The sequence below is a fragment of the Marmota monax genome, unplaced genomic scaffold (assembly GCF_021218885.2).
Source record: "Marmota monax isolate L192 unplaced genomic scaffold, Marmota_monax_Labrador192_F-V1.1 WCK01_AAM20220418_F8-fsc00215, whole genome shotgun sequence".
In the NCBI taxonomy this organism is placed as follows: Eukaryota; Metazoa; Chordata; class Mammalia; order Rodentia; family Sciuridae; genus Marmota; species Marmota monax.
This window is the reverse complement of record NW_026695214.1, coordinates 330,728-436,728: the sequence shown is the minus strand read 5'-3', so window position 1 is coordinate 436,728 and position 106,001 is coordinate 330,728. Positions and strand designations below refer to the sequence as shown.

Sequence of the window (106,001 nt, the reverse complement as noted above, 5' to 3'; positions counted from 1 at the left end):
AAGGGCTTTCCAACACTAAGAGAATAACAAGGAAAGTCATGTCGATCCCAGTGCAATGTTATAATAACTTGGGGTGTAACGACCATGACAAAGGTTTACTGCTTAAGATGCGCAAGCCAGACTTGAGGCGAGTTGCCATTTTCTAAAGCTGCAAGAGCTTGTATGATCATAGCCTTTTCTTGTGCATGGCGAGTTTTAAGGCGACAGAGAAGCCACAAACAAAGCACAACACCAAAGCAACACATTGCACCAAAAATGCCCACTCCCACCCATTCCTTAAAAAAGGAAAAGGCAGAGGATAGCCAACTGGTGAATTGACCCAAAGTCACTGGTTCGACACGGGTGCTATTCAAAACAGCAATCCGAGTTAGTTGAGACTGGATCAAGTTTTCTGCTTCCATGGACCAGGTTCCGGATAGATACTCCCCGATGATGCGGGAGGCATTTCTGGAATCATAAAATCTGACAGAGGTTATACATAAATGTGCACGTTGGTCAACACAACCCAAATGTACTAGGTCAGACAATTCCTCAACTTGAGCTTGAAGCAGATCTATCCTTTGATTAGCAGCCAGAATCCCAGATAAAATGTGTTGATTAATTCTACTTTGAGATTCAAGTATGGTGGATGTTTGTTGAATAACCTGATTAATAGTGGCAGCAGTTTGTACCTGACTGGCCATGGCTACTCCAGCTGTAACTGCTGCAGCAGCAGATACCGCCACAGCTGTCACTATAGCTGCCATAATTCCAAAATCTCTATGGGCTCTAATCAGTTCAACAATAGGAAATGACTCTGGATCTGCAGTAACCGGGATCGGGACAAAAGTTGGAATTTTCATAACCATTGCCGTAGTCCAGGAGCCATTCCAACACTCAGACAAATAACAGGTAATATTAGAACAATTAAGCATCCCCTGTGATGTAACATTAGCCAAAAGAAACAGGAACAGAGATTGGAGACGGACTGCTGCGGAGGGTAATGTAGCATTAGATAATTGTGAATTATTTGCAGAAATTTTAAGCCTCCTACCTCGCTCCGAGTCTTGGGTACTGTCAGAAACATTAAACAGCCAACTTTGGACTCCTAATATTTCCCTGGGGAAACACAAGCGCGGACTAGACTAGCCCAATCTGAGGGAGTCATGCAAAATCTAGTAAGTCCCTCCACCTGAGTGAGAGTGAAAGCGGCATCTATGCCATAAGTGCGGACAGATTCTGCCAAGGTTTTAATTATCTTAAAGTCTAAAGGCTCATGATATCTTCCCCTGTTATTGTCCTGAAATACAGGGTATGCAAGTCCCATATCTGTATTAACTGTCCTCCAAACTTGTGCATGAAAAGATCTCCCGGAACCTTGGCTCCCCCCCACATACGGAGGTGGGGCAATCGGCACCATATCTTCTTCTAGATATTCTACCTCCTCCTCCTCAGAGTTTTGTTGACCGATGTTAACTCCCTTCCCCTTCTTACAGTAGGCCTGCGTGCCCTGTGTCTCCTTTTTCTTCTTTTTCATTTTTATCTTATGTAGTTGTTGTAACAATATATCAAGGTCCTCAGAACTCTCTGAGTCGCTTGTGTTCTCAGGCGTTTTTAATTCGGTCAAGTCTGGGTAGAGCCTTCTCCTATTTTTATCTTCAGGCTCTTTTGCCTTCTCACTACTGTTACTTTTAATACTCTCTGCCACTTCACTACATGATCCTTCAGATTTTTCCTCATGCAGTTGCTCAAGAATAGCTTGACCCTCACTTACAGCTTCCTGGCATTTACCATCTGTTATACATCCTCTAACTAACTTCCAAAGTGGTATAACGCCACCCTGCAAGGTACCTTGCTCATGAGCGAAATCTAGATCTTTCCCTAATTTGTCCCAGCTGGGAACCGTAAGACTCCCTGAAAAAGCAAACCAAGGAGCCGCTATATCAGCTTCTCTTAAAAACATCTGCAAAGTACTCTGCTTTATCTTAAGTCCTTTTGAATGTAACAACCCATCTAGGGCCAACAAAATTGGGCTTGAAGAAGCAACGCCCATAATGTTTTTAGAGCTATAAAGAAAGTGAAAGTACAAAAGTCCCCGCTCTCTTCCTTTTACAGGGGAGCGTTCCGTTCTATGAATTTCCCGCTCTCTTCCTTTTACAGGGGAGCGTCCCTGTCGTCACAACAACAAAAGAAGCACAAAAAACAAAAGCGAAATGACACAACAAAAGAAACACAGAAAACAAAAGCGAAAGTACACAGTGCAGCTGCAATAAAATGTAAGGCTCTCTCTTTCTTTACAGAGGAGCTGCCCCGCTTTGGTCGCGGATCCCACTCACCTGGGACTAACCCCGCTTTGATCGCGGATCCCACTTACCTGGGACTAACCGGTGCACCACCCCTGACTGCTGAAAGTTCTGGTTCCCGGGTTTCGGCACCACTTGTCGCGACCCCTTGCCCGCAAGGAAGACGCAACTCGGGAATCTTCTTTCAACAGTTTATTCAGGCCCTTGATATTTCTTCTTCTCTCTCGGATGCCCCTCCCAGCCTTAATAAAGCATCCCAAGCCCCAATGCAAAGCTGCCGCGTGGAGCTTTCTCACAGGGTGGTGAAAAATCATGTGCCAACTCTCCCAGATAAGGAGTTGTTTGTCACAGACCACAGCGGAGCCAGCGTCATCTTGTAATGGTGACCATAATCTGCAGAAACGGCAGAAGCGGCTCACCATAACAAACTAAATTGATAGGGACAATTCCAAGTGGCTCAGAGACATGAATGCACAAATGAGCCATCATGGGCCTGAAGGGCCACGCCGATTTTAACTACCAAGAAAACAAACCAGGGGACCCATGCCACTCCAAATGCTCATTTGTAGGAAGGAGAATAACGAGCTCTTGGCACCCTACTTCTTTCTTCCCACCTGTGGCTTTTACACACAGTGAGTGGTGTGTATAATACTCCAGGGGCCAGCAGCCAGCTCGAGGGATACGGGGCACAGCCCTGAGCATCCAGAGAAGGCAGCCAGTCCCCGTCCCTCCAGGAATTCCCATTTCCAGGCCTTTACACTTCCTGCAAGTCTCTTCTGTGTTTACTGACAGGAGCCAGCCACACTGTGGCCTCTGGAAAGGTCAAGGCCCCATCAGTCCACTCACTGATATAATCTCTCAGGGCCCGGAAGGCACTGTCTACCTGGGCGTTTGCTAGCAGCTCCTGGTGGATGCTCAGGCTCCAATCCAACCTCTGCAGGGGCGTTCCCAGCTCCTTCCCCACTCACACCCTCCACACTGGGCAGCTCAGTCCCCGCTCGGTCCCAGAGCCCTGGAGCCTCCCTGAATCCTTTTCTCAGGTCTCATTAAATCGCACTTTTCAAGTGAATCACTCTTGAGTGTATGTGCTATATTTATAGCATTGGGACCATACCGTGATATACTATTAGTATTTAAAAACAGATTCAGTGTTGGAGTCAGCATAAGAACTTTCCAAACATGTCGGGCGATCGGGTGAGACACACTACTGTCCCTTCAGGTAGTGTGCAGTATCAGTGTTTAGCATAAGCCTGTCTCGACTACAGAGCGCGGCTCATCTGAACCTCGAATCTAGGCTGGCACTGCCTTGGACTTTTTTAACTCTCTTCTGGCCCTTACTTATAGAGTATATTAAATGACTTACATAAAATATACCTTCTTTTCCATATACGGAGTCCTCACAGCCAGGCGCTAAGCAACTCAGCCAGACCCTGTCTCTAAATAAAATACGTCAGGGGCTGGGGAGGGGGCTCAGGGGTTAAGCGCCCTTGGATCCCATCCCCGGTTCGCCGTGGGCCTGGAATTTGAGTTTAACTGGCTCTGCCGGTTCATGGCCGCGTCTACCCACTGCTATGGGACAGATCACCGGGCTGGTGTGACTCAAAGAGCCGAATCTGGAACACCCCGGCCCTCCGGTCTCTGCAGCCCAGGTCCCGCCGCGAAGCTGGCTAACCCGGGGCCCACGGCGCACCGGGAGCATCCTTCTGCGGCCGCGAGACGCCTTCCACGGCCACCGAATGGGGGGTCGGAATTGCGCGGGGGCGTGGCGCGCACTCGGCTCTGGGGGCGCTGGCCGCCGGGTGTGCCTCCGGGAGGACGTGGGATACCCCGCGCCCCCGGGCCCAGCTGGTCTGAGGCCCCACACCCCTGGCTGCCGCCACCACGCCCCACGCAGCCTGCAGTCTGTCACTGACCCACAGCCCCGCCCCTGGGCTGCCGCGCTGCACCTGCCCGGGTGGTCCCTCTCACAGCTAGAGAGCTCCCTGGCCTTTCCCCATCAGGCCGCGTGCACCCGCCACCCGCCAACCACAGCGCCTTCCGCCAGGTGCGCCCTGCACCCCTCGGCCTGGGGCCCTGGAGAGCGCCGAGGCTGTGGGTGGTACATCCTTCCCTGAGCACCGGAGAGCAGACCTTAGGGCACAGGAAACTGCTTGCAGCTGTGAAATGCGTCCTTTTCCAAAATAGAACATATCCAAGGGCTGCTATAGGGTAAGCGTATTTTTCCTGTGGCCCCTTGCGGAGGTGACTAGGCTTATGAACTGGGCAGGGTGTAGGTGGCAGGGCAGTAGGCGCCTCTGCACCCCCTTCTCCCTGCTTGTAAACCCACCCACCAGAGCCTCGGAACAGTGAGAAGCACAGCAGACATTCCAGGAGAGAAAGCCACACGTGCCCCTTGTGTTTACCACGTCAGCATTTTCCCATGTTGACAACCATCCTCATGAAGTTATTACAGATTGGCATTAAATGTGGTATTTTGTTGTTTCTTCCGCGGTAATGGTCACATGTGATCACACATGTGATCTGGAGGAGACAGAGAATAGTGAAGAACACAAAGCTCATGGTTGGCCACCCAGGACCTTTGGGAAGACACTCTTCCATATCCCATTTTCTCCTGAACCTCATCTGCACTTGGCATATTTAGTCCTCAGAGGGTTTGATGCTGCGTATTTTCGTACAGTTGAATATTATTATGTGATGGGGTGGGGAGTATCGATCCCACCAAGCTCCACTTTTGGGTACTTCGTAGTGAATCTTGATGCCTAAATCCTTATCCATATTTTGAATAAATTCCACACTGCAAACTTCTGGTACATTTTCTTTTGTTTGGGTACTGGATATTGAACCCAGGGGCACTTAACCACTGGCCACATCTCCCAACCCTTTTTAATTTTTATTTTGAGACAGAGTCTCACTAAGTTGCTCATGGCCTTGCTGAGGCTGGCTTTGAATTTGTGATCCTCCTGCTTCAGCCTCCCGCACCACTGTGGCATGCTCTTGATATACAAGTCTCTGTAGTGCTTTCCAGAAAGGCCTTGCCTAGGGTGGGGTGCAAATCCCTCCCAGGGAATCAGGGTGATTGTGGGAGACGAAGGTCTTCAATCATCACAGAACCCCAGCGTCTTGAGAATGCTCATCAGAGCCACAGGGAAGACAAGGATCAGACTCACTCACTCCCACTCACTCCCAGACCCTGTGGCTCTGATGAGCATTCTCAAGACGCTGGGGTAACCATCTGGGTCACCGACTTCATGAAGCACCAGAATACCCACTTTAAGGAGGGGCCCTTCCTGTATCCCTAGTGTGATAACTTCCTACACAGCTCCATCCTCAAAGCAATACAAGACCCACCTGCCAGTTGGTGTAGTGGTACACAGATATAATCCTAGCAACTCAGAAGGCTGAGGCAGGAGGATCACAATTTTGACTTCACTGCATGCAACTTAGCAAGACCTTACCTCAAAATAAAAACTAAAAAGAGCTAGGGATGTAACTAGGTGGTAGAATGCCCTGGGTTCCTTATACCCACCCACCCATCCCCCCAAAGAGAGAGGCACTGTCTTACCATGTTGCCCCAGGCTGGCTCAGAACTCCTGGGCTAAGGAATCCTTCAGCCTCCATCTCCTGAGTAGCTGGGACTATGGTGTACCCCTCTGTTCTCAGCTTGCCCCTGGTCTTCATTTCATTATAGATATCACAGAAGGAGGTGAAGGCAAAAGCACGGGAGGACAGCTCCAACGGTGGAGGATGTAGCAGGACCGCTACCTTGCCATCCTCCAGTCAGGCCAGCCAAGCCAGTCACCTGGGAACTTGGCCGTTTGGAACTTTTTCCTTCTTAGAATGTACAAGGCACCTTTAAAGAAAAACCAGTATGTTTGTCTTTGTTTTTATCAGTGTGTTGATTGTGAGAAATCATCTTTTCATCATTACCCTTGTTTTAGGGCTTAGGAAATGTAAAGTCTTTAACTCTAGTGTGAACCAGCCAAACTTTTTCAAGTGTCTGCTTGTAAAGAAAACATAACCAGATAGGGCTTTTTTTCTGGAACAACAGGAATTCTTATCATCTATTTTCAGAGTTGTTTCACTCCAAGAAAAAAAAAATCACCTTGTTTTGAAACTTTTCCTCAGCTTCAAATCCAGCTTGCAAGTCTTGAGTAATGGGAAACCAAGTGCCCTCTCTTAAAAAGGGCAAGAGCCTGGAGCTCCGCTTGGTTTTCTTAGACCCCCCCCCCCACCACCACCACCACCACCACTCCTGGATGTGTGATGTATACTGGAGAGAATGAGAAGCTCTCTGCTCATGTGTTCACTGCTGCACCCCGGGCCTGGTGCGTGGCAGGCTCTGGTGAATGTTCAGAAGATGATGATCAGTAAGGAAGGTACATCAGCTTTGAAGATTATGCTGCTGTTCAAATGCAGTTTGATAATTACATAGCAAAGTGTAAAACAGATGCAAAATGTCAGCCTCTTGCACGTGATGCGTTTTATACCATGTAATAAGAAGAGCCTGGGAACCCTGCACGGCGGGGTCATCTGTTGGGCTTCTGGGGAAAGCTTCTGTTGTAAAATGTGAGAGCGGTTATTAATCACCGCTCTGCTTCACCACCTTGAAGCCCAAGGTCCCGTTTCCAGTACGAAGGCGAACGCAGGCGCTCGGGGAGTTCGCCGGACCGGCCGACTGAGGTCGCCCTGCCAAATGCCCTCCAGCCAACTTAGTCCTGGGGTTGGCCATCCCTGGGAAAGGGCGGATGGCTCCAGGATGGGAACTCCACGCCCGGCCTCAGACTAAAATCCACCAGCGTAGAGGCGCGCGGCTTTCGCGCGCGGCCCTCTGGGAGTAGTAGTTCGACGCCCTTCCGCGCAAGCGCAGTTAAGGCTGGCGGAAGTCAGAGCGTCGAGGGAGCGTGGGGCGGGAGGGCTTCCAGCGGAGAGGTGGCCTGAGCACAGAGACGATCGGAAGCCTGCCGCCTTCTGGGAGTTGTAGTTCAGCGTCCACCCGCCTGTACAGGGGGAGTCCCTCTCGGTGTGGACAGCGACCTTAGGAAGTGGAAGAAGAGGAATTAGCCTGTGTGGGTCAGAGACGTGGCGCTCGGATCCCGAGTCTTGCTGTCGTTACTGGACGGTCCGGGTAGGTCTGGGCCAGCCCTGAAGGTACCGGAAGTGCGCGCGGGTCTCTGGGAGATGTAGTCTGACGCTCGCGGGCGCAGGCGCAGTCACGGGTTGTGGCGGCCACGGCCTTTATCGTGCCTGTCCGCAGTGAGTGGGAGGCCCAACCGGCCTGGGCCTGCGAGCCTTCCCTGAGGTCCTGGCGCGGGCGGCGTTGGCCCGCGCGAGCGCGCGCGTGTGTCGTCCGTTCCGCCTCCTCAGGCTTGGGCGTCGTTTCGGGGCTGGCAGGGCCTGGACCGGGCTTGGGCCACAGGCCGGAGCCCTCTGCGACGCGTCAGCCGGACCCGCAGCCCCCTGCCCCGGGACGCTCTGTGGAGGGGATGGCGTAGGCCGAGCCCCGACCGCGAGGCCATCCTGGAGCCCGCCCTTCCTGAGCGGCTTCTGCCCCCAAGGGGAGAGGGGGGACACCGGGAGCCCGCGATTTTAGCCCCAGTCTGGGACCCAGAAAGCAAACCTGGGCGCGCCGCCGGGGCCAGCCCGTACACCGACCGCGCGACCCCGCTGCCGACCCCCGGGGCCCGCGCGCCGCGGTGGGAAGCCCGGCTTCGCCTCTGCCCCGCAGCGCCCGGGGCGGGCGAGGAGGAGGAAGCCCCGGTCCCCGGCCTGCGGGGTTAGGGAGGCGCCTCTCACCTAGGGCCCTGGCACGGGCCTCTGCGGGGCGCTCCCCAGAGCAGACTTCCCGCCCAGAGCAGCAGCCCTCGCCGGTTTACCGGGGCCCTTAATTCCTACAGTCCCCATCATGGCCTTCTACGCTGAATGCGGGGCCATTTTATGGAAGAGGGCAACTGAGGCACACCAACGGGGGCCGGGGGACCCGAGCTCTTGGGCTTCCTGTCAGTAAAGCTGCTCCTGGAAATGACCTGTGCAGCCTCTCTGGAGAATGTGCCCAGCCTGCCCTCGGTTTCCCTACGCGGAGTGGGCAGGACAGTGCAGAGAGCACCCTCCACAGCACCAGTGCTGGGCCCAGCGCCCCACGTCCCACAGCCAGACCTTTTACCTGCACCCACGAGCTTTAGGCTTGGCATCTCTGGTCACTGCAGAAACCACCCAGAGCTGGACCTGACTGTTCCCGCAAGAGGCCAGAAACACGGGGAATGGCTGCTGGGCTCCTCATCACCAGGGCGGGGGGTAGGTACGCTTCTGTCCTCTCAGGGCCCCACCTCGGAAGCCTGTTGTGCCTCAGCCTGTGCCCTGTCATTCCCCTGCCAGGAGGGCACTCCAGCCAGCTCCACCTCTCTCCCCAGCTGCCTCCTCACCTGTAATGGCAAACCTGAGGCCACGGAGTTCATGGCCAGCACAGACCTTCCGGCTCCTAGTTGTGGTGCAAGAAGGTTAGGTGAAGGTGCTCGTCCTCTGGAGATTCTGATTCCAAGTTGGCACCTTGAATGTGGCCAGCTCTGTGGGGAAAAGAGCTCCAGGGCAGGAGCAGAAACACAGAGACCTTTCCTGATGGCCCTAATCCTACCCACAAACCTGCTGGGAGGAACTAGCCTCTCTGGGGAGTATTGGAAAACACATGGAACAGGAATTGCCCCATGAACCCCACCTTTTCTGAAGACCATGCAGTTACCCTAATGTTTAAGTGCCCGAAATTGAAGAGTGGGGTCCTGCTGGAAAGGGATTTTCCCAGACCCTCCAGATTGGGTCAGTGCAGAGAACTTAGTTGCAACGGGGCATTGTAACCTAAGATGTGAGGTTAACTAGTGGGATTGTTCTGATACCAACTCTGAGACTTTTCTCCAAATTGTTGGAAGACAGGTGAGAGGCTGTTCCTACACCAATGAGGAACAGGCCATAGGAAACTCTGACCCCAACCTCCAGACCCCATCTAGCCCAGCTGTTGTTCCCATTCACCACCTGCCCCCACCAGCAGTTAGTGCCAGGTTTGACTCAGCTGAGGACACTCACGATATTTCAGGAGCAAGTGACCTTTGAGGACATGGTTGTGGATTTCACCCACGAGGAGTGGGGGCAACTAGAGCCTGCCCAGAGGACCCTGTACCATGATGTGATGCTGGAGACCTTCACACTGCTGGTCTCTGTAGGTAAGGCCACACCCATGTCCTCAGTGGTCTTCAGACACAACAGTCACTTCTCCTGTGTTAAAAATGGGGCTAGGAGGGCTGGGGGTGTGGCTCAGTGGTAGAGCGTTTGCCTAGCATGTGAGAGGCACTGGGTTCAATTCTCAGCACCACATATAAATAAATAAAGATCTGCCAATAACTAATAAAGTGTTTTGGGAAAAAAAAAAAATGGGCCTAGGACTTGGCTTTGTTTTCTTTTCCCTTTGAAAAGATTGAACCCCGGTGTGCTCTACCACTGATCTACATCCCCAGCCCTTTTATGTTTCCTTTTGACACAGGGTCTCACTAACTTGCTGAGACTGGCCTCAAACCTGTATCCTCCTGCCTTAGCCTCTTGAGTGGCTGACATGACAGGTGTGCACCACCTCTCCTGGCTAGGGCTCAGCTTTAAAAGCAATCCTTGGGCTATATCTTGAGTTTCAGGAACTTGACTTTTTTAGTGTAGAGAATATCAAATAGGATTAATATCAACAGGTTACAGACCCAACCTGAAATCACGAGAAGTCTTTCAGTGGTGCTCTTGGGAGCTCCTCACTCGGCCTTCTGTGTCTTCGTCTGTCTTCATCTGGTTGGGCTGCTCTACCAAAGCACCTTTGACTGGGTAATTTATAAACAGTAGAAACGTGTTGCTACAATTCTGTAGTCTGGGAAGTCCAAGATCAGGGTGCCTCCTGCAGCTGCACATGGCAGACCTGGGGCAAGGGAGCGCCTGTGCACTTCTCTTGGGCACTCAACCCATTCACAGGTGGAACCCTCATTTCAGAGGCCTCACCTCTTAATGCTGTCATAATGAGCGTTAGGTTCCAACATAACAACCTCGGGGGAGATCAACACTCAGACCCCAGCAGCCTCTTTTTTTTTTGATACCCAGGATTGAACCCAGGGGCGCTTGACTGAGCCACATCCCCAGCCCTATTTTGTATTTTATTTAGAGACAGGGTCTCACTGAGATGCTTAGTGCCTCTCCATTGCTGGGGCTGGCTTTGAACACATGATCCTCCTGCCTCAGCCTCCAGAGCTGATAGGATTTACCCAACAGCCTCTTTCTGTCCGAGTTTCCAGATGGGCTATTGAAGATGACAAGACAGCTCCCAGGGTGCCATTCTTGTGTGCAAGACCAGTGGACAAGGCAGTCTGGCCAGAGTCTCCAGGTTGCTATGGCTGGCTGCCAGGTCCCCTTCACAGTGCCACTGTTGCCAGCTGACAAGGGAGGAAGCAGAACTCTGAGGTCCACTCAGGAACTGGGGGTGGGCTCAAGGGTCAAGAGTATGGACATGGAGTCCCTTAAGAACACTGGGCTCTTGGGCTGGGATGTGGCTCAAGTGGTGGCGCGCTCACCTGGCATGCATGCAGCCCGGGTTCGATCCTCAGCACCCCATACAAACAGGGATGTTGTGTCCACCGAAAACTAAAAAATAAATGTTGAGGTTCTCTCTCTCTCTTAAAAAAAAAGAAAAAAAGAAAAAAAGAACACTGGGCTCTTGACATGACTGCTGTAGCCACCTGGAAGACAAGGTGGAGTGGTCGGGGATCAGCAGGTCATGGGAGGCAGATGCTCACTCCACAGGTCTCCCTGAGCAGGACACTGGTTCCCAGGGCCAGAGGTCCTCTTCCTGCTGGAGCAGGAGGCCAAGCTGTGGGCAGTGGACTCTGGAGATGCCCAAGGCATGTGCCCAGGTGAGACAGAGCCTTGCAGGGCCTGTCCACCTGCACCTCCAGGTTTCTCTCTCTCTCTCTGCTTTCTAGTTCTGCACAGTAGATCGGCTGCTCTCCAAGTGATCACCCACCCAGCACTCCTGGCCATGAGACTGAGTTGCCACCGTCAGGGCACCTACAGTCTGGGGGAGGGGCAGACAGTTAGTACAGCGGTGACAGCAGTGTGAGATGACTACAGGTTGTGCGAGTGCCCAGAAATGAAAGCAGGAAGGCAGTGGGAGGACAGCAGGAGGATGGACAGCTTCAGGGAGGGGTGGGAGCCAGAGCCTGGGCTAGACATCTGAGCGAGCAGCATTCCAGGCAGAGGAACCCAAGTGACACATCAGACAGCTCTGTGTGATGTCAGTTTAAACCAGTGTCCTTTATTGACTGGTCAAGGGCCCAGCACTGCCTGGGTCATTCTGCTCTTTGTCCTTTTGCTCTGCTTCTGGGTTCAGCGAGCTGTGTGCAGGAGGTGGGTGTGTCCAGGCCCTATCTGAAGAGTGGCTTGTCACCAAGTTCTGAGAGGCTTGGCCAGTGTGGGAGGGTCACAGAAGGGTCCTCCAGCCTCAGAGCAGCCAGCTCTCGCCCAGCGTAGCTTCCTGTTGCTGCTGTAACAAATCACCATGAACTTGGTGGCTGAAAGCAGAGCAGATTCTCACACAGCTCTCGCTGGCCCTGATGGAGCGCACGGGGCGTGTTCTTGGGGCTGCTGGGAGGAATTCTTTTTTGCCTTTTCCAGCCCCTAGAGGCCACCTGCATTCCCTGGCACAAGGCCAGGTACATAGAGTTGGCAGAGGCTGGTTTCTCCATCCCTTGGTTCCTCCTTGCCTGGGGGTTAGGATGTGGACATCCTGGGAGCCGTTATGCAACTAACCACACACAGCCTTTTTTTTTTTTGAAGTTTCACTGGAGCATAACATAGTATGGGGAAGGCGCCCACCTCACACCTCTAGCCAGTCTGAGAGCCATGGCTGTGGGGGAGGGCAGGGCACCAGAGCAGGAGGACAGGGGTACACTGCTTCATCGGCTGAGGCCCTGTGGTTATTGAGGTGGGCAGATGCCCTGCCTTTGAGGATCCCACTTAGTGAGACAGATAAGCCAGGTCCAAGCGCTCCACTGCACCGAGGTCACACATCTGTCCTCCCAGTGTCGGCTGTGTCTGGTTTGGGGGCCTGCCGAGTTCCTTCATGTCTGAGCTGAGCTGTGGAGGAGACACCAGATGGGTATTGTGGTGGAAGGTGTCTGGGGTCCTTCCCATGTGGCACTGTTCTCTGGCCTCCTGGCACTGTGGGAGCTGCGTAGCTGGCTGCCTTCACTGCTCTGGCCATCACTGCTCGGGAGCCTGGTGCCTCTGGGAGTAGCCCCTGAGCACTGTCTCCTTGGCCGCCTTTCCCCACCCCTCTTCCTGTTCCTCTCCTGGTTTGCACAACATGAAAAACTTTTTGTACCTCAGAATTTTCAAGACCAGTTTAATTCTGCTCTCTCCCTAAATACTACAAACTCTTTCCCCCTAGAAAGGGATCAAGGGACATTTCCACTTTTTTGTTTCTTCTAGACTTAGAAACCAGACAAGAAATCAGCCCTTCTGCCCCAAAGGAAAGCACCTCAGAAGAGCCGTCCAGCAGTGTTGTTCTGGTGCAGACTCCTGCGGGGTAGTGTGTGGCCCTTCCAGGGGAGGACACCGCAGGTCCCTGGGAGTGGAGTCCTGAGAGGCGCGAGCCGGGAGACGTGGCAGCCCTCAAGCCTGGGGGAAGGGGTCTGGGGGAGCCTTGTGTCCTAGCCCTGATCTCCCACCTCATCCAGCGACTCCTGAACAGCCAGGTCCCCACATGTGGAGAACACCCAGAAAGAGGCAGAAGCTGGACTCAAAGGTAAATGCACAACAGAAAATCTGTGCAAAAGAGAAACTCTGCAGATGCCGGGAATGTGAAGAGCCTGGCCAATGTCGCCGGTGTGGAAAAGGCTTCCGGAACAGCTCTGCGCTCACCAAGCACTGGAGGGTACCCCCCCCCCCCCCCCCGGGAAGAAGCCCTATCGGTGCCCTCGGTGTGGCCGGACCTTCAACTAGATGGCCCCGCTGACCCAGCACAGGAGGACGCACGGGGCGCCAAGCCCCACGCGTGCGGGGACCGTGGGAAGGCTTCGGTTTCAGCCGGTCCCTCTCCCAGCACCAGCGCGCGCACTCGGGCCACAAGCCCTCCGCCTGCCGCAAGTGCGGCAAGACCTTCAGCCGGGCCACCCAACTTGTCCAGCACCAGGGGGTCCACCCCGGGAGAGGCCGAACGAATGCAGCCAGTGCGCGCGGCAGCGCCTTCAGCCAGAGCCACCGTCTCGTCGGGCACCGCAGGACCCGCGGGGGGGGGGAAGCCCGAGGCGTGCTGCGGCCACCTCCTCCCCGGGGAAGCCCTGCGCCTGCGGGGACTGAGGGAAGGCCTTCGCCCACAGCTCCTCCCCGACCCAGCACCCAGAACTCTCACTGGGGAGACGGCTGCATGGGTGCTGGGGACAGGGGAGGCCTTAAGCCACAGCTCGTCCCACTCAGACTCGGCCTGTTCCTTCTCACAAGATGCAGCACCCACTCCTCGTTCTCAGACGGAAATGCCTAGCGCCACCAAGGGTTAGGTTCTAAACAGCAGGGAAAGGTGGAAACCATCAACCTTGAGGACCCTGAGCCTCGAGAAGAGAAGAGAAAAAAGGAATGTCTGGGCCTGGTGATGCCACGCGTCCAAGCATTCAACAGACTGAACCAGAGATTCAAAGGCCTGAGAAATTCAACAGACACCTTTCAGGTAAGAAAACCAAATGAAGTCAGAATTTGCTGTTGTTTACATTATATTCTTTCTTAAAGGGATGTTTATGAATATTCAGGTTGACTCTGATAATCCTAAAGAACAGCAGCATGTTCCAAAAATGAGAATGGCATTTTTGTGGAATCCCTTGGATACTTGTCTTTGACAGTACAAAGCTGGTTTGTGTGTAAGTTGCTTGTTCTGGGTATGTAACAGCCAATCCCAGACACTTCTAATTCCATATGCCAATGTATCAGCATACTATAAACAGAATTTACATCCCTCATCTCGTTTTGCAATTTAATTTCTATGTGCAATGGGATTGAAAAGCTGTGTATGGGAAGACTTGAAACATAAAGCTGCTTCCATGGAATGTCTCAAGATTCTGAGAGGGCTTTGCTGCAGGACTCACAGTCATTAGAAATGCTGATATTACGAAAAGGGGAGGGTTTACTCCTTTGTTCAGCCATCATCTCATGCTCAGTGGCACTTCACATTGGTACTCTGTTTTGTTCTAAGATTTCTCTTTGAGGAAGTGTTCAAGTTAATCTTTTCTTGAAATGTGTCCTCATTGATTCTTCATCCTGGTATTCTACTCCCCCCACCCCATTCATTAAGTTTCTATTTTTATGTTTAATTTAAAAGCTCACAGTATTTCATTAAACCCTGGATCCACAAATAGCAGTATTCCTGACAACTACAACCATGACATGGCTGTTGCCTTCTTCATCAGAAATAGCCTCGGGCACGGTGACGCACACCTGTAATCCCAGTGACTCTGGAAGCTGATGCAGGAGGATTATAAGTTCAAGATCAGCCTGGGCAACTTTAGCAAGACCCTGTCTGAAAATAAAAAATAAAAAGGGCAGGGGATGTGGTTTACTAGTAAAGCACCCCTGGGTCCCCCAGTAATGGGGGGGGCGGGGGGAATAATTGCATTGTTTGGTTTGGGTCCTGGGTGGTAATCAGTTGTGCTTGCATCAGTCTGATTTCCTCAATCACTGCGCTAGCATATAAATTCCTAGTGAACTTGAAATTGCTTCTGGGGGAAAATGTTGCAAATAGTCTTTCAACACTGCTCCTTGTGAAAAGCCTTTTGGGAATTAATTTCACTTTCCTTGTAGTTGTTTGCAGTGCTGGGGGTGGAACCCAAGACTTCATGAATATTAAACAAGGACTCTACCAGTGGGCTGCATGCATCCCCAGTCCTTCACTGTCCTTTAAAAGCTGCAAAAGCCTGCCAACAGAACCACTGCAAGCTATCTGGGTAACTGTATTAAAATATTCTGGTCCCATTCCAAAAGCAAGAAGTGGGCACAATGTGCACACCTGTAATTCCAGTTACTGAGGCGGCTGAGGCAGGGCGATCAAAGTTTGTGACCAGCTTTGGCAACTTGATAAGACTGTCTCAAAAATTAATCAAAGGGTTGAGGATGTAGCTCTGTGATAGAGCACCCCTGGGTTCCATCAAAAAAAGAAAAATAGAAATAGATAAAATTAGCTCAATATGTACCCCCCTACATGCACCACATTTCCATTCTGACATGTCAGTATTAAAAAACTGAGATACTTTACTTCTCTAGTGTGTACTTATACTCAGTGCCTCCGAGTTCACTAGCCACACTTCAGGTGCTCCCTTCACATGTGGCTGGCCAGTGGCAGCATGGTGACTTAGGTCCTCTGGTCAGCTTCTTGACCTTCCCTTTGTGATGGGAAGCCTTGCTTTCTCTGAGTTGATTAGTACCTCGATAAGTTGCTGAGGCTGGCCATCTTCCTGCCTCAGCCTCCCGAGGGACTGGGATTACAGGTGTGCGCGGGCCCGTCTTCAAAGAAGGCAGATGTGCTGGGTGTGTTGGTGCTCAGGAGACTGAGGCAGAAGGATCATGAATTCAAAGCCAGCCTCAGCAAGGCTGAGTGGGAATGAGGGTTGGAAGAGTCTATTTAGGCTTTTTTTATTGCCAGAACCACACTTGGTTTGAGGACAGGCAGAGGGGAATGTGGCTCAGTAACTGGTAGAGATGGGTACCTGGGCCCTTATGAGTGAGGGGCCCACAGTCTCATTTCCCTTCAAGGACTGGAGAGCGGAAGCGGATCCCTGGGTTACAGCAAGAAGCAGGGGCCCCTCCCACCAACACACATAGGCAACAGTCAGGATGTCCAGCTGTAATGTGAGTGAAGAAATAAATACTTTATTACGTCAAGTCTGTGACTCGGGGGTTGTTACACAATTGCTGGCTCAAACACAGTGACAGAAAGAGGCACCGTTTATCTACAGGAGCAATTAAATTTATGCTCAGGCAACAGAAACAATACTATAATCTGAGATTAAATGCAAAATCAAGACACCTCACGGAGCCCAAGGAGTTAAGTTCCCTTTGCTCAGGCAGACAGAAGCTTCCTCAACCTTTGTTAGTGTTTCCAACCTACTGCAATCACCCCCTGGTAAGAGACATCCTACATAGAAGCCAATTCTCACATTTAGATACACAGCTGGAACTCCACAAAATGATACTGCCTTCACTACGTGATGCATTCTGACCTACTTTATTCTACTTCATTGCTTGGTAATGCCGTTGGCCACCCACTAGTTTGATTTCACAATTCACTGATGGGCTGGAACCCATAGTCAGAAAACTGCATACTAGGCTCCAAGCATTTCGGTGATCTTCGTAAGCCACTCCGTATAGGTAAAGACGCATGAGTGGAACAAGGAAATAGTTTCAGCTTTTCAGGATTCAAAAGTGAACTTGACGTCACATATTTACGAAAGGCCAGAACATCTGGCAAGAATTCTGCCTGAACAAACTTGGGGAGCTCAAACAGGAGCAGTGGAAGTGAAGACTCCAAGACTGCCCACAGAACACGCACACCGGGGACTCGAACTGCACAATGGCCACGGCCGGCACACGGAGGTATACACGTGGCTGCAGGACAGTGGGGTCGGGGTTTCCCGTGGTGGATGAGGTGGGGTTTTCCGTGGGTGCTCTGGCCACATCAGCCCATTTGGGAAACAAGCTGATGTTTGTCCAAAGACCACAGGAAGACCACCCCCAAGTGTCTGGAAGGAGCCCCCATACATTCTGAGATTCCCCGCCAGTCACTGTCACCTCAAGGGACACTGGCCTGGTGGCTTGTCTCCAGGCCTCAGGCCCACCCTCCCCCCAGAGTGAACTCACTGTGGCAGGGCGGGGCCAGGTGCAGAATGGCTCCTGGGGATTCCAGTGCTGGCCGGCAGGGCCTGTCTAGCAGCCCTGGCAGGCGCACAGCTTCTTGCTGCCGTGGCTCCTGTGATGCTCCATGAGGTGCGAGATCCACGCAAAGGCCTCCCCACACTCACTGCAGGGGTAGGGCTTCCCTCCCGACACTCCAGGCTCCTCGGCCTCAGGACTGCCTGAGGCAGAGGTGCCCGCCTCCTGCCCAGCTGGGGGCGTGGCAGCACGGCCATCTGCGTCAGGCTGCATGGCGTCCCCAGGCTGCTGGCTGCTCTGGCTGGAGGCACACTCGGGTCCCTGCTCACCCTCATCCTCTGGGTGGGGCCGCTTGGTCCCAGAGCCTTGTTGTGGGCTGTCTGGACTCGCCTGGCCCTGGTCTTCTTCTGAAGGGCAGGGGACTCTTTGCTTCTGGGAGGGGCTGACGCAGCCTGAATCCTCACCCACAGTGTCTGGCGCCTTCTCGGGCTGCTCCTCCTCCTGGTTGGTATCCATTGGGGGGTCTGCAGGAGTGTCCCCTGCGTCCCCTGCCAGCCTCTCTGATGGCGTTTCCTGTGAGCCACTGTCCTGGCCTGCGGAGCCCTCCTCGCACATGTTCTCTGTGCTTTCTTCCTGCTTCCCGCTGCCTGAAATAAGGTCCACGTGTGAGCAGCCCTGACTAAGCGCTCAGGCCTGGACACTGCCCACGCCGCACTAAGGAAAGAAGGCCTGAGCAAGGAGGGGAAAGGGTGTGGGACACGAGGCCCTGACCTGGCGGCCTCTGTCACCCTCTTCCAGCTCCCTGCTACCTGAAAGAAATGGCCCCTCCTAGCAGCCAAGGGCCGTGTGACCACCAGCATAAGCAGGCAGTGAGCAGGGCCTTCTCCACCCTGCTGCTGGGGAAGTGACCCCAGGAGCAGCCACCCTGACTGCAGGAGGACTGGCATGGAGGCCACACAGCCGTGGTGTCGGGGAATGAGGGCCAGAAAGCCCTGCAAAAGCCCACTGGCTGCACGGGGCCTAAACTCCTGCCCCAGAGCCAGACCTTTGGGCTCTCCACACGGCCGTGGCCTTGTGCCCAGGGACATCAGCATGCAGGAGGCCAGCAGAGCCTCAACAAGTGCTTATACTCCTCGAGTGCACCCCCAAAACCCAGCTGCTGACCTGGGGAGGCCCGGCTAGCACTGGGAGAGACCATGGAGAGTCTCCCCAGGTAGGGAGACTCCAGCCCCAGGTAGGTTCCAGGTGGCCACAGAGGTCCATGCGGCCCTGAAGACCAAGTGGCCACAGCACAGCTCAGCCCAGCAGCCCACACCTCACAAGTAATTCTGCTGTTCTTTCTGGTGACCAAGTTTTAGGGCGGTTGTCACGCAGCAAGAGATCCCTAAGAAATGATGCCTGCTTCCTGCTCCAACACAGGTGAAGCCAAAGCTGGGGGGGTGGGGGAGGGCACCTGCCTGAAAGCAAGGTGCATGCTCTACCCTGCTCACCACTTTCTAAGGTGCCCTTACCTGGGAGGCTGCCTCCAGGTGCCTCTCCTTCCACAAGGGGCTGCTCCTCTGCCTCCAGACTAGATGCAGCATCAGGCTGGGCAAACTGGTACCCTGAGGTTCAACAGACAAAGCAGCTCTTAAGAGGACCAACACAGAAAGCAGCCGGCCTCACTCCCCTAGGCTGGCGGGCCAGGACCAAGCCCCTGGAAAGCTAGGGTTCCAAGAATAAGGCAGGCGGAGGAAGAAGAGGCTGTGCCTGGGTGAGGCTGGAGGGCCCACAACCTGGGTGGTAAACGAGTCTGAGGGGAAGCAAATCAAACATGTAGGAACATAAAACTGGCTGGGGGCGTCGCTCAGCGGTGGAGCATGTGTTTACTGTGCAGGAAGCCCCGGGCCAGCCCCCAGCACAAATGAAAAAACAAAATCAGAACCACAAAGGGCTCAGGAAGCCCCCTGCAAAGGAGGGCTCTGTGGCACCAACTTTTACCAAACAGACCCTTCACCAGGCCCACAGGCTGAGAAGCCTCATCTCTGCACCACAAAGTGGGGAGCACTGGCGGTTGGAAGCTGGGAGAGCTTTCTCAATTCAGAGGCTTCCAATCCCGCAGGCAGGGGCTGCAAGTGGAACCCAGGACCCAGGCAGAACTCAGGTAAGGGTGGGACCTTGGCAAACCAGGCCAAGTTCAGACATTTAAAACATCCCCAGTGTCCCAAGGAAGCCCCCAGGATGGGGTCAGAATCTCCCACCCATCGGGGAGCGCGGGCTGTGGGAGGCGAGCCTCACCCCACAGGAGCAGCTTCCTGTAGCTCTTCATGTTCTCCTCTGCAGGATCCAGGTGGGCCCACTCCTCAGAGTGCAGAGGTTCCTCCGGAAAGGACGGCTGGAACAGAAAGGCAAGGCGGCCCTCGCTGAGGCTTCCACCCAACCCCACGGAGGGCAGGCGGGAGACCCTCCCTGCACTGCAGGGGCAACGCCCTCCTGTGGGTCCTACCCTCAGGTCTCCACCAAAGCAGGCTTCCTGGCCTTGGCAGTGGGCATTCAGGGTCCTAATCCTTGCTGTGGGGGAGTTCATGCCCTGGGAGGGAACAGCATCCAGGGCCAGGAGGGACGGACCCTGTGAGCAGGTCAGCCCCAGCACACCCAAGGGCCCCCACCCACCGTCGGCTGCGCTTTGGCCTCGTCGGTCTTCTCTCCCCCGTTGCTCCCCTGATCCAGGAGCATGGGTTCCAGCGCAGGCCAGGCTGGGAGAAGGCAGGGCAGCGCTGCAGGGAGACATGCTGTCACTGCACGACTCAGAGTGGCCAGGCAGACCTGCGGCCCCCTCACAGGTCCCAGCACACTCACACCACGCAGGCCTGCACCTCACGGGGCAGAGCCACCACAAAAGTGCCAGCTCACGCCATGGAGGAGGCAGTGCCTTCTGCTGCCCTCCAGACGGGCAGGGACCTGGCACGGTACCAGCGCAGGGCCGACGGGCAGGGCAGGCACAGCCTGTGCACCAGAGCAGCTGTGGAGACCACACAGGCACTATCTGCAGTTCCTTGCCCCGAGGGCAGGGTCACCGGGCTGCACAGGGGGTGCCAGGCAGCCAAGGAGCCAGCGACCACAGCCCAGGGAGGACCGCCCCATGAGCAGTGAGCACTGTTTTCCAGGAGACAAGCAGCCGACTCTGCAAGCATGCGCAACGTGCAGAAAGGTGGGCAGCCACACACCAGGATGCTATTTTTAGAGGGCATGAGGAGAGGGGATGTAACTTTTTTTTTGGTACTAGGGATTGAACCCAGGGGCACTTTACCACTGAGCCACCTCCCCAACCCTTTTCATATATATATTTTTTTTAATATTTAATTTTTAGTTTTAGGCGGACACAATGCCTTTATTTTATTTTTATGTGGTGCCGAGAATCACACATGCTAGGCGAGCGCTCTACCCTTGAGCCACATCCCCAGCCCTCATATTTTATTGTGAGACAGGGTCTTGCCAAGTTGCTCAGGGCCTTGCTAAGTCACTGAGGCTGTCCTCAAATTTGTGATCCTCCTTCCTCAGCCTCCTGAGCCACTGAGACTACAGGTGTGTGCCACTGCACCCTGCAAGAGATTACTTTTTTCTTCATACATCAATGTTTCTTCATCATGTGATAAACATGTATAACTGCTATTTTTTAAGGGGACTCTTAACTCAAAAGTAATACACTCATGTCATAATAATGTACAGGACCAAGTCCCATTTGCATAATGGACTTTGAGGCCCCCCTCCCTGGCCTCCCTCTGGCTCCCACACTGCCTCCGCAGCGCACCCACCTCCCCATCTAAGGCCCAGCTGGTCACTCACGAGTATCAGGTGGCACTGGGATATCCTCAGGGTCTCTGGGGCTCCCTAGTCCTCCTGGTAACAGCAGGGGGTCAGGGTGCCTCTCATACACTCCCTCACTCAACCCAGAAGATGATCCAGCTGGGGAACACAACAGCATCCCTGTTTACAACCAAGGAACAGTAAAAGGTTAGGACACAAGCTAACCATCACAGAGTCTGGAGAGGGCCAGGCATGGACCCAGGGTTCTGACCCCAAGCCCATGGGCTCCTGCCCCATCACCACCCATCCATCCCTCAGAACTGCAGAGATGAAATCTCCAGCTAATGACCCAGAATATTCACCCAGTTTTTATGAGGCTGGTCACTGCCTTTGCCCTTCATTTCTCCTGCTTCCTAACATCTGCAAAGCAGAAGTGAGGGCAGGAGCCCAAGCAGCTGTCCCAGCCTATGAGGCAACCCTGATGGAAGTGGCAATGGGTAGGACAGCAGGAACTTGGATCCCTGCTGACTGAGAAACAGCCTCTCCGACTCAGGGCTGCTTCCTCCCGTGCCTCCTACACGTGGGGAAACAATTTTCTCTGCAAAGCCGTAGCCGGGGATTCCAGCCCTTCCCAGACCCTGCTCCCCGTTTCCTCTAAGACACGTTCTTCCAGGGCGGCAGCCTCACCTGGCTCCTCCAGGACGTCCGTGAGGCCCTCCACCAGAGAGGCTGCCTTCTTACAGCTCTCGGGGTACTGGGCTACCACCCAGGGGCGGACCCTGTCAGGCAGGATGCCCAGGAACTGCTCCAGCACCAGCATCTCGAGTATCTGCTCCTTGGAGCAGGCCTCAGGGCGCAGCCACTGGCGACACAGCTCGTGCAGCCTGGCCAGGGTCTGGTGGGGACCAGCCGCCTCCTGGTAGACAAACTCCCGGAACCGCAGGCGAGAGAACTCGAGGTCCGCAGGGGTCCTCTCAGGGATGGTCTCAGACTCGGGGTCCTCTTGCTGACTCGTGTCTGCAGACCCTTCTGTGTCTGCAGACCCTTCGGTGGGCACCTCTGGGGGAGTTGGGGAGCTTCTGGGGGAGGCCAACACCTTCTCCAGAGGCAGCATCTTCCCAAACCTGCACTGGAAATATGACTGTGTGGAGCCAAGGGCTCAAAGATGCCAGGGGTGAGGGGCCCAAGGAAAGGTTGACTGCCTCTAGCAGAGGACACACAGTGGTGCCAGGGTCCCCAGGGAAGGTCAGCCAGTGACAGGATCCAAGGACCTGCAGAGGACAGCGGTGAGACAGATGCCCACATGGTAAGAACACAGCTGTAGGGGACCTGAACAAACAACAACAAAGCCGAGGTCTCGGGGTACAACCACAGGCCCACCACACCCAGGTCTCAAGCAGTTATTTACAAGCAGTCTGCTTGTTAAACATCAGTTGAACTCCAGTTTTGTACTTATTAAAAATTATTGGACAACCTGAATTATAAACCTAGATATAAAAAAGCCTGAACACATCATTCATTCCCACTATGCGTATCATATACACGATGTCAGTCTCATGGCATCAGATTTGAACTGCAAGGCCTGTTTCACATTTAACAACATGTATTATGTATGAGCCAGGCACTGAAGTGCACACCAGTGTCCCCAGCCCCGGCAACTTAAGAGAGACTCAGCAAACTGGTAATATTCCTTGTCTCAAAATAACACATAAAAAGTTCTGGGATACAGCTCAGAGGTACAGTGCTTGCCCAGTATTTACAGTATTTTAATCCCCAGTACAGGGGGATGGGGAGAAGCATTACAGGGCTTTAGTTCCCAATAAGATGGGGGGATAGGTGTTGGGATATCTATCATTAAAACAACTAAAAACCTGAAACAAAAGGCATTTAGAAAGACAGTAGGCACAGGCAGCCCACATCCGTCTGGAGGTGGACAGCTCTGCAGATCTAGAGTACAAGGTGGGAGTCATCAGAGGTTGGCTAGGAGTGGGGATGGCAGGGCATGAAGGACAAGAGGAGGCTCTAGTCCTAGCCAACTTTCCCCAACCCCTTAACTCCTAGGCACAGAGGGGCCAGAATCCAGGATGTCTGGGTGAAGCCACTTCATTGTACCTGCTGGCCAACAATGGCCAAGCTAACAGACACGGGCAGGCCATAGTTCGCCTGCATCTGCATGTCCTCCCAGGACCTGGGCCTGAAGATCTGAGCCAGCAGGAGGAAGAACTCCCAGACACCACCACGAGGAGCAAATAAGAAGCTATCTACCAGAAGACAGCTGCCCTTGGAACCACAGAAACAATCGCATCTTTTGAGGAATTCAAGAGAAAACCGTGCATGGGGACTGCTGGGGACTGAGAGCTGCTGACCTTTGCCAAGTCAAGTCAGATCTGTCCGATACACTTTCCCACGAGCATGCAGGCCCGAGGGTCTCGTGGGCAGGCTGGGGGTGCTCAATTCTACTGAGAGCATCTGTCCAGCACAGGTGAATGCAGAGACAGGAAGTGGATCAGTGATTTCTGGGGACCGTGATTTTCAAGGTAGGAAACGACTATTAATGGTTATAGGATTTCTTTCTTGGGTGATAAAAATGTACTGAAATTAACTGGTAACAGGCACACAACTCTGTGAATCACTAAAAACCAATCAATGGTCCACTTTAAAGAGGTGAACTTTATGGTACATAAATTATACCTCAATAAAGTTGTTTTAAAAAAAGAAAAGCTAGGCACAGTGCTTGCACACCTGTAATCCCAGCTACTCAGGAGGCTTAGGCAGGAGGACCTCAAGTTTGAGGCCAGCCAGGCAACTCTCATGCCTCAAAATTAAAAAAAAAAAAAAAAAAAAAAAAGGTCTGGGGATGTAGTGCACTGGTACTGGTAGAGCACTTGTCTAGAATGTGTGAGCCTCAATTCCATCCCCAGCATTTTGCAGCTAGCAAAATAGCATTTACAAATAAGGGCAGAATTCTAAGAGCTATAAGACATTCTACACATGTTCCATTTCTCTCCAGAAAAAAGACCCTCACCACCAGAACCACCATCACCATGATCTCCATAACCACCACCTGGATCGCCATCCTGGCCACCACTATACACACCCTCCATGGCAGTGTCCACCAGGTGTCCTTCCTTGGGCCCCTTTCCCCTGCCTGCTGCACTGAGGGCCCTCAGAACACAGCACCCACTTCACAGCTCAGCACTTTCTAGAACACCCTCATCCCTATGGGTGGGTAAACTACCGCCTTTTCCATTTTCCTTACTGCTCTTCTGTTAGATAATTCACAAGCTGTCTGCCTCCATCCTGCCATTGTCCCCACCTGTGACTCTTCTTTTCAGTCTTTGACCACATGTTATGTTCTAATGTTTCTTACCAATCCAATTTCTTTAAAAAAAAAAAAAAGGGCTGGGGATGTGGCTCAAGCGGTAGCGCGCTCGCCTGGCATGCGTGCGGCCCGGGTCCGATCCTCAGCACCACATACCATCAAAGATGTTGTGTCCGCCGAAAACTAAAAAATAAATATTAAAATTCTCTCTCTCTCTTTAAAAAAAATAAATAAACCTTGCTTGAACATTTGAAAAAAAAAAAAAGAAAAATTCTGAGGGCTGGGGTTGTGGCTCAGTGGTAGAGCACCTGCACATGTGAGGCACTGGTTCAATCCTCAGCACCACATTAAAAAATTGATTAATTAATTAAAGGTATTGTGTCCATCTAAAACTAAAAACAAAATCTAAATTTCTGAGCTCAGAAACTTGCTTAACCCATTTCTTCTCATTGTCCTGGATGTGCAACACCTATAAAAACTTAAATGTAGCATATAATATAATCATAATTATAACATTAATTAAAATAACATAAGCTCTAGATTACAAACGTCAACCTATTTTAAATCACCTGTGTGAAGTCGCTGAAATATTTACAGAACTGAAAACTAGGAGTTAGTGGGTTAAAAGGGTTTCCTTCTCTACCTCATTCATTCTCCTGGGGCAGCTGGCTGGAGCAAAGGGTCCGAGAGGCCAAGGGTGGGCGGCTAAGCTGAGGGGTCGTAAGCCTGGAGGCCTGCCAGAGCCCTGGGCTGCCCAGGGACCCCAGGTGCCTCCCAGAACTTCCAGCACTTAAGGATCCTCACCACAGGCCCTCTATCCTGCCTCCCTCAGCAGCTCCATCTGGCAAGCCCTGCCCCCGTTCCTCCTCAGGGCCCTGTAAACAAAATGCCCCTTTAACACCTTTACCAGAGTCACAGCCACAGGGCTAAGGGTCATGGAAAAAGAGACTCATTGAGTCTCTCCCTGGACTCACCCACAGATGACTTATACATTGTAAAAAGGGGAAATGTACCTTTAAAAGAATTAAATGCACATGCAGGAAGGGATCACCGGAGCATCTCCACTGCCTTCTGTGGTTCCTGCCAAGAACATACTTTCTCTGGCAGGTCACACAGAAGCGAGAATATTGCACAACTGGTCTGGGTCCCCGTGAGCCTCAAGGTCAGAAATACCAAGGCAGCTACACAGCCAAGGATCATAAGGAGATGGATTCAGTGCAACAGGGGTTCTGTTCTGGCTCCAGAGCTGTGACAGGAATGTCCACAGGGCATGTCAGGATAGGAGAGGACAGAGGTCCAGTCCAAGTTGCTGTGAGATCCGATCTGATCTCCAAGAAGTCCTCCCCAATGCAGGCAATATAAGGAGGGGAGGTATCAGAGAAAACAGACACACAAAGGAGGCAGGAAGGAGAGTAAGAGGTGAGGATAAAGAACAAAATACTCCCAGGTGCATCTGGGCAAACAAACAAACAAAAAAAATGCAAGGAGAGTTCTACAACCTTTACTTAGAATTTTCCTATGAAACTTTGTAAGACTTAAAGGAAAACAAAACAAAACCAAGTCTCAGTGGTGCCTGGCAGCCCCTGCTGCCCCTTCAGGGGTAGCATCTGGAAGACTGATGCTCTCCATTCCACCCCCAAGTCCCTAGATTAATGCTGAGACTGGGAACCTTCTTTCCCAAAAAAGGGGTCCCTGGCACCTATAAACAGAACCCACTTGAGGAGGCTGGGAAGAAGCTGGTATCTGGCTGCCTCCGAGTCACTGCCCTGCCCCTCGCAGGGCAGAAACCACCCCAGAGCAGCTAGCATTTACCCTGAGGTACAAGGGATACCCCAGAACTCTGCGACCTTTCCCCACTCCCACCAGGAGTGCACAGCCTGCCTTCCCCTCAGCGAGGTGCACCCTCAGCCCTGCTTCTCGCAGACACCCAGGACAGGACAGCCAGGCCCTCCAGCTCCATACTCCCCAATGTTCAACCTGGCCTCTCCTAGCCGGCTCTGTTCTCCCATAAAAAGTGGGGTACTCTCGACGTTAACCAATGCCAACACCCAACATGAGTGGCTCTGGCCTCTCATCCGCCCAAGTACCTCAGTCTGCACCTTCTCTGAGACACACTCAGGAACCCAGGGCCCCAGGTCGCCCTCCCACCAGGGCCCGACCCCAAATTCTGGGGTCGCGCTTCCACCCAAAGGCCCCGCTCTCCCACCCCGGCCCCAACCTCGGGGCTCAAGCTCCTACCCGAGGGCCCCCGGCCCCACGCTCGGCGATCGCGCTCCCACCGAGGACTCCCGCCCTGGAACCACGCTCGGGGGTCGCGCTCTCACCCGAAGGCCCCCCTCTCCCGCCCCCACCCCAAGCTCGGGGGTCGCTCGCACCGGAGGGCCCCGCCCACCCCGGCACCAAGCTCGAGGCCACGCTCCCACCCGAGGGCTCCGGCCCTCCCGCCTCGGCCCCAGGCTCCGGGGTCACGCCCCAACCGAGGGCCCCTGCCCGCCCACCCACCCCAGCACCACGCTCGGGGCCTCGCTCCCACCTGAGGGTCCACACACGCCCTCGAGGCGCTCTTAGGCCCTTGCCGCTCGGGTTAGCGCCCAGTCCCCTCCCCACGGCGCAGCACTTGGGCCCTACGTTTACAGAAGGCTCCGGAGAGCGCCGCCAGTTAGCCGGACCCACCTGCTGCGCAGCGAATCCAGGCGGGCCCAAGCGGCCGGAGCAGAGCACCGCGATGGCGGCCGCTGATCCGCGCGTGCGCGCGGGGCCACGCATCGGACTACGACCCCCAGAATGCTGTGGGCCGGTCCTCGCGGGCGGGGCGGGGCCGCTGACAGGAGCCAGCCAATCAGGATAGGGCTCCCCTGCGTCGTTCCCAATTGCGCCTTCGTCACTTCGATACCATGGCAACCGGTAAACAAACGCCTATAGAAAAGCGCCCCCGACCCCCCGAAAAGTGAGAGGCGGAGACAAAAGACTGGCAAAGAGAGACAGAAAAACCAGAGACTGGAGAGTGTCCGCCACTAGAAGAGCCTGGGTAACACACGCAGAGAAGGGACCAAGAGTCCTAGAGCCAGGGATGACACACATAGGGACAAAGAAGTAGAGAGGAGACTTTTTTGAATTCAGTTGAGAATTTTAACTCTCATAACACAATCACGACAAAGATTAGTTCTACTGCCCCCTGGGCAGTTAATCAAACCTTCCCCACCCACATCCCCTGGCAGTAATGGATGTGTAGTCCCTGGTACAGGTTTCTCTCTACAGGATGTCATATAGATGTAACTAACAGTCTATGCCTTAAAAAAAAAAAAAAAAAAAAGAAAGAAAGAAAAAGAAAAAGAAAGAAAAGAAAAGAAAAACCATTTTACTTGTAGGTGGGCATAATACCTTTTTTTTTTAATGTGGTGCTGAGGATGGAACCCAGTGACTTGCATGCTATGTGAGCCATCTTTCCTCTGAGCCACAACCCCAGCCTCAGCCTCTTTTGCGTCTGGCTCTTTTCACTGAAGGTAATTAGCTTTAGATCTTCAGTGTGTATCAATAGTTTGTTCTTTTTTACTGTTAAGTATTATTCAATAGTATACAATAATTTTAAGCATTCCCTGGCTGAAAGGCATTGGGTTTTCAATATTTTGCTACTAGAAAATACAGGTGCTATGAACATCCATACACGGGGTTTTGTGTTCAGTTTGGGCGAGATAAATGCATAAGAATGCAACCTCTAGGTTGCATATAAGTACACCAGTATTGTTAAAAAAAAAAGAAAAAAGAAAAAATTCCCAAAGTAGCTGAACCATTTTACATTCCCACCACCAACATATGCATGACTCAGTTTCTCCACATTCTTACTGACATTTGGTGTTATCATTATTGTTCATTTTAGCCATTCTGTATGTAGTCATATCTCACTGTGGTTTTTGATTTACATTTCCCTAATGGCTAATGTTGAGTGTATTTTCTTGGTTATTCGTTATCTGTATATCCTCTTCAGTACAATATCCGCTCAATTCCTTTTGCCTATTTTCTGATTTAAAAAAGAAAAAGGGGGGCTGGGATTGTGGCTCAGTGGTAGAGTGCTCACCTAGCACATGTGAGGCCCTGGGTTCGGTTCTCAGCACTGCATAAAAATAAATAAAGGTTATTGTGTCCAACTACAACTAAAAAATACATATTAAAAAAAGAAAAAGCATTTGAGGTATATTTACATATCTATGAACATGTATTGAATATGATTTGTTCCTCTTCAGTCCCCAGTACTTCCTCTTAGCCTTCCCTCCTCCCTCTCCCTGTTCCCTTTCCTCTACTTTACTGGTACCCTTTCTATTTATTTATAGTACTTTTTAACTTGGTGCTTTACAGATATACATAAAGGTGAAATTCATTACGGTATATTAATATATGAAAATAGCATAATTTTGTGGCTGGGGTTGTGGCTCAGCGGTAGAGCGCTTGCCTAGCACAGGCGAAGCCCTGGGTTTGATCCTCAGCACCCCATAAAAATAAATTAATTAAAGATATTGTGTCCAACTACAACTAAAAAATAAATATTAAAAAATAGCATAATTTGGTCAAATTCTGATTAGAGCTGTGAATATAGGAAGACAACTTGAAAGCATATAGGTGATTTGTGGAAAAGGTGGGGAATAGAAAAATTTAGGAGAAATAGATTAATGACTTGTTAGGACACTTTACCCAAAGGGAATAGTATTAAGATCCTGAAATAGAATAGCAGCTTCAGGAATTGAAACTGATACCACTTATATATGTAATCATGTGTCATCATTACATACACCATGGACTGGGCAAATATTTAGCCAACATCTTAAATGATATGATCTCCTCAAATATTGGTGGGCAATAAGTTATTCTGTCTAAATTATCCCACTGTGAACTGAACTATTTCCAATAATGATTAAAAAATACATATGTTAAGCAACATTAAAGATAAATTAGTAAGACCACTCTCCATCTGCCCCTGAGAATTGGTAGTCTAATAGAAAAATTATGTATTTTGGTAACATTTTCTCCTAGTCTGTTGCCTGACTTCTGATGCCCTTAACAGGCTCTCCAGCAGAACAAAGAATTTAAACTTAGATGACATCCAATTCAGCAAATTTTCCTTTTACGGATCATGCTTTTGGTGTCAATTTTAACAACTCTTTGTCTACTCCCTAAGTCTTAAAGGATTCCTCCTATATTTTTCCTAAAAACTTTACAATAGTTTTACCTTTTGCATTTAAGTCCACCACTAATTTCATTTTTGAGTAAGATGTGAGGTTTATGTTGAGGTCCTTTTGCCATTATAGTTGTTGAGGTGTCTCGTTCTCTGACACCAATGAATGGTTTGTTCCCAAACCAACAATTCTGCAACACTAACTGGGTGTCCAAGTGTTCAATCCTTTTCAGATACTCTACCCAGAATCACTGCAAACTGGAAAGTAAAGCCTCAGTCCTGTTTCAGACACCACAAGCTATCTACCTCCCACCTTTATTTTTTTTGGTGGGGGGAGGTATTGGAGATTTAAGCAAGGGGCACTTCAACACTGAGCCACATCCCAGCCCTTTTTAATCTTTTATTTTGAGGCAGGGTCTTGCCGAGTTGCTTAGGATCTCACTAAATTACTGAGGCTGGCCTTGAACTTGTGATCGTCCTGCATCAGCCTTCCAAGTCACTGGGATTATAGGCATGAGCCACTGTGCACAGCTACAGGCTACCCACACTTGTGCTAGGGGGCCTCTTGGTCCCCACCTCAGGTTCAATTAAGTTGTTAGAACTCACAGAACATAGGAGAACAATCATATTTACCAGTTTATTACAAAGGGTACAGCTAAATGGAAGAAACCAGGAAAAGGTTTGGCTGATGTGCCCCTCAGGGCACAAGACACTCAGAGCACGCACTGTGTTCACCAACCTAGAAGCTCTCTGAGTCTCACGGGGCTTCAAATTCTCACAACCAGCACCCCTCCCGATACAAGGTAGGCCACCCACCCAAGACATCTCACTAGCACAAACTTCAGTGCAGTTGAAAGGGCTCCTTTCATACAAGATACTCCCATGAGGAAATGCCAATGCCATCAGCTCTGTGTCAGCCAACGGGGACAAAGACAAAATACGCCTCTCTTCACCACCAACACCCAGGTGCTCTAGCACGATTAGGTGAAGAGGCTAGCACATCTTCAAAGTTTTGTTCCTTTGTCAAAAAACCTGCTGGAGTCAGGCACAGTGGTGCATCCCTACAATCCCAGCAACTCAGGAGGCAGAGGCTGGAGGATCAGTTCAAGGCCAGACTGGCAAGCCCTGTCTCTAAATAAGAAGTTAAAAAGGGCTAAGGATGTAGTTCAGTGGTACAGTGCATCCCTAGTATGTGAGAAGCACTGGGTTCAAGTCCCAATAGTTTAAAAAAAAATGCTGTGTGGGAGACCAACCTTACACGGGACTGGGTTACACTCCCCAGCTGGGTGCTGAGGCGCTCAGTCGCAGAAATGTGGCAGAGCTTTCCCCACCCTTCTTGGGTGCGAGGGTCGGTGTCTTGTGCATGGGTGTGTCTTGCTACAGCTCCGTGGATGAAGTTATGCTCACCTGTTCCTTTGTAATCTAACCCCTTGCCCTGTTTAGGATAGAATCTTCCATGGAAGTGCCTTGTGTGTGTCCCCTTCTCTTACTGTGCCCTTGGGTGTGGCCTACCCAGGTGTCAGTCAACCTGCTGACAGTGGACATCATGAAGATAGACTCAGCCCCCTGAAACCTGACTCCTTGCCTCATTTGAATAGCTTCTCCTCAATAAAAGGGGTCAGCACGTGCTCTCGCTCTCTCTTCCTGCAGACCCTTAAGGTCAGAGGAGCCGTCACAGTGACCCCAAAGAAAAAGGTATTTGTGTCTCTTGTGTGGTTATCTCGTGCAGCCCAGTTAGCCCAGTTTAACTGGAGTGACCCCTGAGCCTTTTAGTCACGAGAACAGAAACCTGGCACTGCTGGGAGTTTATCTATAGGTCTATTCCTGGATTCTCTATTCTTTGTTTTAATACAATTTTATACCATTTCTTTTTCTTTAATTGTGGTTGGAATTCCTGTATATGCTTTCTAAGACAGGAATTTACTATTTAAATGAGCACTATTAGCCATCAGGCACGTTGTTTTCTTTTGTAAACAAAAGGCCTAAATGCACACATGGAGACACAGAGGTATATACACACAACATTAACCCTAAACATGCTTCCCACACAAGCCCCATGAGGACAGAGATTTTTCCCCCTTTAAATAGATAGCTCAGCTCCTACACATTTGTCTGTGCTATGTGCTTTCCTTCACATTATGAGCACTTTAAATCTTGCAACAAAATGCTAACAATGACAGCTGATAAAGGCTACTAGGAAAAATCAGATCCACAACATCCACAAGGTGGGATGGCAAGCTGACTCCTGCCTTCTGCCCCCAGACAGCTCAATGTCAACTGTAACCATCCAGAACCCCTCTCCCCAGTCCTCAAATGGATGACCCACTGGTCACTCAACCCCTCCTCCTGGTGCCACTGCTTCTTCAAATCCAAGACACAACTGAGGGAAAGACATTTTATGCGCTAGTAAGAGAAAAGCCCGCTAATTTAAATCATCAAGTCACTGACTAACCTCATTTCAGAAATGTTAAAATGTGAGACTAACATTTAGAAAAAATTAAATGGGTTGAGTCCTCAGGGTTCCATATTGGGACGAACTTCTAAAACTTACAATGGGGTTCTGTACCAACAAACCCACAGCAAGTTGACAATGTTATCAGTTAATAATGCCTTCACTACACTCCAGAAACATCACAGCTCAGAACACTTACATCTGATGGCTGGGCAGTCATTTTGTGGTACAGATTTTCTCAGAGCAGAGAAAATAACAACATGAAGCCATTAGTATAAAAGTGGGACTTCCACAACTCAGTCTTAACATGGTTGCAACTCTGCAGTACAGAATCACAATGCCTAACTAGAAATACGTACCACCTCATAAGGGAAACAAAGAACTGAAGGTGGATGTTTCTTTCTCCTTTGGTGGAGGTTTCTTTCTCGTTTTTTCCCTCTAACAAACTCTGCTTGCTGCCGTCTTGCTTGCTCAACTGCTGTGGTGAGAAGCTGGGGAGGGAGGAGGAATCTGGGCTGCTGAGCAGGAAAGTCTTAAAAACCAAAGTCTCACTAAAGGAATGATCCTAAGAACAAAGGGCTGGGCTCAGACTTTGGAAGAGAAACTCTTCTGGGCAAGCCTGCATAATAAACCTGAGTTCTTTCACTCTCTGCCACGTGGGGCTTTCCGTGGGGCTTTCCGGGTCTGTTTTCCACAACAATTTAACACAAAGCCAATGTCACAATGAAGCTTTGGATTAAACACTGTGCTGACTGTGAACACCACTCAGCTGGCTGAGCTTGCACTTGTGTCACTTTTTTCTAGAAATGTTAGAAGCCTGAATGTGGGCTTGTAATGGGCCTGAAGGTCTGCCTCCAGAACTCTCACTTGAGTGGCCTGGGTGCACTGTCCAGCATAGAAAAGTGACCTGACAACTGCAGCTGGACAACCTGGAATGCACAAGCACCAGGTTAACCACTACTACTTAGGGCAGAAGAGGTTAAACAAAAAGTCACTGACAATTTCACTTTTTTTTGGTGGGGGGGGGGGACACCAGGGATTGAACTTGGGCGCACTCAACCACTGAGCCATATCCCCAGCCCTATTTGTATATGATCTACAGACAGGATCTCACTGAGTGGTTTAGGGCCTTCGCCATTGCTGAGGCTGGCTTTGAACTCACAATCTTCCTGTCTCCCAAGTAGCTGGGATTACAGACGTGCACCACCACGGCTGGCTCACTTGTTTCTTTTTAATTTTTAATGTATCCGCTAGGAAATGTGAAGTTACACAGGCAACTTACACTGTACCAGGAAGATGAGTTCTCTGGCAGCTTTCTCACACAAAGTGTAGTTATTGTCCATCTTCAGTACAAGTTAAAGTGAGCGTCATCTTAAGAGGTTTGTCCAGATTATAGCTCCATACTGCCTAATTCCAAAATAATTTCTTGCAACACAAGAATTTCAGCAAGACATTAGTGAAACCTCAAACCTACTATGTAAGTGAGTCTTCTGATGCAAAGAAAGAAGTTCCAGTTTAAATGCTTCCTACATTCTTTCCATTCATAGATTTTTTGTTTTATGGCAGGGGATTAAACTCTAGGCCAAGAGTTTAATAAGGGGCAAGCCCTCTGCTATTCGGCCACATTCCCAGCCCTGGGTTTTGATTTTTTTAGAAATAGTTTTTGGATAAGCATTAGCACATCACGTAATGCTAGGAAGAAATGCAGTGAGAAGTCCGTCTCCCCTGACTTTCCTGTCCCTTCTCTCAATTCACTGTGATGCGTTGGATGGAAATTTAGCAAAAGTAAAATCTTCCCTGATGGTTTTTACATATCTGCCATAGTTCCAAGGTCTCTCTCCAACAGTGGCAAAGAGTTCTCCTAGCTTCTTACAAAGAGACACTGTCTCAAGGGTTTCTGTTCCAAAGAGCAAATGAGCTACTTTATTTTCAAAGAGCCATTCCTCCGCATGACATTCCTGACAGTAAAAAGAACCTGCTACCAGCATCCACTGAGCCCCCACGGTGCCACCCAGCGTACCAGTTCTGCTCTAGAGATTGTTCCAGGTGGACCCACTGGTAAGAGGTCTCTTGAGCCTGTCTTCTCAGAAGCTTTGCCACACTGAATACACTCAGAGCTTATTGCCAGTATGAGTCCTCTAGTGCTGGATGGGCTAGCAAGGTTCCTGAAAGGTTTCTAACACTGGTTATAGCCAGAGGGCTTCTCACAGGTATGAATCGTATGAATCCCCTGGGCCTGATGAGGCAGGTACTCTCAATGAACATTTTCCCACACTCTCCCCACTAGTAGGGTTTCTCTCCACTCTGGATTCTGTGATGCGCCATGGGTGGACACTGCAGATGAAGGATTTCCTGCATTCCACATACTTCTATGGTTCTTCCCCAGTGAGAACCCCGTATAATAAGGTCTGAACCATCAATGAAGGCCTTCCTACATTCAGTCACACAGAGGGCTTCTCTCTTGTGTGAATTCTCAGGCGGACACACTGGAAAGGACTTGTCAATGCTCATTACATTTACAGTTTTTCTCCAGGATGAGATCTGTGATATAAAACAAGAGTGGTGGCTGGAGGACTTCCCACACTGGACACTTTCATAGGGCTTGTCTCCCCCATGTGTATCCTCTGCCATGGGAGAAGGCAGAGCTATCACAGAAGGTTTTCCCACCTTCACAGCAGTTACAGGGCTTCTCTCCCTTGTGATTTCTTTGATGCAAATTGAGTTGTAGGTCTTGGAGATTTTCCACAGTCATAAGTATAAGGACTCTCCACCATGAGTCCTCTGCTGCCAAACGAGATCAATATCTGAAGGACTGTGTGCAGCCAATCTGAATGAATTCATATTCCTTCCCGTGATAGGAGAGGCTCTGTTGGTCACTTCTGAAGTGACCTCGATGTTGCCCTGGTCCTCAAAGTAGCAGAATGTGTCTTCAGACGTAGGCATATAGCCCCATGGATTGAGCTACGCTCACTTGTTCCTTTGTGATATTACCCCTTGCCCTATTTGGGATGGATAGACTTTGTGTGTCCCCTTCTCTTGCTCTGCCTTGTGTGGCCTTCCTAGATGTCAGTCAACCTGCTGACAGCAGACATCATGAAGCTAGACTCAACCCCCTCAAACCTGACCCCTTGCCTCATTTCAGTGGCTTCTCCTCAATAAAAGGGTTCAGCACGTGCGCTCGCTCTCTCTTTCTGCAGACCCTTAAGGTCAGAGGAGCCATCACAGGACCCCCAAAGAAAAAGGTATCCCTGTCTCTTGTGTGATTATTTTGCATAGCCCAGTTCCCCTGGAGTGACCCTGAGTGTTTTAGTCATGAGGAACGCGGCAAAGGACCACCTGTTCATCATAGACAAGGTGTTCAATCCACAGTTATTCCTCTTCTGTTTACTAGGGCATGTTCCTGGTCAAACAGCATCTCCCATCCCTCCCTTTGTGTGACTGCTTTTCTCTGATGATCCATCCTGTCCACTGAGGTGTGCAGAATGGCTGAAGGAGGTACCACTTTCCTCACACTTTGAAGGTGCACCTCCTGCTAGATCTCACAAAGGAGGCCAGGGGGGTATATGGCTGACAGTGCTCTACAATCACCACCTGTCAAGCAAGTTATCACCAGAGTTCTGCTGACAGCTACATATGAAGCTGAGACATCTGACATTTGAGCCTCATTCACAGAAATCTTTTAAAGCTAGACACCTGCTTTCAAAAGACTCTCCAGGTCCTCTGATAACACACTCTTGGGGTTTCTAAAAAGCATTTCCACCTGGGCCTCTCAGTCCCAGATAAATAGCAATTGCCCCTGATGACTCTTCCATTTTCACAAAATTGGATGTTGCTTCCTAAATAAAACCCTGAGTTCACACTTCCATTTGACATTTGTCTGCCGCAGTCTGGCTGGGCACAATCAGGAGCCACTTGTCAAAAGAAACTAACTTTATTTTTAGAACCACACACGCCAAACAAAACAGCCTCTCAGGAAAAACCCTCAGAGCCTCAACTGCCACCACCGGCTTTCCACCAGCCTCTCTCTCCCACACAAGCTTCTCTCCACCTCCCACAATCCTCCTGCTCTTGAGGCCGATTGGCTGGGTCACGTGGGCGGAGCCAAAAAAGTCCCCAAATGAGCAGCTCCCTGGTCTGAAAGGGCAGGGAAACAGCCCAATGAGCATCACCGCAGAGGAGCCAATCAGCTAGATGTTGCTGGGGCCGAGGAGCCAATCAGCTAGATGTTGCTGGGGCTGCTGTGAGCCAATCATCAGCCGGCAGCTGGAAGTTTGCTGGCAGCTGGAAGTTTGCTGGGGCCCCTTCGGCTGTGGCTCTCAACATTTGTCTCCCAGACTGGAAGGAGAGGGAGAAAATATCTGAATCCTTTCCAAAATAAAAAAATAAAAAAGCAAAGCAAAGCAAACCCCACCACTAACAAAAGTACCCCACCTAGAAACAGAAGAGTGGCATGTCAATATTAAAACTGGCCAGGCTAGTATCTACTAACATGACTGCTAACCCCACAACACAGAAATGCAACTTGCAGGCACACAGCCCAGAGAAACATGAGCATACATCTAGAGCTGACACTGCTCATGACAGCCTAAGACTGGACACAACCCAAGTGTCTACCAACTGGAGCTGACTTTATTTGTTGATTTGCAGGACAGAATAATATACATCAACAAAAATGAGTAACTACAAAAAACAATATAAGCAAATCCCTAAAGGGAGGGAGACCCAAGCGCTTAATACGACACTTTGTGGAAAATCCTGAGTGTGCTTGGATTCGGGTGAGACCATGAGTGACACAAAAAGGGGCATGGTGTGTCCCCACACTTACATTTTTTATCATGTATATTACATTTCCATAGAACGTTTGAAAAAAAAATCTACACATATGCACACATATCTCACCAAAATAAGAAATCAGCCAGGCATACATAGACTTTTTTTTTTTTCTTTTCAGAATGGACCTGTGGAGTGAGATGGCAATATGAAAGTAGATGAAGGACAGGGCCATTTGTAGAGAAAAATGACTTCTTTTCTCTTTTAAATGGAGGTATAAAATACAGTACTTCCTACTGAGTCTTTAAATGTGTCTCCCATAGTGTCCTGACCTGAGAACACCTGCACACCAGGGCAACCACAGACGTCATGACGGAAAGCACCCCACCTCCTGGCAGGGAATCACCCAATCTCCATTTCATACTGACTCATTTGCTCTGGACTCCAGGTGAGCAGGAGCACACCATCTGCACACCATCCTGCTGTGTGGGGCTTGAGTCATTTAGCAGTAGTTCTCAGTATTGTCTGTGTAGCTGGATTGTACCAAACACTTAAGAAATTAACACTGATTCTTCTCAAACTCTTTCAAAAAATTAGGGAACACTTTCTAATTCATTCCAGAAAGCCAACACACATATCCCATGAAACTGGGAACCAAATCAAACTAACACATAAGGGGGTAGAAAAAAACCAATATCCCTTTATGAATATTAATGCAAAAAAAAAAAATCTTGACAAAATACTAGCAAACTGAACAGTGTATTAAAGGGATGATATACCACAACCAAATGGGACTCACTTCTGGAATGCAAGAATGGTTCAAATATACAAATTAATCAACACATAATAGAATACAAAAAAAAAATATCATTCCAAAGAGTGTAGAATATGCACAGGATAAATCCAACAACGTTAAAAAAAAAATTCAAACACACACAACAAAAGAGAAAAGAAAAGCAAAGAAATACTATTCAGTAAAATAGGTGTAGAAGAAAACTACCTCAACATGTAAAAGGCCACAGAGGACACAACCACACTGAAAATGCTCAACTGTGCAAGACAGGCATTTTTCCTCTGAGACCAGAAAAAGACAAGCACGCCTGCCCTCATCACTTCTAGCCAAGCTGGGAACAGGTAAACACCTGTCATCCTAGCAACTTGGGAGGCTGAGGCAGGAGGATTACAAGGTTGAGGCCAGCCTGGGCACCTTAGTGAGACCCTGTCTCAAAACAAAATACAGAGCAACCTGGGTTCAATCCCCAGTACCACACACAAAATGGGGAGAAAAAAAAAAACAGAAGAAAGTTCTGTCCAGAACAATGAAACAAGAAATAAAATGCATTCTTACTGAAAGAAAAGAAGCAAAATCCCAGTCAACCCCAGACTTAATGATGACTCAATTTATGGTTCTTCAAGTTTTATGAAAGTGGAAAAGAGATACACATCCAGTGGAAACAACACTTTGAACTTCTACCTCTCCCCAGCCAGGAGTATTCTCACACTCTTGCAATGCTGGGTAGCAGCAGTGATCCACGCTCCCACAAGAGTATGAGAGAAACACCCGATACTCCACACTGTGTTAGATACCTTTTCAGTGTAGGATACTTCAATGGGATGCAACTGCATCATACATCAAAGGGCACCTGTACCTCTACCCACAGATGACGGTTTTATGAATAGAAAACACCAAGCTGGGCGAGTGGCACACACCTGTAATCCCAGGAGCCGAGGAGGCTGAGGCAGAAGGATCCCAAGTTCAAAGTCAGACTCAGCAACTTAGTGAAGCCCAAAGCAACCAAGCACGACTCTGTCTCTATTTTATGTAATATATATAAAAAGGGCTGGGATGTGGCTCAGTGGTTCCAGTGCCCCTGGGTTCAATCCCTGTTACAAAAAAAGAAAAAGAAAACACTAAGGATCATCCACACAGAACCTGTTAGAACCAATGAGCAAACTTGGACATGCTGAAGAATTCAAAACCAACACAGAAAAATCAGTTTCATTTCTATACACTAACAATGAACAATCCAGAAAAGAAATTAAAGAACAACTGCACCTACAGTAGTAGCACTGTAACCAAGGAGGTAGGACTTATGTACCGAAAACTATAAAAAGGCACTGACTGAAATTGAAGAAAATACAAATAATGTAAAGACATCCCTTTTGTGAACTGGAAGACAATACTATTGTCAATACTGCCCAAAGTAATCTGCAGATTCCAGGTAATTCCTATTGAAACAATATGTTTTGCAGAAACAGTAAAGTCCAACTTAAAATTCATATGCAATCCCAAGGGACACCAAACAGCCAAAACAATCCTGAAAAATGCAAAAACAGAACAACAGCAACAAAAGCACAGCTGAGGTTTCACACTTCCTGATTTCAAAAATTTAAAAGTGACAGTAATCAAAACAGCATGGTACTGGCAAAAAGGCACACAGACAAACAGAACAAAGAGAGCATGGAAAGAAGCCAAGGCAGGTATGGTTACATGAAAATGACTTTGTTGGTTTGTTTGGGTAGCAGGGATTGAATCCAGGGGCAAGAACTCTACTGCTGAGCTACATCACCAGCCCTTTTTGAGACAAGGTCTGGCTAAGTTACCCCGGCTGGCCTGAATCAGATCCTCCCTCCTCAGCATCCCGAGTAGCTGGGAATCCACAGTGGCAGGCAGTTAAATGACTTTGGACAAAGGTCTAACACCATACTACAGGAAAGTGCAGCCTTTCGACAAGTGGTGCTAGGAAAACTGGATATCCACATGCAAAGGAATGAAGTTAACCCTTTCTTTCCACTATATACAAAATCCACTCAAAATGGATCATAGTTTTATGCAAAGCTATAAAAATTATACAAAAAAAACTGGAAAAATTCTTTGATATGCAGGACTTAAGACTTGATACCAAAAAAGAAGTATCCATAAAAGAAAAAATGAGGGCTGGGGATGTGGCTCAAGTGGTAGCGCGCCCGCCTGGCATGCGCAAGGCGCTGGGTTTGATCCTCAGCACCACATACAAATAAAGATGTTATGTCCGCCGAAAACTAAAAAATAAATATTAAAAAATTCTCTCTCTCTCTCTCAAAAAAAAAAAAAAAAAAAGAAAAAGAAAAAATGAGGGCTGGGGACATAGCTCAGTTGATAGAGTACTTGCCTCACATGCACAAGACCCTGACTTCATCCCCAGCACCACACACACACACACACACACAAAAGACAACCCAGACGTCATCAAAAGTAAAACTTTAAGCTGAATACAGCAGTGCTGGATATCCACATACAAGGGAATGAAGTTGACCCTTTCTTTCCACTATATACAAAATCCACTCAAAATGGATCACAGTTTTCTGCAAAACTATAAAAATTATAGAAAAAAAATTGGAAAAATCCTTTGATATGCACACCTATAATCCAAGCAGCTCAGGAGACTGAGGCACAAGTTCCAAGACAGCCTTGGCAACTAAATGAGGCTCTAAGCAACTTAGGGAGACCCTATCTCAAAATAAAAAATAAATAAATTGAAAAAGGGCTTGGGATGTGCCTCACTGGTTAAGTGCCCTGAGTTCAATCCCTGGTACCAAAACAAAAGAAAGAAAAGAAAACTTTGGCCAGATGCAGTGGCACATGCCCGTAATCCCAGCAACTTAGGAGGCTGAGGCAGGAGGATTACAATTTCTATGCCAGCTCAGGAAATTTAGTAAGACTGTCTCAAATTTTTAAAAAAAGATCAGGGAGTGTAGCTCAGTGATATACTGCTTACCTAGCACATAACAGTTCTTGGATTCAATCCCCCATACCACAGGGAGGAAAAAAAAACTTTTGGAGCAAGGACCCAGAGAATGTAAAACAAATTACAGACTGGGAGAAAATATTTGCAAATCACATACCTGACAAAGTACATATGTGGCATGTAAACAACATCAAAACTTGGGGCTGGGGTTGTGGCTCAGCGGTACAGCGCTCGCCTAGCAGGTTCAAGGCACTGGGTTTGAGCCTCAGCACCACATAAAAACAAATAAATAAAGAACTAAAAAAAAATTCAGTCCTTTTTAAAAAAAAAAAAAAAAGAGCATCAAAACTCAAAATTAGACCTCTCAATCTGCCAGTTCTGAATGTAGTAAGGACTGATAGCTATACCTATGCTAAAGAGATTCAGACTTTACCTTTCTCTTCATCATTTCCTAAAGAACAGAATATAACAACTACTTATCTAGCACTCATACTCTTAGGTGTTGTAAGGAATCTAGAGAGAATTACAGTAAATGAGAGTATGGGTATAGGTGATGAGCAACACTACACCTTTTCATGGAAGGACACGTCATCATTCATGGGCACTGAAGGTTGTGGGTTTGTAGGTGGTTCTGGAACCAATCTCCCATGGATGACTACAGCTAAAACACAAAGAGCCAGTTAGAAAATGAGCAAAAGACATGCCAATCATCTCATCACCGAGACCATGCATGGTAAACAGGCTCGTAAAGAGATGTTCATGATTGTTACTCATTGGGAAACACTGATTAAAAGCACCACAACACACACCTATCAAATAGCTAAATTAAAATACAGTATCACACCGAATGCCAGTGAGGATTCCAGGAGATGGGAACACAAAATGGTACAGCCACTCTGGAAATAATTTTACAATGTCTGTTCTTTTTCCTTTTTCCCCTTGGAACTGTGATTGAACTCAGGGGCATTCTACCACTGAGCTACATGCTTAGTCTTTTTTTATTTTTTGTTTTTTCTTTTAAACAAGGTCTCACTAAGTTGCTAATGATCTCACTAAGTTGCTGAGGCTGATCTCAAACTTGCAATCATTCTCCCCCAGACTCCTGCGTCACTGGGATTAAGGTGTGCACCATCACACCCAACTTTGGCAGTTTCTTATACAACAAAAAAACCAACATAGCCAGGCACAGTAGCGCACTCCTGTAATCCCAGTGATTTAGAATGCTGAGACAGGAGGTCTGTGAGTTCAAGGCCAGTCCTAGCAATTTATTAAGACCCTGACTCAAAATTTTCAATAAAATAAAATAAAAAGGGTTGAGGATATAAATCAGTGGTAGAGTGCCCCTGAGTTCAATCCCTATTACCACAAAATAATGAAATAAAAGTCAACTTACTATATGACACAGTAACCACACTCCTAGGCAAATATCCTAGGGAAGTGAAGACTTATGAAGGGTCACACAAAAACCCACATACTAATGTTACAGGTGCTTTATTCACAGCAGTCAAAAACTGAAAAGTACCATGTGCCTGGTCTGGATATATCCTTTCCAAAATTCATGTGCTGGAAACACTCCCCAGTGCAGTGTTAGGAGATGAGACCTTGGGGAAGTGTTGAGGGCTCTCATAAATGGTTCAACACCACTATGAAAAGGACTTGCAGGGATGGGTTTGCTCTCTTGCTCTTCTGCCACTTGAGGACACAGAATTTGTCCTCCCTTGCCCTTTCACTTTCACCATGTGAGAACACATGATAAAATGCCAGTTTCTTGTTCAACCTTGGGAACTTTGAGTGGTAAATTTCTCTTCCTTACAAATCACCCAGTCTCAAATATCCTGTTTTAGCAGCACAAAACAGACGAAAACACCATGGATTACTATTCATCAGTAAAAAAAAAAAAAAAAAAAAAGGAACTATTGATACACAAAACTTGGATTGGCTTGAAGGAAACTGTGTGTGGGGAGCCACTCTGAATGATTCGCACCTTCCATCCTGGAGCGGAGAGGCTTTGACTGGTCACTACATCTTGTAGTGACCTGGACATTCCAGGAAGTTTGACGGCATGTCTTCAGATGTAGGCATGCTGCCCCATGGATTGAGCTACACTCATCTACACCCATTCCTTTGTAATACTAACACTTTGCCCTGTTTGGGATAGAATGTTCCATGGAAATGTCCTTTGTGTGTCCCTTTCTCTTACTGTGCCTTTCCTAGATGTCAGTCAATCTGCTGACAACAGACACCATGAAGCTAGACTCAACCCCCTGAAACCTGACCCCTTGCCTCATTTGAATGGCTTCTCCTCAATGAAAGGGTTCAGCGCACGCACTCTTTCTGTGGACCCTTAAGGTTAGAGGAGCCGTCACAGGACCCAAATAAAAAGGTATCTCTGTCTCTTGTGTGGTTATTTCATGCAGCCCAGTTCACCTGGAATGACCCTGAGTGTTTCAGTAGCGAGGAACGCGGAAACTGTGGTCAATGCAAGAGCCCAAATTCAAAACAACACAAGCTTCATGACTCCATTTATATAACATTTGTTAAATAACACAATTACAGACATGGAGATCAGATCAGTGGTTGCCAGAAGCACAGGATGAGAATAGGGCATCTTGTAATGAGGTACAGTCAGGATCTCAATTTTCTTGGTAATTTACTGAAACCTGAATAAGCTAAGTTGTACAAAAAATGTTAATTTCCTGGTTTTGATACTGTCCTGCAATGATGCAAATGTTCACAATGCGAAGGCTAGGTGAAAGGTACAGAGAATCTTCTGGTACATGTGTTTGTACCTTCTTGGGAATCTATTAATTATGTCAAAATAAACAAAAACAACACAATGATGCAAAAGTCTTGAAAAGACTTGGTTCAAATATAGTATATTAGGGACAACTGAGAAATCTGAAAAGAGATGAGTTATCAGCTAACAATTAATACTCCAGGCAGTGGTTCACACCTGTAATACCAGTGGCTTTGGAGGCTGAGGCTAGAGGATCATGAATTCAAAGCCAGCCTCAGTAAAAGCACTGTGCTAAGCAACTCAGACCCTGTCTCTAAATAAAGTACAAAATAGGGCTGGGGATGTGGCTCACTGGTCGAGTGCCCCTGAGTTCAATCCCCCATATACACACACAAAATAAAATTAATCCTCATTTCTTAGATGTGATAACATTATTGTGGTTTTTGCAGAAAAAAGTCCTTATCCTTAGAACATATGTCCTGAAATACTGTACTTATTTTCAAATAGTTATACACAAACACTAACAAAATATACACTTAATATAAATACAACATGCAAATAGACATTCATATAAAATATAAAAATACATGCCTACACAAATACACATGTATGTACTCTTATATACATGTAATACATACTTATGCATGTACACACAAAAAAACACAAAGCATACACAGAAACATATATACGTATGTACACACAAATACGTAGATAAAGACACATATGCTGCACTTAAGGCACATATTATGAACACATATTAACTGTGTTACCTATTACATGTATTCATTGCTATATCTAAATGGTGGGTGATGGGTGTTCATTACCCTTTCTCAAACTTTTCTGTTACAATATTTCAGAAACTTGTCAAAATAGAAACCAGGTAGGGAACATGTAAATGCTCCCTGGAGTCATTACATCAAGGATCAGCATTCATAACAACCTAGTGGAAAAAGTTTAACAACAGCTTCCTCAATAGGTGCCCAGGAGATGGCTGCAAGTATGCTAGGGGGAGGCTCAGGTCTGGCCAGAAGCTGCAGGAAAACCAAGGAGTTCTCAGCTCAGAAATGCTAGCCCCTCAAGTTCTTTGTACAATAGGTTTTAATGCAGCGGAGAACAGAAAGGCTAAGAAGGTGTGCCTCTAAGAACTAGGACTGGTGAGGGCAGAGTTGACCAACCGCTCACAGATTTCCCTGATCACCTCTGGAATCTCCTAGACTTGGGTTCAATCCCCAGTCACAAACCAAAACCCTCACACTTATTAAGTACCTTTTCGTCAGACCTTACCTCCAATTATATACACATATATGCAGGCCACCATGTAAATGTGCTTCCTTTACCGCCTAGATTAAACAAGATTGAAAACCACGCCTGGAAATCCCTTACCTGTTCTACAAGGACAGTGTTCTAGATGTCACCTAAATCATTGCTGGAAGTGCGGAAAAACTGAAAACTTCCAACATGGTCATCAGGAGGGAGGGCAACAAAGAAGCACGTGATCTTTGCCAGGTGGACCGCCACACAGTGGTGAAACCTGTACTGCTTCGACTAGTACTGCAGAGTTGGTGAGAGAAGCAGCCCACAAAGGTTCAGATCACACCGAGCACACCAGCTCCAGACACCCACACACGCCATACTCCACAGTGCTCGAAGTGGCAGATGTTGTAAAGGCAAAGATCCTCACAAAGGCCTGAGTACACTAGGTACATGTTGCTGGCAGCATCACACACCTCCTGTGATCTCATTATCTAGAAAAGGGTTGGTTCCCTGTGGTCACAGAGCTGGCTCTTTATCATTCACTCAGCCAAAGTTTACTCAACGCTTACTGTGTGCCAAGCACTGTTCTCCGCACTGATGTTACCACAGTGGATCTGACAGGTGCACTCTAGTGGAGGAGCCAAGTAGGGAACAAATGAAGAATCTGTTAGTATCACTATGCAAACTCAGGATGCACCCAGACCTGGATCAATCTTCTGAGTTAGGGACGGTATCCCTGGCTCCCGATCTCTACCAACAGCCCACAACTCAGAAACCAAGCAAAGTCAGGAATGCACTGCACAAGAAGGTAGAAAGGACTAAGGCAAGTTCTGCATGAGTATGAACTGTCATCAGGCAGCAAACAGATCTTAGGCCAGCAGCTCCAGTCCTGGAGCTTATGAGCATTCTGGCTGTTACTGAATGGAAGAAGTCTTGAGGAGTTTGAAGGAGAGGAGGGATGTGATTTAACAGGCTCCCACTGGCTCCTAGAGAACAGATCATGTGAAAGACAAAGGCCGAAGGAAAGAAGCAGACAGGAGGTTCCCATAGCAGGAAGAAAGGATGGGCTAAAGTGGCTGAATTCTGAAAATTTCTTATAGGTAGAGGAACAGGATTTCAAAAGATGATGTGGGATAATGAAGATAGCAAGCAGAAGGAGTCACCCTTTACACAGACTACCAGGACCAGACGTCCTCAGGGACCTGAGCTAGAACCTCAAAGCCTGAGATGCCTGACCCCAGGAGTCGGCTTCCCGGCATCAGAGACAGGGAAAAGACTTAGTTCCCAGCAGCGAAGGGTGAACGCCCGGCTGGGAGACTTCACAGTGGGCAGGAAGAGGACGGAGGCACTCGCACACACTGCCAACCGCGCAGAGGGGGAAGGCAGGGCAAGTGGGGGAAGCGCAGGGGAGAGGAGGCAGGTACGGGCTGTTGGGGAGGGCGACCGACGAAGGGAAAGCTCCTGGGGAGTGCACACGGGAAACAGGACAGGTTCCTCGAGCCCGAGCCCTGGGAGCAGGGAGACACGCGGGGCCGGGGAGGGATCTGCGCCAAACGGTCCACCCCAAAGGAGGGAGGAGGAGGGTCTACCCACGGAAGCCGGCCGGAGGCCCCGTCCCCGCACAGCCCGGCCCCCCCGGCCGCGCCCCCAGCCCCGACCCGCCTCCAGAGGGTCGCTGCGCCCTCAGGGACAGGCGCGCCGCCGCGCGGCCACCGTCCGGCTCCGCCGCTCCCGACCTCGGAGCGCCCCCATACCCAATCTAGGGCTTGGCTCCGCGGTCCCGGGGGTGGAAGAACCCAGTCCTGAAAGGCCGAGCAGGGGCCGCGAGACCGCGAGAAGGCGGACTCACCTCCAGCCCCCAACGCCCACGTCGGCGCGCTCCGCACAGTGCGCATGCGCACGCGCAGGCGCCCAAGCCCCACCCCACTCCCGAACCCACCCCGGAGGTTTCCCGGAAGCGACGCACGCCGGGGGCGGGGGGGCCGCCGGAAGTCGGGCGCCAGGCCTAGTTCGCCACGGGCGCTGGGAAGCCACGCAGCGTTTTCTAGGCGGTGACGAGCGTCGCGGCTCTCACCCTCACCCCGGCTGCGTTTCCATGCACCAAAGGGTGCCGGAATGTACGCGGGCTTGGCTCGGACCACGGACGGCACCTGTCGGGCCGGGTTGAGCGGCACGCCCCCTGCCGCCAGGAGGCCCCGGTGCGCGCCCGCCTCCCTACCTGCTGAGCAGATTGAGGACCCAGGCCCACCCCCGCCGTGGCCGCGTCCCTATCCACGCTGCTGTTTTGTGTTTAGCTTTTTTTTTTTTTCCCCTCCACCTTCTGCATCTGACCCCAAAGTTATCTGCTTTTTGAGGCATTATGATTAGTCGTGGCCCATCCTCTGCCGGGTGCCCGACATGGGGCCCTCACACTCCCAGTTGGCCAGGCTGCAATCTGTGGCGGTCCATAAAAATTATGAAATTCGTTAAATACAGTAAAGTAGACTTTGGGCTGGGGATGTGGCTCAAGCGGTAGCGCGCTCGCCTGGCATGCCTGGGGAGAGCGCAGGGGAGAGGAGGCAGGTACGGCGGCCCGGGTTCCATCCTCAGCACCACATACAAAGAAAGATGTTGTGTCCGCCGAAAACTGAAAAATAAATATTAAAAAAATTCTCTCTCTCTCTCCTCTCTCTATCTTTAAGTAAATAAAGTAGACTTTATTCATCGAGGGCTACTATAGGAGGGCTTTGTGGAAAGACTTCATAGCGTGGACTCAACCCCAACTCCAACAAAGTCAAGTAAAGATTTAAAGAATAAGATGGGGATCAGTAAAATAAAAATTACTAAAAGGATACATGATAGATAGCAGGCGACCCTTGCTCCACCAACTCCACAGGACTCTGGATGAAGGTAGGCCAAAGTTACAGGGATTCAAAGATGAAGGATGAAAAATTCAAACATCAAAGAAGGACTCTGGCTCAAAGTAGATCCTACAAGATCAGAAGGGAAGGCCAAGGTTAGACCTTACAGAGCAGAAAGCCCAGAACTGGACAGAACACAGGTGAAGCAGAGTCTGTCGGTGTATTTTTCTAAATATGAGTGATGCTATAACACATATGCACACCTCTAGAGAACACAATTCAGCCAGGTCCCTTCTTCCTACATGGTTGCCCACCCACAGGCAGAGTCCCTGGGAAACAGCACCACTATTTCATGATCCTAGAGGAGTTAGGTAAGGTGCTCACAGGCCTCCACCCCCATGTAGATCACTACCTTCAAATGTGTGGGTCCTGTTTCTCCAAATGCCTTCCCAGGGCTGTTCTCTTCCTTTCTGCCCACTCCCTTGCCTCTACCACCTACCTATTCTCCCCTTACTCACCCCAGTCAGGGGTGTCATGAACTCTTTGCTATCTGCTCAGCTATACTTTTCCTCCAGGGATTCTTGTCTAGAGAGGCACTGTGGCAAGACTTCAAATAAAGAAAATGCATGGAGGTATTCTTTTGAACTCTCTCTCAGGACTGAGATTTTGAACTCTCTTCTAGCTGCCAAGGCTGGTGACCCACCCTCCTCTGTGACATAACCAACAGGGGCTGAGTCCAGGTCAGGAACTCATTTCCATCTTTCAAAAAGAAAGGCCACAGCTAAGATGCCAGACATGAGAGAAGATACTCCAGGGGAGAGATTGCTACCTGAAGCTCTTCCCCATCTGACCCTCAAGCATGGAGACCTTGGAATCATGCATCATGGAGACACCAGGTCACAAAATCATAGGATGGGACACTGCAACACCAGGGACCTTGCTCACCTCAGTCTCGGGGTTGTCATGAACTCTTTGCTATCTGCTCAGCTATACTTTTCCTCCAGGGATTCTTGTCTAGAGAGGCACTGTGGCAAGACTTCAAATAAAGAAAATGCATGGAGGTATTCTTTTGAACTCCTGAAACTACAGCTAAAAGCCAGCCCAAAGTTTTGCCCACCCTCTGAATCAAAAAGAGGGCCATTTGGCAAGGAAACCTGGGGATGGGATGCTTGAAAATGAGACTGGGGTGCCAGGTGAGATAAGTTTACACAGGAGCCAGGGAGCACCTAAAATACTGCTGCCTTCTTCCACCTCTCCTTCCCTTCCTCCTTTCTGGCTTGCATATCTACAAAGCAAGCATGCATTTGAGGCATCTAAGGGGTGCACTTGGAGAGGCATGGACTTGATGGGGTGAGCATAATGGTGCTTCAGGGCCTAACTGTAGACTCTCATGGAGGAATGCTTATCTTCCTCATTGTGCAGCAGGCAAGTCCTAACATAGAATGCTATGTTTTGGGACAAAGTGCTGTCAGAACCTGGCAAGCAGTTTCCTTGCTCCTTTGACAAGGTGTGATTCCCCTGTTGGTTCAGGGTCCGGCTTTGTGGCAGTTTCTGATCTCTTGATGTCCTGAATTCTGTAAGATGATATGTATGTATCACCTCTGGACTACCATGACTGTTATATGTAAATTGGCACATACCCATTATAAAAGCTATTGTTGCTGTGCAATAAATCAGACACTGTTCTCTAAAACTGTCTCTGGAGGGGTTTCTCTGCACCCTCAAGCTCCGCACGGTCAGTGTTGGAGGGTCAAGCCCCCCAGCATCATGGGACACTTCTTCCGTCAGTCACCATTGCCTGGGGAGAGTTTACATGCCACACGTTAGAAAGCATGGGCCCACCACAACGCATGTGCAAGGACATTCCATCTTGAGATGGCAGCTCAGATTTTAACTGCAACAGACTTAAGGGTCAGGATTTCTTATGCACTCGTTGACCATCATATAGAAAGACCATCTTGGTAGAAACAAAGGGACACCTATACATATTAACCAGCCAATCTCCATGAAGCTACAGGACAGGCAGCACTGAAGGCAGGTGGGGACTAGGCCACCCTCATACCAAACTTTGGGGCTATCTGATGGTTCTTCCCCTTAGGGAAGGGTACCTATGGAGATGTCGGAAATGCCTGACCAGGTTTCTAATTCATATAACTCACAGCTAAGCTCAGAGCAGCTTTTACCCGGACTCTTCCTTCACAGGGGCCAGAGAAGACAGGGGAAGGCGAAATTCCAAAGGATCCACTCAGGACATTACAACTGTGTCAAGAAGCCAGCCACCTCTACAAGGCCTCAGAGAGGACATGCTAAGGTTGCCTGTTCCAGAATTTTCTTTGCTCTCCTGTTCCCTGAGACCCATGCTCTCCTCCACAACGACAAACCCATTCTATCCATGTCCCAAGGAAGAAAATGACTCTCCTGCCTAAGCTGAGGAATGCAGGTTCCAGAGATGCTTATTCCTGGATGCACACCTAATGCTACAGCTTCCATAGCCCTAATCTAGTCCCCACTGGCAAAGAAGGCCCAAGAAACACCAAATTCACATCCTCTCGGCTTTCCTTTTATCTCATTTTCAAATTATTGATGATCTGTAACAGAGAAAAAAGCCCAGACACAATTCCAATCCTCTAACAAAGCCATTTGTTTATTTCTCCAACATCTACTTATAATCTACATCCGTATGCACACAGATCTTTACGTGGACTGTAAGGACAGTAAATCTCTTACACCTTCTTTTTGAAACATCATAATCATTTTCAACATAGCAACAAAACCTTTATAATTATTCAGAGTGGCTGAAAGGAATGAATGGGAAATGGCCTCCAGGAGCAACAATGGTGCGTGTGGGAATGGGTATGCAAACCCGACAGCTCGGGATCTTGTTTCAACACCAATGCAACAATGGACCATGTTTCCTCAAGCAGACATCCATCAAAGAAGAGCCTGCTGTAGTCTTAAAAGGGATGACTTCCTTGTCTACCAGCACCTCCTTGGTCCAATTCCCCTTCTAAGGAGTCCTTAGCATCCTGGCAGTACTCTGGCTCATTCACACATCAAAGTCTAACTGCAATCCTGTGGCTGCTGCAAGTGGAGCACGGTGTGGGATGGCTCACCAGCGTGTCTTTGCTGATACAAAAGCTCAGCATAAGCTCCTGCCAAAGTTTCTCTTTCTGATCACACAGGCTAATATCGAGGTGCTCATGTACATGAAGTGAACATTCATTCTCACAGGATTCTTCCTAGGGATTGCTTATTGGACTCACACAGGCTCTTCCCAGTGTGAGTATCCTCATGTGAAGGGGGTGGATCTCTTTGGGAACTGTCTTGCTGACATTCCCCCATTTTTTATTCCAGTGTCACACTACCATGTTCTGCATAGGCTCAGTCATTCCTGATGCACTCTTCCCCATTTATCATCATCCAGTATTTTCTCCAGGAGATTCACCACTAACAGATGTAACAGGGCTAGGGAATGGCTTGTCCATCAATTCTCTGGTAGCTCTGAGGATTCTTCTCTACTGACCAGGGAATGGTGCCATCACACTAAGCTGAGAGAATTGTGGCCCAGCATCCACTATGTTTATACAGGCTGGTCTTTCGGATGTGCTCTCTGATGTCGGACAAGGGATGCACTTCTTCTGAACACTTTCCCACACTGAGGACACTGGCTGGGACCCTCCCTGTCATGGAGTCTCTGGTGTACTGATAAGTGAGAGTTCTGCTTGAAAGACTTTCCACATTCTACACACTGGTATGGAGTCTCCTTCGTGTGAATTCTCTGGTGCTTGGTCAGACAGGAGCTATCCCTGAAAGCCTTGCCACACTGATTACACTCATAGGGTTTCTCACCAGTATGAGTCCTCTGGTGCCGGATGAGGCCAGCAATGTTCCTGAAAAGTTTCTGACACTGATTACACCCATAGGGCTTCTCCCCAGTATGAATCCTCTGGTGCCTGATGAGGTAAGCACTTTCAATGAACGTTTTCCCACACTCTTTACATTCGTAGGGTTTCTCCCCAGAATGGATTTTTTGATGCACAATGAGGTGGGAATTGCGGTTGAAGGATTTCCCACACTCCAAACACTCAAAGGGCTTCTCTCCGGTATGAGTCCTCTCGTGCTGAGTGAGGTATGAGCCATCTCGGAAAGCCTTTCCACATTTGCTACATTCGTAGGGCTTCTCACCAGTGTGGATTCTGAGATGTACAGTGAGGTGGGAGATGTCAGTAAAGGGTTTCCCACACTCATTACATCTATATGGCTTTTCCCCTGTATGAGTTCTTTGATGCAAAATCAGGGATGAGTTTCGGTTGAATGTCTTACCACATTCTAGACACTCATAAGGTCTCTCGCCTGTGTGGATCCTCTGGTGCTGTGTCAGAGCTGACCCATCACTAAAAGCTTTCCCACATTTAGAGCATTTATAGGGCTTCTCTCCTGTATGGATCCTCTGATGCACAATCAGGTTGTAGTTCTTGGAGAAGGATTTTCCACACTCATTACAGGCATATGGTTTCTCTCCAGTGTGAGTTCGGTGATGCAAAACAAGGGATGAGTTCCGTCTGAAGCATTTGCCACATTCAGTGCATTTATATGGTTTCTCCATGGGACGACTTTTGCTTCCATGAAGAGATGAGCTCAGAGCAAAGACGTCCCCAACATCCTTCCCTTGGTAAGGTTTCCTGCCCCTTTTCATCAGTTTTTGGTCACCAAGGAGAGTAAAATGGTTGAAAGACTTAACATTTCCTGGGTATTTATGGGGCTTCTCTCTCATGTGACCTCTTCCACACTGAGTGACATCCAGGGAATGGCTATACGTTCTTCCACAATCCAAAATCTCAACATCTGAATCACATACATGGAAACCGTTTGTGGCGGGCACTCTCTGAGGTGGCAAACAGCCTGAACTTGCACTCAAATGCTCCCCAAAACCAAGATATTCACAGACTACTTCCTGAGCCACTGGCTTCTCCTGAGTTAAAGCAGACTGTCTCAAGTGTTTCTCGTGGCTCTCACAGTCCCAACTGCCACTTGGAACAGAGAAGCAGGGGGCCTCCCTTGTGGGACCTTCCATGTCTGTGTCACAGGAGAGTAGGTCTTCAGGAACATTCTGGACTGATGCTTCCAGTCTCATGTCCCAAGCTGAAAAGAAAAAGACAGAGTAAAGCACACTAACCTGTATCTGAAAGAGAAAGAGAAAACAGTGATGGGCTAGATGAATATGTGTTTTTACTTGTTTTCTTTTTAAAATTCACATCTGTGCAAGGGAGAGGTAAAATGAGAAAAAAATCTGACATCAATATTTAAAATTTCCACACAATAAAAGACAACACAAGGCAGGGTGCAGTGGCCCATACCTATAATCCCAGCAGCTGGAGAGGATGAGGCAGAAGGTTCACAAGTTCAAAGCTAGCCTCAGCCTCAGCAAGGCCTTAAGCAACTCAGCTAGACCCTGTCTCCAAATAAGATACATAAAAGGGCAGGGATGTGGCTCAGTCGTTAAGGGCCCTGAACCAAAAAAACAAACAAACAAACAAACAAAAAAAAACCCTCAAACAAACAAACAAAAAAAGACACAAGTGGCAGATGGAGAGAAAATATTATAAAATATAAAAGTGACAAAGAATTTAATGCCCAAAATCTATTAAAAAAAAAAACTCAAACAGAACAGCACAAAAAGAAGAAGAAAAAAAAAGGCTACCACGAAGTACTTCCTAGAGAGTAAAGGAATAGACATGCTCATTCTCTCTGTCAATGATATTTGAGCAATTACAAACTGTAACTTTAAGACCACCATATATGTATATTTCACATAAGCAAAAGAAAACATGTGACAATACAAAACTCATGCAGGTCACATGAGAAATCAAAAGGCATATAAAGTGGTCAGTCGGCTTGTCAGGATAATTTGGTAGCAGCTGTTAAAACAAGACATGAAAAGCTGACACAGTAGTACCTGCTTGTGATCCCAGCGACTGAGAACACTGAGGTAGGAGAAGCACAAGTCCCAGGCCCGCCTGGGCAACTGAAGAGCTGTCTCATAAGAAACAAAACAACAAAATGGGCAAAACCCCCATCCAGCAATTCCATTTAGGCATCTCAGACTCAACAAGCAAGAATTATAGGTAGGAAGACGTGAATCAGCCAAGCCTGTGGAGATGGTCAGAGGGCCAGACACAGCACCAGTAAACAGTGGGAACTACTGCCACAGATCACCCCATAGCAATTAGGAACCCAGAGTTAATGAGATAAGGGCAGAGTCAGAAAAGCAAAGACAGAACTGAACTCCAAGGACACTAGCCAAAGGAATGGAGAAGTGCTATTCATCAGGAAAAACCCAGAAGGGAGAGAGGGAGATGGGATTGCAGTGCCAAAAATTTAGGGTTAGCCAGAGGGCGGAGGGCGGCAGCGGCTTGTTACCTCTGACAAGGGAAAATGGAGACAAAATCCTTGAGTTTTCTCTGATTCCTGTTACAGCTTGTCAAAAATAAAAGAGTAAGCGTGATACAAAACTTCCAAGCCCAGAGGGAGCTTGGTGTGTGTGTCGGGCAGTGCTGGGGTTGAACACAGGGTCTCACACATGCCAGACAAAAGCACTCTACCACTGAGCTCCATCCCCAGACTAGGTAGTGGATTTCACCTGCAGAAGGCTCTGTCCCCAGAAGACACTTGGCAGTCTTGGGAAATGCTTCTGACTTCAAGACTAGGGCTTCTAGCATCTAGGGGCAGAGGCCAGGGGCGCTGATGAATGTCCTGTGATGCACAGGATGGTCCTCACAACAGGGAATGGCCCAACCCCAAATGTCAATAGCACTGAAGTACAAAAACCCTTGTGGAAGGAAGAATAAAAAAGCCAGATCAATTCAGGATCAGCTGATACAGGGTTCAAAGAGCACAATTACAACAGGCTAAATAAAAGGTAAGAAGTATGATATCGCCAATAACAGTAAATGTGAACAGCCTTAATGGGACAGAACAACTCTCTGAACAGTTTATAACAGAAACACCAAAGCAGAAAGACACAGAAGACAAAAGCATCAGGGTGGAACAGGCAAAGCCAACCAAGGAAGGGCTCTGTATCCCTTGACAAGCAAACAAACATCCAGCAAGGATCACAGGACAATGGAACACCTAGAAAATGCAGCAAAACACAGAGCAAAAGTCTTACCCAGAATGCAGGGAGATAACCTAAATCCAACCACAGTGAGAGGCTCTCAGAAATGGAAATTCAAAAAAATGGAATGGGGATAAGCAGGAGAGAATGTACACAGCCAGCCTGATCACACTGGGATGAAGGAGCACGCACTCATCAGAGCCAGATGCCTTCTAGGCACACGTGGAACATTTGCTGACCGTGGTCATAAACCAAGAAAGCCAAAAAAGCGTGGGTCCCTTCCTCAACACCTTACAGTAAGGACTATGAAAAGTTGTTAAAGATATGAAATTCAAGTCTTTTGTGTTATTTGTGCTTTTACTGATTACAATTAACCTATTAAAATTGCTTGACTTAAAAAAAAGGAGAAAAATGAAGGTCACTGAGCTCACTGTTCAACATTAAGATTTGCAAGAAATGTCACACTGCACTCATGTTCAATGGCTATGTGTCAGAAGTAAAAAAGATATTTTAAAGAAAAATGTTTCTCAAGATATACCAAGGAGTAAAAACAAAAATAGGTTAAACAAATGCACATTACATATTTTTGCCTGTGGTAGTAGGGACTCAAGAGGATTAGGACTTGACGTGTAATGTTTTATTTCTCATACTTAAAAATGACAAAGTGGTCAAGGCAGGAGAATCAAAAGTCTGAGGCCAACTTAGTGAGACCCCATCTCAAAATAGAAACACTATTACCATAGCAAGACACTATCTCAAAAATATAAATAAAAATGGCAAAGCAAATGACATAAAATATTAATTATTAAATTTGAGAGGGCTGGGGTTGTGGCTCAGTGGTAGAGTGCTCATTTCGCACGTGAGAGACCCTGGGTTCGATCCTCAGCACCACATAAAAATAAACAAAATAAAGATATTGTGCCCATGTCTAACAAATAAATAAATAAATAAATTTGAGAAACAGAGAGGGAAAGACTTTGGCAAGAAGTGACCATAAGGAAAGTGCAAGAAGTGATACATATATAATATTTGTTGTGAAATGCAGATTTCATCAAGGAACAGTGGAAAGTCCCTAAACAGCACAGCTGGATTGCTCTCAGGAATGCAAGAACATGAAGCATTAGAATACCTGCCAATGCAACTGCTCATATTACCACCTGAAGTGGAAGGCAGCTCCCTACACCTTAGTACTTTCAAAAAGCAATTCAAGGAGATCTCCCCAACTCAGAGTCAAGATGTTCCAATTAAATAACAGACCTCTTTAACGCAAATTCAAAGTGTATTTAATGAAAACTTGAACTACAAACATTTTTGTTTTTTGCAGGGGCAGTACCATGGATTAAACCCAGGAACCCTTTACCACTGATCCACACCTCTCGAACTTTTTATTTTATTTATATATATATATATATTAATATATATTAGTTGTAGGTGGACACACAATGTTTTTATTTCATTTTTATGTGGTGCTGAGCATCAAACCCAGTGCCTCACACATGCTAGGTGAGTGCTCTACCACTGAGCCACAACCCCAGCCCTTACTTTTTAAATTTCTATTTTAAGACAGCGTTTTACTAAACGGCTGAGGGCCTCACTAAATTGTTGATGTGGGCCTTGAACTTGTGATCCCCCTGCCTTAGCCTCTCAAATCACTGGGATTTCAGGTGTGTGCCACCACACCTTGCCCCAAAACTCTTAAGTAGGAACACCAAACTGAGGTGAGCAATACCCTAATTCACTTGGAAGCCAAACCAAGCTCAGGCACCTACTCTGCCCACAGCTTTAAACCATGCCATGGAGGGGCCAGCTGCTCAGGGAACCATGCTCACAGCTGCTGCTCCCACCCAGCAGCCTCCTGAGGCTGCCACGACTGCCTTCCTGATGCACAGGGGCCTGTGCAGCCTCTGGCCATCCTGTGAAAATAAGGCTCCAGAGCACACCCCTTACCTTGAGGGCAGGTTCACAAGTACAGTCTAAAAAAGGAGATAGGCCATCACACACGGGACGATATAACCTCTCGAAGGGAATTTTCAGAAACAAAAGATTCTGGAGGTAAAAATTCACTGGTTCAGGGAAGTAGCTCAGTGGTAGAGCACTTGCCTAGCATGTGTGAAGCTCAGGGTTTGATCCCTACACCACAATAACACCACCCCTTGACCATTCTGTGGACCAGCAACCTGGGTACTTAGGTACCATAGTACTATGTTCTTGTCCACGTCCAGTGTAGGTGTTGGAAATGGGGTTCCCCTTGGTGGAATAGGCTGGATGAGAAATAAAAGCTAGAAAAAATAGAATGGTGGAAAAAAAAACAGAGGACACAGAAAGTAGTTTCAAAAGCAGGGGCAGGATGAGTAAGCCAATCAGATGGACCAAGCTTCTAGACTCTGGCCAAAATGGAGCCCGTGCCTGCTTTATTTACATTGGGAAACATCAAAGGCCTTCCACAGAATGTTCTTCACCAAAAAAGGTTAAAGGTGTTCAATTCCCAATAGGTTACATCCATCTCCGGAGCTACTACGAGGTATCTTCCTCACAGAACAGAGATAAAGGTCATGTGCATTGGGCAGTCTATTGCCGCAGGAGAGCCATGGATACTTCGCAATGTCAACCCTAAATCTCCCTGGCTACTATATCGAGAGAAGATCCTCGTGTAATTCACGGATGGCTTCCTGCACTGTGTTCTAAGACACCAGGAGAAGTTCCTTCATGTAGAAGGAAGCTTACAACAAATCCAGATACTGCCCTCAACTTAGACTCATTCCTCACAATGAATTCTCACTCCTTGATGATAAGTAGCCATTTCAGCTACATCTTTTGCCTGGACTTGAATGTCACCCTTTCCAAAAGTCATACTGAAATCCCATCTTCAACGTTATGGTATTAGAAGGTAGAGCTTTGGGGGAGGCAAATGGATCATGAGGGTGCAGCTCTCAGGAATGAGACTGACATCCAGCATAACAGCACATGCCTGTATCCAGCAGCACAGTAGGCTGAAGCAGGAGGATTCCAAATTTAAGGCCAGCTTCAGCAATTCAGCAATGCCCTAAGCATCCTAGCAAGACCCTATCTCAAATAATAAAAAGGCTAGGCATCTATCTCAGTGGTTAAATGTCCCTAGTACCAAAAAAAAAAAAAAAGGGATTGACATCCTTATAAAAAAATCCCCAAGGACACAAAATGGCAACCACCACTGGCTCAGGAGTAAAGTTCCTTGAAATTTCCAACTGTTGGAAGAAATAGAATACCAAAAAGAAGTAGGAGATGGCCCAGTTAGCTGAGGTCTAGAAGATGATGAAGACATGACACAAGATGGACAGGGATGCCAGGCGTAGAGGTGCACACTTGTAATCCCAAGCAGCTAGTGAGCCAGGAGGATTGCGAGTTCAAAGCCAGCCTCAGCAAATTAGCAAGGCCCTAAGCAACTCAGCAAGACCCCGCCCTAAATAAAATATATCTTAAAAGGGCTGGGGATGTGGCTCAGTGGTTGAGTGTCTTGGGTTCGGGAAGGAAGGAAGGGAGGAAGGGAGGGAGGGAGGAAGGGAGGGAGGAAGGGAGGGAGGAAGGGAGGGAGGAAGGAAGGAAGGACAGGGATAATTGGGCCTCCAAGAACTATTCATGAAAACTAAAGCCTTAAAATAGAAATGTGGGCCTAAATACTCAAAATCAATCCCTTCTGTAAGATTTCTAATTACTGGGTGTGTAAGAGACTCCCCACTAAAATTAAGTTTCCATCTCACGAGAACATCACAGAATCCCTTACCCCTCTCTCTCCTCTCCAAAGAGCACCAAGCCAAAGGACGCCAAATTCAAAAGTTTTCTCGACCCATCCCCACAGGACACGACGTTCCTGAGTCACCCTGCCAATCAGCACCGGCCACATGGCCTAGGCAACCCTTCTTAAGCCAAAGCTTGCAAGCTCACGCTCTCTGCCCTCTTCCTCTTCTTTCTCTCCTCTCTCTTTCTCTTTCTCTCTGCCCTCCTCCTCTCCTCTCTCTGCTCTCTCTCTGCCTCTCCTTTTCTTTCCCTTTGGTCAGCCCCCCAATAAATCTCTTGGCTGAATCTCCATCTCGGGTGAGTCACTCACCTTTCAGTAATAAAAGTAAATTTGAATGGAGTTAAGGTTCTATTGAGTGATGGACCCAAGAACTGGCTAGCAAAATGACAGAATGTATATATTGTCAAAGTTACTCTGTAAGAGTTGCAGGACTTAATGATGCCTAAAGAAAATAATAAAGTCCCTGAACCACCAAAAGGATAGTGTTACAGCCATTTGTGAAGGGGGAAAAAAAACTACAGGCAGTCTTCATTTTCCACAATAGTAAATTTTCTAGATATGCTTGTAGATCTCAAGGTCTGGAAAGAAAGCTCATAAAGGCAATTTATCTTAAGGTACTGTAAATAAAACAAATTTTTTTGTCCATTTGAAATATATAAATTGTGTCATAGAAAAAAGCAGCCTCAGAGAGCTCCATTACCCACCTTCTACCACATGAGGATAAGCCAGGACCCAGAAAGCAGGCCCTCACCCAGCACCAAGGCCTCTGTTGCCTTGATCTTGGACCTCCTAGTCCCCAGATCTCTAAGAAACAAAACTTTGTTGTTCATAAGACACACAGTTTATGGCATTTTCCTATAGCAGTCTAAACCAACTAAGCCATTCTCAGATGACAAGGACCTGAGTTCCACAGTGAAGTAACAAATTATCACAAGTATATAGAAGACATTAGGACAGATTAAGGATAATGGCATTACATTAAGGCAATTCATGCAAGAATCTTACTGAACTTCATAAATTAAGATTGTCTTAAAAATATCTTACATTGTTGCCCTCCCACATATTTATTTTTTTAAATTTTTTTATAGTTGTAAGTGGACACAATACCTTTGTTTTATTTATGTATTTATTTTATGTGGTGCTGAGCTCGAACCCAGTGCCTCACATGTGCTAGGCAAGTGCTCTCCCACTGAGCTACTCCCCAGCCCCCTCCCACACATTCATATACTTTTGGCAGTACAATGGCAAAAATAATGTTAAAAACTCATCACAATGTTGTTCACATATCTGGGGGCTCTCTATTTCCTACTCCTCCTCTGACGCTGTACATACTTGTCTGGAGACCCTAGTATTGCTGATTCTTTCCCTAACCAACCTGTCCTCTTATCCATTACCACTGGAGAAGTTTAATCCAAATCTTTGTATATACAGGATGCTAGGCTGTGGTGTGGCTCAATGGTAAAGTGCTTGCCTAGCACACACAAAGCCCTAGGTTCCCCCCCACCAAAAAAAAAAAGAAAGCACATGAGCATTGTCTCAGCCCTGTGTGGGACTTCAAAGCTGGAGAACTGTGCTGCTTAGGTAAGACACAGGGAGACCGACCCTGCCCTGTGGGTAAGACATCCTGGGATGCCTCGAGTCCTATGTGCTGAGAGCTGTTTCCACAGAGGTACCATCCTCATCTACCTAAAAACTTAACAAATTGCACTATTTGGGTACTACATATCTCCTCCATTCACAAGCCTTACTGAGTTACTTCTTTAATGACTTTGTAATACACCTAGGGAGGTTTAAGTTTTGTTCCCCAGCAGCACCTGCTCCTTTATCTAATCCAACTTTACAGAAGATTAACACATATTCTCTAGCACCTGACTGTTCCTATGTCTTCTAGATGACATATCCAAACAGAAACAGGTGTTTTTAAAAACAAACACTTTCCTTGCATGAACTTAGAGCTTTAGAACTTTTTAAGTTATATGGATATTTAACACTACCTGTAAAATGCCTTTCAAGATGGTGAAAGGCAGGGCTGGGGTAGTGGCCCAGTGGTAGAGTGCTTGCCTAGCCCATATGAGGCACTGGGTTTGATCTTCACCACCACATAAAGATAAATTAAAAAAAAAAAAAAGATAGTGAGGGGGCTGGGGTTTTAGCTCAGTAGAAGAGCACTTGCCTAGCATGTGTGAGGCACTGGGTTCGATTCTCAGCACTGCATATAAATAAATTAATAAATAAAGTTCCATCAAAAAAAATATAGATATATATAAATAAAGATGGTGAGAAGCACACTGCAAAATACTCATCAAAAACAGTGCAATGGGGGCTGGGGTTGTGGCTCAGCCGTAGAGCGCTCGTCTAGAACACACAAGGCACTGGGTTCGATCCTCAGCACCACATAAAAATAAACAAAATAAAGGTATTGTGCCCAACTAAAAAATGTTTAAAAAACATGGGCTGGGGTTGTAGCTCAGCGGTAGAGCACTTGCCTTGAACACATGAAACCCTGGGTTCAATCCCCAGCACCACATAAAAATAAACATATAAAAATATTGATAAAAAAAAAAAGAGTGCACATCACACAAAAATTAAGATGGATCACACGTCTCAATAAAGAGATAAAACAATACAAATCTTAGAAAAGATCACAGGCATAAATTCTAAATAAAAACTAGGCCCCAACACCTAGTTTTTCTTTTGATTTCTTTGGGAAAGTTGCTATAATACCAAAAGTGTAAGCAACAACAGCAACAGAAAAGAAAGACTCAAAAGTTAACAAATTGCATTACATGAAAATTAAAAGCTTTTATGCTTCAAGGAATGTCATTAAGAAAGTGAAAGCCAGGGGCTGGGGATATTGCTCAGTTGGAAGAGTGCCTGTCTCGCATGCATAAGGCCCTGGGTTCAATCCCCAGCATCATAAAAAAGAAAGAAAGAAAGAAAGAAAGTGAAAGCCAAATCACACAGCAGGAGAAAATGTGGGCAAACCACATGTCTGACAAAGGACTGATATATACAACAGATGTACCTTATAATTTAACAATAAAATATAAATGACCCATTTGAGAAATGAACAAGGGGCTGGGGTTGTAGCTGAGTGGTGCAGCGCTTGCTTAGCACATAGAAGACACTGGGTTTGATCCTCAGCACCACCTAAAAATAAATAAAATAGAGGTATTACGTCCATCTACATCTAAAACAAAGTTTTTAAATGGACAAAAGACCTGAATAGGCAGTTCTCGAAAGAAGATACACAATTGGCCAATAAACCAAATATACCCAACATTACTAACCAAGAGAAAAGTACAAACCAAAACAGAACATGATCACATTTCATACTCACTAGGATGACCAGAATCAGCTCCTAAGGTAGCTATTCCAAAAAAACCAAAAATGGTCCATTTCTTAAAAACTGAATATGAATGTTCACAGCATTATTTGTAATATGAAAAATGTAGAAACAATTTAACATCCATTAATCGGCAAAAGGAGAAACAAAATGTGATATAATGAAATATTCTTGTTTTTAAAACTCATCTGCATTTATTACTCTTTAAAGCAGAATGTTGACTGGGTACTACATATTTCCATTCACAAGTCTAACTGGGTTACTTTTTGAATGACTTTGTAATACACCTAGGGAGGTTTAAGTTTTGTTCCTCTAAATACTTTTCTTTAGAAAACAAGTCCTGGAGAGTTCCTCCCAGCCAGCTGTTTCAGGTTAACCTACTTGGTTCTAGAAGACTAGTACATGCACAATGGGTAACTACAAGGGTGGAAGTTTACAAAGTGGAACCTAACAAGATGAAACTCAAGCCATTTTAACAAATTTTTTCTTTTAAACATTGAAGTCTATCTTGGAACACTTCAGAAACAAAAGATTTGATCTGGTCTACTATTCATCAATAATAATGAACAAAGTAGAGACACATGTTACAATATAGATGTATCTTGAAAATATTTTGCTAAATAAAAGAAGCCAGACATATAGTCAAATGCAGCGGCATAGGCCTGTAATCCCAGCAACTGTTGAGGCAGGAGGATTGCAAGTCTGAGGCTGGCCTCAGCAATTTATCAAGAAACTTTTTCAAACCAAAAAATAAAAATAACAAAAGGCTGGAGAAGTTGCTTAGTAGTAGAGCACCCCTGGGTCCAATCCCCAGCATCACCCAAAAAAAAAAAAAAAAAAAAGAGCCAGACACTAAAAATCAAAAATTATGGGTTTTATAAAAAATGCCCAGAACAGACACCTGCATAGACAGAAAGGTTAGTAACTGCCAAGGGGTAAGAGGGGTGGGGAGATGAGCAGTGACTGCCAGCAGGTATTGGTTTTCTTTTGCAAGGGACAGGGATGATGAAAATATTCCAAAATTAACTGTGGGAAGATAGGTATAAGCCAGTGAATATAATAAAAATCATTGAATTGTATGCCTTAAAAGGGTGAACTGTATGGGATGTGAATTTTATCTAAATAAAGCTGCTCAAAAAAAAAGTGTGTTGAGTCTATTAGGGTAAGAACCCCACCCGGCACATTTCTGACACTTTGGGACTTCGAAAGAGAAATAATGGTTTCGCAGTGATGTGGTGAGCTTGTGTAGAACACCATTCTAGGCACTCAGCTCTAAAGGGTCTCATCCTAGTCCCAGGCCCTGCAGGAGCATCACTCACACTCAATGCTGGGTACTTGACGTTAACAGACCTCAGCAGACCTGCCCATCCACATGGCTCCCACCATCTCTGTGGACCACCCATAATGCCTACCTTATTTGTTCAAAGAATCCATGCCTTAACAAAATCATTTGCCACTCACTCTAACCCTGAGCTAATAAAGTAACCCATCTAATTACTGCGTGATTGCTGACTTGCAGACAGTTTTCAAGCCCTCTCCCCACATCTAGGAAAGCTAATAAGAAAGCTTCCATGCCTCCTATTTGCTGCCAGCAGCAAGATCAAACATGCAAGCCCCAACAAATGCAAGGCCATTATCACCCCAGCCCCACTTTTTCTCCAAAATAAAAGCCCAGCTTGCTCCGTTAACCTATTTCAGCAATAGCTTGGGAAGCTGCCCTTGCATTTTGAGTAGAACATTTACCCCTCTTGATCAGTGTGTGTGTGTGTGTGTGTGTGTGTGTGTGTGTGTGTCCCATCTTTTCTCTCCACAGTGGCCCCAACACCTAGTTTTTCTTTTGATTTCACATTAAAACAAATGGATAATTTTGTTTTATGTTTTTACACAAAAAGAAATGTTTTTCACGCCCCTTCCCTGTTGCAGAGAAGAGATCTGACCATTTCTTTAATAATAAGATTTCCACACACTAGTAAGATTCTAAACTCATTTAATCAAAAAGTACATTTAGTCATAGATATTGCCTCATATCTTCTAAGTAAAACTGCTCTGAAATAGCCAAACTGAGTACAAGGCAGCATGTTCTGGATGTGAACAGGTCCTGGGTCAAAAGCCAGCTCTGCTAACTCAAGTCTTCTCTCAAGCCCCAGTTTTCTCAGGTAAAAAATGAGAACACTAATGTACCCAATTCATCATCACTGTAAGAATTAAATGATATAATAATATAACAATAATGTAATAATAATGTAACAATATGCACATGGCATCCATATACATATCTGGCAGAGTATAAATGCATAATACATAACAGAAATTATTATTTTAGAATTTAGCAGTCCAGGGTTGGGTCCTAGCTCAGTGGTAGAGTGCTTGCCTAGCATGTGTGAGGCACTGGGTTCAATTCTCAGCACCTCATATAAATAAACAAAGGTCCATTGACAACTAGAAAATATTAAAAAAAAAGAATTTAGCAGTCTACATCAATCCACAAAGCACATTATTCCTGTTACGAATAATTTAAATTCTCACTATAATAATAAAGTAATAATAAGTTATCATTTTTTTCTTCTCAGTTAAATATAATTCTTTTTTTCTTTGGTAAAACAGGTAGGTTGTTTTGTTTTGTTGGTACTGGGTATTAAAGACAGGAGTGCTCCATCACTGAGCTATAGCCCCAGCCCTTCTTTTTACTTTGAGGCAGGGTCTTGCTAAATTGCCAGAATGACCTGGAACTTGCAATCCTCCTGCCTCAGCCTCCTGAGTTGCTGGGATTACAAGCATGCACACTAAATCAGGCTCAGGGATAATTATTTTTTTTAAATGCCTGAGCTCAACAAGAGAAATAACTGCCTTAAATCATAAGCACTGCCACAGCAGGGATTGCTGTCTGTTTATTTCTAGATGAATTTAGGTGCCCAGTAAATAATCATTTGCTGAATAACTACTGACACCCCAAATCAAAATCTTCCTAAAACAATAACCAATAAAAAATGTCTTAAAAATTAAAGTCCCATAAAAAATAGAAAACAAAAACTAACAAAAATCCTACACCATTGAAAAAATACTGAAGACTTGAAAGGACACTTGAGCTAGTGGGGAGCTAGAGATGGTGCAAAGGATGAAGGGGCCCCATACTGAAACCATGAGGACTCTCACCAGACCACCTGTAAAAGCAATGCCTTCCTAATGCAAATTTCTGGAAGAATCTCACTATAGCAGGACAGACCATTTCTATAACTCACACAAATGAGAACAGCACCTGAAAAAGCCAAGATTTCAATCCCTTAAAAAGAAAAGAGGAGGAGCTGGAATGTACTCCCAAAGTTGAGGTTCTTCACTAGGTTGCAGTAACTAAGCAGTCAGTGAAAGGAAGGGAAGGACCAACAGCCGCAAATACACTCTGGTGCTTAATTTGGAAGATGGTAAAAGTGGCCTAAACCTCCAAATGGGGAGGCTGAGGCAGAAGGATTGCAAGTTCAAAGCCAGTCTCAGCAAATTAGCAAGGCCCTAAGCAATTTAGCAAGACTATGTCTCAAAATAAAAAATAAAAAGGGGTGAGGATGTGACTCCGTGGTTAAGGACCAGTATCAAAAAAAAAGCCTCATAACCTATACCTCAGTTAAGACACATGTATTTCTCTCACTGCCTTTTTTTTTTAAGAGAGAGTGGGAGAGAGGAGAGAGAGATTTTTTTAATATTTATTTTTTAGTTTTCGGCGGACACAACATCTTTGTTTGTATGTGGTGCTGAGGATCGAACCCGGGCTGCACGCACGCCAGGCGAGTGCGCTACCGCTTGAGCCACATCCCCAGCCCTCTCACTGCCTTTTCAGATGAGAAAAAAATTACAAAATCTAAATTGTACATACTGTCACACACATAAAATCCAGATGGATCAAAGAACTATTCGTTAAAAAAAAATGCACACACACAAATAAACTTGAGTATGATTAAAATAAAATATATAGTAAAGAATATTCTTGAGTTATCAGGATGAAGAGTCTTTTTAAAATTTTTTTTAGTTGTAGTTGGACATGATACCTTTATTTTATTTATTCATTTTTTTTTTTAACATGGTGCTAAGGATCGAATCCAGCACCTCGCACGTGCTAGACAAGCACTCTACTGCTAAGCCACAGCCCCAGCCCCAGGATGAAGAGTCTTAATACACAAAAAACACTAAACATATAAAAAAGATTTGAAACATATGACTATATATGAATGAATAACATGAGCTGGGGCTGTAGCTCAGTGGCAGAGCGCTGACCACTATGTGTGAGGCAATGGGTTCGATCCTTAGCACAGCATAAAAAACTAAACAAATAAAGGCATGCTGTCCGTCTACAACTATAATAAAAATAAATACATAAAAAGAATAAATAACATACCATAAATTAAAAAATAACGATTATTGAGGATGAGGTTGTGGCTTAGTGGCAGAGTGCATGCCTAGCATGTGTGAGGCATTGTTTGCTTCTCAGAACCTCATATAAATAAATGAATAAAATAAAGACCCATCAGAAACTAAAAACACATATTGAAAAAAAATTTTTTTAAATTACTAAAAGTGTTACCCCAAGGATGATTTAATAAGTACAATAGGGAAAAGGTGGAGAGCCCTGGAAGACAGGTCTTTAACCACATGACAAAGTTTGACCACAACGAGCTTCATGTTCTTCCTCATGTGGCGCACCAAAAAGGGTATGACTTCACTTAATTTCCTGTGAAAGATGGAGAATCTGAATTTAATCATGAGAATATCAATTGAACACTAAGAGGACAAACTACAAAATAACCAGTTGGCTCTTAAAAAAAAAAAGTTAATGTCTTGAAAGAAAAAGCAACAACAATAAGATCACAGATTGAAGGAAACTAAAAAGACATGAAAACTAAATTTAACATTGATCCTGGACTGGACTGGACTGGATTCTAGTTCAAACCAAATACAAAAACAACTTAGCTACATGCAGATTTTACATTACACAAAAATTGCTTACCAATAATACAGAACTTGGATGTCACAACAACACTTTAGTTTTGTTCAAGAATGTTCTTGTGCTTAGGAAGTGCAGGTGAAAATACTTCAGGCTGAAGTGTCATGATGTCCACAATACACTTTCAGTGATAAGTAAGTCTATGTGGGGCTGGGGTTATGGCTCAGCGGTAGAGCACTCGCCTCACACGTGCAAGGCCCTGGGTTCGATCCTCAGCACCACATAAAAATAATAAAATAAAAAATTATAAAAATAAAAAAGTGTATATAAATTTTCACCTGTATCACACCAGCCTGTGCAACTCTGTATACATGTAAAATACAAAAAGAGAACGTGTGTGCATGTGTTTTAGAAAGGTAAAAAAGTAAAGCTTATGTGGTAAACTGTTAATAACCTGAGGAACCTGGATGACTTTACAAATGTTCACTACACTGTTCCTGCAGCTTTTTTGCAGGTGTAAAACTTTCAAAATAAAAGACTGGGGGGAAGGGAGTGGAGGGGGCAGGAAAGCTAGGTGTAGAAGAAAACAAGCAATAGAAAAAGAGTAAAATTCACAGAGCACAGTGGGGCACACCTGTAATCCCAGCAGCTCAGGAGGCAGAGGCAGGAGGATTGCAAGTTCAAAGCCAGCCTCAGTAACTAAGCAAAACCCTGTCTCAAAATAAAAACTAAGTGGGGCACAGTGGTGCACGCCTGTAATCCGAGCCACTCTGGAGGCTGAGGCAGAGGACTGCAAGTTCAAAACCAACCTCAGCAACAGCAAGGCGCTAAGGAACTCATTGAGACCCTGTCTCTAAATAAAATACAAAAAAATAGGGCTGGGTATGTGGCTCAGTGGTCGAGGGCCCCTGGGTTTAATCCCAGGTACCTCCCCCCCACCAAAAAAAAGTACTAAAAAGGGCTGGGGATATGGTTCAGTGGTTAAGTGCCCCTGGGTCCAATCCTACCAAAAAAAAAAAGAAAGAGAGAGAGAGAGAAAAAAAAGAATAATTTACCTGTTATAGGGGAGGGAAGAACAAAGCATGGCACTTAAAACATTTTGAGGGCTGGGGTCCTGCTCAGTGGGGCATTCCTAACATGTACAAGGCCCTGGGTTTAATTCTCTATACTGAAGGAAAAATTTTTCAAGCCTAGTTCCTACCAACCACATTCTTTAAATAGGCAAAGAATAAGGGATCTTTCCATGGTGGTAATTTTGTCAAAATCCGTCCGACTATGCCAGGAAGATCTAGGCATTTCACTGAAAGTCAATTTTTCCTCAAAAAATCAGAAACAATACTGAACTCTAACTCACGCTAAGCAGAGGAAGGTGTTTGACAAGTGTCATCTACAACTTACTTTGAAGCGCAGCACAGAAGGCGGACTACGCGTGGCTACACGGATGGACCCCAGGAAAGGCACGGCTATCTCGGGGCGCAAGGGCGCGGGTCAGTCTGGGAGTCCACCGCGCAGTCCCGCTGCGTTTCTATAGAAACGGAAGTCAACAGAGGCGGCGGAGAGCCGCTGAGCAGTAAACCACTGAGCCGCGGGAGGCAGCTGCGAAGTCCGCCGGACGCACAGGAACGCGCCGAGGCAGGTCCCGCCACAGGAGTCCGGGGGGCCCGCGCCCAGGGTGGCCTCGCGCCAGGAGGCCGCGGCGAGACCACCGCGGGCCACCGGCCGGAGCCCAGGGAAAGCCGGGCAGACGGCAGCCGCCGGTCACACGCCAGCCCCGTCGGGCCCGCCGCGCCCTACCCGCTGAAAGCCGCCGACCGGCACGCCGCGACACGATACCCGGGGCTCCCTCCCACGCCGCCCTCTGGGGAAACTGAGGCACCGAGGGGTGGAGGGGCGCGGCGGGACTCACCGCAGGCGGCCGGCGGCAGCCAGGTTCGCGGCGACCGCGCCTGCGCCCCTGGGCACCCGGATGTTCGCGTCCCTAAGGTCCCGGCTCGACCCGCCAGCCGCCGTGGAGGAGGAGAGCGGGAGCTCGCGACCTTCCACCCCGCGCCGCCCCGCGACGTCAGCGCCGTGCGTGGGGACGCCGCCCCCCCCCGCCCCGCCCCGCCCCGCCGACTCGGTCCCTCCTCGGCCTCCTCGGCCGCCCCGACCTCTCGCGTTTCCTCCAGGCCTTTTTTTTTTTTTTTTTTTTTTAAGAGAACTATCTTAGAACTCAGCTAAGCTCAGCCTTTGTCGACGTTGTCACCCGTGCAGCACTTGAAACAAACCACCGTCTTCCGGTGCGGTCGAGTAAGGGCTTTGGCAGGCTGCTCCGAGGCTGTGGGTCAGCGAGCCTAGGACCAGGAGCCGGCAGTCAGTGTGCTTTGTTTGAAAGGGAAGATGTCCGTAACAAAAAGTCAGATAAACACAAAGAAATAGCGACGAGGCGCCCCCGCGGCCCCCAGAGGCTGCAGGAGGCACCTGCCGGGGACAGCGCGCTCAGAGGCGGTGGGGCAGGGTCCTCTAAAGCGCGTCGGGAATCACCGGCCCCGCGCCCGGCCGTCCCACTCGAGGCATATTCCTGGTCAGAAATCCGCGTCGAGGTGACTGCAGCAGTGGTCAGAGAGGTCCCTAACAGCACTGCTTGTGAAAGTCCCAGAGTGCATCAACACGAATGGCTGTCAGCAGAGGAATGAGCTGAATTTGGCATTTTTATACTACAGAATATGAGAGGGAAAAACTGCTTTATGTAAAAAAATGGGTGAAGCTTGAGGATGTAGTGGCAGACCACTCCTGGCACACGGAGGCTTCGGGGTCATCCCCAACCCACCTAAAGAAAAAGAAAAGAAAAGGATGAACGTTACACATATAATATTGAACACAAGAAGACAAAAGGATGCATAGTTCAGAATCCCATTTATGTAAACTCAAAAATGGGTGAATGGGGTCCAGAGCCACAGAAGTCAGGCTGCTGTCTGTAAGTTTGGAGTGCTCCTGACAGGTGGATGAAGCCAGGGCTCCAGATGCTTTATTTCTTGATCCAAGCAGGGCATCCTCTGGACTCTGTCGGTCCCTCGTGGCTGTGTCTTCCAAGAGACCATTTCTTGTCTGCTCAGTGTGGAGCTAGATATTGGGGAACAAAAACTGTGGTCCTCACACAAGATTAGCCGGGAGAGCCATCCTTTCAAGCACAGGGCAACAACACTCCCTGACATTTAGTTCTCTTTTAATGGGAAACTTCTAGAAGTGTAAGAGGTCCACTTCCTGCTGTGAACAAAAACCGTTACTGCTCTGGTGTCTTCTTTATTCATTCATTTAGGTACTGGGGATTGAACACACACACCTTTTAAGACAGAGCCACATCCCCGGCCCTTTTTTATTTTCACCTTTTATTGTGAGGCAGGGTCTAAGTTGTTTAGGGCTTCACTGAGTTGCTAAGGCTGGCTTGAATTTGAAATCTCCAGCCTCAGTCTCAGGCTCCCACATTCCTGTGATTACAGCCTTTCACCACCACTCTGGGTTGTTGGGGGAAAAGGGACTAACACATGCAGCACTTCCCTGCCCCACCCTTCCTTTTTCAGGGGTTAACAGGGGAGACGACCAGCATCTTGTTGGGGACTGAGGAGGGTGTAAGCCACCTGGAAACTTGGAGTCTCAAATAATTGGTGAGGAACAAAACACAATATATTTACATAAAGCAGAGCTCCTGATAGATCTAGTCCACATGGGCGCTGGAACTAGACAAAGGAAAGATGACTCTAGTGGTTTCTTCAAGGGCATCAAAGGCAGGGATAAGGTTTCAAGGGCAGGGTCTTGTCTCATGATGTCTTGCAGTCAGCAGGTTGACTGGCATCTTGGCAGGTCACACCCATCTCAGGTGCTGTGTGGGACCTTTGCCAGAGCTGAGGGGGAGGTTCACCTGCTTCAGGTGGTCAATCCCTGTGTGGGTGTTGTGAGGAGTTCCCAATGCCAGACCCATCCACTCACTAGGCCACGATGCGCAACACAGTCAACGCAGCCCGTGGACAGCTAAGACAAGGGATGATCCTAGAACAAACCACTGTTTTAACACTGAAAATTCATACATTATCACGGGCTCATCCAGCCCGAACTTCCTCCCTGCTTTCTACAAGCTTCCTTTATCCATTTCTTTCCTTTTCCTCAGCAGTTCAAAGTGAGTACCGAAAGAACCCGCCCTTCTTCCTGAGGTTGGACAAGTTCCTTGGGTCTACTTCTGATTGGCTTCTTCAAGGCCTAGCATTTCCAAATATCCCCTTTCTCTTCTGTATTCCGAATCTTCCTATCCATTCCTTCCCAGTGGTCTTGGGACTTCACTGTCCACCAATGTAAAGTGCATGACCCCTGACGATCATGCCCATCTCTCTCCTTCCTTTCACACTGGAACTTCTCCTAGGATTTGGGATTTCAGGGAGGGCAGCTATGTGTGGGGTGGGAAGGTGACCCATGACCACTCCCCCTCCCACCTCTCTAGTCCTTCAAGTAGAGGAATCTAGGTATTTGACACAAGGGCCATGCTGGGACCTATTTTCCTATCCTCCAAAGCCAGTCAGGAGTAAGAGACTCTTACAGAACCTCTGAGCAGTTAGACCTGTGGGCCACCTGGAGGGGGTTCCGTTTCTGTGACTTAGGCTCCGGGGCGCTGGAGGAGAACAAGAGAAGGAAATGGGTGCCACCTCCCTTGATAAGGAGGACCTTGCCACTGGTCCCTGTGGTGTCCCAGAGCAAAAGAGGTGGTTTGTGTGTTTTCCACAGCCACTGATCTGACTCTCACAGCCCAGCCAGCCAGTGGGGGTGTGCAGGGCTGCAGACATGAAGAATGAGGCCCACCACCCAGCCCAGAGATGAGCCCCTGTCACAAACACTGCAGGAAGCTCAGGGCTGCAGAAGAGGGCTGGTAGTCTCCACCAGAGGTGACTAGTCTGCAGAGACTGGAACTGGAAGAGAAAAGCTTCCTATAACTGAGCAGCTCAATCCCCAAACTTACAAACTCAGCAGACAAACTGACATCTACAGAAGGGTGATACTGTCAAGTAGAAGAAATAATCAAAGGAAAAGTAAAAGCACTAAATGCCTTTATTAGTGACTGCAGTGGCCCATGCCTGTAATCCCAGGTACTGAGGTTGGCAAATTCAAGGCCAACCTCAGCAACATAGCAAGCCCCAGTCCCAAAATAAAAACGAAAAGGACTGGGGATGTAGCTCAGTGGTAGGGTGCTTGTAAGCATGAGTTTGATCCCAGTACTATGAAAATAAATTAACAGACAGGTAATGGATACATTCCAGTGGCAGAGCACTTTCCCCAGAACTGAAAATAAATAAATATCTTAATGAGGGAAAATGAAAGATTAAAAATAAATAAAGTAAGCTGGGGGCATGGTGGTGCACGCTTGTAATCCCAGCAACCCAGGAGTCTAAAGCAGGAGGACTGCAAGATCAAGGCCAGCCTCAGTACCTAAGCAAAGTTCTAAGCAACTTAGCAAGACCCTGTCTCAAAATTTAAAAAAAAAATTAAAAGGGATGGGGATATTGCTCAGTGGTTAAGTGACCCTGGGTTCAATCCCCATTACCAAAAAATAAAAAATGAATAAAAGAGCAGAACTAATCAAATTAATATAGATTTGCAGCTGACATAATGAATTGGAGTAAAGGCAGTTAAAAAAAGAAAGTTGATGATGTGGTATAAGGTCAACAATGAAGCATATCCTTAACAGCAAGAGTGTTTCTTGGGATCATGGACAGCAGTTCCCTGGTGCTAAGTAGTACAGGAACAGATACACACTCTTCCAGGGCAGGGTTGGAAAACTCACTCTGTAAAGAGCCCAGTGATCAGAATTTTCATCTTTGCAGGCCTTGAGGTCTCACCATGGCTTCTCAGCTCTGCCAGAGAGCAGCCATAGGTAATACTAAGCAAATGGGGTAGCTTTGTTCCAATAAAACTTTATTGACAGTAGCAGGTGCACCAAAGGTCACCATGTGCTGGTCCCTGGCTAGGTCTGATCTTTGATATCAGGAGTCCTTCTCTGTATGTGTTCCTGTCACTGGTTCTGGTCAATGGTCACCTCAGTCGCGGGAGGGTAGAGATGCAGTGTCAAGTCAACACAGGGACACTGGGCGCTGGTGAGAACTGGCTGATGAGAAACCGGAGTCGACGTTCAGCAAGCTCAAGCTCATTTAATTTTGGAATTCATAGAGCTGTATTAGGGTTCAGGTAGGGCGTGCCTGCCAATCACACATAAGCACCTTAACACCTATAAGCCAATCATCTTATGCCTAATGTAACCGCACTACGAGGAAGCACTAAATGTTGCTGTCATGAAGGCAGTCTGGAAGGGTCTTTGTCCCTAAGGGAGGGGGACTTTATGAGTTGGGGGATCAAACGCCGTGAAGCACTTGAATCTCAGTTTCCTGACCTGGTAGTCTGGTAGCTTGGCAACTCTGACCACAAGTGCTGAGGATGTGGCAGAGCACTCCGTCCTGCAGGTGTTCCTGTCAGGCCTGTACAAGCGTAGGTTCTCCTAGCACTCTGAGCTGCTCGTAGCTACTAGTTGTGAACACTTCTCCATCAAGATGGCAGTCCCAGAAGTCATGGAGGAAGTGTCATATCTGACTCTCTAAGAACTGTAAAATACAACAAAGACAGTCACATAATAGCAATGCTTTAACACAGCAGAAAACCCCAGCGTGTCCACTCTCTGATCACAGGATGGATCCCAAGGCCCTGAATGGGTAGTCCAAGCAGGAAGATATCAAGGTTCTAATCAAGTATAGAACGAGCTGATCAGGCTTATGGATTATAGAGCAAAGGCAAGGTAAAGTGATAAACGAATGCATTGTTATTCATCCAGCTGGTGGAATTAAAAGGAACAGTGATTCCTGAAAGTTACATGGCCACTGTGGGAAAGTGAATTAGTACTGTTTGGCCTGGAAACTCACCTGAATTTTTTTTGTGTGTGTACCAGGGATTGAACCTGGGGTGGGGTGGGGAGGTCAACCACTGAGCCACATCCCTAGCCCCCTTTATTTTCTATTTTGAGACAGGGTCTAGCTAAGTTGCTTAGGGCCTCACTAAGTTGCTGAGGATGGCCTGGAACCTGCAATCCTCCTGCCTCAGCCTCCCGAGTAACTGGGATTATAGGCATGTGCCACCGTACCCAACTAGAAATATCTTTATACATCAATCACACACATCCTTTGGCCCAGGCACTCCACCTGTGAGAGTTTGTGCTTTGAAAGGGCCTAAAATCAGGGCTGTTTACTACAATAAGGTTTGTAGTGGCAAAAAACGGGGAGCCAACGCTGCCCAACAGGCAGGACCCAGGATGAGAACGAGCTTGATTAGGAAAGTGACCGTTACGTCCCGGTGCTCAAGTCGTTTGCAGAGGAATCAATAAAAAACAAACAACAAAAGCAAATGAAAAGACAAGGCCTCCGTGCAGCTAGGTACGATGGTGTCAGTGCAGCGGAGGGGCATGGTGGCTGCCCTCACTGGGCTCCCACTTCCAACCTGGTGATGGCTGTGCGTCTTTCTCCTTAGCGTTGTCACTGAGGGCACCGTGTGCTCAGTCCTTGAAAGCACTGCCCAGTCAAGGCCCCTCATCTCTCCACAGCACACCTTGCCCATGGTCACTGGAAAAGTCCCCTTAGAGAAGCAGCAGGAGAGATGGGCACAAAGAGTATGCTGGGAGCGCAGATTCTGGAGAGACCACAGCAATAAAGAGTTCTGCTGCATGTGGAGGCCACACCTACACTTCTGGCAACTTGGGAACTGAGACAGGCAGAACACAGGTTCAAGGCCAGACTGGGCAACTTAGTGAGGTCCTGTCTTAAAATAAAATGTAAAAAGGACTGGAGATGTGGTTCAGAGGACAAGTACCCCGGGTTTAATCTCTGATACCAATAATAAAAATTGTTCTGGGAGGAAGTTAATTAAAATTCAATTCCCTCTTGGGCTGAGGATGTGGCTCAAGCGGTAACGTGCTCGCCTGGCCTGCGCGGGGCGCTGGGTTCGATCCTCAGCACCACATAAATAAAGATGCTGTGTCCACCGAAAACTGAAAAATAAATATTAAAAAAACTCTCTCTCTCTCTCTCTCTCTCTCTCTCTCTCTCTCTCTCTCTCTCTCTCTCTCTCTTTAAAAAAAAAATTCAATTCTCTTCTACTGTCAAATATTTCTGCCAGCCACAGGCCACATCATGACACATCAAAAAAAAAAAAAAAAACCCACCCATGCTCAGGCTTAATCAAGTACCCTCAATGCAGAGGAAAAAAACAAAAATCATGATTGAAGGAGTGCTTTCTGTCAAAACATCAACTTTTCAGACTTGCAATAGTTCAATGTAGAAAACCCTTGTATATGAAACAAATGTGGCAGATTTTTAAAATGTAACTCAAACCTCTGGAGGTGCCAGGAAAGAGCCCTTCACATGTAGGAACGTGGAGTGTCCACACAGAGCTCCTGCCACCTTTGACTTGGAGAAGTCATTCCAGTGAGTGTGACACCCTCCTCAGGGAATATGCCCTCTGACATGGCAGAGGGCACAGTGGAGCGAGCATGTCTACATGACAAGCAAGAGAGATCTTTGAACTGTGACAAGCTCCTGGGTGACAGCACTCCTCTTGCTGAGTGTGGGAGGCTCTCCTGAGCAAGGCTGTCAGACATTGTGGGAGAAGCAACTCTGAACATGATCTTTCACACTTTGCTCACACTGGAGAGGAAAACCATGTTGTGGTCTTTGTGGGAGTCTTTAGATAGCTCAGCTGGCTCCAGAGAACCATCCTGGGGACCCTGTGCTGTGGTGGGTAGAAAGAGCCAGCCGGTGTCGTTATCCACCCAGCACAAGTTCATGTGGGGACCTGTGAAAGGTGTTCCTGTTGGTAAGCTTTCAACTATAGCTTTGTTATTGTACATCAGGAAATGTACATAGAGAGAAACTCACCAAACACAACCAACACGGAAAAACTGTTGATCAGAATTTCATTTTATTGAACCTCAGAGATAAGCCATAAAGGAGGCAAAAACCCATAAATTATTGCTATTATTATTATTTTTTACCCTATGGGATTGAACCCAGGGGTGCTCTACCACCAAGGTACATCCCAATCTCCTTCCTTTTTTTTTTTTTTTTGGTACCAGGGATTGAACCCAAGGGAACTTACCACTGAGCCACATCTTCAGACCTTGTTATTTTTGATTTTGAGGCAGGGTCTCGCTAGTTGCTTAGGGCCTCAATAAGTTGACTGAGGCTGGATTTGAACTTGTGGTCCTCCTGCCTCAGTCTCCCAAGCCACTGAGATTATAGGAATGCACCACAGCACCCAGCTTTATTTTTATTTTGGCACAAGTTCTTTATAAGTCGCTGAGGCTGGCCTTGAATTTGCCGTATTCCTGCCTCCACCCACATATTATTTTTGAACCATGAACTCAGTACTGAAATGTGTTAAGACTGTTCTCACAGCCTCCTGTAATCATTGATGAGCAGGTAGGAGCGATCCCACTCTACATAGACCCTTGATCTCCCACAGAAACATCTAATGGAACTCAGTGTCTAGATCTGATGGACAATGTCTCATGGAAATTATTGTCTTAGATAATCAATGATAACTGTCTTTCTGCATCATACAAATAAAAAAAAACACCAATTTTGAACGACACAGAGGCCATACATCTTTCAGCATGAGTACCTTCAGCATGAGTCTCAACCAGAGGCTGTGGGCGGGGCATGCCACCCACCATTTCCTGCATAATCCACATGTTGTCACTTTAAACACCTACACCCAAGGGCTCACTCATTGACACCCTAGTGTTCACCCAGAGAGCATCATGAAGAACCTTGTGCAACTTCACACTCTGAAGGGCACAGCCAGCATCCAGGCAAGATGAAAAAGACACAGCCGAGCCCAGACAGTGGTTCAGACTGAAAGGGCAGTGCAAACCGCACAAGCACTAACCAGAATCGCTCACAAAAAATGGGGGTGGGGTGGGGGCAGTGTCTGTGTTTGAATCCTGGATGCTAGAAAGTAAGGACTGCAGAAGAGAAAGGACTCTGATGTTGGAGCTTCATGCCCAGGAGAATCCCATTTGTGGAGGAGAGCACAGCAAGCATTTCCAGACCTGTAAGGTTTCAAAGCCACACTCCTACAGAACTGCCCAGGAGAACTGGCAGTGACCGCTCACAGCTCATGGACATGTCCCCGGAACACAGGAAAGGATGTTCATAGAAGGCTTGGTTGTATCAAACACACGAATCCCTCTGGCAGTCCCTCAAAACAAAGTAAGGAGAACATGGCATCTCACACTGCCGGGTAAGTGTTCACTTGCATAAACCTCAGAAACACAATGTTGAGCGAAAGACACCAGACACAGCAGGAAAAAGTAGTCCATGTGAAAATCAGGGTGGTGCTTACCTCTGTGATTCCAGCCGGGAAGCAGGATGGGCTCTGGACGTGGTCTAGAGTTGTGCCCTGGGTGATGTAGGTACAGCTGTTCACGTCTGTGAAATTCCCTTGATGCATGAAGATCAGGGCTTCCCACTGTGGCCATGTTCACTGTACCTCAGTCAACAGGACACAAAGGGTCCTGCTGAGGTTTTAAACAGACTTAAACCAGAAACAAAGACAAGCATGGCCCTTGCACTGTTGTTGCATGGGAGGCTTCCTGTCACCAGGAAGATCAGGCCCCTCTCAAACTGACTGACACCAGGGAATTTCCACCCACAGGCCTGGCAGGTTAGAGGAGCTCTAGGGTCAACATGATTGGCAGTCCAAAGATGTCTCCAGACGTTCAGCTGCTTTGCTTCTTTCCATCCGCCTCAGAGATGTCGGTCACGCTTAAGCTGGTGCCCACTGACAGCATCACTGTGAGAGAGCCTGGGCTTCTCTCTGTGACCTCTCACAGTTGTGGAGAAGTCAGTATCAGTGATGAAATCACGAAGATGGCAGGGCTGAGGGGCTCCAGGAGAGAAGGCATTGCCTTTTGCAGCCTCTGGCAGTTGCTCTCCTTCCTGGCTTTAGGGTGCACTACTCTGATCCCTGCTTCTGTGGGCACCGCCCACACCTCTTTTCTGCACAGGTGTGGTCCAGTTGCTCCACCTCATTCTTGTGAAGGCACATGATTGCATTTAGAACCCAGAGATCTCCCTGTCTCAAGACCCTCAGGTACATCTGCGAAGACCCTGCTTCTACATAGCGGCAATCAGGACCGACTTTTTTAGAGGCCCTTTTCAGCCTGCCACACTCTCCAAGTATCTAACCCAAACTTGGGGCCTTACTCCTAGTGTTTGCTCCTTCCTTCAACCTAATTTCCACGAACAGGAGAATACCTTGCACTGATTGGCCTGGGTCAGGGTACTATCTTGTTCTTGCATCAATCAGTGTTACAATGCCACCCCCAACACATGCACACACAAAGCTGGGAGTTCCTGCCCTCACATTTTGAGGAAGGAAGCACAGAAAAAAGTCCACAGGCCAAGGGTCAAATATCCTAAAAGGCTCTGCTGTAACTCTATTGCAACTTTATTGGTCTAGTGGTAAACTGGGTATAACTGACACTTTATACACTGGACTTTTCATTCTGGAACATGAGCATTTCTTTCCAGAAACTTATCTTCACATGCGTCCCCTGCATTTCTCGATAAACTAACCTCATTTGTTTTTTTTCTTGTTGTTGATTGCTTTCCTTTTTCCAGGACTGGTAATCAAACCCAGGGCTTTGCCAATACTAGCTAAGGGCTCTAGCACTCAGCTCTATTCTCGGCCCCCTTTAGTTTATTAGAATCTAAGTTGCCCAAGATGGCCTCCACCTTGCAATCCTTCTGCCTCAGACTCCCAAGAGGCTGGGATTACAGGTGTGCACCACCGTGTCTGACTATTCATTAATATATTGTCTTTCTTCCAAGTTACAGCATTTAAGTCTGTTTCATACTCTATTTTTTGAGAACAGACTCCTTCTGTTGTCTGGGATGTATTTTATAACCATCCATGTTTGATATCAGAAGAATAAACAATTCAAGAGGAAACAGAAGTGAACTTTCATAGGAACAGGTGGACTTCTTAGGCAAGGAGAGACCCTGAGTTGGGTTGTACCAGGACCAGCAGAGTTTCTGGGGCTTGTTCTTTGTCTACATTCTAGTGGCTGAGGAACAAGATGACCCACATGGGACAGCAAGGGGGATGGGGGTGGCCAGTCCTGGGTGGCAGCAGTGGGCAGCTTAACCAGCATGAAGACCACCTGCTTGTGCATTTTCTCTCCTGAGGAACCAGCATCTCTAGTTTTGGGTTTTCCTCCTGGTTTGCCCTGCATTGTGGACCTCCTGCATTCCTCTTTGAAGCAGACCATTTTCTGGAGGCTGTTAGTGGTTACCCACTGCTCAAACCTCAGATTCTTTGCCTCTTTCTGGGCATTATAACCAGTGAGGTCACCTTGGTGCTGGCCTTGTCTTTGATTTGGGGAGTGGGGCAAAGAACATACAGGTGGCAGAAAAATGGGCCAAAGAGTCTCTTTTGAGAAATAATTATGCTTCAAATAATTTACAGGTAAAAAGTGATTAACTTGGCTGTGATTTTCCAACATGAGGTTTTGAAGTCCTAAAAGGTTCAGTGAGGCGTCAGGATCACACTTCAAAGATGAACAGATCCTTCTTGTGAAGTGGCACCCCCTTTCTCCACAGAAAAACCTGCTTTACCATGGCTGATTTTAGGACTGTCAGCAAAAGAGTCTCTGCAAGAGTTCAATGTAGATAAACTTCCTATTTTCGTGTCGCCCTGTTTACATGGCCACTGCAGAGAAGATACCAGCACTCCAGGTGCTGGACACCCCTTTCTAGTTTTTCACAAACGTATCCAGTATAGTACTTTGAAGAAATGTGCAAACAAGACCTCTGGCCTTGAGCTGGGCTTCACAGAGATGTGTACATTTTTAAGATAAGTTACAAATGGGCTCCATGGTAACAGCTGGCAGGGGGAGGAAAGAGAGAGGAGAAGAAGCTCTCCTATTCTCAAGTGTTGTCCTTGGAGGGTTAACTTGCCCAAAACAGTGAAAGAAAAAGCTGCTTTTATGTGAACTTCTGCAGACTGTGAACTTCTGAGCCCCTCCCCTTACATGCTGGGTGTAAAACTCTCGAAACTCCCTGAACTGGAGGTTCAGGGGATTGATTGATTACAGCAAAAGCTGTGCCCTCTGAACCTGGCTGCAGCCAAATAAAACTGTTTCCTGCTGTCCTCGCTGCCTTGCCTCGTCTGTCCCTACAACACTTGTATTTAAAAATGACGTCTTCCACATGCAACAATCTTATATGCTCCAGGTGATGAATCGAAGAATGGTAAGTGGAGATCAAATTTTGAGTCGTCAAGTTGTACAGCTGCTTTGATTCAGCTGAATGCCACCACTGCCACAGTAGGGTCTACTTAGTTTTATTGTGTTGTTTTTACTCACATATTAATTTAAAGCAATAGTGGACTATTGATTCAAGAACGAATAGAGAAGACTATTACAATAACTCATTATCTCAACATACATATGCCTGACCACGTGCAGGATGTTAAAAAAAGAAAAAGTATGAAATCAAACTTTGCAACCGAATGAGAAATCTACAATTACTATTCCAATCATTTTTGTATCTGATCCTTAATGCGTTCTCTGCAGTCTAGAATTCTGAAATCTTTTCTAATGAAAAATGTCTTCACGTTGTGAATCTGTGAAGTTCACATGGAGGAGCAGAACCACTCAGTCTTTCTCCAATCTGGTAAGATTGTATACTCCTGTGTTTCACAGCCAGGCCTTACCCCAGATGGTGAGGATATTATGTGCTCTACACTGTATACACTTTACTATTCTAAAATCCAAACATTTATGAATTTTGAAGGTTCTGGTCCTGAATGTTCTGAACAAGAGATTAGGGTTGTGTGTATGTTTCTGAAAATAAAAAGGATGCATAACACATTTGATATTTCACATGTATAACAGTTAACATTTATTCAGAAATCATACTTTTTTACAATTATACTAAATATTGTACTTAACGTGCTAAAAGTATGCAATTACATTAAGGTATGTCTCATGAATCAGTTTTCCACAGTATACTTATTCGAAACAAAAATGTTAGTAAACATGATTATTTAACACGTCACACTAGCCAGTTCAACATTTTCCTGTGGCCCAAAGAAGACAAGACACCTCAGGAAAAGAATAGCAGGCAATAATCTATGAGAAAGACAAAAGAGTACTCTTTGCTCTGGAAGGACATGGAAGATGTGCATACAGCAGGTTTTGATCAGCAACAGACTTGGGCTTTCCCTTCCTGGACATGGGTACCTCTGCGAAATGTGAAAAAGACTCAGTTACTCATTAAATGAGCAGCAAGCCCAGGTCGGGATGTGTTCCATCTACAAGAAAAACCCAAGGAAATAATATCAGAACAAAAGACACTGCATGACCTCTGAGTAACCACTAATATGCAAAAATCAGCCTAACACAACAGTTAAGATGAACATGTACAGCATAACAGTGGTCCCCTTTTTTTTATTATTTTTCAGTTGGGTGGGGAGGACTGAACACAGAAGTGCTTTACCACTGAGCCACACCCCTGGCCCTTTTTGTTTCTGCCAGGTCTAATTTGCTTAGGGCCTCCTTAAGTTGCTGAGGTTGGTCTTGAACCTGTGATCCTCCTGCCTCAACCTCCTAAGTGGCTGGGATTACAGGCCTGCTGAGCGTGGCTCCAAAAGTGGTCTTTTTCATCGAGTCCATAAAAATTAGCCCCTGAAACCAATTCAGCAATCAGTGAACGGGGACGCCCGCAGGGAGGCAGAGGACTGCTGAGACTTGCCATGAATCCCGAGAGGGGCACACCAGGTCCTTGGCCCCAGCTGGACAGATCCCTGGGCCCAGAGTCTCCATCATGCTGGGCTGCCTCGGAAGATGCACCTACAGCAGCTTCCGGCTGCCCACAGACCTCTGCCCCAGCTGCAACCGGATTCCAGATACGCAGCTCCGCCCCCGGGCGGGGCCCACCTCTGCCCTGCCATGGCCCCGCCCCCGACCCCGCCCCTGCCGCCGCGGGGCACCTCCGCCCGCCCCGGCCACTTCCGGACAGTCTAACCCCGCCCTTCCAGGAAGCCTGGAGCAGACTGGCCCCAGGCACTCAACACGTCCCGTCCCGCCCTACCCTCGTTTCCGCCCCGTGGACGGGAGAGGACCTGTCTAGCCCTGCCGTGGACACCGGCCGGCCTCCCCCACAGAAGGCGCGTCCCGCGTTTCCGCCCCACTGCTCTCCCCGCAAAGCCCCGCCCCGACGGGCCCCACGCACCCCGCACTTCCTGCCCTCAGTTGCCCTTTCCCCAACTTCCGACACGCCCACGCGTGGTCGCCCTCGTTGGGGCATGACTCTTGCGGCTCGGGTCGTCGCCCACGGAGACACGAGGGCTTGAGGCCTGTTACCCCGACTGGTTCTGTGGGCCGCCAAAGGCGGCCGACGAGAGCCCCCTTCCTACCTCTCCGGCTTCGCCCGCCGCCCGAACGGGCGGGTCAAGATGGCCGCGGTGAGGGCGCGGCCGCTTTAGGCGCGCCGCGGGGGCTTCTGGGAGTTGTAGTTCGGACTCCGGGCTGACGCACTTCGCCGCGGGCCGACGGGCGCCATTGTGCGGCGTGCACGGGATGAGTGTGGCGGGACGCTGCGCCCGTCGGAGCTGCACGTAGTAGCGCCGTGTCGTCCGCTCCCGGGCGGACTCGCGAGCTGCCAGCGGGCTCTGCTGGGGCCCCCGCTAGCAGCGCCCGTTCGCGGGCTCAGGGGCGGCCGGCGCGGCGCCGTCTCAGAGGCCCCGCCCGTGTGCCACCCGCGTCGGTTCGGGACCGCCCACTCCCGCCAGAGACCCAGGAGCGGCCATGGCCGCCCGGCTTTCGACGGCCTGGTGCAGTGTGAGTAGGCGCCGACTCCGCTGTTTCGTTTTGGTCGTTTTCTTCCGGTCCTGGGGACTGAGCCAGGACCTGGCTCCCTGTGAGCAGCGCCCCCAGCTCGTCTGCGAAGGGACCGCCCTACGTCCGAGGGCGCGGTCGCCACCCCGCGGTGCAGCGGGAGGGCCCCAGCGGGAAGGTGGCCTGGCCTGGCCCCGGGACTGACTGCCTGGGTCCCCGAGGGGAGGTGGGATGCGGGCTTCCGAGGCCGGCCTGAGGCCCCGAGGTGTCCCTTAACCTGGCAGCAAGCCCAGGTCGGGGTCGGCCTTGTGCTTAGATTTCAGCAGCCCTCTGGCGTCGGCCGAGCCGTCAGGTGAGTTGCTCCGGGGGGAGGAGGGCGAGCTGGCCTCCTGCGGTGGAGGCAGAGCAGCAGCAGGGGCCACGTGGGACTGTTGGGCCCAGGGAATTGCTCGGAGGCACACGTGCTGGTCTTCGACAGCTTCCCTGGTTAATAGAAATGGATACGTTTTCATAGATGTAGGGATTTCACTTGTTCTCCTGACTGTGACCTGGACAGGGCCACTTCGGATTTGCTCAGGTTTCAGACAGAGACAGTAACTCGAGACAGGCACAATGCTTTCCGGTCATCTTGGTCGGCCTTCCTCTCTGTCTGTCAACACGGAGGGGGATCTGCCTAGGCTGAACAGGAACCTCTGGGTTTTAGGAACCAGTGGCCTTTGAAGATTTAACACTGACTTTTACCCCGGAGGAGTGGGGACTGCTGGACCTCAGACAGAAGTCTCTGTACAGGGAAGTGATGCTGGAGAACTACAGGAACCTGGTCTCTGTGGGTAAGGCCGGCTTCCATGTCAGGAAAGATCTGTGCTTTGTGGTACCCCGTGTGATGCTTCAGAAGTGTGCCGGCTTGGATTCAGACTGCAGGGATCAGAGTAGCTTTGTTAAGGCCCTGAAGCCTCTGAGAGGGTCCTTTTTTTTTTTTTTTTGGTAGCCTTAGAAAAAAGGCGATTTCTCAGTCTGATTCCAAAGCTTCACACCATCCATACCTCAGCTCCCTGGATACCAGTCATGTTTTCAGCTGCAGTAGTGAATGCTGGTTGTTTTTGTGATCATTTAACAATGACATGTTAATATACAACAGCTCTGGAACGTGCGTCATTAAAGATCTTGATTCCTTCCATTTCTGTGGTTCTTTTAACTGTTTCCTCCTAGTCATCAGGTGACCATGGCCCCAGGGCTCGTGTCTGTGTTCAAGCTTTCCCTGAAGGTCCCCCAGCTCCCTTTGTCTTGCGGGCCAGCCTGCACCCTGACTCCTGCCACCCGCCACCTCTGTGGGCAAGGGAGTTCAGAAAAACTCTGACAAAAGGGAAGGATGTGGGTGTCATTGCCCTAAACCCAAAGTCATGTCATGTGTTAGAAGGGGAGGAGGCTGGGACAGTGTTTTCTCCCAAACCGACCCTGCCCCAAGCCTTCTCTTTTCCCTCGAGCAGAACATCAGCTTTCCAAGCCAGATGTGGTATCTCAGTTAGAAGTCGCAGAAGACTTCTGGCCAGAGGAAAGAGGAATTCTTCAAGACACCTTTCCAGGTGAGAACCAGGCACATGGGAGTTCTCACAAGGGATGCGTCCACTGGTTAGTTAGAGACTGGTGTTTTAGAAAAGAGTAGAGACTGTGAGACCCCAGGGGGAGGTGTGATTGGAGAATCAAGCTCCACATTTCCTCTGTCCCCAGTCAACAGTGTCCTGATGGTTAAAGGTGAACCTGTTGCCAATGGGTGGTACATAGGTACAGGTTTGCCTTTTGAATGGATAAGGTCTCCCATCTATTCCACTCGCTGTCAGCTGTCTCCTAAAGCAGTCACTGGTGCTTCTGGTTTGTCCCCAGCCAGGAGTTTTTGTGTGTTTACATGTGTGTGCACAAACATATTCACATTTGGGGGATGTTATGCTCAACACAGATCCCACCATTCCTTTTAACAGGATCAATGTAGTCCGCGTTTCAGTTTTCCAGATGGATATTCAGGTTATTCCAAAAACCTTCATAGTATTCATTTGCTGCAGTCTGGCTGGGCACAAATAACGGAGCTGCCACGAGGCACTTGTAGGTTCAAACAGGAACTGTTTTATTGCCCGAACTCTCACCCGCACTCCACGCGCGCCCTTCCCGGCAACTCTCTCACCCTCCACTGGGCTCCGCGAGAACTCAATGGGAACTCCGTGAGAACTCAACCAAAACTCTGCGGGAGAACTCAAGGGGAACTAGCAGGCGCCCCAGGCAGCAGGGGCCGCTCTATTGCCGGACAGCAGGGGTCCATATAGGACTGAATACACGGCCTGTTTCAATCCAGCATCATCCAGTCACAGCAATTATACACTGCTTAATTATCATCATCTTAATGGCTCGCTGGAGTCACCTCTCAACCACTCCTTCTGGTAAAATGCCATGCGCCATCCCAACTCGGCCGTGGCTCTCAACATTCATTTTTAGCACATTTTGATTTTTCTTTAGGTTCAATGTCTAGAAACCATAGGATTAACCTATGAGTAAGCTAAAAATCTGGTAATAGCAGGTTGTTCTCTCAAATTCTTTTAACATGTGTAGCCACTCAAGTGCCAAGTTCTCCTTCCCCAGCAGTTTGTAATGGTCTCCTTAAGGTTTGTAAGTCCGATGGACAAAAAAATATGTTCACTGTAGTTCACATCTTATTTATGAATTCTATATTATTTAGTTGTTTTTAATTTGTATTTTGGGAATGCTATTCTGGATGTTAATGTTGAAATATCTATTTCAGTCCAACATTTATCTACTCTTTTTATGTAAGGTCTTTTTCCGGAAGCTATAGCTATATAGTTTAAAAACAAGTTTTATGTGTTCTTTTTTTTTTTTTTTTTGGTAGTGCTGTGGATTGAACCCAAGAACTCATGCATACCAAGCAGACGTGCTACCACTGAGCTGCACCCCAGCCTCTGTCTTTATTTTGGTTTTGGATTTTTTTCCATGTAAACTACTTTCATGTATTTGAATTTTTTTTCTCTTAATTTGGGAATTGAATTCAGGGGTACTTTATGACTGAGCTAAACCCCCAGAAACTTTTTTGATACAGGGTCTTGCTAAGTTGCCTAGGGTCCAAGTTGCTGAGCTTGGCCTTGAATTTGAGATCCTCCTGGCTCAGTGTCCCGGGTCCTGGGGATTACAGGCCTGTGCTACTACTGCACCTGACCCTATCTGAGATTTTTGTTTGTTTGTTTGTTTAAAGATTTTTAAAATTTTTTAGTTGTAGTTGGACAAATACCTTTATTTTATTTATTTTTATGTGGTGCTGAGGATTGAACCCAGGGCTTTGCACATGCTAAGTGAGCACTCTACCACTAAACTCTACCCCTGCCCTCTTTGAGCTTTTTTTTTTTTTTTTTTTTTTAGTTGGACACAACTTTATTTTTATGTGGTGCTGAGGATGGAACCCAGGGCCTTGCATATGCTAGCCAGTGCTCTACTGCTGAGCCACAACCCCAGCCCCCCCTGTTTGAGCTTTTTAAGTTTGCTTTTTTGTCCAATTTATTTGGAAGTTTCTCATGTGGTGTGGGGCACAAATTTTTGCAGCACCATTTGCTCCCTCCCCTCTGCTTATTGGAAACACCATCTTGATGGGAATCCAGTTTTTGTGATCATAGTGCACAGTCCTGACAGAGGTCTCTTGTGCTGCTTAGATCTTTGTGTGGAAACATGGTGTTGCTGTACCTTTCAATGTTCCCCTACCCTTAGCATGTAGTTCTCTTAATCGACACATAATATCAGTGCATCGGGGGAGGAGGAGATGCTATTAGAGTGTGTTGCCTTTGGGGGCTTGCATTGTTGCTGATCTGATTGATCTTCAGGCCTGTATCATTGTTCCAGGTGGACATGTCAGGCTCCCGAGTTCTTGGGTGATTTGTAACAGTTGTGCCAGATTCTTTAGATGCCCACATACATGGTAGTTTGACCAGCAGGTATAAAGTTGGAGGCCAGTTGTTAATTTCTTATTGCCTTGGATAGTCACATGATTGGGTTCATCATAAGTGGTTCTCCCACACATCACAATGCTGAGAGTGAAAAGTAGGTGCCCATCTGAGTTCTGGTGAGCACAGGGCTGGATTCTGCTTTGTTTTAAATCAGTTTTTATGTGGATGAATGGTCTTTTAGCCATTTCTAGTGAATGACCCTCAGGCATATCCCCAGTTTCCCTTCCAGAGCCTTCCAGGATGACACAGACATGCATGATGTGCCCACTTGTGTCGGTGTGTTGATGTGCTCAGGTTGGGTTGGGCGGTAGTTTTCTCTGCATGTTTGCTGCCACATCCCCTCTCCGATTGTGATGCCGGCTCTAGAGCACTCTGGGGGCTTCCCCTGTGTCTCCTCTCTGCTGTGGTGTAAGGGTGTTGGAACCCTCTGCTTGGGCCAGTGTTTGTGGGACCTCCAGCTGTTCCTCTCTGTATTGATGACCTATTTGCCCCAACAAGACGAAGCTGGCATCTGTGATGCCACTCTTTCTTTTTCTGAACCCAGTTCTGGTTTCTCCCTGTTAGAACTTATGGCTCAGTGGTTTTCTATTTTTCTTTCCTCCATTCAGTCCTTCCTTTCATTCCCTTCATTGCAAATATCCTTTCTATTAGCACTGGTCACCAAATCATACCTTACCTGCCCAAGACCCCCAGCAGTTCTGTACCTCCTGTGTTGGTGTCCAGCCTGTTAACATGTGTTCCTGTCTGTGTGGCTCTGGCTGGGACAGCTCATCTCTTTGGTCCTGCCTGGATAAACCTCCTGACTACTCTTCTGGATGGTCTAATAGCTCCAAGGCTGGCTGCCACAGAGACACTGTAGGCGTGTCTCCTGCACGTCTACGGAGAGCTGGCTCACAGGTGAGCAGAGTTTGAGTGGTGCTCCAGGGAAGGAGACCTGTGAGCCGCGGCTGGTCAGCTGGCTTTCACGTGGGCCTGAGATGAGAGTTGCCAAAGTGACCTTTGCTGTGTCACAGAGTTCTTTAGGAGATGCTTCCTTCCCTCCCCCTTCCTTACACTGAGGACCTGTTCTGTCACATATAGTATACCCAACAGGTGGGACGTAAACCCAACCTTGTTGCCATAGATTATGAAAAGACTGTGCGGATATGGTGCATTGTGGGAGGCACTGAGGAGGAACCATGAGGAACTGCTGTAGGGGAGCTAGTTGGTATACTGCAGGGGTGGAATTATTTGTTTTTTTTTTTTTTTTTTGGACTTCAGGATTGAAGTCAGGGGCACTTTAGGTATGTGCATGTGTATTATTATTGTTATTTTATTTAGTTGTCGATGGATCTTTATTTTATTTATATGTGTCTCTGAGAGCTGAACCCAGTGTCTTACACATGCCACGCAAGTGCTGTACCACTAAGTTACAACCCAGTCCCCCACCCTGAGTCTTTTTTATTTTGCTAAGTTATGAGGGTCTCTCTAAGATGTCTAGACTGACCTTGTACTTGTGACTGGAATTACAGGCATGGCCACTGCACTCAGCTTCACCTTTCCTGTCTACATTCTTTGCCTGAGGAAATCAGCTTGTTGAGAGCCACAGTTTAGTCAGGATGCCAGAGGGAATGGTTGAAAGGTGACCCTGCTCCGGGATTGGGATTAGGGCGGATCCTGCTGCCTGGGGCCCCGCTACTTTGGAGTTCCCTTGAGTTCTCGTGGGGTTCTGAGAGAATTGGCGCGAGTGGAGGCAGTGTGTTCCCGGGAAGGGTGTGTAGAGTGCCGGTGAGAGTTCGGGAATAAAGGTTGCTGTTTGAACCTACAAGGCTGTGTGGCGGCTGGGTCATTTTGTGCCCAGCCAGACTGCGGCATCAGCTCAGCTGGATGTGGTGACTTGCAAGGCAGGAGGATCACAAGTTCAAGGCCAGCCTGGGCAGTTTAGGGAAACCCAGTTTCAAGTTAAGTTTTCTTAAAAAGGATTGGAGATGTAGGTCAGTGGTAAAGTACCCCTGTATCACTTTTTGGAAAAAAAAAAAAAAAAAAAAAAAAAGGTGGTGAAAAGAACTTTCAGGCAGGCAGAGGGATGCCATTTGAGATGACCATGAGATGGAACAGGCTGGACATAGTCAGGGAACACAAAGCTGCCCAGTGTGCCAGCGATGGTGACTGGGACATAAAGACATGCACGCTAAACTTGGCAGAGTCCACAGGCCTCGTTAGCTGTGCATGGGGATTGACTTTCATCCTTGAGCAAGGGAGTGTCGACTTTTCACAGCTTTCTCCGGGTAGTTGGAGAAAAAGGCGGGAGGCGGCCACAGCAGAATCCGGGGAGAGGCGAGAATGCTGGCCTGTGGTGGATGGGTAGGTGCATAGGGCTAGCTAGCGGCTGTGGGAGACAAAGGAAGGCTGCTGAGGCTTTCAGAGCCGAGGGACTTGCAGAGGCCTGTGTATACTGCAGGCATTCTCTTTATATGTGTCACTATCTTGTTTATAAAATATGATCAAGGAGAAAAGTTACTCAAATTTTTGGCATTAGCCGTTTACATGGGAAAGTCTGAAGATACAGATTTTGCGGAGTTGCAATACAGGCTTTTTTTCTTTTCATGTTGAAATAATTTTAAGCAAATTATACAGAGAATTAATAGTAGTTTCCACCTTGATTCAAGTCTGAACTTTCTCACATCTTTCCTGGTTCTATAAATGGAAGATTAACGGGAAGGGACCATAGAGACAGCCAGAGAGGTTTGCAAAACCAGTTGGATGCACCTGTTGGAACCTCAGAAGTGGGTCGAGGCAGCTCATGAACATGTGGGAGTTTAGAATGGCATCCCCTGCAGTAGCTTTCTCCCAGCAGTGACATGGCCATAAGCTCTTGTTAATGCACAGAACTGGGATTGAACACAAAACTGGCCCATTTTGGCAATTCATCCTGCATGCCTCTCAGCTTTCAATCATAGCCCAGTGGCAGCATGGGTTCTGGTGGTTGAAGTAGAAGAGAAATGGGATAAATGCTAAAACATGGCATTCCCCCTCAGGAAAGCCTTGAATTGGACAATATGCTATGAAGGTCAGGCGTTTGGGGGAATCAGCTCTCACTGAGCACCCCATCAGGAGAGGATTACCATACATACAGTTCTCAGTGGAACATGGGAGAGATAAACTAGACCTAATCATTAGGAAACTAGTGCAGAGAAGAGACTATCATAGAAAAGCCTGCAGAACACACATTTTCAACTTTAGCAGGAAATAGACCCTACAAATGTGAAAGTATCAGCTCTTGCAAACATACAACAAACATCAGCTTAAAAACAGTAATAATTTATATGAGATCTTGTGGAGCAGTAAGAAAGGTAAATTTGGGGGGGATTCATCCTTTGTGTAGCCTAAGGGGATCCCACAGGCTATAGAGTGAATACAGGAGAATTGGGATGTGGAAGTTTAGAATGGCATGGCCATATCACTTCTGGGAGAGAACTACTGCAGGGGATGCCATTCTGTTCTCCCACATTTTCATTCTCCTACACATGGAGAATGTAGAAAATTAGTAGAATATAGTAGTTTTGTATTAAAAAAAAAAGGTTTAAACCAAGATGGAATAAATGCATTGAGTGTGAGAAAGCCCAATTTCAGCTCAGATTGGCATCCTTAACAGAGAAGACTAAAAAGGATGCTTATAACAACCCTGGATGGTAGAAGTCTTCCAAAGAGTGTCTCTGAGAACACACAGGGAAGAAACGGCATTCCCAGGAGTGCAGTGGCAGCAGGAAAGGCTTATTGCCTAATGTCTTGTGTTGAGAGAATTCATACTGGGCAAAAACTACAGTTTCATTGAGTTTGAAAAAGTTCTTAACACCAACTAGTTACACCTGAGAGCTCTGACACCATGAGGACCTGATTGCTGAGGACGATCCCCGAAGCATCACAAGTCCTACTGGACACGGAAGCATGTAAGGAAGGCTTCAGGTGTAGCAAGGTGTGCTGATGAGGATTGTCACGTGAACACAGACAGGGGGGCCTCTTCAGTAGGAGTTCTCGTGTTCACATCAGAGGACTCATATGGGAGAGGACCCTTTGAATGTGATCTGTGCAGGCAAATTATCAGCCTTTACCTCTCAGTTACTTGACAGAAAGGAGGAAACTTAACTTGACAGGATCCCACTGAGTAAGGAACATAAAGTGTCTCTTCCTGTTTGTGTACCACATGCCATACTGAGGCTGAGCCCTACATGAAACTGATAACCTGGGTATTTGCAGTGAAACCACTGTTGTCTTTTCCAGTTTGTTCGGTTGGGTGAGGTGAATATCCAGGACACATGTTAAGTGGTACAGCTGAGAGCAGGCACGTCTGTTGTGCATTTCATACAGCTGGTTCACCAGCACATGGTGTTGCATCTGCTTCCTTCTCAGTCCAGCCTTGTCAAGGTTGGTGAGTGTCACCTCACATACAGTCCTCTAGCCCTTTGTGTTGCCAGACCTCCCGCTGTGTGGATCACAGTCTGTGCATGTGGTCCTGGGTGTGATGGTCATTTAGCCTGGCGATTTTTTTATTTCCAGCTTGTTGGAAACTGTGAGATGACATTTTTATAGGCTAGTTGTACTGTATTCATTTTTACTTGGATGCTTCTTATGCACATGGGTTTATCAGGACGTGATCCTGTCAGCAGGCAGGGAGCCTCTGTACTTCTGCCACCTGGTGGACAGGAGTGATTTCTACGTTTCAGCTGTTACGAGCAGTACTGCTCATGTAAGTTTTTGCAAACACAGGTTTTCAAGTTTCTTATGCTTAGATGTAAGTTGAAGGGTAGTTTTTGAGTTAAATGATGATTATATATTTAGCTTTTTGAGGAGCTAATAGATTGCTATGGAAAGTGGTGCGGCATTGTGTATCCTCACTGGTATTTGGAGGAGTTCCCCAGTCTTAGGATCAAACCAAGGGCTGTGCGCATGCTTGGCAGGTGCTCTGTCACTGAACTAGGTCTTGTGGTCCATCTCTTGGCAGTAGCCATTCTAGTGGGTGTGGAGTCATATCTCACTGTGATTTTCATTTGCTTTTTCAAGTTCTTGTTAGCCATCTGTCTTGTGCTTTTGGCTTACAGAATGTCCTAAAGTTCCACTGGGCCCTCAGATGAAGTCTCTTCCTGCTGAAAATCCCCTCATGAAGATCAGGGTTGTTGAGGTCCTCACACTGAACCAGGAGATGGCTGGTCCCCGAAATGCCCAGATCCAGGCCCTCTATGCTGAGAAGGGGGAACTCAGCCCAGGCATCCTCGGGGAGCCAGCCCAACAGACAGGTGGGCATCCAGCTGACCCTGAAGCTGCTCGCCAGAGGTTTCGGCAGTTCCAGTATGAGGAGTCAGCTGACCCTCAGAAGGCTCTGGCCCGACTTCGTGAGCTCTGTCGCGAGTGGCTACGGCCTGAGGCACGCTCCAAGGAGCAGATCCTGGAATTGCTGGTGCTGGAGCAGTTTCTGGGTGCTCTGCCTGAGAAGTTCCGGACATGGGTGGAGTCACAGCATCCTGAGAACTGCCAGGCTGCCGTAGCCCTGGTGGAGGACGTGACCTTGCTGTCGGTAGAGGAAGGTGAGTGTATGGATGGCTAAGGTGAGGGACACCTCTGCAAGGGTTTCTTGGAGGGACAGGAGGAAGAGCTCCGGCCCTCTTGGGAAGGATGGGGAGAGGGTTGTTCCTAGGCCATCCACCAAGGTGTCTGAGTCCCCCAAGTTACCAGTCAAAGCTGTTGGGACCCCATTGTGGGGCTTGGCACGGCCTTTTAGCAGTCTTTCCACAAGCTGCTTGCAGAAGTTCACAGACACAGTGCTTTCTGTTCATCCTCCTGGGATCCCTGCCACGGGAGCTCTCGGCTGTCCAGGAGCGGTGGATAAAGGGGTCACTGAGGCGGGCAGGATCGAGCCAGTGGTCCAGCAGGAGAGGTAGGGGAAGTAACAGGTGAAGATGGTGGGAGACAGTGCAGGGTGGAGAATGGTCAGGGTGCTGATGGGAATCACAGAGGTGGCACACCCTGGGACCTGAGCAGGTGGAGAAATGGGACAGGATGGATGTGACCACGGTGTGGCATGCAGACATCAGGGAGAGATTCGGAAGGTTCGTGGTGGATCGGAAGAGAGGGCCAAGTTGGCCTGCGGCTTAGGGCCCTGTCGGGATTTTTTCTATTTTAATTAATGTTTCTGCTGTAGGGGTTGAACCCAGGTGACTCTGCCTCCGAGCTGTCTCTTTTTTCTTCATTTTGAGTCAGTGTGTCACTAAGTCGCCAAGACTGACCTTAGAATTATGAGTCAGGAGGACCTGTTGTGACACTGCCAGGGTGACACAGGGAAGGGCCAAGAGCTCCAGTAGATCCTCTAGACCCATCCTCTCTTCCATGTCCCTTGTCACCTGCACTCCATTGGTTCTGATTGGCTGGCTGTGGGCTCCATGTTCATCCCAGATTATTCTCTGTGGGAGGCAGCCTGGGTCACATTGTGTACCCTCCTTGGTGGCAGGGTAGCCCAGAACCACGTGGGACACATGAGGAAGGCAGGCATGAAAGAGCTGTGGTTGGGAGGGCTGTGGGCACAGCCTGTGGCTGGGGCAGATCTGCCTTTCAAGGCAACCAGAGAAGAAAAGGGGACGGGGGTCCACATAAGCTGGGCAGAAGCTGACTATCTCCAGACAAGCTAGGTCCCCAAACAGTCCTTGGAGATGGGGACTGAGACCGTGTCTCAGTGGGGACACTGGTTCCCGTGGTCATGCAGAATGACACATCTGGACCTATCCAGGTAGGGGGTTTTGGTCACAAGCTGTGAGGAGTTGCTGACTGAGAGGAGAGGCGGGAGGAGACCCACTGGACTGTAGTGGTATGTGAGCAGGCAGCAGCCTGTGGACTGCAGGGAGCTGTCCCTGGGAGAGGATCCACACTCATCCCCAGCCCCCTCATGCTCTGTCTCCCCCAGGACTCCCTGTCCAGGGGCCTGCCTGCTGTCCAGAGGTCACTGCTCAGCAAGAGAAGGAACAGGAGGATGTGGCCATCTGTCCAGAGGCGGTGCCGAATGAGGTGAGTGGGGACCTCACCCGTTTCTCGCATCTCAGCATCTCTGTGAGGTGGTCCCATTGGTTGGGAGTCTCTGCGCCCCAGGGCTGGGGACCATCCTGCTCCTGAGCCTGTGGGAGTGTGCTGGCCTCTGAAACGACCCGCAGTCTGGGTGTGGAGGAAGGCAGAGGGAGGTCAGTCCTGTTCGCACTGTGAGTTGCTTTCTCGAGCATGTGAATAAATTTATTGGCTCTCATGTAACACGTCATCTCGTGAGACGAGCCATGGGGGTAGGCTTCAGGCAAGGCTGTGCAGGTGGTGGGAAGGATCTGGACCAGCCCATCTCAAGGCTCTGCTTTTTCCCATTCTTTCTCAAGATAGGCTCTGCTCCATCTGGGCAGAATGCCTGTCAGATCCAGGCAAAGGGAGGACAGGGAAGCTTCTTACCCTGGAGTCCTGGTCAGCTCCCCAGAAGGCACTGACGTGGCAGGCTGGGTGGATGCTGCACCCAGATGAGACTGTCCACAGAGGCAGTTGCCAGTCCCCCCCATGGGGAAGGCCTGTGGCACAGTGAGCCTGGTTTGCTTATTGCTCTGCCTTGCAGCTGGGGCTCTGAGCTAATCTGTGAGGAGGTCCCTGTGGACCTCTTGTGGGCCTGGAGTTGTTGTCTCTGAGCCAACCACCAAAGCAGAGGAATCCCGAGTGCCATAAGCTCTTCTGCTGTCCTGCTGACAGACCCCAGTCCTCCTAAGCAGACACATGCATGGTATTACAGGAGCCTGTGACCTTCCAGGATGTGGCTGTGGGCTTCAGCCGGGAGGAATGGGGGCTGCTGGGCCCGACACAGAGGACTGAGTACCATGATGTGATGCTGGAGACCTTTGGGAACCTGGTCTCAGTAGGTGAGCGGAACCTACCTTCACAATACCACAGGGGCCCCAGGGCAGGACCCTTGCCTTCTCTCAGCCCTGCGTGAACAGGGGACATGCCGAGGAGGCTCACTTGCCTGGTCCAGTACCTTTCGCTGGAGCTGTGGGCCTGAAGGGGTGGAAACTGGATGGAGAGCCGCAGAGCAGGCTCTTCTGATTTGCCACCTGCCCCAAGGCAGCCAGAGAGCGGGTGCTTGTTCGCCTCTGGTCTTGCGCAGCTTCTCAGAGGCCTTCCCAGGGTCGATGGCTGCGCTGGGGGAGATGTCCCCTGACGTTAGAAAACTTGAGTTATATTGTGGATCCCATCCTGGCGCTTTCCCTCTACAGCATCCACAATCTGTGTTTTGTTTTTTTTTCAGGGTGGGAGAGTACACCGGAAGGCAAAGAGTTAACTCCAGATTCTGATGTTCCTGCAGAGAAACCACTTCATGACCCCAAAATGAAACAATCCTCAGGAGAAGGTCGCCAGTCCTCCCCTTCAACTGCTGTTTCACAGGGTGGGGTCCCCAAAGCCCTGGCCACCGTGAACCGGGCGGAGCCTGCCCAGGAGCAAGGCCCCTCTGGGCACCAGCTCCCGGAAGGCCCCGGAGCTCCGGGAGCGCAGGCCGGACCTGACCCGAGCCACGGCTCGCCCCCGAAAGGCCCGAAAGGCCCTCCCGGAAGGCGCTCGCGCCCACAGGGCCCTCGGGTGACAAGTGCGGCGCCCGCGGCCTCCCCGGGGAGGGCGCACCCGAGGGGCTGTGGGAGGGGGGGAGCCGGAGCGGGCTGGATGGCCGGGGGCCGGGCGGGGGCCAGGGCGGGGGCCCGGCGAGCCGTGCAGATCACCTTCATCCGGATCCACAAGGGCAGCCAGGTGTGCCGCTGCAGCGAGTGCGGGAAGGTGTTCCGGAACCCCAGGTACTTCTCGGTGCACAAGAAGATCCACACCGGGGAGCGGCCCTACGTGTGCCGGGACTGCGGCAAGGGCTTCGTGCAGAGCTCGTCGCTCACGCAGCACCGCAGGGTGCACAGCGGCGAGCGGCCCTTTGAGTGCCGCGAGTGCGGCCGGACCTTCAACGACCGCTCGGCCATCTCGCAGCACCTGCGCACGCACACGGGCGCCAAGCCCTACCCCTGCCCGCACTGCGGCAAGGCCTTCCGCCAGAGCTCGCACCTCATCAGGCACCAGAGGACGCACACCGGGGAGCGCCCCTACGTGTGCAGGAAGTGCGGCAAGGCCTTCACCCAGAGCTCGCACCTCATCGGGCACCAGAAAACGCACGGCGGGAGGAAGTGCAGGAGGAGTCAGCCGGCCTCCTAGCCTCCTAGCCTCCCCGCGCCCTGTGCGCAGCCTGCGCCGGTCGGTGTGCAGACGCGGAGACAAGGGTTGGACGTGTTACTTATTCTTATCTGGTCATTGAAAAGAATGCTGGCTTGTGCTGTGCTACACCTGCAGTCCCAGTGACTGCGGAGGCTGAGGCAGGAAGGCGGCAAGTTCAAGGCTGCCCTGAGCGACTTAGCAGTGTCCTGTCTAAAAAGTTTTAAATGTGAAAAGAGGCTGAGATGTAGCCTAGCAGTAGTGACCCTGATTTCAATCCCTACTACACCCCGCCCCCAAAAAAGAAATAATGAAATCTAAAATACTTAGAAATTTAAAAAGCCATAATCTATGCACTGATATATCTGTAGTAAAGTATGTGTGGACAGGAACTAACAGAGAATGTGGATAAATAAACTCTATTTCTTGTAGATTTTGTTTCCTTTGTATTTAATTATGATTATTTTTTTTTTTACTTCATTTTTTATCTGTTCTACATTGTTATACATGACAGCACAATGCATTTTGATTCATTGTACACAAATGGAACACACTTTCATTTTTCTGGTTGTACACAGTGTAGAGTCACACCATATGTGCAGTCATACGTGTACCTAAGGTAATGATGTCCATCTCATTCCACCATCTTTCCTGCCCCCATTCCTTTTGCACAGAGTTTCTCCATTCTTCCCACCCCATTCCCTGCACCCCTGTTATGGATCTGCATCCATTTACCAGAGGGAACGCTCTGACTTTAATTTTGGGGATTGGCTTACTTTGCTTAATTTGATGTTCTCAAAACTCCATCTATTTACCTGCAAATTCCAAAAAGTTTTATTCTCTTTTTATTGCTGAATAATATTCCATTGTGTATATATATCACCGTTTCTTTATCCATTTATTGAAGGGCATCTCTGATGGTTCCACAGTTTAGCAGTTGTGAATTGTGCTGCTGTCAACATTGAAGTGGCTGCATCACTGTAGTATGCTGATTTTAAGTCCTTTGGGTCTGGACTGAGTGGGATAGCTGGGTCAAAGATGGTTCCATTCCAGCTTTTTCTAGGAGTCTCCATACTGCTTTCCATGGTGGTTGCACCAGTTGCAAGTGTAGAAGTTAAGGTCAGCCAAGAGCATTGGACCCATGAGCTGATCCAGGGATCTAGCTTTCTCCCATCCCATCCTCGCTTAAGTTGGGTTGTTGGTTCATCTACTTTCTTGCTCATGGGGAGAAGAGAAACATAGACGAAGAGATTTTCTTTTTTTAAGAAAAGGACTAATTTTCATACATCACTTCTATTGATTTTCTATTGGTAAGAATTTATGTGGTCCTGCTCTGTAAGGAATGTTAGGAAATACAGAAAAGAGGAATTGGTGTGAGACATCTGAAACCTTACTGGTTATTAAGGACAAGCCTGGGCATGGTAGTGCACCCTTGTAATCCCAGCGGCTCAGGAAGCTGAGGCAGGAGGATGGCAAGTTTGAGGCCAGCCTCAGCAACATAGACCCTGTCTCAAATGAAACTCAAAAGGCTGGGAATAGAATTCAGTGGTAAAGTGCCATTGGGTTAAATCCCCAGTGCCAAAAGAAGACAAGGAAGCTAAATGGTGGGAGACTGCAATAGTTACTCTTATGTGCCAACTTTACTGGGCTGAGGAATCCCAGATTGCCAATAAGACATTATTTCTGGGTGTGTCAGGGTGTTTCCAAATGAGATTTAGTAGATGACTGCGTTGACAGTAAATAGATGTGTCCAAAACATGAAAACAGAAGACCAGTGGAATGGAAGACACACAAATCCTCATAGATATGACCATCTAATCTTTGACTAAGGTACCAAAAACAAAAGGTGGGAAAAAGACACTTCCTTTAACAAGTGTTTCTGGGAAAACTGGATAGCCGTTTGTGGAAGAATCAGATTGAAGCAGGAGGATCGAAATTTCAAACTCAACCTCAGCAACTTAGTGAGATCCTGTTTCAAAATGAAACAGAAAGGGCTGGGGATGTGCCTCAGAACGGGTTCAATCCATGTTACCAAAAACAAAGACAAACAAAAATGGATCAAAGCCCTCAGAAGTAGACCAGAAACTGTACAACTGATAGAAGGAAATAGAGTCAACATGCCAACATAGGTGCAAGCATCAATTTCCTTAGTAAGACCCAAAAGCACAAGAAGTAAAACAAAGAATATGTGGAATGGCCTCAAGTTAAAAAGCTTCTGCATAGCAAAGGAAACAAGCATGAAAAGAGAGCCTACAGAATGGGAGGAAGTCCCTACAAGTTACTTTTCTGATAGAGGATTAATACCCAGAATGCATAAAGAACTCAAAAACAACCCAACTGATAAAAGAGCAAATGAACTAAAATGAATTTCTCAAAAGAAGAAATGCAAATGAAAAAAAAAATGTTCAATATTAGCATTCTGGAAAATGCAAATCAGAACTACACTGAGATTCCACCTCAGTCAGAATGGCAGCCAGGAATACATGATAGGAAATGCATGTGGAGAGCGCAGGGAGGAAGCCCTCCTACGCCGTTGGTCGCGCTGCAAAGACTTGGACTAGAACTGCCAGATGACCCCGCTCTTCCAAAAGAGCAAAATGAGCGTACTGCAGCAATACCTGCCTTCCAATGATGACAGCCACACATTTCACAACACCAAGTCGTGGAACCAGCCTGAGTAGGTGCCTGTCAACGGATGAATAGCAAAGAAAATGTGTATGTAACGAGTATCACTCTGAAAAACTGAGATCATGTCATTTGCTAGTGAATGTGTAGAACAACATGGCAGATGATGTAAAGTCAGAGGCAGAATGTGTCTCATGCAGAAGCCACAAAGAAACAAGAAAGGGGGAGTCTCACAAAAAGAAGGAGGTAGATGTCCAGGGGGAAGAAGGAAGCCAAGGGAAGGGCGTGGGGAGCCGCTGTGAGTGAATGCCTCCAGTCCTGACGCCCGCGAGCGCCACCAGTGTGCATGCACAGAACGCATGTCCTGCGTGGGGATTCTCTGACCAGTCAGTACGTTTCCTAGCGACTTGAGTGTTGTCCCAGCTCGGACAGCAAGGCACAGCTTCACGTGTAGGCATACCCTCACCTGCTCTCGTGAAATCCTACCCCTTCTGCCCTTTTATGGATACAACTTTCTAAGAACAGTGTCCCCCCAAATAAAAGCTCACTTCCAAATATGCTTCCCTCTCTCGCCAGCATCTCATGACTTTCTCTTGCTCTCCCTTTTGAGGAGCCTGAGGCTGAGAGCCGAGGAATGCTTTCCTGAAGCTTGGGTAAAGGTAATTCGTGTCTGTGTTTTATTTTGTGTCACCCCAAATTCACACAAGTGACCTTAGTTGAGTCCCCTGTGCTGGACAGGGACAGCAAAAGGGAAAAGCAGGAATAAAATAAAATTCTGCTATATGTGTATGTAAAGAGCTGTCACAATGAGTCCCACTGTATGTAAAGTGATGACACACCAGTGTACAGAGACCAGAGAGGGGAGGAGGGGGCAGAGCACGGAGAAGAGGGGCGGGAAGCCCTGGGACGTGTGGGAGCAAACTGTGTGCATGTGGGTATGGCAGAAGGAGTCTCACTGTGTGATTACAAGGCACTGATAAAAACTTTAAAAAAACTTTAAAAGGAGGTCATCAGTCCCAGCAGACTGTAAGTCCACAGCATCTAGTACCCAAGATAGCATAATTTTGTGTAAATTTTCCTAATTTCCAATTTTCCCCACACAGATAATTCACATTTTAGAACATTTCATAAACCTGACTCAAAACGTTAGGAAAATAACTCCATTTTCAATAAACACTAGAGAAATTATGCAAGTGAAAAAATATGCAAAGTGTACACAAAGTTGCATAGCTTTGACCTTCATCCGCTGAGGAAGAAGATAACCTCTGGAAATGAACACGGAGTTCTCCTGCACTGATCATCCCTGAATAATGAGAAGAAGAAAATTCAACCAGGCGGGAAATGTGACTGTGATACACATGGAAGTCTTTGAATATCATCTATCCCTAAGTGAATGCCAGGTGAGCCCTACTGGAAAGATCCTATGATTGTAGCAAAACTCAGAGAAACTTCTGCCATGCTTGCCTTGTGGAGACAGCTGTGGGGCGGCCGTCCTTCACTGGAGCTCCTGCCTGCGCCTGATTGCACCCCACAGACTCACAGGCTGGTGACGGAGAGGCCCATTAGAGGACATGAAGGAGCTCCGTGCAGAGGGAGCCTGAGTGTGTGAAGGTGGAAGAGTCCTCAGCAGCTGGGTTTTGACAATTAGGCTCCTGTAAACACTGGAGAAAGACCTCGTTGTGACGTGAGAAGTCTTTTAGTCACATCGTTGACTTTAATGTGCATCAAAGAGCGTAACTGAAGGGAGGCTTATGTTGCCACTGGAATAGAAATGTTCCAAAGCTGTGGACTTATTTCACAAGAAAGAAATGCTGGAGTTCTCACTTTGCTGCTCATCAGAGAATTCATACTGCAGAGAAACAATGCAGATCCGGGTGGGAATTCTAGGGAGCACTCCTGTATTTGGCTTCACAATTCACAGAGAAACGTCATTTATGTGGCCATGGTAGAAAGCCCTTCAGCAGGATTCTCCGTTTACTGAACGTCAGAGAGGTCATACTCTACGTTAACCTTATTACCTGACAGGGAAAACTCAGAGGGGTGACATTTATTTGGGGCTCATGGTTTCAGAGGTTAGAGTCCATAGGTCGACTCCATTTCTCTGGCCCAAGGTGAGGCGAAACACTGGGAGAAAGGCCAGTGAAGGATAGCTGCTCAGCTCATGGCACCGGAGGCAGAGAGAGGGGGGAAGGGGCCACAGGGAAGATGAACCCTTGAAGGGCACAGTGCCCCCTGACCCACCACCAGCCACACCCCACCTGTGGAACACCCACTTGGTCCATTCAAACTGGGCTGGTCTGGTTAGGTTGCAGCTCTTATAATCTAATCCTTTCTCCTCCGATCATCCCTGCATTACACAGGAGCTTTGGGGGAACGCAAAACGTAATGTCCTGCCCTCAACCCCAAAACCTCATGTCCACCTCTCCCGCCCACATCCTGCGTGGGCAGTTGAGGTGAGTTCCTCTGCATGGAGTGCACTGGCTGCGAAATAAGGCTAAGAAAAAGAAGGCAACAAAAAGACTACACACCATGGAAATAATTTTGAAAAGCAGGGGCAAGACAGCTTCCACACTGGGAAGAGAGAGGGTGAGAGCCCAGGTTTGCTTTATTATATAAGGGGAAACCCCAAAGGTTTTCCATATAATGTGCTGCCAAATAAAGTAGGAGGTGCACGGTCCAGGCCCAATGCGTCACGCCCAATTCCGGAGCTACTAGGGCTGTCCCACTGATAGAGCAAGGACAGAGATCTCATGCCTTAGGCAGTTTCCACACAGGAATCATTCTCAAAGGGAGACTAAGTCCTCCATGGCTCAGCACGGAGTAAAAGACCACTCACGTAGCTTCACAGGTGGCACACCACACACGCCAACCACGCAAAATGATTCAGTTCATCTCCTAGAGTCCCACAGTCTGGGATCGGGTCTTGGCAGGCCTTCCTTCTCTGCTTGCTCCTACTACGTGGCCCCCTATTGTGGTTTAGATGTGACATGTCCCCACAAAGCTCATATGTGAGACAATGCAAGAAGATTAAGAGGTGAAATGCCTGGCCATGGCGGCACACGCCTATAATCCCAGCAGCTCAGGAGGCTGAGGCAGGAGGATGGAGAGTTCAAAGCCTGCCTCAGCACTTTAGGGATGACCTAAGCAACTTAGTAAGATCCTGTCTCAAAATAAAAACAAAAGGACTGGGTATGTGGCTCAGTGGTTAAACACTCTAGGTTCAATTTCTGGTAAGAAGAAGGAGGAGGAGGAGGAGGAGGAGGAGGAGGAGGAGGAGGAGGAGGAGATAGAAAGAAATGGGAGGATTTTGAATAGGGAACAAGAACCTTACCTATATGAGTGTGCCTTCACTCAGTTTTAATGCAGTCACGCATTTTGGTTATGTCTTAATGTGAATTGTTTGCATTTCAGGGTTTAATTTAAAAAGGAATATAATAGTAAACGTAAAGAGTCCTCAAAATTTCAGGTATAATCTGTCATCAAACCCTGACTGTTTAGTCAGCAACACTGTCTTCTCTACTGGGGCTGGGAGAAGAGGGTGCAGGAGGGATGGGGGGAAATCTGGCTTCTTCAATACCTACTGGACAGGCTTGTGGATCATCTTCCCAGACACAGGCTCAGGAAGTGAGAGGTCTGTGAGATTCCTGTGCTGCAGAATGTTCTCAGCTAAACTTCAGCCCCCGGAGGCACAGAGGAATACACTTTCTCTTCTGTGGAGCCCCATAATGCCAGGAAATAATACCAAACCAGAAACACAGGCAGGGAAACAGATCTGCTAGGTAGAAGTGATGCTTGAATTAAGCAGTAGTAATGACAGCAGCTGAACACTTGTTCAATAAAAACATGGACAAAAGAAAGGTCTCAACAGACACTTCACTAAAGAATTCACACAGGGCTGCGGCTGTGGCTCAGCGGTAGAGCGCTTGCCTAGCACATGTGGGGCGCTGGGTTCGATCCTCAGCACCACATAAAAATAAAATAAAGGTCCAACTACAACTAAAAAAACCAAAATATTTTTTTAAAAAAGAATTCAGACAGCTGACAAATAAGCATATGAAAAAGTGCTCAATGCCTTATCACTAGGGAACTACAAATCAAAACAATCAGATATCACTACATATCTACTAAAATGGCTAAAATTCAGATGGACATATCAAGTGCTGGTGAAGATGAAGAGCGTCAGGGACTCTCCTGCCGTGCTGGTGGGAACTTGGAATGGTAAGCCCTTTTGGAAGGCACTCCGGAGAACCCTCATTTCTCAAAATGAAAAATGCTGGGGATATAGCTCGGTGATAGAGCACCCCTGGGTTCAATCCCCACTACTAGAAGAAAAAAGGAAAAAGAAAGACACAAATATGCAAAATCTGGGTGCAAAGAGGTCTTTTCTGTGTCTTCTGCTGGACTCTGGACTCTGTTCCTCCTGCATGCTAGGCGACCATCACCAGATCCACTGTTTTTCACAGCCCCAAACCAGAGACCTAGATGTCATTCAGGATAAATCATGGTACATATATGGAACGGATTAATTCACAGATAGCCACAGAAAGAACAGAATGTGTATGTGTGGCTATGTAACAGAGTCCAGGAAATGTAAATTAAAAAAACCTACCAAACAGGTTTTCTATTAATTCCATTTGTGTGTTTGCATGTGTAAAGATGAAGAAAATATTTTGTATTATAAGAAGTAAAAGAAACACATGCTTTTGTCAGTAACGTTTCTGGGAAGCTATGCGATAGTCCACAGCATTCCCTTTTGAACACGAGAAAGAATGTTCTTTCTTTTTGCTACTCTTTTTTTTTTACATCGTGAATATATGTTGATTTTTTTAAAAAATTGTATTATTTATGTTTATAATGGTTTTAGTAAAGAAATAAAACTTTTTAAACCTTTTTTTTCAAATCTAAATTGTCATTTTTAATCGGTAGTTATGCTTACATAAGTTTTTTGTTGTTTTAAGCAGCTTCAGGAAAGTTTTTTTGGGGGGAGAGTATCAAGGATTGAACCCAGTGAGGCTTAACTGAGCCACATCCCCAGATCTTTTTATGTTTTAAAATTTTGTTTATTTTGAGACAACATCTTACTAAATTGCTCAGGGCCTCACTAAGTTAGTGAGGCTGGCTTTAAACTTGAGATCCTCCTGAGCTGCTGGGATTACAAGAGTGCACCACTACACCCAGCAGCAAAGGATTTTTAAAGCAGAAGAGATTTTCTGTGTTGAAAGTAAGATGTAATGTTTTTAATAGGCATAATAGTGGCCCTTAAACTTGTCCACTGGGCATGGTGGTGCAGGCCTGTAACCCCAGCACCTCAGGAGGTGGAGGCAGGCGATTTAGACTCTATCTCAGAGTAAAAAAGCCTGGAGGTATAGCTCAGTGGTAAAGCATCCCTAGGTTCAGTCCCCAGTACCACACACAGAGAGAGAGAGAGAGAGAGAGAGAGAGAGAGAGAGAGAGAGAGAGAGAGAGAAACCTGTCCACTTCCCAATCTCTGAAACTTGTCAGTATACTAGGTTCCCGTCCGTGTCCTGCACATCACAGGACACAGAAAGTCATTTTAAAAGTGGGGATGGGATGGGCTAGCCAATCTTGGGAACCGAGCTTCCACACTAAAAACAGCCAAATGGAGTCCACCCTGGCGTTATTTATTTATATCGGGGAATATCAAAGGTTTTCCATGGAATGTTCTTCCAGACTAGGTAGGAGGTGGGTTGTCCAGTTCCCAATGAGTTATGCCCAACTCCTGAGCTACCAGAGGGGTCTTCCTAGTAGAGTGGAGGTAGAGATCATGTGCCTTGGGCAATCTAATGTGTACCAGGGAGCCTGCGATAGTTCCCAAGGACAAACCTAAACCTCCATGGCTCCATCCCGAGTAAAGACCCTCGAGTAATTCACACGTGGCTTCCCACACTAGATTACTTATCAAAAGGATCTTTGCAGCTATGATTAAGTTAGAGGATTTCAATGTGGAAAGATTGCCCCGCGTGATCCAGGTGAGCCCAGAGTCATCCCAAGGTCCTGATAAGAGGGAGCGACAGTCAGGTGATGGAGAGAAATGTAAAAGGCAAGATTGTGGCTGCGGGCCACAAGGCAAGGGGTGTGGGCATCCCCCAGACCCTGCATAGGCCAGCACTGACTGTCCTGGAGCCCTGAGAGGGAGCGTCATCCTGCTTGCCTGGTAGCTTTAGCCAGCAAGGCCAGTGTCAGACTTCTGACCTCTGCAACTGTAAGAGAGTAAGTTTGAGTTTTGTTGTTTTCTTTTAATATTTTTAGTTGTAGATGGACACAGTACCTTTATTTTATTGATTCATTTTTTTATGTGGTGCTGAGGAGGGAACCTAGGGACTCATACGTGCTAGGCAAGTGCTCTACCGCTGAGCTACAACCCCAACCCACGTTTAGGTGTTTTAAGCTGCAAAGTTTTTGGTAATTTGTTAGAGCAAACAGTAGGAAACTTCAGTCCCAAAGAATTGAATTCACCTTCCAGACCTTTTCAGTGGAAGTTAGAGTTTATGAGAAGAAAAGGACAGAAGTTAAACAGGGTTTAATTGTCAGGAGCTGCCATGGATGAACATGTCTTCCAGTCCTGCTGCACCAGGGCTCTGACCAATCACTACATTTTGTAGTGACTTGGCATCGTCCCAGCTCAGATGGCAAGGTGTGGCTCCACGTGTAGGTGTCGCCCACGGGGTTGAGCTACACTCACCTGTTCCTTGGTAAGCCGACCCCTTTGCCTTTTGGAGATAGGATGTTCCGTGGCACCTCCCCTTGTGTGTTCCCTAGATAAGAATAGAGAAGTCCAGTGGCTCTGTCTCTTTCCAAGGACACTTAAGGTTGCAGAGCCATCCCCAGATTATTGAAAAGGTATTTCTGTGTGGTTGCGTGCCTTCTTTGTTGTTTTCTTGAGTTATTGGAGTAGTCCGATTTTGTGAACCCAGCATCAGGTTGCCAGCTAGGACAGATGGTGACATTTAATTTCTTATCTCCAAGCGAGTAGGTGGGTGAGGAATCGTTACTGTTTATTAGTGGTACATCTAAAGAAATGCAGACATGTGATTTTGGTTCTTTTTTTTTTTCTTTTTTCGCACCGGGGATTGAACTCAAGGGTGCTTGACCACTGAGCTACATCTCCAACCCTTTTTATTTTTTGAGACAGGGTCTTGCTAAGTGACTTAGGACCTTGCTAAATTGCTTAGGCTGCCTTTGAACTTCAATCCTCCTGTCTCAGCCTCCCGAGTCACTGGGATTCCACTCATGAACTGCCATGCCTAGTGCACATAAACATGAGGGTTGCGCTGCCTCTCATCTGTAACCTAGCAACTGGGCCAGCCTCAGCAATTTAGTGAGGACTTGTCTCAAAAATTTTTGTCTCACAAAGTAGGGGAGGCTGAGGATGTAGCTCAGTGGTAGAGCCACCCTGGAGTCAATCCCTAGTACGAAAAAAGAAAAGAAAGCCTGAAGGTTACCACTTGTGGAATGGGAATGTGTGTCTGTCTTCCAGATCAGCCAAGGAAAAAGCACGTTTAAAGGAATTTGATTCCTACGAAAAAGTACAGAAGGAAAAAAACAAGTAATGAAAAATCACAGAAATAAGGCCAGTTTCAGCAGTAAATGTGATGGACTTATCTATGTTTAGAAAGACACTTTGAGATTGCGTTAAATGTAAAGCTAAAGTGTCTGCCTTTCCAAGGGAGGTTGTGAAGGACAGGTGGTGCGCCAGGCTCAGCTGTCAGTGACAGCAGGGAAGGAAGGGGCCGGAGAGGGTCAGGTGCAGTGGGACCCAGTGCAGGCAATAGCAGGAGCCATCTTCAGGGATGAAAG

The 106,001-nt window shown here is 47.8% G+C and overlaps 4 protein-coding genes and 1 long non-coding RNA gene across 21 annotated transcripts; 2 read left to right on the top strand and 3 right to left on the bottom strand.

Moving 5' to 3' along the window:
* The first annotated feature begins 7,181 nt into the window (after positions 1–7,181).
* Positions 7,182–23,765, top strand: LOC124084095 (zinc finger protein 28 homolog). 8 transcript variants are annotated; one of them, XR_009225599.1, is made up of 4 exons: positions 7,182–7,407; positions 9,364–9,490; positions 12,783–20,394; positions 23,052–23,765. XR_009225599.1 is itself a non-coding variant. In XM_046431054.2 (3 exons), exons 1-3 carry the CDS (start codon positions 8,301–8,303, stop codon positions 11,410–11,412), a joined length of 702 nt encoding a protein of 233 aa, XP_046287010.1. In that variant the 5' UTR covers positions 7,182–8,300; the 3' UTR covers positions 11,413–14,302. The 8 variants fall into 8 exon arrangements, 1 of the variants encoding a protein (XP_046287010.1); XR_006849028.2 differs by having other exon boundaries at positions 7,182–8,573; XR_006849031.2 differs by having other exon boundaries at positions 7,182–9,490; positions 12,783–14,016; positions 15,141–20,394.
* Zscan18 (zinc finger and SCAN domain containing 18) lies at positions 16,181–46,322 on the bottom strand. Of its 8 annotated transcripts, XM_058574751.1 has the most exons (8): positions 40,999–41,123; positions 38,412–38,585; positions 21,678–22,114; positions 21,030–21,170; positions 19,857–19,960; positions 19,482–19,578; positions 18,716–18,808; positions 16,181–17,851 (listed from the first exon to the last, which is right to left on the bottom strand). In XM_058574751.1, exons 3-8 carry the CDS (start codon positions 22,102–22,104, stop codon positions 17,259–17,261), a joined length of 1,455 nt encoding a protein of 484 aa, XP_058430734.1. In that variant the 5' UTR covers positions 22,105–22,114; positions 38,412–38,585; positions 40,999–41,123; the 3' UTR covers positions 16,181–17,258. The 8 variants fall into 8 exon arrangements, with proteins under 8 accessions (XP_058430734.1, XP_046286932.1, XP_046286930.1 ...); XM_046430976.2 differs by lacking the exons at positions 38,412–38,585; positions 40,999–41,123 and adding an exon at positions 46,270–46,322; XM_046430974.2 differs by lacking the exons at positions 38,412–38,585; positions 40,999–41,123 and adding an exon at positions 46,175–46,287.
* Positions 46,323–49,877: 3,555 nt separating this feature from the next.
* Positions 49,878–68,459, bottom strand: Znf329 (zinc finger protein 329). 2 transcript variants are annotated; one of them, XM_046430980.2, is made up of 2 exons: positions 68,332–68,459; positions 49,878–52,402 (listed from the first exon to the last, which is right to left on the bottom strand). In XM_046430980.2, exon 2 carries the CDS (start codon positions 52,392–52,394, stop codon positions 50,841–50,843), a length of 1,554 nt encoding a protein of 517 aa, XP_046286936.1. In that variant the 5' UTR covers positions 52,395–52,402; positions 68,332–68,459; the 3' UTR covers positions 49,878–50,840. The 2 variants fall into 2 exon arrangements, with proteins under 2 accessions (XP_046286936.1, XP_058430731.1); XM_058574748.1 differs by lacking the exon at positions 68,332–68,459 and adding an exon at positions 67,824–68,150.
* An 11,909-nt stretch (positions 68,460–80,368) lies between these two features.
* LOC124084096 (uncharacterized) lies at positions 80,369–82,064 on the bottom strand. Of its 2 annotated transcripts, none has more exons than XR_006849033.2 (2): positions 81,909–82,064; positions 80,369–80,804 (listed from the first exon to the last, which is right to left on the bottom strand). It is a non-coding gene; the product is annotated as an uncharacterized LOC124084096 (long non-coding RNA). The 2 variants fall into 2 exon arrangements; XR_006849034.2 differs by lacking the exon at positions 81,909–82,064 and adding an exon at positions 81,725–81,902.
* A 58-nt stretch (positions 82,065–82,122) lies between these two features.
* Znf274 (zinc finger protein 274) lies at positions 82,123–95,989 on the top strand. Its single transcript, XM_046430930.2, has 7 exons — positions 82,123–82,332; positions 83,033–83,159; positions 83,817–83,912; positions 91,403–91,885; positions 93,256–93,356; positions 94,108–94,234; positions 94,621–95,989. Exons 1-7 carry the CDS (start codon positions 82,300–82,302, stop codon positions 95,559–95,561), a joined length of 1,908 nt encoding a protein of 635 aa, XP_046286886.1. The 5' UTR covers positions 82,123–82,299; the 3' UTR covers positions 95,562–95,989.
* The last annotated feature ends 10,012 nt before the right edge of the window (positions 95,990–106,001 follow it).

Coding starts and splice junctions, on each gene's coding strand:
- LOC124084095 (XM_046431054.2), top strand. CDS start 8,301: ATGACCTGTGCAGCCTCTCTGGAGAATGTGCCCAGCCTGCCCTCGGTT. Junction 8,574..9,363: donor CCTCATCACCAGGGCGGGGG/GTAGGTACGCTT, acceptor ACGATATTTCAG/GAGCAAGTGACCTTTGAGGA. Junction 9,491..11,110: donor CACACTGCTGGTCTCTGTAG/GTAAGGCCACAC, acceptor CTCCCTGAGCAG/GACACTGGTTCCCAGGGCCA.
- Zscan18 (XM_046430970.2), bottom strand. CDS start 27,078: ATGCGTGGCCCCGCGCGCACGCGCGGATCAGCGGCCGCCATCGCGGTG. Junction 22,120..26,985: donor CTGGATTCGCTGCGCAGCAG/GTGGGTCCGGCT, acceptor TCATATTTCCAG/TGCAGGTTTGGGAAGATGCT. Junction 17,852..18,715: donor ACCTGGAGGCAGCCTCCCAG/GTAAGGGCACCT, acceptor ACCTTATTTCAG/GCAGCGGGAAGCAGGAAGAA.
- Znf329 (XM_046430980.2), bottom strand. CDS start 52,394: ATGAGACTGGAAGCATCAGTCCAGAATGTTCCTGAAGACCTACTCTCC.
- Znf274 (XM_046430930.2), top strand. CDS start 82,300: ATGGCCGCCCGGCTTTCGACGGCCTGGTGCAGT. Junction 82,333..83,032: donor TTTCGACGGCCTGGTGCAGT/GTGAGTAGGCGC, acceptor TCTGGGTTTTAG/GAACCAGTGGCCTTTGAAGA. Junction 93,357..94,107: donor CAGAGGCGGTGCCGAATGAG/GTGAGTGGGGAC, acceptor ATGGTATTACAG/GAGCCTGTGACCTTCCAGGA.